Source organism: Pieris rapae, chromosome 15 (genome assembly GCF_905147795.1).
Source record: "Pieris rapae chromosome 15, ilPieRapa1.1, whole genome shotgun sequence".
Classification (NCBI taxonomy): Eukaryota; Metazoa; Arthropoda; class Insecta; order Lepidoptera; family Pieridae; genus Pieris; species Pieris rapae.
The window spans coordinates 9,130,633-9,267,804 of NC_059523.1; the positions used below are offsets into that span (position 1 = coordinate 9,130,633).

Sequence of the window (137,172 nt, forward strand, 5' to 3'; positions counted from 1 at the left end):
AAAAAAGCGGACTTACTTGTATGTCAAATTATCATACGTTTTTTATTTATTTATTTCTTCTAGCTTATAGCTTATATTATATAAGACAAAACACTAAGACAATACAGAAAGCCAAAACATATTACATAGATAAACAATACCTATATATGAAACAGAAAACAGGTAGGTCTACATTAATAGACAAAGATACTATTAAACTAAAGAAAACTGAAATTTAACATTTGAAACAACAAATCATACTTAAAATTTCAAATAACTATTTAAAAAATATGAGAGTCATCCCGCTTCTTCAAGTACTTCCTCACAGTCCTTTTTGAGGTGGAGAAGATCAATATCCTGATCCTGAATAATATTTCTCACACAATTGACGCAGAGACTACATATAACTACTTTCCTATATACTATGTTATATACTTGTATTACAGTTTTCAAAATAAAAGTAAAAGACAAACTAACGGAGGTGGGGTCTAAGATGTCAAATCTTGGATCCGATTGATCTGGCTATATTCTCACTATAATCGACTAGGTCACTGTATAAAACTGGCAGTAAATATAGATAAGACCCATTTAAAACATTGTTTGACCTTCATCAGTTATCTAAATTTACAACTATGACACAGTTAGGGGATTCTGGATTTGGTTGGGTTTCACACAAGAGCAAAATACAGCCGCTCTCAATGCCAGAGGGCTCGCGAGTGCGTTGCCGCCTTTTCAACAATTGTACGCTTTTTTTGACGGACCCTAAGTAGAATATTTTCGCTCCATCCGGCCATTGAACACGATATCACCACAGGACAACATTCCGATAGGACATTTCATTTAACAGAATTGCTCATGATAACCTAGCCAAATATTCTTGGGATTATACTTACAAAATTCATTTGTTATTCCCCGGTGTCAAACCTAAACCACTTTCACTGAACCACAATGTAACAGGACCGTCATAAGCGAAGGGCCATGTAGTACTATTCACAAAGATGCAATTACATTAAATTGTATTCAGCAATTTGCGGTAAACGTGATCGAATTATGTTTATGAGAGAGGGGATTTGTTTAATTTATTTTTTGATAGGTGAACTTAAATTTGCTAAGTATCAATTTAATATAGCATGTTTGGTAATAGGCATGCGCAAGAGTGGATTTTGGAGATTCGATACAAGAACAGGTCTCTCTCAAAGGATTTGGCCGACAAATAAAGTGCCTAAATCTCTCTAAAATGCCCTATTTAATAAAGAGATTTTAATGAGAAATTAACTATTGCAACTGTCACTTATCAAATATAAAGATGTTTACCGAAATATTTTGTTACAATTTTATTCTAGAACATTTTCTGTTTTGAAGGTAAGATTCAAAGCCTGCGAAGTAACCTCATTTCTTGAAGAACCCTTACGCCCGAACCTAATAATTAATCCACAATCTTAGATTGAAAACTATCTAAAATCAGACCGTGACATTCGATCGATCTCCTATCTGCATCCCAATAACCAAACCCTACGAAGACCATGCATTTTTGGCGACGGATAGAATGCAATCTCTTCGCTCTTATACATACTTGATAATCAATATAAACCAAATAAAGTAAATAAAACCATACAAATCTTTAAACGAGCAATTCTTGTATATTATTGGAATCTCGGAATCGGCTCCAACGATTTTCATGAAATTTAGTATATGGGGGGTTTCGGGGCGATAAATCGATCTAACTAGGAATCATTTCCAGAAAATGTCATTTTATTCGTGTTTTATCAACTTAAACATAGAATTGCTCTTCCTATTCTATTAGATGTCAGTCAAATAAAAACTTAAACATGAATATAATTATCTTTATTCGATAATTATATTCAAATTTCGTCATTTCATTAGTATGTAATTCGTACTTAAATATAATTTTCAAAAAACACATTTAAAAAAAAACAAAATTACATCAGGTACTAATGTTAAAATATGCATGTCGATGTTTTGGTAAAACATATTGAATAAGAGGCAATTTGGAATTCTTTCACTTCGTCAGAGGTGATGGTAAACATGTCATGGACTTTTTGTTATTTTATTATATACTTGAATAAAGGCTATTTTTATTCTATACAAGAAAGTTCTAGAGGTCTGTGAAAAAAAAATAAGCCAATCACGTAGTGTCACCTTTGACGTGTTACACCTTTGTGTTGTGGTTTTATTTACTTTATTTGGTTTATATTGATTATCAAGTATGTATAAGAGCGAAGAGATTGCGTTCTATCCGTCGCCAAAAATGGATTGTCTTCGTAGGGTTTGGTTATTGGGATGCAGATAGGAGATCGATCGAATGTCACGGTCTGATCTTAGATAGTTTTCAATCTAAGATTGTGGATGTGATATCTGTTTCGTTTTTTTTTCTTAATAGTGCAAACATACTTCTATGGCAGTGGCAGTGGCAGCAGTGTTGCTAGTGGCTACAGCGGGCGATTCTCATCCCTGAGGTCGTAGGTTCGCCTCCCGTCTGTCCAATTGACTTCCTGACCTGTCAGACACAGGAGACCGACTTGCCTATCACATTGACAAATGATCATGAAACAGATTCAGAATTCTGTGGCCCATACTTAAAAAAGGTTGTAGCGCCACAATTTTTTTTTAACAGAGAGTGTCTGAAACACACCGACTTTGGTCTAAGTCCTAAGACATAGCAGATTCCTTATAATTTCCTTCACAGTTTAACATGTGTTAAATGCGCATATACTCGTAACACACATAAAAATGTATTTGCCGAACTAAAATATACTTGCTAAGAGTGTTTTTAATCGGACTGAAACGATTTTACGACCTGAAATACTTTTTTACGACCTTTTATATTATCCTTAATTCGATCCTTTTGGGAACTAATTTGCTGGACAGATGGGTATCATTATATCCATCTCGGTTTAGCCGAAACCTAGCTTAACATGACCGAATTAACATAATGATAATGCAGATAGAGTAATAATATATAGAGGCGATATTGTTTCATTTAATTATGCTGAAAATAATTTTGTACTTACTTTGTATTGTGGGTCATCATTTCAGTGACCTGAAGCAATTCATTCCTACATTATTTTGTCTAAAATACTAATTAGAAGGTGACAGAATACAACGGTATGGTAATAACTCACTCTAAGTATCTTCTGTGGTCGGTAGGAGAATAAGAAAATTTAGTTTTATTACTAAAAATAAAAGCTTTACTAAATTTATTACCAAAATTATTTAATTTATTTCGCAATACATTCATAAAAATCATGGCCTCAAAACTCAGTCTCAAATTATAAATATGAAAATTAAACACACAAAAAGCATAATAAACACCTAATGTAATCCAAAAAATAATAAATTTTCACACATACAAGTGTGGAAATCTAGGTCAATATTAAACGATATTAGTACATCACAGATTTAATCCGAATCTACAAAATCCACCCAAACTTCTTTTACACTTGGTAAATAGGTCCACAATTGCTGACTGTAAAAACGTTTTCGAGAATATTCGAAAATTTATAACTTATATGAATTTCAGCATTTACATTGTTTTGAAAGTTACTTACTGTGTTTCGTTAATTTCCTAGTAAAAATAAAACCTGTGATTTAAATTTCTTATGTGAACAATTTTTATATTGAAAATTATGTATATATTACGTTGGAAACCACAATATTAAATTAAAGGGCAAATGGGTAAAAGGCTCATTTGATGTTCAGTGATACTGCCGCCCATGGACACTCAATGCCAATAGGCTCGCGAGTGTGTTGTTGGTATTTTAAGAATTACCACTTTTTAAGGATCCTAATTCGAATTGGTTCTGAAATATATCAGTGGGCAGCTGGTTCCACATAGTGCGTGGCAAAACATTATTTTATCATATTATTCTAGCAAATAAATATATTATTATTATTATTAAAAACTGCTTTAAAAGGCGTAAAACTGTTTCAATAAAAAAAAAACTCTAGACATCGTTTCACTGAATATTTTTTCGTATTCGCTCTATTACAACATTACACTATGTTATCTTGTAATACAAAACATAAGACAATATGTTCATAATAAACTACATACAAGATTATGAATATTAACTCGATCCGGTACGAAAACCATGTTTTAATAAACCTTTATAGACCTTATTATAATTTGGGTTAGGTGTGTTCGCCAATGATAGCTAACGTCCCAACGCGTACAGTTTATGATTGCACCGACACCTGTCTCATGTCTGTATATCTTTTTTTTTATAGAACAGGGAGCAAACGGGCAGGAGGCTCACCTGATGTTAAGTGATACCGCCGCCCCCATGGGCGGCTCTCCATCCATACACTCTCAATGCCAGAGGGCTCGCGAGTGCGTTGCCGGCCTTTTAAGATTGGTGCGCTCTTTTCTTGAAGGACCCTATCTGATCTCTTTCATGATTTCACTGTTTTTCACTGAGGTACAACGTCTGCAGCTCTACAAGTTAAGTACGAACTCATATAGAATACTCCTCAAATCTCTGGGCTGCCAATACCAGCTTCTTCCTTTTGACCAAATTCAGCGAACGACTTGTCGAATTGTCATTCTCTAATATCTTTTATTGTGATTCTCTATCTACGCAGAGACATGGCGTCTCTTTGCGTTTTCTATAATTTGTAGGTCTTAGGTAAATCGGTTACCTCCCGATGTTTTCTTTCACCGTTCGAGCGAATATTGAATATATAGTGAGAAAGTCCTTTGGTGCACAGCTGGGGATTGAACCTACGACCTCAGGCAAAGAGGGTCACACGCTGAAGCCAACACTACTTTAGACCGTCACATGGTAAAAATGTCTTCAGGCCAGAGGTACATCTACCAACAGCCAACAACACAATCTGTCGAGGCATTTAGGGCCAATAGTGAGACTAACGGGACCTGGGAATTGCCAAGTTTTCACCAGGGGTTGGACAATTTAAGGTTACTCCTTCATGTTGGCGAAACCTTTCTTTCTTGAAATAAACTTTAAAAAAAAGCCTTTATTTTAGCCATTATGATACATATAAGCCTCGCAAGTTATATTTGGCCAAAAATATTACAAGATTATTGGTGAAAGAAAATTCAAATTCAGTCTGTTACTTTTTTATTATGTTTGTATGTTAATAAAAATACTAAATACGTTTTTGTTAGCTCCAGATGTCGTTATATATTTTAGCGTGTAATGGTTGATATACCTAAAAATGAAATGTTCAATAACTTGGTGTATCATGGGAAAAATATTCCTTAAAGTTTAATACCTAATTTTAGCAAATTTGAAACATGAAAATTGCAACACTTAACTTAAATATAAATAGGTTTTGAATACTTATTACTAGCTGATACCTACTTCCGCAGATACAAAAGAGGTTTATTATAAATCAGTCTGTCTGGGCAAGGTCCTCCTAAACGAATACTCTGATTATGATGTGGTTTTTAGGAAGATTATGAATATATTCAGTATTCATTTCTCGTTTCCATACATTGCGGCGAAGACTTCTTCAAGGCCTTATTCATCGTGGTGAGCCTGCCCGATAGGTTTGAGATAATCCCATCACCTTGAACCTTTAATACTTACTGCTTTTATTACCTCAGGGCTGATGATGCAGAATGCGTTAAGGACATAGGGAATAGGGACCCGGGATAAGGTTCTTACATTTTACCCTCTAATATATTAATTAGTTATGTAGTTGTGCTGACATATACATAGAATAATCAAATCTGCGTTCGCCTTTAGAGGAGTGCCGTCTACGAGAGGGCCGCCATTTAGATGATGTTATGTTTAAAAAATGGACTACATGTCAATTTCAACTGCATTTTTTGTATTTTTTTTTAGCCAATACTGAAAAAATGCAGGTTCTATTGCGCCTCCCGCTACATATACATTTAAGCACACTTATCGCAGTTCACTGGTTGGCAAGCTGTAGCTTCAGGTTTCAAGTTAATAACTTTTTTGTTTGACCTAACATCTAATATATAAATATAAAATAAGGAATATGTAGAAAAACCTTGGATATGGTTGGCTATCTACATTTCATTAAAAAAAAACAAACGTGTAATTCGTGTTTCCTTTGCCTAACATAAATGTATACCATATTAATACTACTTAAAAACAGTGATTAAAAATCGATTTAATAAATCAATAAATTTACGCCATCTAGCGTCAGATAGCAGTATTAAGCTCACCAACGCTACGCACGGTGATTTAGGGAACTAATGCCACGCGCTACTAATTAATACAATTTTCACTTCAAATTAACTAAATTTATCGGTCACTAAAGCTAAACGGCGCTTAAATGAATTCAGTAATTGGATATAATCACTGTAATAATTCTTTTTAAGTGTAATGCCTTATAGTCTATGGCATTTTAGCTGTAAAAATGTCATGTTTTTGTGAACATGTTTTTACACGAATTTGGCGGGAAAAAAATTAACATTTCTAGGGCAAATGTTGATAAAAATTTATATATCTTTAATTTAATCGTATAAAAATATTTTATGCATGAGAATCCATTACTTTCTGTGCCTTTTATTTAAATCCATTCACGAAAATAATATTACGCTGATGAATCGAATCTAAGTAAGATACTTAATCTTTTTGTTTTCTCCTGCTGTGATACCGCCGCCATAGACACTCCAATGCTAGAGTGCGTTGCCGGCCTTATAAGAATCTCCTATAAGAAGAGGCTTCTTATAGGATCCTAAGTCGATTTAGAAGAAAATGAAATACTGTAAATATATATAATAATAATACTGAAATACTTCAGTGGGCAGCTAGTTCATCATCATAGTGGTGGTGTGCGACAAAAACTGCCTTGGAAAAAGCTCAGTTGTGGATATGGGGTAGAATTTCGTATTCTGCCTCGACGACCGATGATAAAACTCAGCTGAAGGTATTAATCCTTACAAATTTTGGCTTTCTCTATTGTCTAAGTGCTTTCTTTTATAATAGGAATATGTATAGCTTAGCTATAAATAAATACATACATAGATTTCGTAGTACATTGAAGTCGTTCTTTAAACATCAGATCTTCTAAATAATATGTGTGTGTAAAATTTGTGACGTGTTATAAAAAAATATTTATGTGCATGTCGTTTTACTTATAAATAAACAAAATACATATTCGTCGATCATTTTGATTTTAATGTGTTTCATAATTTTCGTTTAACAATATTGTATTGTTGTATCTTATATATTTAAAGATTTTGTATATAGGCTTTTTACCCTATTCTACACAAACTATGTGTAGCAAAAATGCAAGTACCGCCAGAGGGAGCGGTGTCTCATAAACAAGTTGTAACATAAAGAATGTCAGTACAAGCCAAATGTCGTGCGGCGACGGCTCAGGGACGGACTTCAAATATTTAACCAAGTTTTAAGAAGAGAAGTTTATTTTAAAACAAACAAACATTACGTACAATTTATCAATGCAGTACGCTTAACCATAGGTCTCATATTAAATCAATTTCTTTATTTATTTCGTATTCCTAAATAACATAAATCATATACAAAGATATATATACTAAAGATATAGCCAGATGAAATATGTAAAAAAATTTTATCGAACAGGGGCAAACGGGCAGGAGGCTCACCTGATGTTAAGTGATACCGCCGCCCATGGACACTCAATACAAGGGGGCTCGCTAGTGCGTTGCTGGCCTTTTAAGAATTTGTACGCTCTTTTCTTGAAGGACCAAAGTAACAACTTAACTAGTAATACAAAGTTCCAACATTTAGAAAAAATAATTAAATACGGAATACAAAATTGGGCTGTGCTGTGTGATGCTTTGAAAGTGAGGATATGTATATGAGTTGGATGTGGGGTGTGCTCATGATGCAGGTGAACCACTATTGATATTCTTAATACTCCTTTTAAGCATATTCCGCGATAGGTTTAAAAGTCAACATTTCCGTTTCAATAAAGTAGATGATTAACTGTACCTAACTGATGCATGAAGGTTTCACGATGTTTACCATTTTTAAGGAATGCATTCATATAGTAGATTTGTACTAAGAGCTTTAGAATTGTGAGTCGCAGTTCAAATGTATTATTATGATTCAAGATATAGTTTTAAAATAGTTCTGGCTTGTGTTAGGGATTATCTTTAGGGTTTGGTTATAAAAATGTTTCGTTAATAGTTCAGTATCAAGCAGTGGTTTCTGGCTTCGTCTATATAACATATAGATAGTAGTGTGTAAAGATATACACTTTGAATTTGTTTTACATAGTTAATGCTACTATCATTTAAATTAAATAAAATTATGCCTACATGCCGTAGGAAAGGGTAAGATTTTTTCCCGAAATTGTAACGCATACAATTTCCTCTAGTGGCACTAGCGCCATCTACATATGTTCGTTTTTTTGTACAAATGTTTTGTACTTACTTAACTGATTTTTGTAATAGGTACATATTAACTAAGGTGGGCTGCAGCATAATGAAACTTATTAAATAAGATAATAATCAAATTATAAATGCAGCTTAACTCGTATTAGGTCAATAGCCTCAACATTTGGCTCTGAATACAAGGAGCTGTAAGATACCTAAATGGATGGCCAATATTTGTCCAGTTTAGGGATTTAGTGGCTTGAGTTTTTTGGCCTTGACAACCGAGCTCGAGTCAGAATGAGCTTTCTCGTGTCAAGCAAAAGGGCGTCCACAGCGAGACTTGAACCGTGGCTTGGTCCGCTAGTCCGCCATTGGCTACAATTGAGATTTTGTATATATCCGTAGTGGTTGGTATAATTTTGTAAGCGCGATACATGTTATGATGCCATCGCAGTGATTGTATGCTGCAAACCCAATTCTTCGTACTCCTCACTTCTACTTCATATATTATACTCTGTTATCAAATATATATTTAAAAAAATAATTGTAAATCTTCCTGCAATCTCTTAAACATTTTTAAAACAAGCCATCAATTGGTTTTTCGATTATAATTATTAAATTTTAGAATTAAATACCTCTCTGATCAACTGCCGTGGGAGTTGCCATTTGACACACGCCATGTCGCCGGGAAAGAGACAGACATACTGCCGTCCCTCTCCCTTTACGTGTTAATAATTTAGAAAAAGCGAATAATGTGAATTTCATACGTTATAGTTTTTTAATTATTTTATGGGAAATTTTAATTATCATTATCGCTTAGTGTGGTTAATTGAATGGACCGTGCATTAAATTTTATTATCTCGCTGAAGAATTGTATTTTGCCTAATTAATAAAACCGGGGGTGGTATTGGCTATTTGCGCAGTGGGAGGCACATTTTAAATATATAATTGTATCTGCATACATGGGAAATCTTATATAAAAAGCTGTTTTTGAAATATGAAAGCGTTCAAATAGGTTTATTGGTGTCTTAAAACGGATGTTTTTGAAGTGAAACTTCTTTAGGCCGGTTAGGAAAATTCCGAACGTCACGAAGATGTGCAGCGTTTTTGCCAAGAATAGGGAGAGAGCGATTAAGACCAATTGAGAGAGATTGAGTAAGGGAGCTATTGGGGACCAATAGTGTTGGTTGATGTATTCGTTTAGTAGTTACATATTAGAACTTTAGATGGAAATTCTGTCGCATTACGTCTTGTGCAGTCAACGCTTATTTTTATTTTTTTCATTATAATTACACGGTGTGTACGTGTGTACTTCCGACATTTGTACTTTGTACGCACGCACTTTTATCAATACATGTCTTCGGCATGGAACTTAAAACTAATAAGTCATTGAAGACTAACTTAATTTTCTAATAAGGATATTTACCATGGGAAAGAGTCCAATCAAAGTTACAGTCTCTAATAAAGGGAAGACTCAGTTCCTGTATTCTATTTTTTCTATTACTTTTCTTTTTCTATTAGTGATTATCTTGTTGATAAAAGGGCCTGGGACTAGTGCTGGGCAGGTTAGTACTAATTTGCTATATTTGTTTTAAATATTGTAGTATTGTTTGATGGTTTGCTTTTTTTTTTTAAAGAATACCGAGAGTTTTTTACGCCGGCTTTTTCTCTCGGCCAACACCCTCTGTCTTCTTTGCCGATGAGTAGGGATGCATACAGGTTCGAATTTAATGACGTAGAATAAGTGATACCATGATGATCTTATGTTCCAAAATAAACGTATTTTATTATATTTTTACTAACGTGTACTAATTCAAAGGGTTTGGTTTTGTCCTTTGTTAATGAGTTTCAATCTACTCGTTAGGGTCATGATTGATGATAAAGCTCTCGTTCGAAGCCTCCAGCAGTCTTTATTTTTATTGAGGTGACGTCCTTTAGATTTAAATCCTGATGAAGGTCGTAATTGCGAATGTACCAGAGAGCATTGACTCTACTCATGAGCACTATGTTTTGGAATCGTTGGTTTATTTAAATAAGGTTAGTGCTAGCACAGCCATGGGGCTGTACTAGCACGATGCTTGTATGGACTTTTGGTTGCCAGCTCCATAGCTATAGCAAGAATCATGCATAAGGGCAAGGATTTACGAAAAGATATAATAAACTGTCAAATAACTTTGGATTGGGATCCCTAAATTCATGAGTTAAATTATATGTTCAGTGGTCCACTGTATATTATAGTATGAATACATACATTTTACTATTCCTATTTAAGTGTATGGGTATATCTAAGATTTATATTATCGCATTGTCAGGTTAACTGTAAAATATATACATATTTTATTTACATATATAGCATAGATTGGACATTTAATAAAGGAATAATTCGTGTATAAATAACTAAAGTAATACTATTTTTATTTAAATCTAGCTAAGGTAATGAATCAAAATTTCAAAGTGCCGTAAATTATAAAATAGTTCAACTACGTGCTAAGAGATGGCGCTAGTTGTTTATAAAGCAATTAAAACCCCGCTGATCACTTCAAGACTTAGAAAGTGAAGTATTACAAGTATAACATTAGTTGTCTGTACGTACGTGTCACCGATGAAAGGTTATTTATAAGTAAACCATTTTTACTCAAGTTTTCATTTATCCATTTTAGAGGGAACTAAACATTATACTATTTTATTTCTGTCCTCATATTTGTAATTTAACCTAATAAACTGTTAATCAATCAAATTCAACTCTATGGTTACATATTTTTCCTAAATATATATTCAAACGCTTTATTAATTGTACATTACCATCACAAACAGCCAGAGCATTTAGACTATTATTTATTTAACTAAATTAAATCAAACGAACTGTAAGAACAAAACAAGATTAGGTATGACAGGCCGCACAGTAAAGCTAAGAACTGAATTCGTAGCATTGAAAGTCAAACTTTACTTTACTTTACTTACTGTTACTTTTACAATCTTTTGCATGAAACTTTTTTTTGTCGGGACTAGAATTTAGGTCCTATAAGCGTCAACAACTGAGACGGCTACGCATAGCATGTATTGTACATATAAAGTTGGGTAAAAGGAAGTAAAACCAGGCAGGCGAAGAAAAAATAGAATAATAAAAAAGAATAAGAAGAGAAGATAATATGATAACGAATTGTCTCAGTTTTCCATTAGATATTTAACCACTGATTTTATTCATACCTGGATTTCTGATATTTATATCTGTGTTCGAGCTAACATTGAGTTTTGTATATGTCATCTCTTGTTGTTTTCCAAATCGTCACGAACTGTCACGAATTAGATATATATTTGAAGCTTAGTGAACAAAGCCGGAGTTCGAATCCAGGACTTGATGCCAGCATGCTCAGCCACTAAGTTACTCGCTTAGATATTGTCTTCTTAAGAAGTTCAATGTGCTCGCTTTTCTTTCTAGCGTGAAAAAGAAAAGTAATAGTAAAATTTATGTTTTTATTTGAGCTATACAAAAGATGAAAATTCGATCTTTTAGTTTGAAAATAAATAATTTTCCGGTTAAATCGAAAATATATTTTTTCATAGGAAAGGGCAAACGGACAGGAGGCACATCTGATGTTAAGTTACCCATGGACACTCCCAATGGCAGAGAGCTCGCTAGTGCGTTGACGACCTTTTAAGAATTGATACGTGCTTTTCTTCCTAAGTCGAATTATATATTATGGTATATTATTGCGATCAATGGTTAACGTGCATCTATTTGTCCCATGCCCCACTTAGGTCCATCGGCCTTGGTAGTCAAGAGTCGCCGAAAATCCCACTCTTGTCTAAATCATCTAAATTGACAGTAATTGTGTCTTCCTTTCAATTTTATTGCACTTGAAAATACGACACGCGATTTTCACCATTAATATAGATACAGAGAGAACAAAACCGCATCACAGAATTTTGCACTTACAATCTATTACTTCTAATCAAGTCTTTATCAGAATATTTGTGTCTAAGTGATTGTAGACTTTATTCAAAGTGTATACAGTTGATTTTACCGTGCACAATTGTATGCCCTATTTGACTTAGTTGCGGAAAAGGGGTGCACGAAATCAAATCAGTTTTATTAAGATGCTCTGATACTGTTTGTCAAATGTTTTAATATGCTTGATTGACTTGACATAGTATCTTTGTTGTGTAAGCCCAAATATACCAAAAACAAATCTGAACATAATAGGTGCCCCAATTATGTGATTGTGAAGTTACCAGATTACAAAGAAAATATAGTTCTCATACCCATAATAGTTCCTGATATTTGAAAAGAGTTCTGGACATTTAAGACCAGTATTTTTTTAAAGAGAACTTTGGTAATTGAAAAATAAAGTCTTATTAAAACGACACATACAAATAATAGTTTCCTAAGTCTAAATAAAAAGGTACCTATACTAATTTACAAAAGTATACTTAATAGATAGAAACTCTATGGTGTATATTTAACATATACGTTATGCCATAAGTAAAAGAAATAAAGCTTAGCCGAACTCTTCTCTTTCTTTCAGCAAAGCAGCTGCTTGATGAAAATGATAAATTACTTAAAAAAAAAAAGTTTGGGACATGAGACCTCCGCGGTTTCTATAAGTAGATCTATTACATATCTAGCCAAAACGTTGCTTTGCTAACATCACACACACCAATTATACTATATAAAATATATTATACAAAAGTGGAGTAACTAAACCGTCTAAATGTCACAGTTCAGACTTACTGATGTAATGTGAGATGCGGCCTATGTCTTGATGCCTATTTCATCGCTAAAGAGCCCATTTTTTTTTTTTTTTTTTTTCTATATACATGTGTCTTCACTGAGACATCATGGAACATTACGATCTAGCTTAACTTAAGACTAATAAGTAATTTAAGTCTAACCTAATTTACTTAAAAGGATTATTATATAAGTGAGTGTCCAATAACACTACTTACAGTCTCTATTAAAGGTCTTCCCTTCTTCACACTCTGTTCTTGTGTTCTATGTTGCAGACACTCTTTAGCACTTGATATTTACGTACATTATCACTAAATCACTAGTTCAAATTGCTAGCTAAAGAGCCCATGTTCCACTATTTGAGGAAGGTAGCAGAAGTTACTTTTAGCTAGGTTTTCGTTATAAAGACAAAACGACGATCCTGAAAATTATACAAAATTTCACTCTAATCTATCTCTTTTCGTCATAGCCTAAAACTATTTATCCGGAAAAAGACAAACGCTTTAGTTAGTAATTTCGTTTCTTAGGACTAACTACGAAAGTTATATAAGTGTCCCAAAGTATCGCTTTGCTGAATAAATGTATTTTTGTTTTGTTCAAATAATATTTACAAAATATTTGTTATATTGTTAAAAGGCTTTTGATGGTTTAAATCGATACACACGGGGTGAACATGTATGTTTAGAACTCCCCTTATTTAAGATGTATCGTGTATTTTGTCTTTGATATACTGTTATAGAGATATATAGGATTCTCCGTTTATTTGCACTTAACTGTTGATCAAATTGAAGATAATTGATGGTTTGAGGCATGTTACAGTAAGCTTACGGTCAAACTAACGTGTTAGTTGTACAGTGATTGCGTGGCATACTGATTAGCATTAATTTAATAAAAGTTAATTCAAATTCAAATTGTGAAAAATAAAAAAGCTTGCAATAATCAGACGTAAGGTATAAAAGGTTCATGATAGGTTTTTACTTTATTTTTTTTACAATTTACAATATTCTTAACTGACATAGTAATAATAATAATTTAAGTAAATTGATAATTAGAAAGTTGCAACAAATTTAAAAAGTTTGGTCCTTGTGGCAGTGCACCTTTAACGCTAGTAGAATTTCCTGTGCTGTGTAAGTCAATGATGTAATATTCCTAATTATAAATAAATATTTTTAACCGTATGAGATTAGGTAATATATTTATAAAAGCACATAGTGTGTGTACAGGTAGCGAGGTCCATAAAGCGAGCAGTGTGCAGCGACGCGGCATAAACCTATTGTTGGGGCATAATAGTATGGTTGCAGTACGCCCCAATTCTCTCATATGGGACAATCGGGGAGAAAATAAAGCTAGACAAAGTACTTGTACGAAATTATTCCAAGTATTCGTAACACTAACTCGGTGTCTAACAGTATCAGAAAGGCTTTGACTTTTGTATACAAGCGTTGAGTCTCCTCTCTAAGTATTCATTGGATCTACCGTCCAATCCATGCTGGGATTCAAACGTACTGACTCATGGTTATGATGATTATTTGTCCGATCTACCTGAATGAAGAAACTGTTTATTTAAGCCCTAGAGAGTTCGAATCATGTCAGCACCAGAAAACATCTTGAAAAAACTTCTACGCCTTTGTCAAAAATTAATGGCGTTAGTCAGATCCATCAAAATTAACTTATTATTATTATTATTATAAAACAAAACATTAACTCATTAACACTTAACATTACTTAAGTGGCGGAGAAACAAATCAGACCAACCATTGCCATCTCTCTTTATCCCAGCGGTAACACAAAGACTGAGAAAGACAAAAGATTACTTCAGGCACAAGAGTTTTAGTTCTTATAAATTAGAATTAATTTAGAATTAAATTTTTAATTTTTGTTGTTATATTTGGACACTTGCGCACGCGTCTGTACTGTTATGAACAGATTATGACGGATTTCGTAAAATATAATCGCGTGGACAACTATTGTCTGTAAACCCTTTTATACGCCCTTATGGTTATAGATTTGTTACAATATAAATTCCATGAAAATTTATACGGCGATGTTGGGAATTTATGTCGCCCGTAGTACGAAAGAAAATTTTTTTATTCGTGAAATTCAATCAGAGTTTACAATAAATCTACATAAAAGTACTATAAATGCCTCCCGTTGCGTCTGTTTGTCTGAATGTAATAAGCGTAAAAAATGCTTAAACATTTAAATGCGATTTTTATCATTGAAGTGATTCATGGTTATTTTAGTCGTAAGTCAAAACAAAATGTAAATATAGACTCTGCCATCCCAGAAATGAGTCCAGGTCACTTAAACCGAATAGTTGGGACTCCAAAGCCATCACATCACATAGTTACACAGAAAAGTCATATCTGAGAACTGGTGTAAATATGGCGTCAATGAAGATTTAAGGATTACGGGAAACTTTACGAGTTTAAGTTGAATGTACTTAAAGTTAACTATTTTTTTAAAGATGTGGTTAAACTGAGGTAGATCCCAGATCAGTATTTCCCAACGTGGTGTACACTCCCCACAGGGTAGTATTCGTACTAAAATTGTTTTGAATTTGAATTTCACTTTATAGAGTAATGCAGTTTATAGAGTATTTTTAGAGTAATGCCCTCTCTCTCTCTCTCTGTCTCGACTCTGTCGAAGTCTCCTCTATGTCTGTCCTTCAACAATAAATATTAAATCAGCTACCGGAATCACACATCAGATGTTTCATTAAGCCGAAGCACGGGTAAATCCCATTGTTTCTTGTTTACTTGATATTGAAATTAGGTAAAAAGTGACCTTCCCATGGTATGTTCCACTTGAATCTTTCGATTGTCTTTGACGCTTCAAACTCTTATTTATTTGTTTATTTCGTAATCCAACAGGTAACTTAAATTATATATAATTACAAACAAATACACTGAAAATATAGCCAAAGATGGAATACATGATACATTTTAATAAAAAAAGATTTACAAAAGGGAATAAACAAACAAAAAGTATTTAATACATTTCACTAATTATGATTTATTTTATTTAACTAAGCCTAATTTTTTATTAATTGACATTTCGTTTTTAAGGTTGATACTTGTAATTTATTAAGAAGGCTTATTCATATTATTACCTATTAAACCTTTTATTTTTGACCATTGAATTAAACGTACTACTAATGACCTAGTATTTGGCTCTTGACTTGGGGTCCGATGTTCTTTTTGAGAGAGGGCATCCAGGGTAGTTCTCATTCTGATTAGTCTTGATCGGCTCTTTTAACTACCATGTGGGCCATAAATAATAGCTACAACCCTTTATGGGTTTACCTTAGAGAACTTTAATTAAATTAGCCGTCCCAATTGTAGTCTACTATGTTTACTCTGACATGTATTTTTATTGCCTTTTGAATTTGTTAAACGCTCCAATAATCCTAATTTTAGACGCTAATTTATCAAAGAATAGCACACCCTCATAGACTTCTTCAAATAAATTGTACGCGGCGTCGACAAGAGAAGCAAACTCGTTCGTCGAGTATTGCGTGTAGTTGTGTTGATAAGCTACAATGCGGAGAGTTATTTAATTTTTTTAAATTACGATACAGGTGCTGTAAACACACAGTTTAATTGTCATTGAAATAGTTAATTCACATACTTCTAGAAGTGACGACCCGTCTTTTTTCAGTTATCAAACGAAAGACAGCAACTTGAGAAGATGGTGTCGAAGGCACGATACTAGAAGACTGATTCGCTGGTCTGAACAAGGCTTCGACTTGTCTTCTTAAAATCTTCCTATTCATGATAGATGGAGTTATCACGACCTTCCGTAATGAAGAACGCAACTTAAGATGATCAGGCTTTCATGACACACATTTATACATGTCATATTCTCCTTTACGGCAGGATTAAGTCTACTATTTTTAAATATTATTAATTTAGATTTATTGTAAAGTAATTCTAATACGAAGCACCAAGTGGAAATTCCTACAATCACATCGTTTCGTTTCGGGCGTTGGACAAAAAAGAGATTTCGATATCAAAAGATCCATCAAAAGTAAATTAATGCGTCCGCGCAGGCGGAAAGGCTTCTGCGTTTTTGCACTCGCTATTCCGGGGACACGATGGGAGATTCGCATATTTACAAGTATTGCTTACTCATCGGTGAGATAAAAGAAATAAAATGCGCAGTTGATTTCTTCGTTTATATCCGGATTTATTATGATTTTTTTAATAAATTGTTTTTGTTGCATCTTCTTCCTTGGATTTGAGATTTGAAAACGAATTCTGTAATTTGAATTTCGAATTGTCCATGACCGACTAGTTCTGAAAAAAAGAAATGAAATATCATCAAGTTTGTAAAACCCCAATAAGATTAAAAAGTTTTGCTTTAAAAAAATTATTTGCGTTAAACTGTACAAAATCATAAATTTGTATGTATGTACAGTGTGTGTCTTATCTTTAAAGATGTACTAACATAAAAAAAGATATTGATTTGATTATTACATATTCCTTCGAGAGCTATACAAAGATTATAGCGGCCATACAATTTTTCGATACCATTTTTGTTGTACGATTTGTCTATAGCCTCAAAATAGGCTTCAGTTTCGACGACTACCTCTTTATCGACGCAAAATGGTGATTTTCAGCCCACCTGATTAATCCTTTTCCTACTGTTCAACAAAAATATATTTGTAATCATACTTTAGGATTGTGTGTTTAATAAATGTTTCTTTCTTGCACACATCTATGTATAAAGTGTTTTGTATAAAACCAGATTCTCACTTTAAATAAAACATTGCCTACTGTGTAATGTTTGTATTAAAGGGCAAATTAATACAGATGCCACATAAAGGTAGTTGCATACAAAGTGGTACCTTGTCCCGATTAGGCCCAGGTCACAAAGAGACAGCGGGGCGCCGGCTTATCGACTGCTAATGTGCTCAGCGGGGGACGTGTGAACACCGGCTTATGTGTGCAAAAGATAAGATTATGGCGATGTTTTATAAATTAAGAGGACTTTAATGCTATTATATAATAGGGGGTCTCACATGGCCCTGACTGCAGGACCTTGTAGATTTATGAGGGTCTAAAATTATACTAGTGAAAGAAAATTTAAAAATACGCTTTTAGTACGAATATTAATATTATAATTATTACTGTTCTATCGAAAACCTTCTGAAGACTAGAGAGAATTCTAATATGTAGAGCGTCACTGTGTGTTACAGCTCTTCCCACGATAAATGAAAAAGTAGAACAAACATGACAGAAAGTTTGAGGATCATTTCTAAAATCAGTTTAATAGAAAACATTACTAATTTGTATAATTAAACCGAAATATAATATTTGCATTTAAATTGATAGGTTATTATAACATATTTAATATGAGAGAATTTGGACTGCAACATTAAAATTAGCAAATCCACTTTGACAGTTAAAAGAAAATATTTGACAATGTAAAACACTTTTTTGTGAGTCTCACTTAACATCAAATGAGTATCTTACCCCTTGCCCCCCTGTTACATAAAAACAACTTTACATACTATCGGAAACAGGATTCTGTAAAGTTGAAGAAAAAGTGTTATCCATTAATAAACGTAAAATCGTGAATAGCCTTTATATATTATAGTGATAAATTTAAATACATAAATTCTTTCATATTGTTAAGAAGTGTAAGAGCTGTCATAATCGCTCATAAAATTTCAAACCGCTACCGCCCATGCCTTACTCGTTTACCGTTAGTCTTTTTGTGCGGCATATAATGCAGTGGCACTAATGTTTTATTATGTCCCGCTTGTGGGACATCTCCGTAATCCAGTGTACACCCTGCCTTACACTAATGACTTAGTGTGAAATATACTTTTTGTATAATCTTGCCATATCAACCATTTTGATGTCGAATTCGGTGATTTTAACTTTGATGATTTTAATTATATTCAATTCAAAAGTTGTATTAAATATAAAATTGAATTTCTTTTTTATTTCTGTAAGTTAAAATTGCATATAGCAAGATGCAGAGATAAAAGATGGACTATAAAGACAACATTATGGAAAGGACCAAGGGAAGAAGATGAAGTGGGCGACCAAAAAGAAGTGAAGAAATAGAACCGTTGGCAGGAAGCGAGAATGGAGAAAGAAATCCATGGCAATATTTGTAAAAAGCCGGAGAAGGCAAAGGCCTCCTAAGGGTATAACAAAACAACAAATCTTAGCAATAAATTATACTTTTGTAAAGATTGGAAATTAAACGTATTTTTATTATAACTATATTATTAATTTAAAATCGAATAGAAGTAATAAGTTTGGTGTGGACAACCTCCTTGTGGAACCTCATCATCAACCACCAGCCAGTACATACGACTCAGGGTCCTTGAAGGAAAGAGCGTTCCAATTTTTAAAAGGCCGGAAACGCACTCGCGAGCCGTCTGACATTGAGAGTCTGCATGGTGTTACTTGACACCAGATGAGCTATGCTGGTTTCCTGTTGTATAAAAAAACTACCCCGCTGGCCAAATTCAGACAGCGTAGATTAGAAGGCATGCCGGACATCTTCACGTAGTTGTCTCCAAGCGTTCAAACAAATGACAAAAACATTTGATAATTAAAGAAATATATATTGCTGCAATGAGGATTCAAACACACTACAGCACACTAGACGAACTGCTCTCTAAAACCACTTTTTAAACTTGTATTGAATAAAGTAACCAAACATCTCAAGATACAATCCCTATTATGTTAAACATAAAGCCATTCGTACAATGGTAACGCTACACCTTCCTTCCTGGGTGTGGCCACTTGAAAAAATCGCGATCTTTGACAAATACACTGCTAATACCGGTCCTGCAGCGACTGAAGATTTATTAATAGTTTAGATACGAATTCAATTTAAAACAATTCCAGTTCCAGATTGTTCTGGAAAATATGACTATATTCGCAGTTGTCTGCGATATACATTTTTAAAAGTAATACACAAAGTAGATTTTTAAAGACTATAGTCCGAAGATCTTTTAATTCTTTTGCTAAATTATTGGAAACCTTATATCGCAATGAACATATTGTAAATATATGTATATATTATATTTAATTAAATATTTATATAGCTAATTAAATGAGTCTGTGAGAATGAGAATGTGTGAGAGAGAGAGAGAGAATCATCACAGTTACAGTTAATGATTTCTTTATAACCCCAACAATGCGACATCTACAAATTACACATATTTCAAACTTCGCTTGATATTAAATCTAAACAAATCTATTATGTCCTAATTAACTTATTTGTAGATCCACGGGAGGGTTGCCAGTGTCGAAAATGAATGTAATTTACCAATCAAACACAGCATGTGCACTTGCAACCCTGATTGGCGCGTGTTAGTTAAAAAATATATTTGAAGCCAACAATTTTATTTTCATTTTCAGAAATAGATTTTTAAACTATAATGTCTGTTATACCTAAAATACGTTTAGAATTAGAGGAAACTAAATTTGATAAAAAGTAATATACTTGTATATTCTCAATCAGTTTTGTATTAGTAATTACTTTAATATTAAGAATAATACAATATTAAGGGAATTTAAAATAATAAGTGTGACCATATTATTGTTACTATGGTCAATTAATTACCCTTAAAATGTAATAACTAAAATATATTATTAAAAGTCTCTTCAGGCAAGGTTCCGAAGATACTGGCAGCGTTCCCCCTTTGAATAGCTAGACTAATTCTTTGTCTGAGGTAGCTGCCAGCTCTTTGGTCTCCTGTATCCTTAATTTTGTATTGCTTGTGTGAAGCGCCTATATAAGTATTTCGCCTTTTTTTTAAAGAGACGTAAAAGTAAGAGTAACCAAAACTATTATTATACTGATATTTTTAGACGTAGAAAACCATTGTCTATATATTCCATAAACAATCTGTGTGCAAGTAACAAAAGCTTCTTATAGTAAAAACAGTTGCAAATTTTGAATTATAACGGAATGTAAAACAAGATGGCGGCCAATTTAAGTGTCATGTGACGCGTGCCGTTACACGTTTTGTTAGCTTAATTTTACGCTATTGGATTACAAATAATGACTTACGCTCGTGCCATTCCTGCTATCGAAATAGGCGATTTTTTTAAATCTTTAAATACAGTAATTGTGAGCGATGAAAAATTATAAGCTGTATTCAATTGTTTTTAAAAAGTAAAATTTGTCTATTGAAAATGAACTGAACAATTTTTAACAACGAGGGTAAACTTTAGGTATATGTCAATGGAAGGATAATTTATTTTCATTTTAATTATTTCTCCAACCAGAAATAGAAAAGAGAAAGAACAAGAAGGAAAACATAACATATGATAACAATGAAAGACAATAATATCAAAAATGGAAATGACAACAAAACCATTACCACGAGACGAGTGGCAAGAGTGATGTGGAACAGTGGCCCAAGAAAGGTATGAATGGAAAAGGTTGGAGGAGGTCATTGCCGACTGGCAAACAGATCTGCAAAAAACCAGCAAGATACAAATATTAGAAATAGTTTTTTCTAATACTTAGTTTAATGTTATCTATGTTTATATGTGTATCTAAAAATGATCCGATCTTGATCTGAATAGATCTGAAGGCTATATCATTATTATAACAATAAAATGTATTACGCGAAAACAGTACGATATTTTCATATATGCAACTAAAAGGACAATTTTTGTCCCAGTCTACTTAGCTACATTTGTTCGATCTACGTTCCAGTCTACTTAGCATATTTCTAAATTTGAAAAAGGAACGAATATTGCACAGTGGATATCGCCTTACGAAATAATATTAAGGCTGGTCATATGTCATATCTGTAAGTACAGAGTAGGCAGTAGTAACTTTGTCTAGAAGTACTTAATTTTAGGCCGTGAGTCCGAGCTATAAAATTTATTGTGACGTAAAGATCAAGCAGAGTTAGTGCGGTGTAAAGAGATGCGAATTATGGAGGCGTTACTTTAAAGACAACTGGGTTTTTTTTTCATAAATCAGTGGGGCTACCTAGGTCCTCAGATTTCTATTTGTTTCATGATCAGATCATTGGCAGTTTAAGAGGCACCAGCTAGGTCGGTGATCAGCCGCATGACCCTGACACACAGTGTCGACTTTTTTAATTCTTAGGCAAGCCAGGTTTTCTCACGATGAATTCTTACATCGTTAGATTGAATAAAATAAAATAAATAATATATTTATGAATATGATAGACAGGTATCACTTATTCCAAATTATTAAATTTGAACCTGTAGGCATCCCTACTCATCGGCAAAGAAGACAGAGGGTGTAGGCCGAGATAAAAATACAGCGTAAAAACTCTCGGTAGCTACTCTTTTAAAAAAGCTTATCATCAAACAACAGTTATTTTAAAACAAACTGCAAATTTATTAGAAGTAGCCTTTCTAGTCCTAGAATGTTAAATACATTCGTACATAGAAATAAAATACACCGTTACATAGTCTCATAGAATGAAAGTCGATAGATGCACGGTCGGAGGATCTAAGCTCCACATGGATGAAAATAGGAAGCTGAAGGTTGATGAACTACTGCGTTACTACTTTAGGAAGTTGAGTTATATAATACTTAAAAATCCACGTTTATTTACGATTTCATTAAAAAAAACCAATACAGTTTCATACTATACTTATTATACATACTTATAGAAAAATATTATAAGAACTAGCAGACTCGGCCAAGCGTTGCTGTGGCTAAGGTTTTTGTTATATTACATAGTAGTAAATGAATCAAGGGAAACCGTAGGAGAACTTATGTGAAACGTTGGTACCACGACACGGACCTAAACTAAACTACCTTTAACTCAGCGCCATCTGTTAGAATTGTATCAAATAATAAACAAATGTTAATGTTATCGTAATTTTAGTAAGGATGCCTATTTTTTTTGAAAATGAAATATAGCCTATGTCACTCAGGAATGATGTAGCTTTCCAACAGTGAAAGAATTTTTCAAATCTGCCAAGTAGTTTCGGAGCCTATTCAATTCATACAAACAAACAAAAAATCAAACCTTTCCTCTTTATAATATAATATTATATATAGTATAGATAAAAGAGAATATCTCACACATTCTTTTAAATCCTTATTATGTAATACTAAATATAATATAGTAATCATATTAAGAAATGTAATTATGACATATTAAATAATAAACCAATATTACAAAGTTATCAGTGTTTTTACGAAACGCCTCCTCCATTTAAATCTCAATTCGCTCATCAAGACACCGGCTCGCTTTGAGGTCGCCGCACAGCTCTCAGTATTTCTTGAGGTTTTTACACAAAATAATTCTTTGTAACCTCGGTACAGGCATCTGGCTTTTAGTGATCCACAGACCAGTATTATAAACCTTGATTAGAGCCTTGAGTATCACATACATAATTCTTAGTTATTCGATAATAACAATACAATTAAACAATTTAAGCCAGTCTTACGTAAGTACTAAAAACACAATGTGATTGGAGAGTCTTCAATTAAATGACGCTTTTATTCTGCGAAACAAATATACGGTCTTTTGTCTTAGTTAGTAGATCCGTGTTGGCTTTAGCGTGCGGCTTCCATCCCTGCGGTTCAATAGGTTCAATGGCTGTGCACCAATCGATTTTGTCTATGTGCACATTTAAGTGAAGGAAAACATCGTTGGGAAACCGACATCTCTTAGACCCAAAAAGTCGACGCCGTTTGTCAGACACAGAAGGCTTATGTACTTGCCTATTAGATTGACAATCATGAACCAGATTTAGACATCTGAGGCCTGAAGAGGTGTTAACGCAATTTATTTTTTATTTACATAGTTATGTTGCGCAACATATGATTTATTGTTGAACTTCTTCGTCAAAAAGCTTAAAGAAGTTATATTGGGAGAAAGCTCAAGATAGAGAGAGGTGGAGCCATTTGCAGGAGGCCTCTTATTAATTTTATATCCATCTTTATAAATTGTTTCAAGGATTAAAAGAGGCCCTATTATGTTGCGCAACTTTAAAGAATCTTAAGATATTCAAACTCCTTAGACCAGACGTTCCACTGGTGTTGTAGCGAGGTGTCCATTGAGTGACTTTTTTCGCCCATTTTCTTCTCTGACCTCTGAGCACTGTCAATGTCATTACGTCTTCCCAGTTGGTGTTCCTTCGGAGATCTGCGTCTCTTTTCCTGTCCTTTTATGTGTAACCCGGTATATAATAAATAAACATTAATTTACGAACGTTAAATCAGACCCAAATTTTTTAACTAGTACATGATAACCGGTTAATCAGCTGCTAGAACTACTTACGACAACGTAAACCTAAAGAGACCATTTTAACAACTTTCATAAAAACAATTTTCAGGAACGATAAAAAACTATACATTCACTAACGATCGTAAATAACATCTCTGTCTGTTTTATACTGAAACGGAAAGTGTTTTTTTAACCATAGTTTAATAATATAGTAATAATAGGGAATTATTGTCAAGTAACGCTATCAAAAGGAAGATACTATCAACGACTGGGAATCCTAGTGTATGTTTTTAAATAACCTTTTTTTTCTGTATATTAAAGTTTTTGCTTACTTATCTTTGTTTAAATACACATAAATAGTAATTAAAATTTATTTTTGTATATCTTAATATATATATTTCTTGTGTGCGTGTGTATGTGACTGAACTCCTCCTAAACGACTGGACCGATTTAGACGACATTTTTTGTGTGTGTTCAAGGGGATCTGGGAATGGTTTATATTCACAATTTTGTCCGCTGGACAATGTTTTTTTAATTAATTTTCAATTTATTAGTTGTTGATTGATTGATTTTGGAATGTTTTACATTGGATCCGACAGACGGCGCTACCATCGCAGTGTCAAATTTTAAATAATATTCGAATTTTAATTTTAGTCTGTCCCGAAATTTAAAAAAAGTTTTGTTATCATTGTGTTATATCGTGTGTGACCATGTGCTGGATCGTTAGATATTGTCATAACATTTGTATAATAACTTTCATCAAAATGGCTTATTAAAAATTGAAATTTTGAAATTAAAGACGTGTAGACAGGACAACGTCTGTCGGATCCGCTAGTTTATATATATAAAATAAATTTAACTAAACAAATGTAACGTTTTTAGTACAATTTTCTTAGTTGGGGAAATGTTTTTCGAAAGACATATCAAATAACTTATTTCATTGTAATATGGTAAAATATGTAAAAAGAATCAGTAATGTATAAAACAGACGCTACAATTTCTTAATGCGCAGTTAATATCAATAAAATTGTATTATGAGACTTGTTGAAGCAGATGCCAAAAATACGTTTTTTTCCTTTGTCCCTTAGTTCCTGAGTCCTTTTTATTATTTTTTAAAAGGGTTCCGTGGGCGGGCACTTCCTGCGCTCAATGGACGGGGGTTCGATTCCCTTCTTTGCCGTTTTTTAAAGTGTGACACTTTAGGCGATGTGGGCGTGGGGACAGCGTTGCGTGTTTTATTACGTAATTTTTTATGTTATTCGACACATTTTCAATAAATGTGAGTTTAGTTAGGAATTTCTATTTGTATTCGCTGATAGTGCTATAGTTGTACCGATAAGTTGCTTATTGTTAAATATACAAGAGCTGAACAAATCCTTAGTCTTCAAAGACATACTTTTTAAAAAAATATTTTAATATTATTATTTATTATAACCCATGGATAAGGCAGAGGGCGTCCACAGTGAGTCCCGATCGGTCCTGAGCCTCGTGTTTCACCTCGCTCCAAGTCTTTTCGGCACTCTTTGCCTCGTCTGCAGCTGTTCGGTGCCAGGTTTGTTTGGGACGGCCACGGTTCCGCTTTCCTTGCGGATTCCAATCAAGTGCCTGCTTAGGAATATGATTGGCATCTTTTCGTAGCCTATCCGATTCCATTTGCGTCGCTTGATGGGGTTCTGGCTGATCGGGTTTTCTGGGCAACGCTCCCAAAGTTGATAACCTTGTTTGTGCAATAATTTGTGCCTGTTTCCACAAATATCTCCACCATTATCCAAACCCCCATCTATTTTAGGCCGTTCGAGGTATATGCATCCTTCGTGCTGTGATATGGATTTTCCCGCTCTTCTGATTCAGGGGGTTTGTGGACCAGCTATTTATTGATGGGCTGGAAGCTGCCATGCGAGGGCTCAATTTGTCGCGACAGGCGTTTGACCATCGCGTCAAGTCCCGCCAGATACCCTTGGTTGACCTGGGGAGGCCCAGAAATGCCCTGGTATAGAATCCAGTGTTTAAAATTAATTGAAGTGGCATATAAAATACAAAAATATATATCCAATAATAACTCTACACAAATGCATTCCCGGTTCGTATACATTCGTTTAGGCAATTTATCAAAGTAACAAATATATTTAGCGTCTATTAACGGAGACACAACTAATTTGACCGTCAATACGTCATTTTTTCCGCAAACATATTTATTATTGAACGACCTTTCCGAACCAGTTATAATAAATTGCTATAAAATATTTGTGAATCGTTAAATTTTGAAGTTTACGAATTTTGTGATGGTCTACAGAAATGATGACAGCAAATGTTTAAAAAAAGTACTCGAGTTTTCGAACTTAATACGCTTATAAGGATGTCTAAAAATCTTAAAGGCTTTTAAACTAGAGAATATGACTATTGAGGTCGCTTGAAAAACATCAAATATTATAGGAAAATAAAAAGTAATATGCAAAGAATAAACTAATATGTCATTAAAATAAAATCTTTATATGCAAAAATGATCCCTATTTCCCCGGGTCACGGCATCACCAGTGATCGGCTGGCTGATTGAGAGGAGAAGGTTCTTATGACAGAAAAAATAAGAATACACAAATTTCTTTTTTCAGTGCGGTTTTACAATTCAAACTTGTTTAAGCTTATGGCGTTTGACAAACCATTGATAGAAAGCGTACTGAATTGACAGAATGTCTAGAAAAACTAACAAATAATGTTGTATATTAGTAGAGTAATAAAAAAAAATTGTGAATTTTTTTCAATTAATAATACCAAGTCGAAATGAATATTCATAGTTAAATTGTCGGATCGGCTAGTAAAAAATATTTTTTTTAAACAAATTCACACTTGTCAAAGATAACTTCTAATCCATGTTAAATGTTGTCTCAACTCCGCATTTAACCAGTCACTAAGCCAGGTTACCTACAACCTGGTAAAAACAAAAATCCCTTTGCACCGCGCCGCGATACAAAAAACCCCACACCATCTGCACTACGTTTCAATAAAGGCACATAATAATTGGCTGCTGATCGCCATTTTAATTACGAAGCGTTTTGCGCGGGAAGCGCTGGCAGACATCTTGAAATTTCTGTCAATCGAACGTCAATATTATTTTTTATCAGTTATAATTACTGAAAGCGAAAGTTTATTGGTATTTAAATATAGTGGTATATTTATATATAACACTCATTAGTGTTGATAATTAATGATTCCGAAATTAGTGAAGCAAACAAACTGATTTAAGAAAGTTATTTGCTGCTACCAAATTGTAGTATTACTGCGTTAAAATAGACGGGAGTTTAGTTAAAAAACTACATTTTGTTTTAATAAATATTCTTCGTTTTATATTATTGTCGAGTGAGTTGCGATAAAAACTTTCAACAAATTAATTTTATTTGTTAAGTTGATTTTAGAGAAACATATTTTTTCCATAAAATTGTATTAGGTAGTGTACCAATTTAACTTAACTTATACTAAAATATAACTTATTTCTGTGGCTAAGCGATTATATTACATTAATCATTCTCTGACCACCACTTATACCAAGTTAGTAATAAATTCGCAATTTTCATCAGTTACAAATTTATTAAACGGCCATACATTATTAATTAAACGATAACTCAGTAACATATATTATAACTTGGCCTATTCGCTCCAACGAGCGAGTCTCATCCATGAAAAATAAAATAAAATACGTTTATTTTGGAACATAGATCATCTAGGTATCACTTATTCCACGTCAATCAATTCGAACCTGTAGGCATCCCTACTCATCGGCAAAGAAGACAGAGGGTGTAGGCCGAGAGAAAAAGCCGGCGTAAAAAACTCTCGGTACTCTTTTAAAAAAGCAAATCATCAAACAATATTTAAAGAAATTTATCAAATTAATGAAACATGAGGTCGTAGGTTCGATCCCCGGCTGTGCACCAATGGACTTTCTGTCTAACTGCGCATTTAACATTCACTCAAAAGGTGAAAGAAAACATCGTGAGGAAATTTGCTTGCCTACTCAAAAAGTTTATAGTGTGTGTCAGCACAGAACGTTGATCAACAGATACAGAAATCTGAGGCCCAGAAAAGGTTGTATCGCCACAAACTTTTTATTAAGTGTTTTCAATTCGAACAAGTTATAAATTACCAAAGCTCAAGGAAATCGCTCATTCGAAAACGTTTATTTGTTTTAGTATAATTGGTAAATTAGTTTTATTAAGTTTTTCCATTTAACGCAACTGTGTCTAATAGAGAGCTTCCTTCAAGCTTGCCCATATAAATCACAACTTGGCATAAAAAGCTAGCTTATTTGAATATGGCTGTGATAGGGTCTTGGGTACAATGTACCTGCATTAGTCCTTCCGAAATACCGTTAATATTTATCTATATCGCAATGGATGATGGATTTATAATACATATTTTATTCGAATTGTTAGATGATGATGGTATAAATGTATCCCTAATGAGAAAAGCAAAGGACATTAGTCCATACAGCCAGGTCTTGTTCTTTATAATAATTGAAGAATTTTGGTAATTTTAAAGGCCGAAGCCACGTCTTCATTGTTATTGGTAAGCCCTCAATTTGTTAGCCTTTTCATGACGTATTTGACAATCCCTTCAAGACTATGAAACTCTCTACAAAACAGACACAGAGTGCAAAGAGGTATTTATATAGATATAATGCAGAAGAATTTTAAAATAAATTTAAGAGTGAAGCAAGCGATATTAAGTCGTTTCAACTAGCTGGCATACTAACATTGTGACACCATAGATTAAGAATTGACATTGACTTCCACTTAATTGTAAGATTTAGGAATGTCTGCGTGCATCTTTATTTGACTGAAATTATACAAGCAACTATATATTACAATATGCAAAAGTATTTAAAATTTAAATACCATCGACAAAAATAGATGTTGTTTTGCAATTATTGAATACTTAAATGAACAACAATGTTATTACCTTAATTCGAAACAAATTGTTTAACTATTAAGTGAAAAAGATATCAAATGTTAATAATTTGCATACACATAAAATTAAGACGATTGCTCTTTCCTGCATATTGTCAATTGTCATAACTGGACCTAATTGTCATAAATACCATAAAGACAATAACGAATTATAGAAAAAGTTGAGTATTTTAATCTGTTTGTATTTGTGTGCACGTCGCTTAATTTGCATTTCAAACTAATATGGTATGAGGACACTCAGGCATTCGGTATGTAAATTAGCAATAAGAAATTAATGTTTTTTATAGTATCTTATTATGTAATTCTATGTATCGCGTCTGGATACAGCATTGCTATATTCGTATGGATTACATAGACTATAGACTTGAAATTAATATAATTACATAAATTCATTTTAAAAAGCGGTATCGAAACTTTCAATTCTCCCCTTGCTGAATTTCGACAGATATATGTACTAATGTACATTTTATGAAACTAAAAAGTAAAGGCTTCAGAATTATACTACGTTAAGGAAAGTCTTGAAACATCATTTGTTCAAAAGATTACTTGCATATGTAGATTATAGTTATTTATATGGCCTATAAGTTAGGCGGCTTAGGGTCTGTTTCTCAATGTCCGGATAAGTTCCAAATAAGTTATGTATTACTTATTTGTAAGATAAACAGTATTTTTGCGTATCACGACTGTCAGATAGCGCTATTCGTCATGAAACGCGAAGTATCTTATTATACATATTTTATTAAGTATTTTAGGAAGACGATTAGTTGTACATAAATTATATAATTATTTGAAAGAATTAAATTAAAACATAAAAATAAAATATAAATTAAGGAAGAATTTAATTAAAGTCATAAATCATTTATTCATAAGATAACACAATATACATTTATGAACGTCAAAAAAATAAATCCACTTTAAATGCTTCTCATTTTACAATTACTGCCAGTTCTCAAATCAAGGGCGTAGAACTGAAAATCTGGCAATAAACGCTCCACCACTCTTTTTAATCGTTTTTTATTTGTTTTACAATTAAGTAGGTCAATCTCGAACTAAGCACGAGATTATTAATGAAGTAATGCACCAGTGGCGCTAAATCATTTATGACTGACCTCAGATATATATATTTTAATGCCGGGAAGCAAGTAGGTTATCCATGATTTAAACACGTTGATGAAGTTAAGCGCAAATCTTATATGGGTCAAGTTTTAAAGAGACCCCCGGATATGATACTTTTCATTGATTACTCTAGAATTCAGATTCGGAACTTTAGAAACCTTTTTAGGTCTGGCTATCAGATTTCTGTATCTGTTTTATGACAATTTATAAATTTTATAGGCAAGTAGGTGATCAGCCGCCTGTGCCTGGGACACACACCGTCCAATAACCGTTCTAGCGAATGTTAAATGCGCACATAGCCATTGATGCAGCCTGGGATCGAACTTACGACCTCAAAGATGGGAGTCGCACGGTGTAGCCACTGCGCCAACACTGAGTCGAAACTCTATTACTTCCGTATGAGAAATCTTTTTGACGTAGGGGACCACGACGTCATACTTAGCGCTGTCTGAATCTTGCCCCAAACCAAAAAATCAGTGGTATGGCGTAGATATTTGTATAGAATTACTAGAGCTTGTAGTTTTAGTATAAGGACAGAATATAGGAAGAGTCCATGTTTAAATTTATTGGTTTCCAACTGATAACGCGATCTTTATGCAGTAACAACAGAATTCTATAGGTTTTATGTCATATAATATGTATGTATATGTATGATTCAGTTGCAGTTTGTAAAAAACATCTACCTTCTAACGAAACAAAACCCTTTAGGAAATATAGTTTTTAACTATTATTCTTTTTTTATTTATTTACTTTAACACAAGACTTCATTACTTACACTGCTAGCTTTTACTAAAATTATTATTTTTTATTTTCTACTAAGTATTAGTATCATTATATTTTTGTTTGAGGCGAAAACTAGCTACTGTGGTCTCTGGCAGAAAGACCAGCGCTGTGGAACACTCTGCTCCTCAGCAGAATGCTGAGCCAGGGCAAATTACAACCATAACACACACGCATAACACACTTAAAACGTACCTATCTTGTTCTTTAAAAGAAAAAAAAGGTTCTTATTATATATTTTTTTAATATTGTTATTTATTTTCTATGTGTGTTGTTAGTAATAACTGTTATGTCTATCAAGTCTGTTAACTAGTCACTTTAACCAGTATTCTGCTCTCGTGCTCTCGTATAGGTATTAGATGTAAATAGATAATCCATCTACATCTGGATTCCTTCTGCTTGTATATAGGGAGCAGGTGGAAGATATAACGGGGTTTCTTTTGTTTCTATGATGACATTTGGGTAGAAACCCAGTATCAGAAGATAATAAAATTATTGGTAATTCGCAATTTATTAATAAGTTGGATACGACCTTCTATTCCTAGATGACTTTATAAACTAGAAAATAGAGCGCCATGAATCTTTCTGGCTGACCTTCTACTTCTAAACCTTGGTTTTATTTTGTTATTAACAGGCAGGAGGATCGCCTGATGTGAAGTGATACCAGGCACTGACAATGGCAGAGCGCTTGCAATTGCGTTGCAGGACCTGTATATGGATGTAAAAAACTGAATACTTTAGAGTACCTACTTGTATCGATAAAATTTCTTCACATTTTGTACCTAGTAATTGGAATCTAGTTTTTCACCGAGTTAATTAGGCAATTTTCTATGGAAATAAAATAAAACACAAAATCAATCTTTTCCATTTTTATTTGACAAAAAAAATTAATTCACTTTCTCTTAGTTCCACTTTCCTTATAATACATTGTAATTATGATGTAATTAATCTATCTATAGTTATATGTATATTCTATATTTTACAAAAAATATTTACATTCTTCCCGTAAAGACCCAACTGAAACCAATTCAGTTATTTCAACTAAAATTTACTAAATATTTAACTTTTTTTATTTAAATACTAATAAAATAAATGAATTGATTTTAGTATTAAAGAAAAAGTACATTATTATCGGTTCTCAACAATTTTTGCGCGAAAACAGTGTCTTTGGGCAACATATTTCCACGCGTAAGTATGAGCTCAAGACTAGATTGTAACTTGACATGTTTTTAATATAATACATGTGCCTACATCAAACAGGACAAAATAATGCGTCTTAAGCTCTTAGCTGAGTGGAGACTTAGCGCTAAGTATGTCTCCAGTTTGTCAAAATACAATAACTTTTAGTCATAGTACGCGCTAAGTGATGGAAGCTAAATCTAATTACACTGTTTTAACTGAAATACTGGTCTTTCCTATTTAAAAAGAAAATAAAAATACTGTAGGTATTTGGTTTAAATAACACACAAATAATACAAAAACACAATAATTTTTGCTATTAGGCTTACTCAGCTTTAAGTTGACATGCTGACAACAGCAACATTGTTGCTGACAACAGCAACATTGTTGCTAGTAACAGCAATACCGACTTTTAGTGGGCCCATGTCTTTTTCTATCTTGAAACTTGCTGTCAACAGCAACATTGACTATCAGTTGGCCTATATTTTCTATATTTTAAGATGCCTTTAACAGCAATACCGACTTTCAGTGGGTCTTTTCTATCGTTTAAGTTGCTGTCAACAGCAACATCTTACAATATTAGAATGACACACATATGCAATATATTTTATATCTATCGTATTCCTTTCAGAGTAAATATTTTGACTTTTAGATGTTTGCTAAAACAGCGTAATATTTAGTTACATGTTGCCCAAATAAACTATCGTTCGTATAATTTCACAAAAAAATAGCTTAAAATTATATCACAACAGAATGGTTTCTCTTTCTGTTTCACTAATAAATAAGTCATCTACTAAAACGCAGAGCTCCATTTAAATGTCTAACTGAATACGAAATGTAAAATAATAATATAATCCAACTGTTACTATTATTCATTATTTATTATAGTTGTAATTTATGTAATTTAAGTTTCCTTTATTATGGAATTTCGAATTCTTAAAGATCTGGACTAATATTAGTTTAGTCTGAACAATTTGGTTCTCTATAACTCCCAATATCAACCTCAATAGCCTTATATTCCATTTCTTTATTTCTTTCGTGTAACGGGAAACAAACGGGTAGGAGGCTCAGCCCAATGTTAAGTGATACCCATGACTCGCATTGCAAGAATTAGAACGCTCTTTCTTTAAGCCGGCATTATCGACATCGGCAAGAAAAGGGATCCTTCGGCATTCCTACGTGCAAGCGCACAATGTCGGAAACTATGTCTTGGCATGCTGCAACTGTCTTAGAGACGATCTCGAAGTATCCCGAAGAGGACTCAAAGCTGCCGATGCAGTAGCCTCAAGCTTACCGAAGCGGTATTTGTGTTACTACGATCATAACATGGAAATTTCTACTTTATTGCCGTGATGTTAATGTTTAATATTTTTTATCGCCTAAAATCTTCAGCCGTTCTGATGCTGATAATGAGCGCCGGGCCTAATAGTAATAATAATAATATAATAAGTTAATAGTTGTTGTAATACTAAGTTGAATTAGTAAAATAAAACCAACTTAGTTACTACAACCAGTCTATTGAATGGTACAAAACTTTAGTACAAGTATGGGTAATCGGTATTGGAAGATATGGAGTAGTCCTTTGTAATCTAAATAAAATATTTTTCTAGAACATTCCCTCTCAATGTATTTTGTAAGCTCTGACGTTTTAGTTATCAGACGGATGTTTTAAAGCTTAAAATAGTTTTTCAATTAAAATAAGGTTAACTTTTAAAAATACGTGTGCGTTGTCATTATGACATTTTAGAATTGAAGCGAATTTTGGTCTTCGTGAATTCTCACAACAAACTGAAATAATGCGCATGCGCAATTTCTATAGTTGCAATGTCTGTTGCTTTTAGTACAAATTTTTAGTTTGGACAATTATACATAGGAGACTTGTTTAAGGGCCTACAATTTTAATGTATTTTCCTTATCGTCCAGAAAGTCAAGAATACATATATAGGAATAGATTCTTTATATTAAAAAGAAAGAAATATTCGTCTCAAAAAACTTCTGGCGTTAAAAAAAATATAATAAATAAAAAGTAAATTTAAAAAACATTTGCGGGTAATTTGCAATTTTTTATCAGGGTTTCATTCGAATACCTTCATTTGTCATATTAATTTTTTTTATCGATTACGCAGTAGGCCCATTATGAAGAATTGTCCATTACAAGGTAATTAGCAAGATGCAAATAAAATGGGAATTTATATTAATATGTACATTATTGCACGCCTAATAAAATAATATAAACTATACATTTAAACATTGCCTGTATAAAACGATTACAATGGCATATATTCTGTGGCAATAAGCTTGTTTTCCACTTTTCTCAATTTTCTTTTACCCAACGATGTTAGACCGCAGGCCAGACCCTGTTGACAAATAATTTTTTGAATTAATAATTTGATTATTATACGAATCCCCAATTATTTATTGCTATACCACAAAAGTTATAATTGAATGTGTGCCATTGTAACAGTTTAAACTAAATTAGATTTTAATTAACCATTTTCAATAACTAAGTATAAAAAAAATTCAGCTATATTTACAGAATTAAACCCTGTAAAAATCCGTTCGATAGTCGCTAAGACAAACGAGGGTTTGTCGATTTTAACTAATACAATTGTAAAAAGTTATTGAAATTGATAATTATGTATTTGATGTGACAGTTTAACAATCGCCGTTGTCATGGCAACAGTGAATACTATGTTCTGTGGAATAATGTCACGCCATGGACAAATCGGAAACGAAGCCACTTAATAACAAGAAACTGAGCAACAGAACGGCCTAACAGTCCAAATATTCTATATATTTATAAATATTTGTCTCTTCGAAATTATATCTGTCGTATTGTGTCTATCGCCCAAACCCAATAACCTATCTCAATCTATTTTTCATCTGAGATAGACATCTTAATCCAAATATTTATTAAAGAGTACCAATAACCAATCGACGGATACTTTATATTAATTTGGACTGTTGGTTATGATCTGTATCTCAGCTCAATAAATAGGCCTAAACACTGCTTCAGCTGTCATAGCTTTGTTCATTTGGTCCTAGGAATTGGCTCCTCAACCCCATCCGATGAAATAAGGCTAGGCCATTTTCACTGTAAATAATAATTTGTTTATTATACCTATAATTCGGATTTTATTTTTTAAATACTATACTATTTAAACATTTATTCAAAAGTACTAGTAAAAAAGACTCTATTCATGGTGGAGGCTAAAGCAAGATTATAATTAATTAAATTAAACATCTAAAAATATGACGAATTACATTTTCTGTATTACTTTCAATAATGTATACATAAAATTGTGTTGTTTTTATTATTTTTAGTAAAATAAAAGAAAATCTAGTGATGTTTGTGTATATTAATAAATGGGCGTAAAACATCTAAACTATGACGCTATGGACTACTTCATGATCCATTGGTGAAGCTACTTGGAAAATATACATGTTGCTGAATACTTACGTCAGTAATCCTGGGTTGGCTTCAGGTTGGTACCAGGAGTACTGCGGCACGTAGGGTGGATGCGGCTGCGGCGCCGCCTGATGATGCAAAGCATGTGCGTGCGCACCCTTCATGTCCCATGGACCTCCAGGCGCACCCTGTGTGATCAAATTCATTATTATACTCCAAGTAGACTAGAAGGCTTCTATCTAATAAGACTGGCTATATGCGCGCAACTGTTCTCTAAATTGGGATTTCCGACTCACCGCTGTATGACGTGAGCTTTTTTACCCTGGACTTTTCAAAACCTCACTACAATTAAAATCATTTACTTATTTAAGTACAGCACATCAAATATACATATACCACAGTATATGTTACAAGCAGTAATAGTGCACATGAATTTAGCAAAAAAACATTATACTTTAATTTTAGATTTTAATAGTAGACACATCTTCGTGTTTAATTTATATTATTATTATTAATTACTTAAGATATCATGTGGATCATGGTGTAATAGTTGCAGTACCTTACAAACATCATGTAAAAAAAAACTTGGCGATCAAAAAGAGTGGCGGAGAGTTTATTGCCAGTTCTCCTCTGTTCTACGCCTTTGACTTGAGAACTGGCAGTAAATGTAAAATTAGAAGCAATTAATGTATATTTCTTTTCGTTCATACCTATATGAAGAAATGATTTTCGATATTGACTTTGACTACTGAACCAGTAATTCAGTAGTCGAATAACCTTTTATAAAAATATGATGAACATTTCGTGTTTTTGGTTTTGTAGTGATATCATAGTTTGATTTTTTTCTAAATCTGGAGTAATAACGGAAACCAAGCAAACACCGACTAGGATTGAGTAAAGAATTAGTCTAGCTATTCAAAGGGGAAACGCTGCTAGTATCTTCGGAACCTTGCCTAATGGGACTCCTTTTAATAATATATTTTAGTTATTATATTTAGGTATTATATTAGGAGGGATTGTACTTGAAATGTAAGCATTTAAGATATGAAGCTAAAATACGAGTTGGGATTCGAGAATTATTATATCAAATATCAAAATATGTAAGTTCATAATATAAGTTATTCGAATTGGCTTGTTTGAAATAAAAGCTCCATTCATAGTCAAAGTTTCGTAGTGTTAAACGTATATTTTAAAGTCTGTGGAATAATAGCCACTTGAACTTTTAGGACTAAAGTTAAGTGTCCCCGTCCCACATTTCTAAGTATCCTCAAGTCTTACATTGTAAATTATTCACTGTAAAGCGACAGATTTTTAAAATTTTATTCTATGGAACAATGGATAAACTCTATTGTTTAGTTCTTAAAAGCCACGTTTTCTCTCTTCTTAATAACTTATGAAACGTCTAAACATATCAAAATTGTCTATAACAGATATAAGGTGGTAGATGGTGACAATTTATTTTCTATTTATCAATTTTAAATTATTATTATTGCACTGTAGGTTAGGAATATTATAAATACTGTATATTTAAGTGTTTTTGTATTTAGGTACCTCAAACTTCGAGTTAGAAATATCTATCAAATTTACTTATTATACCTATGAAAACGATTAAACTCTATAACATTTTTGTATGAGTATGGGTGTGGCAAGGGTGAGCCTTGGAGCATTTATCTAAATTAAATTCACGGTATTTATTTCATTTGGAAAAAAGCTACTTTTACCATTAGAAGTATAAAATTAATGAAATTTTGTTAAGTGTATTAAAAATACAATGAGACTTTTACGTCATCATTGTTAAAATGCATGATGTAATGATTTGCTTAAACAAGTAAAATCGTTTAATATGCAGAGGTCTTTTGTAAGGTCAAAAATGCTTAGAAAACTTTCTCTCATCTTATATTTTATGCGTCCATGAAAAGAAAAATCCATTAATTTTAAGGAGTTGTATGTTGTTTTTTATGGAAGAGGGGACAAACGTTAGTTAAATCGCCAATGGACACTCAATGCCAAAGGGTTCCAGAGTGCGAATTGATACACTCTTTTCTTAAAGGATTCAAGTCGAATTGGTTCGGAAATACTTCAATATTCCATTTCGGCCAAAGCAAGAGCTGAGCTATAAAGGCCCTTCACATAACTTCGGGCTGGTTTAAATAGTAATATTTGTACTTACATAACCGACCCTGGGATCCCACGATTGTTGGTGGGGTTTGACATCACAGCTACCGTCCGGCGACCGCCCCGAATTAGGCTAAAACAATATCTTATATAAAGAAGTTGCATTTACTACAAAATGCTTCGAAAGCGTTAAGAATAAGACAATGGAATCAAAAAAATCTAAAAATAATAGGAAACTTTTAATCTTTTTAAACCATATAAATATACTTTTGTAAATAGTGTAGTAAAATTTCAGAAATTCTCTTACATATCCAACCTTTACGTCCCAAGACTGCTGTGGGGGCTGTTTAACGTCCCAAGGAGTCCCCGTTGGAGACAAACCGGGGGACAACTCTGAAACCGGTGTAGAACTGGGCGTGGGACTGTGGGCCTGTGTTGGTCCACTTTGGTACGCTGAAGGAGAGTGCTGGGAGCCACTAGAGCTGCCTCCACCACCTGGGAATGATAAAAAAGATTGTGTAATCAGTATTAAACATGTTTCTTTTAAAATAGCATAGCTTTTTGTATATTGGAAGTTGAAAGCGTGACGAAGCGTGAAGATTTTAAAAGATTTACAAAAGATGGGTCGGTTAACTATATTCAATTAGTTTATCGGAAAAGCCCTTGCAATATGCATTAAATTGTAATTCAAATTAATATAATACAAAAAAAACTAAAAAAGATAAAATAAGTATGGGTAATATACCTTGGAATTTCTTTTCCAAATACTGACCATGTAACAACTGGTTGTTGTTAGGCGGGCTGCCGGGAGGGAGGCCAAGGTTGGGCGGCGGTGCCCCCACTTGGGCGGCTTTCATCATCTTCTTGTATTTGCTTCTTCGGTTTTGGAACCAGATCTTCACCTATTGATAAACAATACATCGTTTAAAAACGGTTCATATCAATGTTATTATGTTAACTTGTTTCTCAACTAATTAGTTTAAAATGCTGAGGAAATAGCACAGTTTACCTATGTATATATTTTTTACATATAAAAGACACGTACTAAACGTACAAAAACGTAATATTATCTTCCTATTGTTTTCTTCCTCCTTCCTCTCTATTTTGGATACATCCAATGTGTTTATTTTATGTTTTCTTTTTAACTTTATTTTTATTGTAAAGATGTATATGTTTTGTTTCCAAATAAATAAATAAATAAACGTTCACAACGAAGTCGTGGCTAACAACAAAAACAATTTACTTGCCATATTTTTTCCTCATAATAATTATTATCAGTGCAAAAATGCCGGATAAGGTCATTGGTAATGACATACAGAAACCTATCATTAGAATAAAATATGTATTGTAACTTAACTATCTTATAAACAGGTTTGATGCCTGATGAAATAATTATTTCGGTCACGTAAAAATGTCGTCTGCATTAACTAATAAGTATCGCAATACAGCGAGGATGCTGCCAGCGCTAAAGGTGTGCCACAAGGACCAAACCTTTCATATTTGTTTTAATTTTAAATTATTATTATTACTATTGGTTAAGAATATTTTAAATACTGTATTTATTTATTATTCTTTATTGCTACATTTATACGTCATTATACAAAGAGAAAATACGATTAGTAGAAATTACGTATACTTTTTAAATCATTGGTGAGATTTAAGAACACAGGTCTTTATAAGCTACTTGTTACAAGTTAAAGCAATATTTAAAGGTGTTAGATGGGAATTTTGTTTGTAAAGGCTGAATTTTCACCTCTCACGCATAGGGTAAGCCATAAGCTTGGGCGGAGCTTCGGTGAATAGTGATGTGCTGTGTCAATCTAGTTATCGATTGTTTTATAGAGTTGTCTATGTGCAGACATGGATGGAACAGGTTTAAAAAACGCATTAATAAACTTTATCGTTTATATAAAATATCTTAAATATTTAAAACATTTACACAAATACAAAATCGTAAGGCATTAGAAAAATAGGGTACAGTAATATTTCTAGTTCCAAGATTTTTTTTTCGATTCCAATACACCAATTTACTGAAACTCACTTGCGCTTCGTTACTGTTAACTTGTTGCAAATATTTTAACAGTGAAATAATAAAAATAATACTTAATTTTAATTAACAACAACCTTGATCGGCAAAAAATTGAGCCTCTCCTAAATACTTAATTGATGAACTGTATTTATTGCGTTTTTAATTATTAATGTAAATAATCGGTGCACTTCAAAAGTGGCACGTTAGCACGGACGCTTTGGCCGTACTTAAAATAATAATTAAGATAATTAATGCGTCGTCAGAAACATTCAATGGGTCGGGTAAGGCGCGATGATAGTCGTTACAAAATAAACTCCATATTAACGAAACAAAAACGTGATAAAAATAACAATTCAAGCAAGATTCACGGTGATAATTATATGTTATGTAAGGCTAACTAGTTGTGCGGTATTTTAATCAATGGGTATGAATTTCACGTACATATATTATGTTTATTTAAAAACGTGACAGTCTGTAAACATGAACTCGTAAAGGACGAACGAAAATGGTCAAGTTGTTTTAAGTATTATAATGGGCAAGAATTAAAAAATACGGGGACAACTTAAAGTGAGAACTTTACCAATTATACATACATGCAATGTGATTTGAGTCAGAGATTTGAGAAGCAAAAACATGTATTTCCTTAATAAAATTATTAATAATCATTATTTCATACTTCATTCATTAGTCTGGAAATAAAAATAAAAAATTGATAACAGCTACCGAAATATAATTAATTACTGTTTACATTATTATAAAATCCAGTTATTTTTGTATCGAAATGACATAATGAAGTAATTAAGTGCTCATGAAATAAAGATATTGATATTGATTTGAAAATCAATGGTTTATGATTTAGCCCGAACTTAACTATTTATAAATCTGAAGTTTTAAGGTTTTAAATTGAAATAATCAATACTACTTGAGAGTAGTATTGATTATTTGATCCAGGATGAGTCCTGGAGGTAGCAAGGGATCCAGCTTTGGCACCAGGAGGCGGTCACATAGTCAAGTCAAGAACTTATACGTTTGTAACCATACAAAGTAATTATATTCTATTAAATATTGAAGGTTATATCAAATCTGGATGGTGTATAATTTTGTTCAATTAGTGGTCCACCTTAGTCCTGAAACCCCTAGATCTACCGTTGGGAGATAGTAGGGTCAATCCCCTTTCTATATTCGCATTTAACATCTGCTCGTACGAAATAAAACACCTTCAGAATACCATAAAGCCAAAAATTCATCAGCGTGTGTCAGGCACACCAGGTCACCTAATTGCCTATTAGACTGACAAATTATCATGAAATAGATACAGAAATCTGAAGCCCAGTTCTAAAAAGGTTGTAGCGCCACTGATTTTTTTATATGAAATATTTGCTGGTAATCGCAAAAAGTATTAACTATTTAACTTATTTATCTTTGGGTTTTTGTAAGGGTCATACATATATTTCAGGAGTTATTAATTCTAACAGATATTCAGAGTACATAGTAATCTTAGCTTACATAGCAATAATAATTCAATTCTTAAAAAGCCGGCAACGCACTCGCGAGCCCTATGGCATTGAGAGTGTCCATGGGCGGCTGTATTTTCCCCCAGTTCCATAATATCTTAAATCGGCCTGGGAGATAGTACTAAACTTTTTAAATTTTTTTAAACAATTACGTGCCAGAAGTTCTATCATAAGGCCATTCGGGAATGTTTTGAAATTAAGAATTTATCGACATTAAACTAGCGCATCACTAGTTTGACCCCACCCCTATTACGCGGGTCAACGCGTTAACCTCCCCAACACGCTATTGGTATTCTATATTATATTACCTTACTCCAATTCGATTAATTTTAGTGGTTAAAGAACCATGTTACCAAACTTTCTACAATACAATATTTGTTGTATAGTAAATGGGGAACCACGCGCTTGTTATGTATATATGTAAATATATAATATGTAGTTTTAGTTAGTGTTAGTAGGTAATTATTAATTAACAAAACATTATGTTAACTATGTAAACTATGCTAGTAAAACAAAAATCTCGAGAATTTAAATTGCGTGGTCAAAAATTATGGCAGCTCAAAGAGCAGGTATTTGTATAAGTTCAGGAGGCAAGCAGGCAACTTAACTTTAAGGGTATCCCGCCCATGGACACAACAGAAAGAGGTTTGCTAGAGTGAAGTGCGAAGATATATATGTTAATATTATTTCATACGAAATCAGAATTAAAGTAAAACCTACAATGACTTATCGAATTCAAAAAATATTCAATAGTTATGAAATTTCCAAAATTTGGAAAATGACTGACGGAAATGCTTTTTGTTACTAGTGAAACAATTACAAATTCCGAAAATAAATTCAAAATAAAAAGTCCCCGAGTTCCCACCGTTTCGTCAGCGGTCGGCGGTATGCAATGACATACCTTCGCGGGCATTCGGGCGCGGCGAGCTCAAAGAAGATAGAACGCATAGCACCGGGAACCGCGAATACAGCTATTCGGACACTTGGGACCGCGTTATGCTGTACTGAGGAAGGGCAATGTACTATTTAAATAGACAACAACGTTGAACCAGAGATAAAAAATAGACCTAAATAGTTTATGGACTATTTGAATAAGATTTAAATCGATGTAACGTTCTTTTCGGTCTTAAATGAAACATTTATTCGTGGGTTACATTTAATACAATTGGGAAATAATAAGGGGGGGGGGGGGGGAATGAACTTGTATGGAAATTATCACGATCCCCTTGTAATTACAAAAATAGGCTTTAACAAAAGTATATCCGTCTCTTTTATCGCAACGTATAAAAGTATGATAAATAAGGCGTAGCTTTCATAATGTACTTGGGTGAATAACAAACATTTTCGATATCATATATTCGTATTTAAATTCATAAAACGTTCTGATAAATTAAATAGGTATGTTAAAATGCAGGAATCCTGTAATTAATACAAACATTTCTTTTAAGGTAACATTGCAACAATGTATATAAATGAAAATGTCAATCTTCAATGCTTTTTTTGTTTATATCTCTTTATTAATACTTAACTGTTACGAGTATTGAGTAGTTTTTTCATATTTATTAAAAACTAGTTGTCTACGATTTTTTTCCTCTCCTTTATAGTAGCTATACATATTGAACATTTTGCTATCCTGACAGACACTGTTCGCTTTTAGGCAACAAAAGTCTAAGTACTCAAATTTTCTTTCTTTTTTCACCTAGAACATGGCTGTCTCCAGTCGTCTTCGAGTTTTGCTTATAATTTTGCGATTTATTTATATTTGCGACTAAGATTTTGGTAATAACAATCTTACTCGTTCTATCGGTGATTTTTTTTAATTGGTTGGTTATGTTTATTATAAATACAGAAATATAAATTTATACCTTTGGTAATATTAGTACAGACAAGTACTTTGTTCTGTTACAAATAAATACTATTTTTTGTATATTTTATCTAAAATGTAATTTTGTTCAAAAATATTATGTATTTTCATCGTAAAGAAAAGCTTCTTAACCATTTTTTTTTAATTTTCCAGTGTTTTCCGGACAAAATCCGTTGAAATTTGCGTTTGTGTTATCCAAAGACAATATAATCTGCCTAATGTCAGATGGAATATTCACACGTTCTATATTCAAATGACTCAGTCACGTCAAAATTATCACAGCTCAATTTGTGAATGGCGAATTGAATAATTAATCACAATTTATTAATATTAATATGTGCTCGATCGTGCATTGCACTGTTCTTTGATTTTTTGTAGAAAAAACAGTAGCTACAAAACTGCATGCCACGGACAGTGAGTGGCATGGAGTTGATTTTTTAAATCTAACGTATTATTATGGGACATTATAGCGCTGTAATCTTAGTTGAATATTTATTAATATCCATTATAAACTATAGATTATTACTACAGATAAGTTATGAATAAAATTATGAATTAATAAGCTAGAATTTTTATCGCTTTTTAAATAAAAATAATATTAACATGATCTAAAAAAACAAGATAACAGTTACTACAAAAACAACTTTATAACCATAGATAAAAAAGATCATCGACAACCATCAATTGTCTATGCTAATGCCTCACGTGACTGCATCTTGTAAAAAGTATCTTACGTATTAATTTTCTTGGGTGTGGCTATTTCCTTCTGATACACCCCTTTCCTGTTTTCTCATGAGAATTATTGGAAAATCATTGTAACGATGTAGAACACACTAATAGAGTTGGTTTAAATTGCACCTAACCTAGAAGAGTAGCGTTGGCCTATTGACTGAAGTATGCTCATCTTAAGCTTGTGGTTATCCGGTTACCACCACTGGGAGGCTGAGCACCAAACATTATAGCTTGTACGGCGAAGTGAGTCATTGACAGCGTTTAGGACATCTATATTAACCTCATCATTTAGCAAGGCTTCGTTTTGTTGATAATAATATTTGTGTGTGTGAAACCCTATTTGTGAGATGACCTCAACCATATTTTCTTTTCTTGTTCCCACACCACCTTTCTGAATTCCTTACAATTACTAAATATTCCGTTTCCGACTAAGATCTCCTGCCTTTTATCCTTTATTGTATTATAATTAGCAAGTAAATTAAATTATCTTCCTTCATAATCAATAATAAAATTAACATTTAATATTTACATAATATTATGTTTTAACTAGCTTATCCATTTGTTTCCTTTTGATGTGTTTCTTTTTCTTGCGTGTTTTCCTACCTTTTACTTGAGACTGGTATAAAGTTTGTAACTATTGGCAACAATTAAAAAAACGTCATTGACAAAGAACATGGCTCAGACAGAACAATTTACGGCGTGTGTCAGACATGTAAGGTTGACCACTCACCTGCCTAGTAAGAAAACAAATGATCAATACATATAGAAATCTGAGGCCCAGATCTAACTTTATATAAATATTAACTAATAAGTAAACACACAGATTTTAATCCATGTAAATCGTATTTTTAAATCTCATTGATGTTATAATTAGCATATCGATAAAGTTGACGCTGTCAAGTGTTCTAGATAACGAGCTGTCGATATTTATATGCAACGCGATGCAAACATTGATATAAATATGCATGAATTAGTACGGTACAGATTATATACAGATCATATTCTAGTTGCTACCATGATTTTGTCCGCGTGGAGCCTTTTACGCTGTTGAAGAAATAGATCTATCGGAGTAGGTAATATTAATTTAATTGCAATTGTAAATGAAATAGTTTAGAAGATACTAAAAAATTTCCAAAGGCTGGGGACGAACAGTAAAACTATATTGTCAAGTATCGTTCATTTAAAAAAAATATTGAATAAATATCAAATGGGTTCTTCTGAAACTTAAAACAAGTATTTTTTAGACCGAAAACTTTGAATTTATATGGTCCCAGTAGATTGCCTTGCGTTACCGCATAGGTATTCTGAGCTTGACATCTTTTGAATCCTTTTGAGCTTATTTTTTTTTTCAGTGCTTTCGCCAAGAACAACACCACCAAAAGCCTCGTTGCCAGAATATTATTCATGTTTTACATATACATATGATGTAACGTCTTTTTACATACAAATATTATACTTTCTTTCACTGAAAGTCCCAGAAGATATTAATAATATTAATAATTTAGTTGAAATCTCCATGTATTTGTATCTCTTGACACAAATACGTCAAACGGCCTCTCGCGCTTACTCGAGTCCACGCGAATTTGTCTTGCGATTTTATTATTTGCTCACGCTTTAGGTTTGCAAAATTATACTAATCCGGCGCTACAACTCTAAATGGGTCATGGCCACCATTCTTTGAACACGGTATTTCCTTTTTTATTCCATAGACAAGTGAGGCCGTCCTCACGATGTTTTTCTTCACTGTAATAGCCAGTGTTAAATGACTGCGGATCAAACCTACGGATTTTTTTTAAATTTCATTAGATTTTTTAATTTACGAAATATATTACTATACTATAATATTTAAAAAAAAACAATTTTTTATTTATATAATATGAACGCAACAAGAAATAGTAACTGATTAAATTATGCGAAATTTATTTTACTTTTTCAAGTCTGTCAATGAAGACATTATTTCCTTACAAATAAAGTCGCCAGCTACAATGTAACATCTTACAGAAATGTCTATAAATTATTCATTAATAAATCAATAGTGTAAAATAATTGACAAGTTATCGAGATTTTTCAAACCACTATTCATTGCTAATCTTAATGTATCGATGTCGATGTTTTTTTCGAACGGAGCGTCACTAATAGCTGCAATGCGATGTCTTAGATTGATTTATAAGGTTTAATTTAATTACAGTAATTGAGCGAGGAAAATATTTGTATTTCAATGGACTTTTCTCTTAATTGATCCGAAATAACTAAAATTATAAAGCAAGAATTGTGTCATGGTTCCTTTGACTGCAATTTATCCTGTCCATGAGAAGATTTCCTAATACTTTAGACTGTCCAAAATTGGTTTTTAGATAAAACGTATTGAACTAGTTTATTTAAAACAAATTTCAAAGATATTTACAGATTTATATACATAAAAACCGTCGACTCTAGTCTCAGATACGGGGCAAACGATGTTTTCTTTACCATATTAATTATACTATATAATAGAGAGTGCAATTTTCATCACTGAGGACCTAGTTAGAACCCTGGCTGTCACCAATCTTCCTTTGTGCTTTAACATTCGCTCGAACCGGCTCATCTGAAACCTGTGTCAACCACAGCAGGCAAGCACCTACTTACATATTAGATTGACTAATGATCATGGAATAGATACAGGAAACCAAACCTTAAAAGGTTGCAGCGCCAATCATTTCAATTAAAAATTGCAGACATATTGTCAAACACAGTTACAAAATCGTCGTCTATGATAGTCTCGTCTGTATCAGCAGTTTAATTAAACAGGTGTAACGATACAAAGGGTTTAGAGGGAACTGGTAGGATAACCTGCTTTTTTCGAATCGCAACACGCGCAAGTTTAGAATTTCACAAATCTCGCGCAGTAATACGAATCGAGTTTCGAATGGTACAAAAACGCTGGGCCTTTTTGCGATTGTAGGTGAAAGACCGCTCACATCTCGCAAAATGTCTTTATGCTCGCCGACAAAGTTTTATATGCGATGCGCGGGCATGCGCCTTTTTCCTGTTATCGATAAAAACATTTGATGTGCCACATCACTAGTTTCGCTTTTGACACATTTATTTCGCTCATAGATTTTTCTGAGTTTATACTTGTCTATATGTATGTATGCATGTTACACTGTCCCTTTCTGTTAAATGGTGTTTACGCTTTGATGAAGAGAGATAGATAAATAAATTTTAGTATTTATGGGCATAAGTTTTAACATTAATATGTACTGTATTTTTATAATACTCAAAGACAAAGACCCGCTCAAAGACTTTTAAATAAGAGATAATCAGATACGCTATTTAGCGAAATGAAGTAATAATACAATGAATATGTATTACGATGAAAAAATTTGATGAAATTGCCTTGACGCGGTATACGCGAAGTTTGTATGAATTATTCAGAATTCAGTTGTTTACACACTGTATTTGACTGTATTTGAGACTGTATATATGTGGATATACACCTTAATTCAACGATAAGGTATATCGGACATCAAATTACACATGCAACGTTGAATCATCAATTTTTAAGAAAGAACTATTATTACTATTATAGACGAAATTGTCAATAACCACAAATTACTAGTATTTTTTTTATTTCTTGTAGCAATTATATTTAGAAAAAATTTCATATATTGTAACATATACTTTAAATATAATATTATGTATGATGTGGTAAACTGCAATAAATATATAACGTGCTAGTAACTAGAGCTAGTAGATGGTGCTAGTAGCTATAGTTAGTAGTGCTAGAGGTGTTGGTACAGCATTGCTTTCTGGACGCAATATATTGACTCATATCATAGAGAAGTTATAGTTACTTCTCTATGATATGAGTCAATATATGTGAGTCAATATATGTCGCTATGTATGAGAAACCCCAAATTCCTGGTAATTTTTTTTTTGTTACCCCGAAAAAATTTCATATAAAATATACTGTCATAATATGTCATACATATTGTCGTTTCTACCAATACAATTACATGTACAATGCGTGGAGATACATTAACAGTATTTTTTATTAATGACTGTTTGTTATATTACCAAGTTATATTTTGGCAAAAATAAGTTGTGAATTTCTTTGTATGGACAGATAAACTATGTAAATTAATTTATGCCTAGGCCTCAAGTTGTCTGGCGACATCGACTTTTGGTATGGGCACACAAGACACAATGTATGGAAGTAACGAACTACATATATACAGAGACATTTTTAAATGTCCGCTCAACTGACCAAGTCTTCTTCACTTAATTTCCTATACTGTAAGAAATAGTAAGCATTTTAAATGTTTTTTTCTATGTATGTATTGTTTTGTGTGTGATATAAATGTTAATTAGAGTAATCTGTGTTGTGGCTTTTTTTAATAAGCAGTATAATCGTCTGTGGTCAAACATGTTTTATATAACAGTGTATGTAAAGAAAGAAAATTCACAGATTCATTAGTTCAAGGACCTGTATCAATTAGCGGTAAACGTTTAACCGTATGTGCAGTGTGTATTCCCTTTGTTTTCCGAATTTAGAGTTGTGTTTTTTAACATATAATATATCATCCTCGCCACGGTCATAATTGTTATGATAATAGGTGTGATTATGGCCACGTGCCAAGTGGACAAATGAGTCTGTAGTCCTAAAAAAATAACTTTAATTAAGTGTCTTGTCTCTTTCTGTCAAATAACGTTCACGGAGTGATGAAAAAGATGCATTTGTAGCTATCACACTGTTGATTTTTGATTCTTGGACGAGCTGTTGTTTTTCTTTATTGGCGGAGCAAGTGCAAATATACAAAAAAATTACCTTATGGCAGAGCATTCAAAACTGATATCTAGAAGTAATGAATTAATATTGAACACAATAATTTGAGCACTTTACACTGAAATTAATTATTAAACTAAGTAATAAAAATCCTTGGCACGCCCGAGTAAATTATAAACCCTGAAAAATAGCACAGAACTGGATTAAAGAGTAGCAGAGAATATATTATGAGTCATTATATATTTTCGTGCCTATAGAAAATAATATCGTGAGGAAACCGGCTTGCCTTAGACCCAAAAATTGACCGAGTGTGTCAGGCATAGGACACTGACAATACAATAAATAAATCAGTGGCGCTACAACCTTTTTAGATCTGGGCCTCAGATTTCTCTATCTGTTTCATGATCTGTCAATCTAATACAGAAATATAAAACCTAAGAAGGTTGTAGTGCCACAGTTTTTTTTAAATTTCCTGCCTATTGTGTTCTTTTTACTTGTGTTACTTATATCATTATAAAAAAATGTTATCTGACGCTTGACAATTATAACTATATCTATATATCTATTTAATTGTGATGTCTGTATTGTTTATATTGAAAAATAAATATTCTCGTCTCTACTAAGCCCTATTGCATATATATAGATTTTTGACCTTGTGTAAATGATAACTCACATGTATGGCCTCTAAAAATTTCCGCTTTAAAGTACAAGTTGCAAACTTAATCCGAGGTAATCTTAATATTGTTTGCGATTGCATTAAAGTTATAAGCATTTGAATGCAACGTGAGAAAATGCGCTGTCCTTGAACGGTCAGTGAGTTTTTGCTATGCGATTTATATTTTCCGTTTTCCTACAATTCTTGAATATTTATTTTTTATACCCGCTTTGTTCATTTATATCGTTATGTTGAAATCTATACTAAAAAGGTTTGAATTTTGTAATTACATACACTACTACGAAAATTCTTTCTACGAGTTCGTATTTGATATGAACATAGATTATAATTATTTTTAAAGATACTTCAATAATAAAAACAAATTGAAGAAATAGACTTTGGTAGATAGACTAGATTAAGGAATCATCATTAAAGCAGGGAGTGGCACATTGCAGATAGAAATGGCGGGATTTGGAGGAGATCTCTGCCAAAACCCCAGCTATCTAAAGTAAGATCATTGAAACATTAATGTGTTTTAGTGTAAAGTATCTGAAAAGGCTTTAATATTAAAATAAATTATGAAGAATGTGATGTTATCTCAAGTTTCACGGAATGTTAATAATATATAAACGTGACAACAGAAACATTCAGACGACGTCATAAATGCTTATAATTAAAAAATATAGGCTTATGAAAAGTGTATCAATTGTTTTCATTTATTCGTAAATAATGTCGTAGAGTGCGAAAATAGGCCGTCTCCAATGTTAGCATCAGGTACACAGTCTGTAAAGGGCGGAACCCATTCTTGATTCTGGGAGTGTAAGGAGTTATTTATGTACTATCAGAAATACATACAAAATCCTAGTACTAAACGAATGCGATAAGGTCGACAAAGTAAGTAATACCTATTAAGTAAATAAGACATACAATATCGCTACTACTACTATACTATGATACTCCATGTATAAACTCTTTGGCTTTGACGAATTTTTCATTTATGATTATATGTACATTACAAAAAGCTTTTGAAGCCGGCTACTGGCTGTCCAAAAATGAACTGACACGCGATCAGCGTTCACACAATTTAAGAAATTCCCGTATATACTGAACGTTAAATATATAAATATGCCGTGAGAAGTGGTACTTCAATGTATATAGCAACGATTGTCGCTCTTATCACAATGCGATAGGGTTTAGAATAATATATTTTAGAACGCATTGTTGCTGTGTAGCACGCAAGTCGGCAATTGTGGTTACCTGGCGGAAGTGGCTGCCCAATTATTTTCGAATTAGTCACAATTCTTAGATTTTCGACTTGTCTACTGGTCGTGTGAAACCAGCGAAACGGGGGGGAAGATGCTACTTCCAAAATTGTAAACAATTTCTTAGATCATTTCTTTTTTTAATATTAAACAGTATATGTATTTCATTTTTAGTATAGTCTGTAGAAGTTGATATTGACAATTGACAATTTGGATTATCTATTTCCTTAGTTATTTTAGTATAGTCTGTTAGAGTGTAGAAGTTGACATTGACAATTGACAATTTAGAATTAATTAGTGAGTTAAATAGTTTTATTCATATATTCAAATGATTAAATAACAATTAAATATTAAACCTAAAAACCGTGAATCGATTTATCGATATGTAAAGGAAATATATGATGAAAACAATGATGATGGATAGAAACCAGTAATACATCATATTATCACTACAGTAAAATATCAAATAAAAGCTTTAAATCCTAAATGCAAAATCTAAATTTTTAACGAAATATTAAATTAAAAGGGCGCTAATAAAAAGCTAGTGCATTCCTCGCTCAACGAATACTTAAGTATCGCAACACAGCGCGGAAATGCTGCCAGCGTTAAAGTTACAACAGGGACCAAACTTTTCACTCATTTTTTGTTTTTTTTTATGTTACAGGAGGAGATGAGCAGGAGGCTCACCTGATGTTAAGTGACACCGCCGCCCATGGACACTCGCACGGCCAGATGGCTCGCAAGCGCGCTGCCGGCCTTTTAAGAATCTGTTCGCCCTTTTCTTGAAGGACCCTAAGTCGAATTGGTTCGAAAATACTTCAGTGGGCAGCTGGTTCCACAAAGTGGTGGTGCGTGGCAGAAATTAAGTAAAAGTAGTAAAGTAGGTTAAGAATTGTAAATACAGTTTATTTGATTGTTATGTTTTTAATACCCGATTACTTGTTAAATTTTGCTGTTTATAGTCTGTTTCATTTAGTTTATACGGGATCAAATGCCATCATTATATTGTTATCTGAAACTAGGGGTGGCTATTTGATGTTCTATCCAATAATTTAACCGTTGACTTCAACTCAGTAATTGTGTTGAATATACCGAATACACAAAATAAATGATTGAAGCTGACATTTTGAAAATTGTTAAACATAAATTTATATACTTGAGAAGTGAAATTAGCATTTTCCATAATTAACGAATTCATCAATGAAACGTTTAAATTTTAGAAAACATTTATGCGTTTAAAATTAAAATTTCTAGTTGACTATTTACTACTTGTCGTAATTTTTTATTATACGTTTTTTCTGGTAATATATAATTCTAAAAATCCAGTTCCGTTATACTTATAAATAAAATACAGTCCTAAGAATTATTGTCGAATTTGTAAATTATGTTCTAAAATAATGCATATAAGCCCACAATTAAGCTTCCGGAGACTTTTAACCCCCATTCTCGTGTAACCCTGTAATTTAACGAGATGAATTGGGTTCCAATTAAACTTGGCTACAAATTTAAACCATATGTCAAAATTAACCGGTCGCTATGACGACGCCCCAGGGTTGCGAAATCCCTCATTACAATTAGCGATGTGTTTGTGACAACCCTAATGATGGCTAATCAAATCATCATTGTCTATTTTAGGGTGTATTTTTAAAGTTATTATGTTCCCTATTACATAAGCTGCATAATAAATTACATTGCATTGATTTAATATTAAGTTTAACGATATACAATATTTTAAGTTCTTCAGTAACATAGTTAATGTAATAAACCACCAATTGGCCTATGTCGACAGACAACCTGACCAAATTGGTTGATATTGAATTATTATTTTCGCTATGTAAATAAGATTTAAGAATACTACAGTTTAATAAGAACAGCATGTAAGTTAAAATGATCAGCGACATAAAGGGCTTTTATTATTATTATAGTAATAAATTTTATGAAAATTAATAAAAATAAAATTCAAATAAATTTAAAAAGTTTGGTCCCTGTGGCAGTATTCCTTTATCAGCTTTCTGTGACACACGCCGTCTTTTTGTGTCTAATATAAGGCAAGCCGGTTTCCTTCACCGGTAGAGCGAATGTTAAATGTGGGCCTAGAAAATCCATTGTTGCACCGGGGATCGAACATACGACCTCTGGGATGAAAGTTGTTCGCTGAAGACACTAGCCAAACACTGCTTCGAAGCTTTTAAAAAACCCGTTATAAAAAGCCGAATTGCGCTAATCATATTTCATTAAACTTTTACAGTGATAAGCTTAATGTAACTTTCGAAAATTTCCGAACTAAAAGTGTAATTAATTATATTTTTTATTGGCCTGACTCTTTGACCTTTGATGTTTACGTGGAATATGTTGTAATATCGATAAGATATATAGGGTGCGGTAAAAATTTATTTTTTTAACAAAGACAGGAAGAATTTTGAATTACAATTAAAATTAAAATTTTGAATTTTACAGACTGCATTGAAGATCTTTTCTATGAACATTGAACCGACGAAATATTTAAAAAAAAAACTAAAAACAAATAATAAAAAAGCAAGCCGGTTTTTATAACTTGTATTTAGTATATATTTTTATACAGATGAAAAGAATATCTTTCCTTTAAATGAATTATTTTAAACTTATTATTTATATTATATATATTATAAAATTATTTTAAAGCTAACTGAAAGGTATTAAGAACTAAATTGAAAAAACTAAAACCTTCAATATTACGTGATTATAATAGGTACATACGTTCACAATGAATCGTGGTTAAAGCAGCTGACTGACAACTCGCGACGTAACCACAGATTAAACTAGAATAGCAAAAGAATCTTGTCTATGGTGTTACAGACCATAGAGTTAAATCATTGTCATTCCGCCGCTTTGTGGCCACGTACAACTTGATCAGTCATTATTCTGATAACAGTCAGCGTGAGAGACCCTAGTGACGCTCTGTGGTTATCGATTATATTTTTTATTACATTGTTAAATTGAAATGGCGGAGCTCTCACGTAAAATATGATTTTGATGACAGACTAGAGATTATTATAAAAACGGGTTTTAGAAGATTAAATATATATTTTGTAGTACGTTCCAACGGTAACGGAAACCATTTGGTTAGGAAACCTACTTGCCTTAGACCCAAAGAGTTGACGGCATGCGTCAGGCATAGAAGGCTGATAGCCTAAAAATAATAAATCAATATTGTAACAGAATTGATTTATTATTTTTTTATTGGAGAGAAAACTAAAACCTTTTGGTATTTCGGGTATAATTTTGGTAGTTAAAAATACTCGAGTGAGATTAACGTTTACAGAATCGATAATCGTCACACCCCTACAACTACGGCAAAGGTATAGCAATGTGTTTGTAAACATATAATTACTCAGTAAGTTGATGCATATCAATTTTTTCTCTGTGTGGGTTTAAATACATGTTATACAGGTCGGGCATTCAAAAGATTCATAAAAATGCATGGAACAGAAATAATTATAAATTATGTGACCCTCATCTCTGAGATCATAGGTTCGATCCCCGGCTCCACACCAAAGGACTTTTTTTACATTTAATATTCGCATGAACGATATAGGAAATTATCGTAAGGAAACCGGCATTTCACAACCTTGTCGGGCACAGGATTTATAGGATGGGTTAAAACCCGAAGAAACACTAAATTTCTACGTTAAACGAAACAATTCCATGGTAGTCATCCTAGTCCTGCTCTTATATTCAGTAGCTGTTCAAATCCATAGACGCCATTATCTCATAACTCGCTCTCTCTTCTTCTTCATCTCTCATTTCTCCTTTTTTATAAGTATGTACATAAAAAACTCTCTCTGATTTTATTTTATATGATATGGTGTGCATCTCTCAACACGCTGTATATTAATGTGTTATTTTGTGTGAGTGCAAAACTAGTTTTGCGAGAATATGAGTGATTGTAACACGGTTCAATTTTGCCGACCACACAGCTTATGATGTTTATTTAATTAATTTGTTTATGGTTTTAGCGAATTGTTTAAAAATCGAATTGGATAATTTGTTTAAATTTATGGTTGTCATTAACATAGATAAGACTGCAATTTGTCATAATCTGTGGTATATCAATTAAAATGAGCATTAATTGGTATTGTATGTCACCATGGTTAACATTTCATTGTATGGAAAAACTTCGTTGATAAAAACCAGCTTTAGTCTACATTAAATAAAGAAAAACTATATCTATACAAGAACCATTAAGCAAATAAATATTGAAAAATATATAAAACTGCGGTAGTAGAAAACGTCAAAGTCAATTGTCAAACTATTCGAATATATCAGCTTGCCATAGACATGAGTTGCGAAATAAAACACTGGACTTTAAATTAATGACTGTGATTATTGTGTATCAGATTGTAATCGGCTTTTAGTGTGTAATTGTGTTAAATTGCTTAGTTTTATATGCTTAAACTGATTTTGCATATTTAACGGTCCATGTAAAACATTTTCGTGGACCATTTGGATATTTTGAATAACCTTCGTCTACCATAGCAAAAAAAAAACTGTGTGACGGGACTAAAAGGGATGAAGGGTGAAGAATTGATGCAAGATTCCGAGTGGATACTTAGCGCCTAATATGTCACAGACATCCGGGACGCATACTTCTCCAAGTCCTCACAACCAGGGAGTCATGGAGATGATAATTTACCACTGTGACTCTTGCAGCGTACTTTTAGGTTTGATCCCCGGTAGACCAATAGACCCGATAGACCAATGGACTGTCTCTGATCGCATTTAAGCACTCATTTGTAGTGCGAACGAAATACATCGTAAGGATACCTTCCAAAAACTTCTCGCTCATACAGCAAAGGAAAATGTGAGGAACATCTACTAACTATACAATTGACCTGTATAGTAGTTTTATACTAGGAGTACAATGTATTTTCATATTATTATTTAACTAATGTATACAAATATTGTAAATCCAATTTTAAAAGAGTAAGTTGGAGTTTCCTGCCCATTCTTGTCCACACGACACTGTCCTTTTGGAAGGGGCAACTAGAATCATGTTTATATTTTTTAAACGTTCAAAATTGCCATTTTAAGTGGTCTTATTTAAATAAATCATTTTACTTTTGTAAAACGTTTGACCTGAGTTGACGGCTTGGTCAAGTAGAGACGGCTAATCACCTACTTACCTATTAGTGAGTGCGTCTTGAGATTTCATTTGTTTGTGTACCTATCCCAAGTTAGACTAGGTTTAACGAAACACTGACAAAGTTTACGCTAAAACGTTGAGATTTTAAATTGCACAGGGCACTTTAAGTTTACCGTTATAACTGTTATACGTATCTAAAATCTTTTTTGAATAATCAAAGTCATGACCGCCGACTACCTTGTGATTATTTAGGGCATATGAAAATGCTTGTTTAAGAGAAGACTTCTGTGCACTTAAACATATTGTTTTATTATCTGTGGCAATTTTTTTAATTTAACCTCTTTTTACATATCCAATGATAAAGTATCTGATTGAACTGTATATAGTACAAAAAATGGCGTTACAATTTCGTGTTTATTTTTATTTATTATATTATTATTTATATATTATTAGATTGTTTGACATTCAACAATAAAATAGCACCGTTGACCACAGAGCTGGTGTTTCTTCAACGAATAAGTATCGCAATGATGCGAGGAAATGCCAGTGTTAAAGGTACTCTGCCACAGGATCTCACTTTTTAAATTTATTTTAATTTTCTATTTATTATTACTACTGGCAACTGCACTAACCAATCTCTAAAAATCAAATCAATAGATTTATAGAGCAATTGGGGTTTTCCACTATTGCATAATTATATAATAATTAATACAATATATTGTTCCTTTAAATACAACTTTAACGAATATCCGTTCGGCTTCCGGCTGGTGTTTCAACCGGTATTCGTGTTTTGGTAAAATTTGTAACATCCTAAACAGCAGTTTATTGCATTCATACGGATAAGCGGGGGATTTTCCAAGAGCAGGCTTGTCAGAATTTGGTATCGGAGCCCTGGTCGTGCAGCAGACAAGTCATCGCAATCGTTTAAAAACTGGTGCTTGGCTACTTTCGTCATATTGGGGTAACTGAATAGTCTCAACAAGCTGATAATGGAGTGATGGCAAGGGAAGTTGAAGTTAAAGAGAAAAAAGAAAAGAAAGAAAAACTTTACTAGACAAAATATACAGGAATATTTAGATAAAGTAAAATGTAATGTACCACACTAGGATTCCCTGTGCTATGGGCAGCCACCCTTTTGATATGTCAGCAGTATTTAACTTAATGATTTTTACATAATACATTCATATTTTGTACAATAAGAATATTTTCTATATCAGCTTCAGACATGTTAAGAAGATATCGTTTGAGATTTTTTGTATGTAATGTGATTTTTGAAATGTTAGCGATAATTTTGTTTTTAATGAATTCAATCGCCTAACCGTTATTCTGACTAAATTAAGACAATTATGAGTCTCAACATCCCTGATGTCCTCCGACAAGCTAAAGATGAAGAGAGCAAGGAGGCAGCAAGTCCATATATCGTTTAAGTCTTCACAAGACAGGCACGACTTTGAGCAATGAAGACACAGAAGAAGTTTAGTAATGATTGGCTGTTGCATCCGTCGCATAAGATTGATTAAAATATATATTTATGTGCAAGCCCTCTGGCGTTGAGTGTCCATGGGCGGCGGTATCACTTAGCATCAGGTGAGGTTTCTGCGAGTTTGCTCGTGTACAGATAATATTACAGAATAACTATCCAAGTACCAGCCAAGGTATTTTCATTTATTCGTACGAAAATATCTTAAATTCAAGTGAAGTTTTAGCTTAACCTTTTTATTCTTGTTATCCTCACAAGTTGACCTCCGAATCGCCCTCAGTCCGTTCCGCGCTGTGCCTTTATAATTGATGTGCATACACACCGACATATACGGGGCGATTTATTGTCAAAAAAGAGGAAAAAAAAAACACAAAAAAATGAGAAAAAAACTTTGTTGGCAAAGACAATTAATTTTCGTTTTTAATTTGTTCTGGCTTTCATGAACAATTTGATTTAGAGCAAATGTGTGTAATAGATAAATAAAAAGTTTGCATATATATCATAAATAAATTTATTTTTAATTTCAGCCTAAAAAGAGTTCTAAAGCGAAACCTGAAACGATAACGTTTCATGTGACTCAGTGATACGATTTCACTTTTGACATAAACAAAACGTGCAATCATTTCTTCATTTCCCACTAATTAAAACGTTATTTACATTGGAAAAAATATTACAAAACAGAAAAATATAGTGTTACTGTCAAATAAGACTAAATTACACTGTCTATACATTATCACCATCAAAAATAGTTTTGGAATGAATAGAGTAGTTAGTACTATTTCGGATCAAAAAAAGCTTTGAATTACGAAACACCCTTTACACATAGCCAGCAGTGCGTAAATAAATTTTGTACGGACAAAACTGTTATTTTAAAATAATAATTGATGTGTAGTCACATTGTCCGGAGCAGTATTGTCATTTTTTGCCTTTGTAAAACGTTATTGAATGCGGGGAAAATAATTTTCCGTTGATCACCCCAAGGTTTTTGTGTTTCTCAATATCACTTTATTTTACATGAACATGTACAAGAAAAATTAACGCGTTAAAAAACTATTTAATCGAGTCAAATCTTTTTAATTTATTTGTTAATTTAAAATTGCTAGAATTAGAGTTTCTTGGAAAAATAGTTGCTAAACGAAACCAGGCTAGAGCACTTTAAGATGCCATTGGAAAATCAATGCCAATAGAAAAATAATTGATATATCGTTTACCTTTAAGATATTTCCAAAGGTAAAGTTGATTCACCTAAATTTTGACTAAGTTTATATTTCGTGTACTCACAACTCACCAATATCCAGATTGAGCCTTCTGATAAAGAACCTAGGTCTGGATATCCATAGCATAGCTATTGAAATAAATTTTCCTCTAGTTTTGTCATTTATGAAGGTATTTTTTTTCTTCGTGTTTGTTAAGTTTGCCTATAAGTGCTTGTCACATTAAATCTTGTATGTATTTTATTTGTTTTGTTCCGAGCAAGCTTTTGTTAATAAATATATAAACTACGCATTATTTTTATTGCTTTTTAATAGATTTAATAAAGTTCGCAATAAATCATAGTATAACGATAGCTTTTTAACGTTACACTCATACTAGGCTTTCCTTTTTCCACATCATCACGTTTTTCGTTAACAATAATATAGAAAGTAAACAATTTTATTATTATTTTCTGCCTGGCATATTGTCGATCATTATAATTATATCAATATCATACGACAGCTATACATCTGTTCGCTACTCACCCCTATTGTGAGCTAAAATGTATAGACGTGTTTTAATTATTATATTAATTTTTTTAGTATATATGCAAATACATATATATTATCGCAAAATTATTGTAAGAACTCAAGTAGTAAAAAATACAAAAAAAAAATTTCCTCCATTTTATATTTATTTATATAGGAGATATTATTGGACCTAGAGGTTCAAGTGCACAGCTAATTGACGATTTAAGTGGGGCACCTGGTGCTTTCGGTAACCCCTAGCTGATGCTTTCCTCACTCAATGAGTAAGTATCTCAGTACAGCGAGGAACCGCTGCTATCCTTAAACGTACCTCAGGGACCAAACTTTTTAAATTTATTATTATTTAAAAATGTTTTTATATTTTTTTTATAAATTTACCGTATTTAAATTCAAGTAATGTCTAAATATTCCAAGGCTTCATTGCAAGGTGTTAACTTGTATAAAATAACACTTGTACAAATTTACATACAAACACGTCTCTTGAAGTATTTACAAACAAACTAGTGTATATTTACGCGTATGTGTAGTGTGCATGTAATACATTTCTTTCTTACTTTTTTTAACATATGGGTAACCATATAATAATATGTTTAAACGGAATATATTTCAATAAAATATATTAAACACTCAAAATTAATTTTAATGTATTAAATTTCCAATTCAAATAGATTGGATGATTTTGTTTGGAAACATCTATGATCTAAGAAGGCAAACGCACTTGCCTTTTTGTACATTGGTTATGAATACTTTTGGATAGAAAGAAAGGTGGACCAGGCTGTTTTGCCAATTCTTCTTGTCTTCTCATTAATTAACAGACGGTAAATATAAATTAAATACATTTTTAACGTTCTAATATCTACCTATATGTAAGGTTATTTGTGAATTTCTATATTACCTAACACACCTTTATTTTGTGTAGGTTAAATAATTATGTAAATAATTTGGATAGTGGTTATCTTTAATGCAAAAAAGGTTTTTTAAATAACGTTACGTAGTGATTCACTTTCGTTATGAAATTGTTTCTGAATCAGTTAAGAGAGGGGCTTTGCAATAGGGCTGTCTTTGATTTTCAATGTAAAGTATTATAAATGTATATGTAAAATATAATCTCTAGGTTCTTAGGTATATTCCTATGCCTGAACTAGTGGCGTAGCTGCCCGCTGCTGTGCGGTAGTTGGTGGTGTCACCCATCGGAAGTAAAAAGCAATTAATTTAATTATTTATTAAAAGATCGCGAGTATACCAATACCAACAATTACCAGTATTGAGCGTACCAATTCTTAAAAGGCCGGCAACGCACTCGCGAGTCCTCTGGCACTGAGAGTGTCCATGGGCGGCGGTATCACTTAACATCAGGTGAGCCTACTGCCCGTTTGCCCCCTGTTGCATAAAAAAAAATTGGGCCGGGAATCCCGAAATTCTACATAGGGCGGAGCTAGTGGAGGAATCCCTAATAATAATTTTAGGGATTTTTTTTGAATTTCTTTGTACATTGTTCTTAAAGTTGAGAGACCGGGTGGGTGTCACCCCAATATAGGGGACACCCGATGCGATGTCAGAAAAAGGCCTAAGCAACACATACCGCTATTTTTCTGTGTATTGCCTGCGAATACAGACTATAAATCAAATTTAAATGTACGTTTTATAGGTTATATTACAATGCATTTTTTATTCAAAGAGTGACAACCCTCGAACATGGCACCCCAAGCGTGACATGATTCATGTACAACTTTTGTTTAAAAAACTGTTAATTCTTACAGTTCTTAGGAGTTTTTAAATTTTACTGCAATTCGTATGTAGACCAACAGAACTCGGTCCACGAAAAAAGCAAGTGATAAAATACAATACAAAGATTATTCTTTATTCCCCTATTACTGCAAAAAATCCGTTTTGACAGCTGTCATACTGATGTCAAAGTACGTCAATGTCACGAGCTTTTCAACTATTCAATTAAAACCTTTTATCTTTACCAAAAATTACGGTTTAAACTTCTATAACATAGCAGTAAATATGAGACATCTAATGTTAGGCAGCACCACATATTGACACTCATTTTTGAGACGACTTCCCATGAGACGTTGTGTTGCCGGCCTTTATTAAGAAAAATAATATTTTATTTTTGAATGTTAGAAGACTTTCCACAGTTCTGATTTGAGCTGTATGAAAATTAAAGTCTATAATCTATGAATCTAAGGCCAAGTTCGCTGTACGGATGCACCTAAGGCCGATGCCACACTTAAGATAAAACTGTGATTACCGTGTGTGTCAACCGTGAAGCCATTACGCCGTAATAATGGGAAAAATATTATTGTGAAATAGAAAAATTGGTTTCACATTTTGTGTGGAATTCATAAAAGGTAATTGCTGTTATTCAAAGAAAAAATCTTTTGAATTCAGATTCGTAAATAATGTTGGTTTTTGATGAACACCCATTTTTATAAACGGCGTACCTCAAAAATCTTTAAAGTAAAATCAACAAACCTCTTATGTTCTGCATTATGTACCTGTAACAAATTGAAAACTATGATTACACAATCAATCCAAAACAAACAAAAAAAACATAATTAAGTTATAGTACTGACATTTGGCGGCAAAACAGACGGGCCAGTCATAAATTCTAGTCCAATAAAAAAGCAATTTAAAATACATTCAAATTCGAGAACTATTTTATAAGGCCAGTGTTACTTGAGGCTTCGTTAGAGAAACCTCAACCTTATTCCGTTGGTGAGGAGTCGTAATTTGAAATGCTGAGGGTTTTACGAGTCTGGTTGCGTGGTCAGGCGACCGTGACGTCATCAGGTAACCACGCTGGATGCACAAGCGTTATAACTTTACTATCGCGATTATCGATAAACTGTACTTTTATTTAGTATTTCTTCTTGCGTTTAAGTAGTGTAGTATAAGTATTAAAGACTTTTCACTGTAACAGTTTAAATCAATATTCTTTTATGTGAACCAGAGATCAGAAGTTAAGGAGCAAATTTCTGTGTAAAAACATACAACCTCCATAGCTTGTTTAAAGTTACATATGCAATAAAACATCTTGGAGAGGACTCCAATTTGTGAAAATTGTATTGGATTTGACATACTAAAATTACGAATTGCAAGGAACTTAAGATAGCTATAAAAAGGTTTGTCATTTATAAGTGTTATATTCGTCTCAGCAATGCAAATAGTTCTCGTTTATGGTAACATGATTCAACGACAATTCCGCGCCTTATAATGAAAGTGATTAAGACATTATCTATTTCAAATACCGACAATCCCATAGATTACAGATTTGTAACTTTCTATCTGTGGTGGTCTAGATTCTGTGTTCTTTGTCAGTGAGATTCTTTGTTGATCCCTTCGTGATTCAAATCAATTAATAGGAAATTTGTATATTATTAAAAAAACTACTTATAATTAACTAAACTTAAATATCAGTATTAAAAAACTATATTTTGATTCAAAACATTCATTAACAGCGCCTTGGCGCATGACGCGGGATCACGGAGTGACGTTTTTGACATATCCGGTTCCTAAAGTCGACAGACGGACTGATGTACAATTTTATTGCTAAAGAAATAACGGGACCAAGGGAATTTTGTTTTTATAGTTATTCGAATTGTCTGTTTTTATTTCCATCTGTTATTGTTTACTTTAGAAGCGTTTGAGTCTACAACGATACCTGTCGAAAATAAATTTATTGATTTATAAGTTATTCAATAATATGCAGTTTAAATTAAACAAAGACAATAAATTCGTTATCTAGTATCTACAATTACAGTAATTTAAGTTTACATTTAAAATTATTCGGCTTCACTATCTGTAATTCTAATTTATTTAAATAAAATGAAGTGTTAATCTTATCTGTGCCGCTAACAAAAGGCGCGATATTCAAATTTAGAATTATGAATGGTCAGCCATTTTTTCTTTTTTTCTAATAGAGAATGATTGATAGTTTTTTGTTCGTTACGTCATTAGTAGTTAATTAGATGTAGATCATTTGTAATCTTGGCGGGAAATAGAGGGACCTTTTTATAACAATGCGGGTTTTTTATTATAATAGACTGTAGGGTTTTATAGATACGATATTTTCTTTTTCATTATATTATGTGATATCGTCTATATTTGATATCCATATCGAATTTGGATAGGAATTTAGTTTTTGGAAGTACTTTTTAACCACAAAATTATTCTACATGGACTAATAAATGTTTCCAGATACATTATCGTCTTTAAAGTTGTTTTAATTATTTTTATCTGACTTCCTAGAACATCCACAGAACACGATACAACATTTGACATGTTGTTTTTATATGTAATTTGACTATTATGTCATATTTATTAGCATTTAAAATCTTCATATTCGAGTTTAAATCCAGAAAATAAAATGTAACGTTAAATTTCGAAAACAATAGGAGTCACACGCGAAATTGAAACAAAAAATATAGTTGCGTCCACAAATTGCGCAATTAACCTCTACTTGTAAAATGATTAATGGCAACACTGGTGTAACACTGAACCAACAAGTCAATCATATGCCCTTGCTATTTTGATTTATGGCAACACTGACAGCTGGAAAAAAATTCGATATATTTGCGTTACGTAAAATCATGTTTAACGGTTTAAAACTTCATTTAGACTAGTTTTTGAGCACTTGGTCTTCAGCGTGCGAGGCTCTACCCTGAGGCCGTAGGTTCTATCCCCGGCTCTGCAGAAATGTCTATCTATGTGCGCATTTAACATTCCCTCGAACGGTAAAGGAAAATATCGTGTCACAGAATGCTGATTACCTACTTTCCTGTTAGATTGACAGATGATGAAACAGTGTATCTGTTTCACCATCTGAGGCCTAAACCTAAAAAGGTTATAGCACCACTGATTTATTTACATATTTTTATTGACAATTTGAACTCTACCTTCGGGAGACGAGGACGGGATCTTTTGATGTCGGGTGAATCTAGATAAATACATTTCACAGCTAAATTTTCGTCCTACTAATATTTGTAAAACAAGGAAACGCAGTACATAAAGATCGCTTACATAATAAATAAGAGAAACCGCTTGGATGAAGAGTCGAGGTCATAATTTTGACGCAAAGTTGCAACATACCTCATACCGTCTTAAGCAAGTATCCGGCGTATCAATCGAGCCAATATACCGACCAGATTATTATGACCTCCACTACATTACTGGGATACCCCTCTATCATCCACGAACCGTGCGCTGAGAAACGGGAGACAGGTCACAATAAACCGGTTACTATCGGACGTACAATATTAGCCAGATAGCGATGACCGATCGCGACGCCTAGCGCATAGGAGAACGCAGGTCAACTTACACAAGATACTTTCGGACGTGGAACGACCGGCCCAAGAAGAGCTATAGTAGTTTCCCTTTCGGTCTGATATTGAAGGTGAGCGCGGGGGATCGAGGGTCAAATTAAAGTGGTGCTTTAACAACATCACTTGAGCACATTATGGGTTTAATCGGGACTTCCTACTTACGTCCCGAGCGCGGCGCACTGAGATTTGTTCCAATTTTAAATATTTGATTTTAACTGGTCACTTGTGGGCCAGCATTGACCTTTGACGTAGAACTTCCATCGTTGTTCTGACAAAGTATAAGTTAAAATTAACTGATTAATTTAGACCAGTTTGGACTTATACATTCAGCTGATTTTTATTATCGGACATCAAGGCAGAATACAAAATACTATCCGTATCACCCCGACGTCCGTCTTTCTACAAGCGAGTGTTTTTTAAGTCAGTTTTTGCGACGCACCACCGCTATGTGGAACCAGCTGCCCACTGAAGTATTTGCCAATCAATTCGATATAGGGTCCGTCAGGAAAAGAGCTTACCAATACTTGAAAGGCCAGCAACGCACTTGCGACCCTTCTGACAATGTGAGTGTCCGCCTATGGACACTCACATTACGGTATCGCTTACCTAGGTATTTGGTAACCTAATAACTAACCTATAAAACTATCTTACCAATAGACAATATCTTACTCACAGACCAGGGTTAGTACGCATGATATAACCATCTGTCAGATTAAAACAAAACAATCAACTGTCAGTGAACTTTTGAATTTAGAATCTAGGAAAATTATAAAGTTTCCTACATTAACGACGACCTGCCAGTCATGTACCGGCAGTTAATTACTTGAATGTCATGAGTACATAAAACTGTTGCCCTTTTTGCTAGGAAACAAAGTATAGAACGTGGTGTAACTTGCTTAGAGGACTTATTTTGCAAGGACAGTGGAAAAATATATTTTACTAACAATAGTAGAAACATACATATAGAATATTTAGTTACCCCATAGACTGCTTGCTTTTCTAAAATGATGTTAAAATTATTAGTTTCTGACTTTTGAGACCCAGTTAAGTTTGTTAACCTCTATACTCATTTTGTTAACGAGGACAAACCCAGAGGCATTCGCCAATTTATTCCTCTCCTCAGTAGTCTAATAAAGTTTAAAGTTCAGTAGTACCATAGACAAATTCTTTCAAACATTTGCGTTGCAAGCTACACTATATCCGTTACTATGACATTAGTTTAGACTTTGCATTGTTTATTAAACAATGAGTTGTTGTTCAAGTTTTTCCCTATTCTTCATTAAACATTCATCTAGGTTGTTTTTTGCCATCTGATTAACACATAACAGATAATCTTATATATATAAAAATATAATACAATTAGTCTTACGCATTTCGAGTTTATTATATTTATTTTACTTAAGATGTCATGTGGAACATGGTGTAATGGTTCAAGCTCCTTACAAGAGTTATGTAACACAAGAAAAAAAACTTGGCGATTAAAGAAAATGGCCGAGAGTTTGATGCCAGTTCTTCTCTTCCATTCTACATGCTTAATTTGAGAACTGGCAGTAAATTTAAAATTAGAAGCATTTAATATATATTTCTTTTTTGACTTTCATGAGTGTGCATTGTGTGACTTGACTAAAAGCATACACAATTTGACATTTGCTCGGATTTTCCGACTTTTCAGAAAGTCGTAAACAGGGCCATAGCTTCTTTACCCCTTCCACTGTTTGGCGAATACAATGAAACTAAAAAATCCTTGACGACGCCAACATCGTCAAATAAAATGCAGCAGGCCTGCACTGCATATGCACCGAATGGCGCACAACAGACTTACTGAACTCACAACGGGTTTGAAATTGGATGAAAATCTAATTATCTTAATAGAAACATTAATTTATAGTCTATGATTTCTTTTAGTACGCCATTTTTTATCTATGTATAGCGAAATGGCGCCTTCATGAAACAATGTTGCAATTATAATGTTCATTTTGTTATAGTTCTATAATTTATGACTTATTCAATGAACTTCTTCATTAAATTGCATTGACTTTTAAAACTAAGAAAAAAGCATTTAAAGATTATCCTTATTGAATTTTTTCTCATGGTGACGTTTCCAGAATAGCGTTTAATTTTAAAAACTGTATTATTACGTATAGAACTCTTATTCAACGACATATATAATATATATGTGTTTGTGTTGCTAAGTAGTTGTGAGGCATTACATTCCCATAATAACGGAATAATTAAAAAACGGGCAGAACTGCTAAATTCTGTAGAAATCAAGATTTGCGTATGTATCTTCTCTTTTTTATCTCTTTTTTATAAAATAGAGGGCTAACAGGCAAGAGGCTATATATACATATATATATTGCCAGAGAGCTCGGAAGTGCCTTTTAAGAGCTAGGAAGAATCTTAATACAAAAAAGGTTTTTACTACAATAGGGCAACAAATAAAAGTACTTTTTTCTTATTTATTTTCCGAACGTGAGTCATTTTAAACAAGAATTTCCGAGTGCAACACTATTTTTATATAAAAATCTATATTTTTTGCGCAGTTGCTTGCTTGTAATGTATGCAATTTTTATGCCGGTCATTGCGTAATATATCAAGCAGTTGTTTCTAGATAAGTTATGGTATTTATTATCTGTCATATTATTAGTCATAAATATATTCTATGGCTTACTTTAATGAAACTATTTTCATTGTGACGATCTTACCTCGTCAAGAGCTCTGTCAAATGTCAAATTTTATAAAGAAACAGTCGTTTGACAGCTACCGAAACTAGACATATATATTTAAAATATGTGTAATCATTACTTAAATGCTAGGTCCAGATATATACTAGGAATAATTCCTGTCATCCAAAAAAATAGCAGTGTTCGCTCGAACGGTGAAGGAAAACTACAAAGAAACTATATGGATGCTAAGACTCAAAAAGTCGATGGCATGTGATCACAGGAGGCTGATCACCTGTTTCATCTGCTGCTGATAAATCATAAAACAGATAAAGAAATCTGAAGCCCAGACCGAAAAAAGGCTGTATCGCAACTAATACTTTATTTAACATGAACAGGTTAGAAAAAGGACATGAAAAATAAAAAGGGCACTTGAATCACGATAATTTTAGATCAGTTTCCCATCAATCAGATATTAATGTATACTATAAAATACGCCTACATGTTAGGTCCTTCAAAATCGATTAAAAATATCTCAAACCCATAGCATAGATAGGTTATTAAAATATATAACAAGCTATATTAAAAATTACTTCAAAACTATTTTTTCAAGCTTAATAGAAAACAAGATAATATCATGAAAACGCATCTGTCGCATGCACCAATATTAATAGACGCCCGTCTTTATATCAAATTTGTAGATGGGAAATTGGTACTTAGGACCACAAGATATAAGGATATTTTCGCTTGTTACAATTTTCACGTTGCCGAGTGTAACTTAATGTAGTTTTTGTCGACGTCGATAATGACATTATTGGCTTATAATCAACGTTATGTGAGGGCCTATACAGTAATTGTCAATTGCCACACAGTGTTTTTGCGTTTGTAAACGACCTTTTAGGTTTTTACTCTATGAAATGTCAGAGTGACATCATGGAATGACAGTTCGGATTATGACGGAAGAAATTATGTTATATAATTTAATTTGCGATCACGTTAACTTTAGCCTCACCATGCAAAGGTCAATTAAGACATTACAATGATAAAAAAAAAAGTAGGTATTACAAATCAAATAGGCCAATATAACTTTGTGTGACAATCAAAACTACATCAAAATTGGTTAATCGGTTCTGGATTAATCCAGTTTCGGAATCAACATTTTAACACCTCTGCATTAAAACGGAAAAGTTATTTCAAAACCAAATTTTAATTGAATTTTTTATAAAATCGCGTGAGAATAAATGAAATTTCTGCGGACGCCAGTGATTTATTATGACGGATTAAAAAGTTGAAGAGAATTTATTTTCCGAGTATTATTTATGTATTACATAATAATATTATTTATTTATATTGTCATAATCTGTTTCGCTAGTAATTTTCATGTATATAAATTTATTTTTTGAACATAAAAACGAGAGCTTGTAACATATAATAAGACATTGTGTATGATCTGGTGAACTTTAATAAACAAGTAAAATCAATTAAATATAATTTAAATTATAAGTTTATGTTTTAAACCTTACTTTCAAATGAGGTCAAAAAGACTTTTTTAAACCAAACAAGAATTCAGAGCCAGTTTTCTTAGTAACAATTTAAATGCATTATATAAAAACTAGTTTCTGTACTTGCAACAAACGTTACGCTGTATGAATCGATTTTTTTTACTTTTCACTAAAGCAAGTCAAAAAATTAATTGCTGTTTTATTAAGACAATAAATTAGAAGCGGAATTCTATTTTAAAAATTTTTAACTTTTTGCCCGGAAACGTTTAATTAGGAAGGAGTTTTATTGCTATTTAAGATTTGAAATTCGAATTTTAGAATCTTACTGTGCATTTAGGTACCTTTGATTATATTACGCAATTCTTGTGTCGATAAGGAAAAAGGCGATTTAAGTTGATTCATAAACAAGACTTGGTTATTGCCTAGGATAATGTAACAAAAAATTTAATTTATAAATTGAGTAAAATTTTATAAAAAAAATCCTAATTTTCAAATATTTAAATAACCCAATACTTTAAATTCGAGATCATTTTGTTCTAAGGTTATTAAATAAATTAGTTGGTAAAATGAATTTGTGTATCTCCTGCATAGACTATCACAAAATATTCTATCGCGATATTCATTAGGGAGAATATACAACAAACTTTATAAAAATTATTAGTAACGAATAGTTGATTCTGTTCTCATTGGAAGGTAGATAAAATAAACAATATAAAGAGGGTAGAATGCAGCCCCAAATCGGTGGCTAAATAGACATTATCATTTAACAGGCTTACAATTCAATAAGCTTCGATAGGCGCGTGTCGCCCTCTAGATTATTCCATTTGGTTAGATGAGAAACGTATTGTGCAATAGCGTCAATGGTACAATCACTCTATTGATAATTTGGGTTTATTTTGACAGTTCAGTGGCTTTGTGATCCGATAATGGGGTGCTGGAAATTTTTCTTATGTGGGATATTACGTATTAGTTCGTGTTGTAATTGTTTAACCGAAGTAAATAATATCTAGATTTATGAATTGTATTTAAATAAATAACTCAGTGGCGTGTACTTTTTCAGATCTCAGATTTGTGTATCTGTTTCATGATTTGTCAATCTAATAGGCAAGTAGATGAGCTTCCTGTCACATGCCGTCGACTTTTCCTTCACTGTTAAAGTGAATATTAAATGCGGACATAGAAAGAAAGTCCAATGGTACACAGCCGGGGATCGAACCTACAATCTCAGGAATAGGTTATTATATGTACTATTAATTGTAAAGCTAAGTGAATTAAATGTATAGTTTGTTAATTTATTTATATAGAACGGGATTGATTCGGGATTTTTAACAGTTAACAATAGATGTTCTTAGGTTATGTGGAATAAGCTAGAAGCTTGACACTACTTATCAAAGTATATCCCAAAGAACTAAGCGTGCAAGTTAATTTGAAAATCCATACATATGCATTTTTATCCTGAAAATCGATCAACAAAATGGTGATCTAATCTGTGGTACTAAAATCTGAGTATAATGTACTGTAAGAAATATAGTTATGTCAGTCTATTCATTACATCGCGAACGGAACTCTGAGAGAATGACTGGGGCGGGTCCTTTGGCCCCGTTTGCGAGCCACAGTGTGTGGACACTGACTCAATCATGGCACAGAATAGCTTTTCATCAATGTACTATCTATGTGTGTATGTAACTCTTGCTCGTACGGTGAAAGAAAACATCGTAAGTAAACGTGCTTTAGACCCAGAAAGCTTTTAGTTTGTGAGGCACAGATGGTTGATCACTTGCTGGCAGATACATAAATCTGAGATTGACCTGACATTGCACCATTGGTATGTAAAGGTGGTATACATAAAAACATATTTGGAATTCGGTGAGAACTAAGTATGACTCCCGACATAGTGAGTTTAACTTCACGCTAAAACTGGATTACCCTAACGGTAAGATCCAGAAGGTTCCATGAAAGGTCAGTTGAGAGTCACCTACCTTGCTACCCTCATATTTCGATGGGATGAATGTTACTGGTGGACTATTGGCTTTTTGCTCATCTGAGGGTACAACTAAAAAAATTTTGGTTAATTGGTAAATTAATAAAGGTAATTAAGAGACTTAGGTCAAAGACTTCCATACGCCAAAAATGCATTGGATTTTGACGTATGGGACAGTTCGCTAAGTATCGGCTTCAAATATTACCCATATGGTGTCAATTTAGCGTTTTGTCAAGAGGCGTATTCAAGAACGACACTCAAACCAAAATTTACTTTCAAAACAGGTTTCAAATATAAAATAGCCTTTATTCCAGGGTAACGTTAAGTCCATGTCACATTTAAGTACAACCTTCGACGGAAGAAAAGCCTTCTCCTAGTTCTACCACTCTCGTCTCTCATCCTCGCCATCATTTTCCAAAATAGTCATAATATATCTTTATAAGTTGATTTTAATCTTATTATTTAGTTCCATACTAACTTTTTTGAATATTGAGCAACTGTTAATATTATAGAAACTGTATTTAGCCATAAACATGCTTTTAAACAACTTACGCGTTGCCTACTCAAATAAATACGAAAGTAAATTTAAACATTTATGGTGTAACGGAGCGCTTTGCCAAAACTGAAGCATATTTTGAGGCTAAACACAAATCGTACTATAAAAATAATATTAAATTGGATTATTCTCTCTATTTTAAGTACCAACATTCTTTGTAATTTTATTTTATTTTATTGTGTAATTATCTTATCTTGTTTATGTTTTTAATTGTATTTTTTTTAATTCCTATTTTTAGCATAACTTATGTTTACATATATTGTCGTACATATTATAAAATTATTAATATAATTATGTAAGATTTTATAAAATTATCAGTAGATTTAGTAATATGTATGATGTTGTAGACTTAAATAAATAACCGCTATAATCGTTGTATTGCTCCCGAACGCTTTTAATCCAAACTTGGCTTCAACCAAATTCTATCAAGAAAAATACTTTTTCTATGTTAGCATTAGTACATAGTATGAACCTATCGCAGCAATACTGATGCAGTATTACTTTTTTACGAAAGAACTCCCAGTATTAGTCCTTGTTTAAATCACAAAGTCATTTAAAAATCATTTATTCATATAGGTATGAACATAACACAATGAACACTAATGAACATCAATAAAATAAATATACATTAAATGCTTATAATGTTACATTTACTGCCAATTTTCAAATCAAGGGCGTAGAACGAAAAGAAAAGAACTGGCAATAAACTCTTCGCCAAGTGTTTTTTTTTACAAAACCCCACTGGGTCGGTTCCCTGGTTCGCTATACAAGAAGGCGGATGGATGGTCATCCATCACTGTGATGCTGATGAAATTTTGAATTAATAAGGGTCATAAGCTGTTGAAAGACAGAAAGAATCAACACAACAAACTCAGAATTTCTTGAAACGGACACAATATGTCCTTTTTGACTTTTACAAGATTATTATTTCATAATATTACTGTCAAATTATTACCCACAGATATGTTTATCAATATTAAGATCGTAAATTATCGAAGTGCCATAAATAACGTTTGATTCGCGTGATGTTGCCAGACCAAATATGGAGAATTAATTCATAATAATACATCTATCAGCCATTCATCACATATGTGATATTGATATATTTTGACATATACAAGTTTAGTGAATTCTGAGGTATGGGTTCTAACCCAGGTTACACCGTCTTGTTATGTTTGTCCACGAATTTCTCAGAAACTAAAAGGCATATTGTGTTGAATGTTTTTTAAGAAATTCCAAATTGACCTTTTTATATCTGTATAGATATAGGGGTATCCCTTCTTATATCGTATTAAAAGAGTAGCAGAGAGTTCATTGCCAGTTCTTCTCTACCGTTCTACGCCCTTGATTTGATAACTGGCAATAAATGTAAAAATTTAAGCTTTCAATGTATATTTCTTGTTTGAGGTTTATAAGTGTACATTGTGTTAGCCACATGAATTTTTGATTTGATTTGATGAACATTCTCATAACTAGAAGGCTCGCGAAAGAACCACTTCTATCAATACACTGTTCGAATCATGGGCAGTCGAATTGTTTCGCAAAAACTTTTGTGGGTAGCTGGTTCCACAAAGTGGTGCACGATACGATAATCTTTTGATTTATTACGAATTCTTGGTCCCTCTTTATCTCTAAAAATCTCTGCTTCAGAGGGAGAAATAATATGAAGAAATTCTTCGTATTACTAACCTTTGAAAGCATTAAATCGTATTTAATTAATTATATTTATTTATATGTTAACACTTCGTTATATTACAATATAAATTGAACATAGGTATTTCAATGAAAAGAAGGGTAAATGACGGCCTCTTCCAGGCAACCACTGAGTAAAGAAAAAAAATATTTAAAAATACATAAGGTAGCCAAGAAGTGCAAAAATACATACATATGGTTAATAAGAAGAAACAAAACTAAACAGGAATAAAAAATAAACTAAACAGATACAGCATACATGAAAAAGTAAAAAGTGCACATAAATTAAGATAATTTAATTCAAGATCAGTCATTATTTTTGCGGCTTAATGAATATTTCACGTGCTGTAGAGAAAGTGTTGGCAATGACTTTTTCACTGATATTTAGTGCAAAGGTGAATTGTTGCGACACTGCTTTGAAATGCAATTCATTTAATTAAGTCTTATTTTACTTTCTGGCGTGTATATGAATGGAACAATACGTTAAATTTATTACGTTACAAATACAGTCTAAATCTGTTCTAACGACGTTGAAGGGTTTAAGTATAACAAGAGCAGTTTTAAATTTAATTACTAGCAACATCAAATTAATAATACTTTTCCCGTTGGCAACACCTTTTACCGTTTAATTCAGAGGTTTTCTATACTGGCGCCACCGACTTGCATATTAAATAGATAAACATTATCTACTTTCCTGATATCCATCAAGTTAACTTGCCCGACAAGTTATTACATTTAAACTAGCTGGGGCTACACATATGTACGCGTTAAAAGGAAGCAAATTACTTTTTAAAAATGTATGCCAAGAAGTGGACTTTAGACAGAAATATGTCCGTCCCAAAGGTAGCGAGTACTGTATTTAATCAACTGGGGAGGCCTCATGTTACTGGCATGGAGTTTGGGGCACAAAGTACCTATTTAATATATTTAAATTTCAATTCTCAAAGATGTTGTATAAGGAGTGAATGTGGGTCGGTTATGACTCATATATCTAGGCACAGACATGTAGTCTTCATAAAATACAATTCGGTTTGGAATTAAACGTTAATATTCGAATAATCTGTAATGTGATTTAAAAAACCAAAAACAATAAAGGATTGTTTTTAAAATTAAAACTGCAATGGTAGAGTTGATAAAATTCCAAATTCAAATGTTTACGTTCGAATAATCTGTGGTGTGATTTAAATAGCAACGCGCAAAGTGCAAAAAAAATTAATTTTTATTTAAATTTGGTAAAATTTTTATATGTTGTGAATGCAATGCCTGGACAATATTATGTAGACCTAGTATTGTACACTATACCAGTAAAATAACGTAGATACGATTCCCTATACACTATGGTCACAATATTTCAACTCATAGACCTCGGAAGCATAAAACCTTATATTATTTTAAACTCATATAAGAATGTATCAAAAATTTCTCCATAAGTAATCACCATAGGAATTTTTAATTATACGACAAAAGTGTATTTTTTAATCAATCCAACGCGTTGCCTTTTGCGTAACTGACGAAAGAGACGGGGATACGACGTAGGTCTGTGTTAGAGAGGGACAAATATCTTCAAGGTAATCCACGTTTACTTGAGCGTTTTCCAACAATTCTGTATCGTATTCAATTTGTATAACACATTGGCAAATTTATAAGAAAAAAGCTCTTTTAATCGGAATGTTTTGTCATTGGCCTCTTATTTCTGACAGACGATTTCATTGCAGTTTTTATCGGATTTAAACCTCCGAAGCAAATGGAGAAAGCCAAGGATATTTGGTAAAGACTTGGGGTGACTTTTATCCATGTAGGAACTTTTATACTGGAGAAAGGTTAGGATAACAAGAGAAATTGTCGTGATTGGAAATTAAACAGACTTTTAATATTATTTATTATTCTTTTGCATACAAGTAGGACACTCTGTCTTTCCTATATTCACAGGAAATCGAACCTGACATGAACATTACCAAAGGTAAAAAAGAGAATTTTAATCAATGTTTTTTTTGCGAATAATAATGCGTTTAAAACCTGTAAAAACGTTACACGCGTTAGTATCATGAATTTTTAAACCAAGATTGACATTGATAACACTGTATTAAAATACAGTATTGAATAAAAAAGGAAAAATTCGTAATATAGTGATAAGTAAAATTTCACCGGCCGGTAAAAAATTGGCCTCGCTTTGTGAGCACGTAAGGATTGACTCACACTGCGATCGAAATTAATTATGTGTACGAATATCTATAAATATAAACGATTAGTATATTCATTTCGTAATCGTACAGCTAACATGAAGTATAGACAACAAAAAGCAATTATAAAAAAGTCAGTGGCGCTATAATGTTTTTAGTTCTCGGCCTCAGATATTTGCATCTGCTTCATGATCATTTGTCTAATAGGCAAGTGGGTGATCAATCTCCTGTGCCTAACACACGGCATCGACTTTTTGGTCTAAGGAAAGCTGGTTTCCACAGGATATTTTCCTTCATTGTTGCAGCGGATATTGAATGTGCTCATAGAAGGCCCATTGGTCGGGGATAAAACGTACGACCTCAAGGATGAGAGTCGGACACTAAAGCCACTAAGCCAACACTGCTATAAAAAATATATCAAAATCCTAGAAACCTAATATGGGTTGTCTGGAAACTTTTACTAGTAGGTCGGCCTTATATGTTTTGTTTAATAATTTTTTCTCCTGTTATGTCATATTTTAATGTTATAAAGTGTTTCGAAACGAATTACTTTAGTCCAGGATTGGTTCAAGCCCTCATACTACGGATGCTGCTGTTGCAGACGCTACCATGATGGTGCTACCATCTATTTGCACAATCAGCACCATCTACACCATCATAGTGCCACTTGCTTCCATCCTGATACATCCAACTACTTGCAACCATCCAGGTGCTAACATATACCTTCTTTCATCATGGGTCTACTTGCAACTATCTAGTTGCTAGGTCAAGTGAGAGGATTTTATAGTCTCGTCGAAATTTGCGCGTCACGCTGTTATTACGGACAGCTTTTTTAAACTATTTTTGATGTTTAGTGAGCAGTGTGCCTTATCGATTGAGTTGATACCAGTATGTTATACAACTCGTATGAAATACCGCTGCTTCCATCAAAAGGTCAGTTGTGAGGCGAAGTTACTTAAATTTTTGCAAGCACATTTAATAATAAAAATATAGTCTATTGAGATTGGTTGACTCTCATACTTCGAAGGACGTCCATGGAACATAGACTTTTGAATATGAGGGTACAAGCAAAATAATCTTTGTTTTAATTAAAAGAGGGTAGACTTACGCTAAGTCTGACTACTGTACGTCAAAAATGTATTTGACACAAGAGTCTGAATTCACAGCCTAAAATAATGGACTGCATATCCTTAATTCCTCAGGATTTTGTAGGATGTCTTCTATAAAACTGTAGTCCAGTCAACCAAAATGCTCCATTATCAATTGTTTCAAGAGTAACCAATTTAGATTTTTTTATTGGTATTTTTCACATTGAGTTACATTATCGAAGAAATCATACGCATTCATAACTTTTTTGAAGCTATTCTTTAGTCTATGTTTATAAGGGATAATGTAGGATTATGCAAGAATTTTTCAAATCGGCCCAGTTTTGGAGCCTATGTAGGCAATTCTTTCCCTTTAATCAGTATTTTGCTGAATTTAATTGCGACTTTAGTCCTTGTTGTTAAGATTGATTTTAATTCAACAATATTAAATCGGTGAGGTTTCAGGCGGTTCTCCGTTGTTGCAATTTTTTTCTATAAGTTTCTATAGGTAAGTCCTACTTACGACTAATAACAAATACGATTCGTTTCATCTCAATTAATATATTTGTTAGTACTTAGGATCTCAGCATGAGAACTTAGAGGAAATGACGCCACAGTGACCTATATATAATATTAATACAACTTGAATATTATAAATAGTTGAATTAATTGCAGGATGCACACATACAAAGTTACGCACACAAATGCGTGTAGGGTCAGCAAATGAGGAGAGATGTATAAACGATGTTTACTTTATAACAGGACTGGACAGTACAGGATTCGTAATATAATTATAATAAATAAATAATTAATGTAATAAATAATCATTTATGTTATGTATAAAAACTATTATACCATTTTGAATTCAAAGATACGTAGGTGATTTTTCTCAGGGCATTTTGAAAAACACGCAAATCAGATTTTTTTAAAATTATATAATCCGATTTAAAAACTAAGTGCTCAGGGGATAGTCAATGGTACAACTGGCTGGTGGTGGTCTCAATGGCGACCCCATCAGGACCTAAATGAGGATGACGTTACCATAATAGGTAATTAAAAAGATTGCTGGAGCCCACGAGCAGACTCCATCATCACGTCTTTTCAACTTCTAGACACCAGGAGCCCAGTGAGAACATTGAACAGGGCAGAATCATTTGAATTTGTGCTAAATAGTGGTAGTTGTCCCTTAATCCAGACAAACTAAGTTCAGTACCCGGCCATTTATAAGTCGCATCGTGCTTTAGAAAGAGATACTCTGCTATTTTAGTGTTTATTGTTTCACTGTTTGGTGAAATATTACATAAACTACCTATTTAGTGCTGTATGTAAGATGGGTAGGACTACATAAAACTCAATAAAAATAAGTACACAAATAAAATATTTTTTATTTTTACATCTTCAATTTTGTAATTATGTCATTGTGCAGAGGACAATCTATAAAAAGAAATCAGTATGTATATATTCTGAAGATTTGTGTAAAAAAAATTTTGTAAATTAATATTGTATTTTTTTGCAAACTGTACATATTTATAATGAAATGCATCTAGATCCAAGTTGACTTACAAGATACCGTCAGCGTGATAAACTTATAAATTATAAAACCGCATATTATGATTCATAACAACACTTTATAATAACCGGTTATAAAATATTTTTATTTTAAAATGTATTAAAATTAAACCGTTAAAAACGTCTTATGCGGTAGCCTCTGAAGAATTAATTACAATTAAAACATTAATATTGCTGAAGAGGTATAAATTTTGCAATTGTTGGACTGTCGGGAATCGAACCTACGTCAATCGGAATGAGAGACAGTAGACCAACACTGTTTAGAGAAAATATACAATAGAAGTATTGATACTGTGTCTTGTTCTATCTAGTCTTTGATTATGCGGAAAACTATCTATGTTCTGTTTCTATAACGTTTAATCTATGGCTAGATTGTCTATGACTTGACTTAAAGCCAGTTTCACCTCTCATAATTGATTTTCTTTGATGCCACGAAATGATAGCATGTTTTTATTTTGACGCGCGCGCAGCGGAGCGTCACCGTTTTTGTATGTTATATCTTGCTACATTTCCTGTCATACATGTATGATAAAATACTGTTTGTAAGACGGGTTAAATATTACAGTTATTGTTACCTGCCGTTCAAAACTATGAAGGTTTACATGTTATTATTTAGGTTTAAAATTCTTTGTCTCGGAACGAAAGTATTCGTTCATCATTTGATGGCAGCTGTCATGTCAATTGTCAAAGTCAAATATAGTTCCTGAGATATGACCTTGACAACTTTGGTTCATGTGAAATACCTGCCAAAATGCTGAGAATACATATTTGGGAACACACAAATATTTAATATTTTCAATATTCTTATAAATTGAAAATTAAAACAAATTTAATAAATTCGTTCCCTGTGGCAGTTTCCTCACAGTATTGCGATACTTTTTCATTAAGTGAGGAGAGCATCAGCTCTCACCGGTACTATCAACCAGGCCCCAACTTAATTATTTAATCAGCGCCAGTGCACTTAAACCTTACGACCCAAGAGTCTCTACCAAAGTACTATTCGTACTATAACTAAACACGGAGACGTACGTACGTAATCGTTACGTAATCGTAAGCACTAAATGGGTTGGGATTTTATTATTTGGTGATTACGTAAACAGTATACACTTTTTTACACATATTACCCACACATTGTCTATGCTTAAAACCGAAATGCATTATCGGGGATTTGTACAAAGAAATATGTTTATTTACTATTATGTTTGAGAGCTTTTTTTACTTTGGCTGACAAGAGTGGGGGGGGGAATTGCAGTAAATATGCTTACGTAATAATTTGCAGCATCTTGTGCCTGACACACGTCGTCGACTTGGGACTAAGGCAAGTCGGTTCCTCACGATACCTTCACCGTCAAAAATGCCATGAGATGGAACCATGGAATAGGCCAACACTGCTTTTGTATTTCTAAATACCTATCTGTTTTCATATTGACCATCTTTTGTTTTTTCTTCGTTTTCCCTTGGCTTAGTATAGGTCGGTTTTTGTACTGTTTCTACCTACTAAATCATACAGCGAAACGAGATGGGTGACTATGATTTTGGGTGATTAACAGATATTTGCGGATACGAAAATCTAATATGTTTTTATTAAAAATACCTTCATTGTAAGTCTTAACTATAAACCGAATTAGGCTTTTAACTAAACAATAAATTATGACTAAGCTTCATAGTTAAGAAGTAATTGACAGCAAAAAATTAATTTTTATTTTGTCCCATAAATATTATACATTATGGTTACCAGTTATTTAAATTACCATACAATGGTGCGTCCTTGGCTTACACCTTCCTCTTTATTAACGGGTTAATATTGTTCTAGGGTTGGATTAGACACGTTTAAAATCTTTAACAGGCTTTGATAATTATTTTACCGCTCTCTCTGTCTTATAGAAACAATTAGACAGAGATAATTGCTATTCACAAGTTGAAGAGAAATGACATTCTCTATGCCCTTGTAGCTTAGTTTATAATCTATGATTGGTCTTCGACTTTTCACCAAACAGTCGGTTTAAGTGGTTCCATTACTTAGTCCTATATTCTACAATGTCATTTAAACTGAAATCTGCTTTGCTGATAAACAACTGAAACTGAAAGCTGTCAAACCATTTGACAGAGCTTAAGCTGAGATTGTGACTAAAGACCTTGATTTTTCACTATGGAATTTATATTTTTTTAATGTTTAAATTATTTATGTTTGAGATGTCTAATATACATATATATATATATGTATATTACAAATGGTCTAATTGTTAATTAAGCCTGACATCTATCAGTTGCATAAATATAAAGTGTACAGGTGGAGTTCGAACCCACTACCTCAGTTTACTTTTCCCTCTTACAAGCTTTATATAAAATCTATAGATAATATAAAGTTACCAAGTCTACACCCGCATTTATCGGAAAAGGGTCGAACCCTTATTAAAATGTATATATTTCACGCCCGACTTCACTTGTCATTACTAAGCTATAAAGTACTAACTTAAGTCGAACTTGATACAATACGTAGAGTTGAAGAGTTTATAATATAATTACATATTTGCTCATAGTATAGAAGGAACGTATGAAGGAATAGTAAGGCTTAACGTCGATAGGAGTCGAGAATTACGTACAATCGAATAGTATCATACGTTTTGTATGGAAAAATCATTTAAATTTAAAACCAAATAGAAACATACTTACAAATACTTGTATATTACAAACAATATACTTATAAGGTAATTAACATTATAATACTCAAAACACCAACACTAATAATACCAAAATCATCAATACTAGGTCAGTATACTAAATACTTAGTATGAACCAAGTATACCTAATACGAATATAAATAAATCAATCAATAGCATAACCATAGGGCCTGCAGTGACTGACACACGTCGTCGACTTTATCCAAGGCAAGCCGGTTTCCTCACGATGTTTTTCTTCACCGTTCGAGCGAATGTTAAATGCATACATAGACAGTCTATTGGTGCACAGACGGTGATCGAACCTACGATCTCAGGCTAACTGGGTGGTGTATAGTTAATGTGACCAGACGACCCATCTTGAATGGTGGGTTTTTCCAATTACGGGTCCCTGTGTCGCCGAAATGAACTGGGCGACGCAAAATTGTCCCGTTCGTAACCGCGCGAAAGTTTAAGCATCAGGATATTAAAAAAAACGTGCCAAAAGTTTAATTGTTATATCTATCAGCTATATTAAAACTAATTTGTTTTTCTGATAAATATAAATATAACAAAACAGTTTGGGTACCTACCTATATTTTGTGATTCGTAACTTAAGCAAATTAACTTCTCCAAATAAATAACTTTAAAAACAAGGGGTTTTTTTCATTGATTTCCTGTTATTTGACCTAAATTTGAGTCCCGTTTTGAGTCAAAGAAGGGTCACTTTATACAAGTATACTTGGTATGAATACTTCAGTTATTAAGTGTGAAGATATAAAAAAATCACCAGCTAAGCACTTGTACGTTACCAATAAAACTCCAACATAATATTGAATTCAAAGAAACATCACATAGCTAACATAAATGCATATATTTGCATGTATTAAACCTACATATTTAGCTTTTTTTTTAACGAGATGGCGTGAGTAACGTTTTCCCAAGAAGTAATTACGCAATAAAAACTTTTCTGCATATTTTTTCAATTGTCTATGACACGGATTTGAATAAACGAAGTACTCGATCAAAGGTCTATTCCTTTATGTCATTATCTGACAATTGGCTGTCAACGCTTGAGGTTTTTTCTTTATTTCTCGTTCTCATACATTTTGGTATGGAAAATTCCACTCGTCAATAAAACATTCTTATAAAACATGACTAAGAAAATCAGTTAAGATATTATGAATAAATACTATTTAACTTTTTATTTATTTGTATTACGACGCCTATAGCTCCTAGGGGAACCTACATTGTCCTGACATATTATCTCTCTCTCGCTTCGTCCAGATGATGACACCATGTATGCTCGTCGGTTACTTTAAACTTGTCTTTAAGCATTCAGCATTCCATTTGGTATCCTTGTCATTACTTCCATTCTTTAACCCTCAAATAAGAAAGACTAAGACTAACAAATTATTAAACACATATAATAATAATAAAAAATAAAATAACATCCCTGAGCAAAATAATACTATATCTTTCGCATCAGTCCGTTGTGTCATATGTCAGTTGTCAACAAATACGTATGTCTATGATATTCCTTCCGCTGTCTAAACTATTAACATAAAACTCTAATGACAATGTATCTTTGTTAAAACCGTTACAGTTTTTACGCTTTTTGGAATCCCAATTGTCTGTCAACAGCAACGTATTTATAACAATTACATCGAATTGTTGTTAATTGTTTACAATTGAAAACAATTTTCCAATTTGCCGCCTTTTGTTTATGGGCCCTGGAACTGGAGCATAGACAAAAAATACAGTTGCAACATTACAAATAGTAAGTGAAAAGTCTGTGTTGCTAGATTTTATTAGCGACTTACAACAATTTTTGTAATCAAGAAATTTAAGGTTCTGTTTATTTCGCAATGCTACAGCTAACAAAAAGGATATACAACACAAAACATAATAAACATAAAGCCAAAGATGGAATGCTTAATGTACTCGTATACAAAAAGGTTCAAATTATTAAATACGTAGTACTTAATTTGTGATATTATGAAAGTGAGGGTGTTGATGTGGGGTGTGTTCATCATGCAGGTGATTTAGTGCTATGGATATTCTTTATTCCTCCTTCATATTCCGCTTAAACAAGTCTAGGCTTAAATAGACGACGTTGAACGTCCAGGGTGCTGATGTGAGGAACGTGAAAAAAGCACAGTTATTTGTGCGGTTGAATAAATACTAGAAAACATTTACGAAATTCGATTCTGTCATTCATTTTTAAAAATCGAACTCGTTGATTAAAAAATAAAGCCATAGACAAAAAAGAGGACAACAAAGCGGCCCGCTGAAGTCAAGTGTCAAGAAAAAAAAGCTCATTTGTGACCGGTGGATGTCAGAGAGATGATGATGGATGGACGCTACCGTTCTTTAATTTGTCGGAATGAGGCGATGTGACGAATCGCTGGCTGCTCATTTCTAGGACCCTTCGGTGATTTACTTGTAATAGACGAGTTGACGACGTACAAGTATGTATTAAATTGACCATGTATATACATATATATATGCTATTAAATGATTTCTATATTGAAAATATATATACCTAGTTGTTTTGCATAAATAGGTATATTTATTAATTAAATTTTAGTTTAGGAAATATAATATATATTTATTTACTAATAGTAATATTTACTTAGTATCTTTTAATGACAACACTACAACTACAACACTACGTCTAGGCCTAAGATTTCTGTATCAGTTTCATGATGTCAAACTTACCTACTTTTGGCTCTAAGGCAAGGTTCTTAATGTTTTTCTTTGTCTAGAAAATGTTAAATACGCATATAGAAAATTCATTGGTGAACCTGCGACCTCAGGAGATACGCACGCTTAAGCCACTAGGCCAACGATGCCCTACGTTATTAATATAATAACTTTAGAAGTTCCATTTGGATCACAGAATACTGAATTGAAGGAGCTTTGTATATATAGCTTCTACATAGATAATACAAAGGCATCACGACTGTCAGTGAGTCACAGAACCCGACAAAAGCTACCACTTTAACAGAAGCCGATATTTTTTATCTCAATTTTTTCAATTGTCTTTGAAGTGCCATGTCATGGGATTTGACGAGCTGCCATTGGCCGAACGGTAAGTATTGACGGCCAATCAGGCTCTTCATTTCGAAATTCGAAAGTCATCTTTCCTAACTGTTGATGACTTGCGCTATCTCTATGTACAAGATAATGTACCAGTCCCTTTACAAAACCAAGAGCGTGTTTTAGCCCAAAATTGGACCGTTAAAGCTTTCTAACTGACGTAAAACTACGGGCTGAATTTCTAAAAAATTGCAGCTCCATGGTTTTTAAACGAAATTAATTCAACATTGATATCAATGAAATTGCATTATTACGTAAATTACTTAATAATTAGACATTTTAATGTCTCAATAAAATATTTTAAGTGGTAAACGCGTGTGAAAGTTATTTTTCTAATCCGATCTTGAACGCTTCCAAGATTGCTTCATTAGCACAGATTAAAAGAAAATATTATGTTTGTATAATGTGTAACAATGGATCATAAATATCACAGACTAACCAAGATTTATTGTCTCTTATAAAAAGTTATCTTTTATCGGTGGCGTAAACTTGATTATCTATTTAAATCGGATTGATGAGTGTCAGAAAGGGACGGATACATTTCTAATGAAGAATCTAATTGAAATAGGAAATAAATAATGATGTGACGCAAAGTTTGTTTTAAATTTTCCTTATACAGTAATTAATTAGTTCTTTTATTGCTTTTATAAGTGCAATGGAAAATAAATGAATAATTATGATTAGTTTTTTTTAACTTAAATTACCCGTTTTTAATCTTAAATTAGGATAAAACAGTTTAGTGACAATAAAATTAACAAATCACGTTTATCGATAAGCATCCCTTTTTAACACATCCCTATCGATGCCGGATGATCAAAGAAAACATGCGTGGGAAATATAAAACTTCATATTACTTTTATAAAAGAAATAAGAATAAATACTTGTAGAAGTCACATTCATACTTCTTGCATAAAAATATAGCAAAACAGTATATAAATAGCAAATAAGTAACAAATAACATTGTTAAGCATTTTTCAAACAAATCTCTGTTTTATATACAACAGATCATACACGAAAAATATATTCCATTTTCAAATTAAAATAAATAAATCTATTAATTAGTTATTCTTAAAAATATTGAAACACTCAATCTCACACGCAAGCCGTAGGAGACGATTATTCATTCTACACGGTGACACATAACGAATCAATCCGTCATGAAGAAATCCAATCGAATTGCCGTGCTTCGCCGCGAAAAATACTCTATACTCTATGACTGTCATAATAAAAATGGAATGTGTCCTTGGTTTTTCGGTATTATGGTTTTTATGTTCTATTTTCAAAATATTCAAAATGATCGTACTTCTACATTTAAATAAAACCTTTTTAATTTATAATACGCGAGCATTTGATAAGTTTAACACATAACCCTTTATCAGATTTTAAATACAATTGTATTGGACAGCAGTCGTGGGTCCGGAAATCAATTAAAATATCTGGCAAAGTTATTTTTTAGCTTTTTATATGCGTAAAGGCAATTTAAATTGTAACATCAAAAAATTAAATAAAAATTACAATCGCTACATTATTATTTTCCCGCCTTAAAAATTGTCTATTGGAGGCTAAAAAATAAAACTAAGCACATATGAAACCGCACTGTCACAGATAACAAAAAACTTGTAATTATACCTCTCTAATCTGTACTACTGCATGTCAGGCGACCAGTGAAACGATTTATGACTTTAACCCATCTGAATAAGGCTGACTTTACATCAAATAAGAATTTGTACATTCAAACATCAGTTAGATAATTTCAAATCTTATTCCAAAGAAACACAGTCCATTTTGCATAATTAAGTGGAAAAAACACCAGTGAATGGTACATACGTTTAATTGTTAGGTTTGTGACATAATTACTATGTAGCCGTGTTGTCTGATTTTTTTTATCATTTAAAATGCTAGTCACGTGTGAGGCTTTCGAATTGTAGAAAAGTCGATAAAATGGGACAATTTACTATTGAATTTATATTCTGCCAAAATATATTTTAGAATATAATTAGTAGTTACATGTGCTGACATTTTTTATGAAAAATTCAAGGGAAACTTCTTTAGGCACGGTATTTTTTTTACGCATGAATCGCAATAGTAATAATATAAGCGTCACGGCGGTGTGCAGCGTTTTTATCGAAGAGAAGGGAGAAAGCGATTGAGATCGATTGAGAGAGAGAGTAAATAAAGAGCGCACGTAGCATGAAGCAAATAGCCGTGGAGCAAGCAAGAGAGAAAGATCGAGAGAGAGAGTGACATAGAGCTAATTTAATCTCGCGCACAGTGTGATGAAAAGGTGGGAGAGAGCTATAGTGAGAAAGATATAGAGAGAGAGTAATGGAGATCGAGAAAAATACACGCTATTGGTTAAGGTATTTGTTTAGTAGTTACAAGTTAGAACTTTAGCGCAGTAGACGCAGTTTGAGTTTTTTATTTTTATATATTATCTGTAGCACGTATACAGTGTGTAAACAGTGTAAATATGGACTGATCATATAGTAATAATTTATATATAAATTACATAGTAATAATTAATTTACAAAGAAGTTTCATTTCTGACGTAATATGTTCTTTGTGTTTACAAAGAACATATTACGTACAACTTTTTTATTCTCAAAAAATATCATATAACAATATTCCTCTTAGGTCTTTGATATTGTCTATTTCTTTATTGTTAAGCCACTTACCTGTGTCTGCGTTAATCCTAAGCTAGCCGCGAGCTCTGCTCTCTCTGGTAGCGCTAGGTACTGCGTTCTTTGAAACCGCCTATTTAGCTGCTGAAGCTGAAGACTGGAGTAGATGGTGCGCGGTTTCCTCATCTTCTTGCCCTTTCCATTTACCCGTAAACCGGGATCATCGGAGAGGCCACATTTTTCTGCGAAATATAACGACCCATAAGTTTATTTAAATAATAATGAAATAACTACGTGTCGCGTCAGATTTCTTTCTATCATTCGATCATTTGTCTATCTATCAAAATATGCTCTCTCTATCTAATGCAAGGCAAGTATGTGATCACCGCCTGTGCCTATACATACACATACACCGACTTTTTGGGTGTAAGGCAAGTCGGTTTGCCCACGATGTTTTCCTTCCAGCGAACTAAACACACTTATATTATTCTAAAATGCATGCACCATAAATCAGTGCGTGTTGAACGATGCAATAAATTCACAATATAAATACGAGTGCATCGTAAAATATAAGACCGCTACTTGATAATAGTCAGTGGTAAGTTGTAATTATTGGTATCAGATCGACCGCGCCGTGCCACTTGGCTCAAGGACACTCGAGTTTGATATTTAAATTTTGAAGAGCGTCATTCTGTCAAATGGGGTGCAAATTGTCACTTGTAAACTTTTAGATGGAGAATAGACTGTAGAACACGACTGGCGAAGTACCTTGTGCCCGTTTGTCACAAATAAAAGCCATGAAAAAAGACTTTAGACTTTAGACTTCATCTGTCAAATGACAATTCGGCCTTACAATTATTATGGGCAGACATTGGTTATGCCAACACGATTTACAATTTACTAAAAACATTCAAATATCTTAAAAAATCGATGATACTTTTAGAAATTATTTTGTCAATGGTTTAAGTGATACATTATAATTAATATTAATATAGTGATAAAATAATAAAGAATATGTACTTCTACTAATGTAAAAATAAATACTATCTAAATGTTTCCAAAAGGTAAAAACGTTACCTCTTTGAAGCCTTCTACGTATAAAAAAAATTACAGAGAGTAGACCTGTTATAATAGCCTTTCTATTCCTTATCTGTTTTCGGTCTTAGTGTCAAAATGAATTTTGACAGAAATCATAGTCTGTGCTAATTTTGGCGGTTATCTTACCACATTAACAGCGCTTTAACCACACAAAAATATACATTACCATAAACCATAGCGTGTACGAAACTGTTTGTTTAGCACAAATAATAGTTTTCGTACAATAGTCTTTATTTATTACGACGTAATATGAACCTCATTCTTGACATTTATTGGCAAGGGGTGAATGAAGTAAAGGGTGTAGAGATACTACATTACTTTTCTCTTTCACTGCAGACTTTATTATAACGTATTAAGGTGTATTTTGCAGTGCACATTGAAGCCTCTAAAGTGGTAGGAAATCAGATTTCCTACATTAAAGATGGCCATTATCTGGCTGTTTGCCGCGGTTTTGGTCAATTCGGTCATAACATCCGTCAGACTGTATATTGTATATTTTAATTAGAATGATATCTGTGACTTTAACAAGGATTTACTACAGATTATATTTTAAAATAAATAATTTAATATAGATCTAGCTTTTAGTGTGCTGCTTTAAGTACGTAAGTTAGCTTTAGATGCTGTAAAAATTGCAAAATTTCACAGAGAAGTATTTTATAACTTCATGTTTAAACGATCCCTTACATCTTTTATCTTTAGTCGTTGATACTACTCAGAGTCATTAAATAACAGGCGAGACCGTTATTTAACAGTGCCATTCTCTTACAATTTTTTTATGCCAAACGATTAAATAAGACAGAAACTAAACTAAAAGCATTGACTCGAAAAGTTTGTTTCAAAGGCCGCTATCTCGACTCTAAATACCTATGCGTGTTTGTCTATACGATTTCTAAATTCAAACAAGACTGGTGTAAATCAATCTAAGCCCCTATGTTTCCCATGCGCACATCAGACCGACAGACAAAACAATGCGAGGCCTGAGGTACCGCCACACCCCGCTAGTGATGCCACTTGTCGATGAATAGAACTTTTTCAAATTCAAATAAAGAATTTTTAGCTATACATTACGTATCCGCTTTCAATATTTGCTTTAGAATTATTTTTAAATGAAATTAATTTTTGCTTCCTTTTCTTCAATTTGTAAATTGTCAGTGAGTGACAGTTGTATCATATTGCTAGAAGATAAAATATATGGGTTCATAGATGTTTATCTATGAACCCATATATTTTATTATAAGATTATTAAAAAGTAACAGTATAAAAAAATAACAGTAGCAAATAAATAAAGCAAATAGTAAATTAATTACATTTCTATTGAAGGTGGTTTAAGTAGGAACAGAGCAGTCGGATGAATACGTACATTCACTACCGTACTTTATATAATTTTAGGCCTGCGCAAGAGTTCCGATAATTATAATCCGAGAGTTAATTGTCATGGTTAAACGGACAAAGCATTTTTTTAGATTTAATTGATTCAATGCAATCGTAATTTGTACCAAATTTATCGAACTCGACATGTTATAATGATGTACTCATAGAGATATTAATAGATTTTTTGATAATATTTTCATTTATATCTGTTGTTTCTTTTCTGTGTATGTAGATATAGTTTTGTATGGGATGGACATTTTTAGAAGTTTATCGTTGGAGTAATCTGTAATGGCATCTTATTTTTGTAAATAAATCAATCACTCTATGGTTTCGGGAGTTCTGAGGTGTGCAATATATTTTCAGACTTCGAAGATGACCTGATAATTCTTACAAAACACAGCTTAGCTGAACATTCCTGGTAGAAACACAGGCTTCCCAAGAAAACTTCCCAACATCGTGCTATCACTAAAATTGTAAAATAAATTTGGAATAAGCTTAGATTAAAACTCAATAAATAATATTTTGGAAGATGTTTTTAATTTGTTCTCTTTTTGTCTATTGTACGTATTTATGTTTTCCTATTCATATATAATCTTCATCTATGTAATCTGTTTTGGCTTTGTATATTGTCAAAGTGTTTTGTTTTATTATATGTATTTTAGCTGTGAGATAATAAAGAAATATTTAGATACAGAATATAAATGTGTTTAAGAGTTTAGTGTTTTGAACTTGGCTGTCAATAACAATAATAAAACAGATTATACGACCCATTTTCCAAGTATTCCTTTGCAACGCAATGAATGGAACAAAAACTGAAATCGTAATGACATTAAGCGACGACACAAAATGTGTCTGTTTAACACAAGTTTTTCATGTATCTGTCAACGTGTCACATAAAAATGCTGTATAAATCTAATTACATACAATTATATAATGAATTATGTATTATGTTAATGTAACGTATAAGGTAATTATATTAAAAGTTCAGTTAATCCATGAATTACTTTTTGTTTTATTATCGATACGTTATTCTTTTATAATCTTTTTTCCGCTTCCGGTGTTTATTTGTTGGGGAGGGTATTGCGAAATCTACTTTTTATTATGAAGATAATTTTGCTAGGTTTTATAGGTTATAAACATTTCTGGTTAAGTGGTAACCGCCGCACATGTTAGCCGGTGCAATAACTGATTAAATTTATATTCCTTTAAAATAATTTGAGTGCTTCGATCTTTAAAGGCCGCAGGCTCAAATATATGTTTTTCCTCTAACTTTGGTTTTGTTCCCTAGAGACTCTTGGGCTTGGTGGTGGGTGCTAATTAAAGATTTAAGTTGGCGCCTTTTAGATAGTACCGGTGACCCCAGGGCTGGTGTTTTCCTCGCTCAACGAATAAGTTTCGCAATACAGCGAGGAAATGTTGACAGCATTCAAAGGTACACTGCCACAGCGACCAAACTTTTTAAATTTGTTTTAATTTGCTATTTAATATTATAATTTTTATGTGAGTTAAGGATATTGTAAATACTGTGTATTTGTGTGATTTGTATGTCTCTGTTTAACATACGTAAAATAATATGCATTGTTTATTTGTCTTTTTCATCACAGCATCAACGCGATTTGATTGAAAGAGACTACGACACTGTTTTTTTTTTTAATGTTTCCTGATTTAAACAAATTCTCGATGCACTTAAAATATTGGTATTAGATATTTCCATTACAATTTATATTAATTTTGATTTTTAATAAATTTCGTCCGCAACCACCATCATATAACCATAGAGGTCTTGATTCAAAACGAGGATGGAAAGTACTCATCACGATACTGATAGTGTTTTTTTGTTTGGAATCTCACTGTTGGACTTAAGGGCCTTTGCAGCTCAGCTCAGGCTGGCGAGCGTAGCTTCCTCCAATCCTACAGTGGAGAGAATATTTTAAATCTAACAGAATCGAGAAAGCGCACATCACTAGCCAGCGTCGAAACCGTCCCGCCCACGAGTCCGCCTACCGAAAGTCGAGATAAAACGAACTTTAATAAAAAACCTTTCCCAAAAACGTTTAGCCCTTTACAAAAACACTTTAAGGCGCATCGCTGTGTACTTGGGCGAGGTCACTATATTAAATTTAAAAAAAAATTGCGTGCGTACAAAGTACATAATATGTCAGAAGTGAAACTTCTTTGTAAATTAATTAGGTATTACTAGGGTAAAAACCCCAATAGATTTATTTATTTATTTCACTACATATTTCTATCTTAATAGTAACTACTAATACGATAGAATTCCAAAATAACTACCACACCAACTATTCTAGATAAAAACATTAAAAAATTAAACTTATATTCCTAAATCTCATAACTAACAATATAGATGATCATGTACCAGAATATATACATCACTCAATGTATTTCTATATCTATTTATTGTAATTCATACTGTTTACACCCAGTATACGTGCAAATGATAATATACATAAGAATTCAATGCACTTGAGCCTACTGCCCATTTGCCTCCTGTTATATGAAAAACTAGTGTAGTGATATGGTCCTAGCATTTAATCTAGAAATTTTGGGACAATGCCCTATGATTTTAAAATTTCCTTGTCATTCGGAAACGCATGGAACAATTGATGAATGGAAGGTTCTATAACTATAAACAATGGCATTACAGGAATTAGGTCTTGGCCTCAGATTTCTGTGTTGATGATCATTTGTAGGCAAGTAGGCGAGCCCCTGGTACCTGACACGCCGCCGTCTGAGGTCTAAGGCATGGTTTTCTCAAATGTCCGTGATAGAACCATTGGTCACAGCAGTGAATTGAACGCTCGAAGTCAAGGTTGAGAGGCCTTGCTATCGCTCAGACTATCAAAGCCATAACTAAATCTTTTCATACGGGTTTGAAGATAAAAGATAAAATTTCGTAGTAAGCAGTGACCTCGGGCTGTATTCTAAACTGGGCTAAGCTTTTTCTACGGACAGTCGGATCGAAAAGTGTTAAAGCTTACTGTAATGTTAGAATTTTTATTTAATGGAAATTACCGCGTTTCGCGTAAAAATATAAAAAAGTTCAGAAGATTAACAAGTATGGTTATATTTTATAACTATGGTCATGTGGTTATGGTAAGAAATCTGTTTACTGCACAAGACGTAATGCGACAGAATTGTTATCTAAAGTTTTCGTAACTACTAAACGGATACATCTATTAATAGCATGTATTCTTTCTCAATCTCCCTTTCCTACTCTCTCTCAATCAATCTTAATCGCTTTCTCCCTTTTCTTCGACAAAAACGCTGCACATCTTCGTGACGTTTCAACCCTCAAAATTCTGCTTCATAAAGGTCTGCTGTTCCGAGACCAGGGCATCTTAACTTTCTGCAAATACCCTTATACTAAATCTAAACAGATATATTAATACTGTGTTGAAATTATGTTTTTTTCTATGAAAATTAAATTAAATTAGGATTTTGTATATCCACTTGTGACCGCAACTGTACAACCACGTGCCGCGTTGGTTTTCTTCGAAAAAACTTAAAATACTTAAAGCAACAATTAAAAGCTATAATGACGGTTTTGTGGTGTGTTATTAGAATTTTTTTCGCCCCGGGCACAGCAGATGCGTGATACGGGGTTCCGGGTTCGATAATTATTACTTATGTGTCACTTGCCAAGTACGTTTTCAACATATGTCAACCTACAGGGTAAACCGATTCAAACGTGTAAATAATAATGTTATTAGCATTTGATCAGCCCTGTATGTCTGACACGAGTTCTAAATTTTTATTAAAATTAAATAAAAATCGTGTAATTTGTAAGACGAGACTCGAACCCTTAATATCAGGGTCAACAACATCGTACTAATAGGTAACTATTTTTTTACGAAAATTAATTAAAAAAATTGAATTTTGTCATTCGCAAACGTCCAAAACTTTTTAATTTATTTATTTTGTATTATACAAGAGTTAATTATAATATTACTTTTATTAAAAAAAATTGCGTAACCATTAGCAAAATTAAATTTTTCTATTAATTTTCTAAAACGTTAAAACTTGAAAATTGATTTGCAATTCCCAAAAATCCAAAATCCGACGACGCACTTGCCTTTGGCATAATTCAACATCAGGTGAGTTTGACAGTTTGTAAAAAAAGCGCAAACATCAAAAATGTCTTGAAATAAACGCGTATATAGATTTTGTAATTAATAAACAATTAAAACAATAAATACAATTGATTGAGTTCTTAAATTCAATTGTAAAATAATTGGCGCAATTATCGTCATTAATTTAAGTGCGAATGTTATTATATCTCGTTTTTCATAACTGAGTCTTGCGTTCGATATCTGGAAAAACATTTTGATAGATGAAATCCAGTATTCTTTATTAGATCGGTTTTGTTGATCCTCATTTATATTAAATATATGTATTATAATAAAATATTTCACAGAGAAAAAGAAAGACATGTAGATCCGTGGCTAGCTGGGAAGACGAAATAAAAAAACAGCTGGTCCCAACTGGATTCAAGTAACCCAATCGAGAGAGGACTGGCTATCTCTGGAGGAGGCCTTCACCTTTACAGGAGTTTATACAGAAGAATAATAGTTTAGGGGCCTGTTTCACAATGTCCGGATAAGTTCCAAATAAGCTATTTGTTACTTATTGGTATGATAAATAGTATTTTTGCGTTTCACGACTGTCAGATAGCGCTATACGTCATGAAATTCGAAGTATCTTACTTGGAACTTTTATCTTTCGAATAATTTATGTGTTGCATAGCTATTTGGCACTTTATCCATACATTGTGAAACAGGCCCTAAGAGTAAGAAAAACTAACACAACTAAATTTATGATACAAATTTAATTACTAACAAAACTAACACTAGCATGTAAGTAAACTTAATTAATCCAACTCCTTCTTCTGCTGTAAGAATTTAATGCCTTTTTTATTTTTTATTTATTTATTATATGTATTTTTATATGTATGCATTTTTGCATTTTTGCATAAGTAATTATCATATTTGTTGACTTTATGGGTCGGTAAGCCGATTTTCAGCGTATGTAAATGTGCGCATAGAAAGAAATTCCATTGGTGTCCAGCTGCAGCAGATGGAACCTTAGACTCAGGGTGAGAGTCGCACGAAGAAATATTATGTATGTTACGCCACTCTTGGGAGTTAAGTTATTTCTTACAGGAAAACAATTATACAATATAGTCCCGACATATACATATAAAAATGTTTTTTTATATATAGACTATATTACTGAAATTTTTGCTTACTCCTAACAAACATACAAAATATAACAATAGATAATATCTTTATCTATTGTTATATTTAAAGTAGTAAATAATCACCCAATCGACATAATAGAATAAACATTAATGGTAAATATGTCTTCATCAGACCCTTTTTTATGTTCCATATCTATAAAAAATGTGTTTTTGTTGACTCAACAGCGTTGTTATTGCATTGTTAGTAATCTTATGCAATCCACCGTAGAATAATAAAAGGTATGCTTCTTTGTTTTCTATCTAATTAAATTATTTGCAGATACTATTTAAATTTATACGTCTAAACTTCTTTAGCGGAATTTTTCTGTTAACCACGTAGCTACGGAGGTGACAACTAACTAGACAAATGTGGAATTTAATAAATTTTAACAACTGAAATTTCTAGTATCACAAAGTACACTTTCGTCTCTTTCTAATTTTATTTTGACAAAGAATACATACACTATACTTACTAATACGTAAATGAAAAAATATTGAATATCATAAAAATTTAGATTACAGTTGGCGCCTCGTACCTACTGTTGACCTCAGATCTGCTGCTTTCCTCACTCACGAATAAGTATCGCAATACAGCGATCGTGCAGCCAGCATTAAATGTAGTAATTTAATTTTTTTTTATTATCTTTACATATTAATTTTTAATTACTTTTCCTATGAAGGTTAAGAAAAATTTTTCTGACAGATTTGAAGACTTCAATTGACTTCATTATTATGAACAACAAAAGAATGTGTATCGATTACATACCATATTTTCCTGTGTCATAACAGAAAAAAACTAGATATCACTATCCTTGAAGCAAAAGGAAGGTGAAGAGAAATCATGAAATATGAAAACTGATGCATTGTAAAATCGACCTTGAAGTTACGACCGGTTACTTAGAAAATGCACGTCGGAACATAATCATTATGGCTGAGTATCCTTTGAGGTTTTTTCTTATTATGTAATGCATCACACGTGTTCATTTTGTACATTATTTGTAGAGACAAATACAGAAATCTAAGGCAAAACCCATAGACTATAGAAGAGAATTCTTTTAGAATCACACTGAGACATAGCGACTATATTCTAATTCGTTTCTCAAGTCAAAATCTCGTCTTGAACCTACACTGAGCTGTATCTTGTGTAGACTATTTTATGAAAACTCTACATAGATACAACTTTGACGAGTATGTAACATTACATAGTCTGCGTCAAATATTTCTGAAAAATCCTAGTATTTTTATATAATAAGTATTTAGAAGTGATAACATGTCCGATTAATACTTTGTACAGTAGCAGTTATATAGGAAAATGAGAACATATCAATTAGTCTATGGTAAGGGTCTACTAGAATTTGTAATTCCGAGATAGAAAAGCAAATATTTCCGAAAAATCCTAGTATTTTAAATACTAAGTATTTTCATATATTAAGTATTTAGAAGTGATTACATGTCCGATTAATACTTTGTACAGTAGCAGTTCTATAGGAAAATTAGAAAATATCAATTAGTCTATTGTAAGGGTCTACTAGAATTTGTAATTCCGAAATAGATAGTGTGTGATTAACTTGAGAAACTTTAAACTATAAAAACCATCTCTCTCACAATGTCTCAAAATGTTTTTTTTAAATTAAATACATATAAATAATTGATAATAAATAAGTGATGTTATAAATTATTAATAAAATAAATAAAACATTAATACGAGGAAAACCTTATAATTACTCAATCACGCCTCTATCCAATAATTTATTATCTATGGCAAATGTCAGTTTGATACCTTAATGTCAAATGTGATGTGACATTAAAGTGCTTATTACACTATGCGATATTCAGACTGTCTTAGTAAGACTGTCTTAAAATCTAATTAGCAAGCTCGCTATCACACTGGACTGAATACCGCATGCTAACTCATTTTTACTCATTTGCAAAGCGTACGTAGTCGGTGACGGATGTCGCCATGTGAGTTAAGAAACTACCTTAGAGTAGGAGTTGCCGAGTTTGAATGACTATTAAAATGTTATATTAGTAATTTATATTATTATATGTAATTTAATAGATACTCCATACATTCAATATGGCAATAAAAATGGCATGTCTCGGTACAAATCAAGAACAGAACCAGGCTGGCACACTTTATTATGTTGTCATTAGAGAATCGCAGAAAATTTATTTAAATTTATTGACACATCGTTTGCAGCTAAGATATTCTATAACAAGATTGATTGTCCGAATCTTCTTTCTAAATTTAAGATTCATGTTTGTTTTTACCAATGTATCAGTGTGTCGAGCGTTGGCTAACTTTATCTATAAAAAATAAAAAACATTCCAAAGTACTTTTTTTCTTGCGAACACGCCATGGTGCACGCGGCCACAGAAAACAAACATGTACAAACGTCTTTGCTCTGCGACTGCCGTGCGCTGACTGAATTTAGCGTGCTAAGTCTTATTACACTACACGATATTCAGCAAGTAAGCCAGTAAGCACCGCCGAACCGATTCGGTCGGTCTAATTAGACAGGCTAACTGGCTAACTCTTATTACATTAGGCTGAATCTTAGTAAGACTGTCTGAATATCGCGTGGTGTAATAAGCTCTTAAATAATTACAGTATGATCAGGTCTATGAATAAAATTATACGAACTTATTAAACACATATCTTCTTATCGATATTTTAACGTTATTTCAATTATTTGATACTTTAATCAAAGTCAGGACTTTAAATAACGGTATTTTTTAATACTTTAAAATATAGAAATTACTATTCTTATTTACTCAATATCATATAGGTAACAAATATTTGTATAAAACTGTGGCTGTAGTCTATGTATGTACGTATAAACGTAAAATTATACATCAAAATTACTATTAAGATTATAAGGGATAACTTAATCATGGAAATAATCTGACCGGTTATACGATATTATAATCAAAATTAATCTTATTTCTGAATACGTTTGGCTACGTAAAACGGATTAATGCGAAGGAGTTCTGGTATAGAAGCAACCCTGGATGATGAAGACGTGTTGGGTAGGCATGCCAAACACCAAATCCAAGAGATATTAGAGAAACGTCAAGTGAAAAGTATCATTAACCGACGACCATGTCATGAATGTCATGAAAATGTCAGAGAGAGGTCATAGTAGAGAGTGGAAATTAATATATACGTATCACCATCATAACAAAAATGCTATGAAAATATTACTATCAAAGTTTATTTCAAATAAAATATACAGTACCAAATGTATCTTTCGTAGCATAGTTTATCAAATAAGTCACAACTAAGTTTTCTATTTAGCCCTAGAATAAAGAATCTCTGACATTAAAATATCACTTTGACAGTAATTACTGTCCTCACTCTGTAATTACTCAGTATCAGCTGTCTTATTCAATAATATTCATTTTTAGTAGTAATGAAGAGTGTATATAGTAATGGCATAATTATTATTTACAGGACAGAGGCATAGAGGCTTTTAATATGGTAATGGTATGGAATGGTACAGTTTGTAGGAAAATTTGACGCAATTAGAAACTCACAAAAATAACTTTAATTTTTTTATATTACTTGTCAAAACTGACGTAATAGTGTTGTCAATTGTCAGCAGTCACCATCAGGGTAATTTCCAGACCTCAAATCTGATATTTCAAATTATGTATGCTAAATTGGGGCATAAGAACTTCTCTATAAATGATAAATGAAACAGATGACACACACATGGATAACATAGGCCGCTTAAATATAGAAATTTATGAAAAAGACATTACATTTAATACACTTTAATAAAGGGTAATTTTAACTTATTCAACACCTTTGGTTCTTTAAAAACGCAAATTACAGTACTTTAAGGAAATTATATAGAAAGGTGCTTACGTAAGCGACATTGTCTATGATAAAATATGTATAACCAATTTCCAAAGACAATTTTATTTTTTATTGGAAAATATACATTTTGTTCGATAGTTTTTTTATTTAATGTTGCGTAACGCCTCATGCGGCATTTCGATTTTTCAGTAATATTTTTTTTATACCACAGTTCTCAAAATATATGACACAGATATACACCTTTGAAGCCGTAAGATTCTTTCTAGCTTATGTAAGTAGCTTACTTTCTTACTATATTCTTGTACAACATTATATATTTTCTCGACATTTTCCTTATATCTAACAATATAAAATGAAGGTAATTAAAAAAACTCACCATCTTTAGGAGGACTCGCGCATTGGGGGGCATAGGAACCTAAATGATAACCATAGGTATTCTGGTGCATGGGAGGGAAGGGGTAACCTAACGATCTAGGACTGGGGAATCCCGACGCTTCATGAGGGTTCTGTTGTCCCCCCGGACTCCCGAAATGGTGGGGATGCTGGTAGCCCCCCTTGAACCCATACCCGTGCTGTTGGAGCTCGATGAACGCGGACTTAGATGAGACATTCGTGGGAGTGGAATTGGCGGAGTTCGAGATGTCGTGGGGGGTTTGCGTGCCCCCCAAATGGTGGTGCTGGTGCTCCAACGCCTCTTGGGTGGTCATGGCTGGTTGGGGGGTTGATGGGCCCCCCCCGTCCGCGGACTGGGGAGGCCCGAAGGGATCTGAGAAACTCAGCGTGGCCGGTTTTGTGTTTGGGGATTGAATTCGAGTAATTTTGAGGGATTTCGGATGCTCGGTTGTGATTTTGACCGCTTTGTGAGCCTGAAAAGATATAAACAGTGTTAATATTTTATTAAATATTTATTTATTTATCAAAGTTTACCATATCATACATAGTACTTAATCTACGGTACCTGTTATATACACTTTTATCTAAAATTTTCGGCCAGTCCCGGCATATCATGGGTGGATATTTATTGCTTTAAACATTTTAGCTTTGAACGTACAGAAAATGCCATTATTAAAAAATATTAATTTACCAATAGTTAATTACTGGCTCCTTTTGTGTACGGGACTTGATGAAAACAAAATTAATCAATTGGTCATTTTTGAAAACATTTCAATGAGGTTTATTATTTTTTTCTTGCAATTAAAATAGCCTACATTAATCAGTGATAGTGTAGCATAGAAATATAAAAAAAACTCTGCGATTCGGACATTTATTTTTATTTTTTTTTCATTTTTATATGATACAGCATACAAAAATACGTACAACCCTTTTCAACCCTCTACGACGAACACCTATTTTAATTTGTTAGTTAAAAACCTGTCGCTTGAATTCTGAGGTTTATATATAAAGAAATTTAAATAAAAATCTGAAAAGTTTTTATTCTAGAAAACGAAACAGTCACTTGGGCCGCATAGCAATATGTTCTAGATTGGTATGTACTAAAAAGGAAGGCTGGGCATTTAGGAGAAACGAAGTTCGCGGGGGCAGCAAGTAATAACTATATGTATTAAAACATCTAAAGAATAACAAGATGTAGTAACGAGAATTCTCATCACACTGTGTTGAATATTTTTGACCACGCCCACCGGGGTCAGAGGTCGGTAAAACAATTTGTATGGCGACCGGTTTACAAATTTTCTATGTTCTATGGATTTTTTATTACAGAGTTAAAATTAATTAGTAGTTTTATAACTTGAATTTTCTGCCACACGTGGGTTTTGGTTTAAGGGGCCAGTCCAGACTTTGCGCTATGTATAAATGTAAATTCTAGTACGTGTTTATACGGGAGTCACTTGTTATTTTTGACATTGACATTAGCGGGTTCACTTCACAGCGACACAAACGCAACTCTGGTATTGAGAGTATTTATGGCTATCACTTATCATGAGGTCAGCCTCTTGCCCATTTGCCTCCTGTTCTAAAAAACACAGAGATGCATATACACAAGACTGAGGGTAAGATTCAGAGATAATATTTTGACATAGAGGATTTTTACGAGCTCTCATACTATTCTTTATGAAGCTTGACATATTTGACAGCGCTTGATACCAATAAGACCACACATGGTTTAGGTATCACAAGTCGGATCCCGAACCCCTAGTTATATGATGACCCACTGATGGCGGCTTAAGGAACCCTAAAAAACTAATTGGAATCGGCGTTCAAAGATCCATTTCTCACAACGCGAGAAAAGTTAGACCAAAACAGGAATAAAACGATAAAAAAACCCTTTCGGCAAGTTTTAATTAGTGCTATCCTTTTTTATCCCTTTGGAAATGTATGTTTGTCTCATTTCTTTGGTCTTTCGCCGCGCGGCGCTTAGCACAGTTTGGTTTGACAGTTGGTTTATTATTTTAAGATTAAGATGTTTCAAATATTTTACAAGTTCATCTTTTATTTGTGTTCACTCATTATTACTATGTAGGTTGAGATTTTAAATCGGTATATGTGGATTTTGAAAAAAAAAATACCATAATTAAATGTATGGGAAAGATTTTATTATTCTTCTCCAGTCACACTCTTTATTTCTGAAAGCTGTATGTGCCAAAGCTTCTGCACCCGGGTTAGAGCTGTAAGGCCTTTACTTGATCAGTTCAGCAAGAATCGGCCTGGAAGTTCATTGCTCTCTACTCTGTCACGATGAATTTTTCTAAACTTTCTGGAGCTGATCTACAGGTCTATCTATACCCGTTTTAGTATGGCACGTATATTTTTTTCCGTCCAGGAAATCAGAAGAAAAAGAAGTCTTTTATAAGTTAGTAAGTTATTTGCAAAATGAGTGTAATAGAAGTTGAACTGTGGATCCCCAGACGTTTAAATTAACAGCGACTGTTTTAATTAATCTGTGTCTAAGGTCGGGTCAAACCGTTTTGTTTTTTTATCTGTTTGTTGATTGCTCATGCCCGTAATAATAATGTTTAAAACCAATTAATTGGTGTAAATTTTTATTGGGAATTATTATCTGTCATTGGTTTTGTGAATCAATTTGTTATTGTTTACTTTAATAATTTTTAATATTAAACACTTAAAACTTTACCTGATTCAAACGCGTTTAATTGACGACAATTTTTTTTATGTGACGAACGGTGAAGTCCCTCAATATATGTTAAGTGATACCGCACATGGACTCACTTTGCTGAAAGGTTCGCTAGTTCGTTTCCGGCCTTTTAAGAACTGAACAAAACGAACGAATAGGTTAGAACGAATATGTTCGAATAATTTGAAAATACGCTATTATATTAAAATGTTTAACTAAGATAGTCTATAAAAATTACACAAGTTTAAAAAAATAATAATTTGTCTATGGTTAAATTTAGTGAATCCAAGTAAAAATATAAGTACAAGATTCGCGTGATTGTCGATGGTCATGCAAAGATAATCAAATGGGACAAGGTAAAGCTTGATGTGGGCTTAATCTTACATTGTCTGTGGACACGATATTCACGTAGGCCTTTGAGACTGGAATTATACTTTGTCACTTTCTAACATTAACAAAAAGGTATTGGAGTGATAAGGACAAAATATTTATAAATATTTGCTCCAATTCCAATTTTTACTTGTTTTTTTATGTCAGTATATCAGTGTTGGCTTTGTGGCTTCAGAGTGCAACTTTCATCCCTGAGGTCCTAGGTTCGATCCCGGGCTGTGCACCAATGGACTGTCTATGTCCACATTAAACATTCGTTGGAACGGTGATGGAAAACATCGTTAAATAACTTGCCTTAGCCTTAGACCTAAAAATTTACAGTGTGTCAGGCGCAGAAGACCGACCACACCGACAAATGATCATGAAACAGATACAGAAATCTGAGGCCCAGACGTAAACCTTGTTGCACAACTGATTTATAATTTTTTGTAGGTATGTATGTATTTCTATGTATTAATAGTCGACATCACAGGAGACCGAAAACCTGACAGCTACCTAAGAATTAGTCTAGCATTCAAAGGTGGAACGCTCCCAGCATCTTTTTGGAACTTTGCCTGAACTCTAAAGGGACTCCTTTTAATAATATATTTTAGTTATTAAAATTTAAGGTTAGTTATTATATTAGAATAATTATAAGTAACGTATATGCAAATGTTCCTATGAAGTAAGGTCTTGGCGACTCGCAGAAACACAAAGAGAAATAGATCATATATCGGTACCCAAGAATTAAGAGAAACAATCGAGGTAGACAGTTTCGATGGTGGGAAGACGAAATAAAAACCGTGAGAAAATATGGACTAGGAAAGCTCGGAACAGAGCAGAGTGGACAGAAATGGAGGAGGCCTTTGCCAAAGTTGGGCAGTTGGGTTGTCGGTTGACTCACTGGAGACAATAGTTTAAGATTAAAATTTCTGTTAAGACAGAATAATATAAGGCTTTATTAAGATAAAGCCTTATATTATTATTATTATATGCAAACGTCATTAATATTCAGAAATATAATATTTCTTATACGTATATAAGTATACCGTAAATGTCTTTGTTATATGTCAAATCTTATTCCTTAACACTTAATTAGTAAAACTAAACAAATTTATTTTAGAGGATAATTCTAAGGAACTGTTCAATAACACTTCTTACAGTTCAATTAAGCGAAAGACAAATTCTTGTTATTGTTCACATACATGTTAGACACTTAAGACTAACTTACTAAATTAGTTATAATTCCTTTGCTTAGGAAAAAAAATCGTCTTTCGTCAATATGTTACCAACGGGTCCCGAGTTATGACGTAGATAATCAAAAAGTTTAGAAAAAATACAACATACACAATATGTCAGAAGTGAAACATTGTAAATTAATTATTACTATGGTAAAATACCCAATAGATGATCATGATATGATCACTCTAAGTATTTGTATATTCACTATATATATATAATCTAATACACGAGACGATATGCGACAGAATTGCCATCTAAAGATCTAATTTGTAACTACTAAGTGAATACTAATGTATTCAATAGCGTGTATTTTTTCTCAATCTCCCTTACTCAATGGGTCTCAATCGCTCTCTCTCTATTTTCGTCAACAAAAACGCTGCACATCTTCGTGACGATCCGTTTTCCTTTTTACCATTTACCCTCATACGCCTAAAGAAGTTTCACTTTAAAAACTCATCGTGAATAGAGGGCACCAGGAAGATCCCTTTTTGGCTGGAGCGATCAACTAAAGACCCTAAGGTCTTATCCAGGCGAATAGGCTTGCCAAAGACATGGGACAGTGTTAAGTTAGTTTAAGTTAAAACTATTGCCATTTAAAAAAAAACATTTAATTCCTAGATATATAGAAACTTATTCAAATTACTCAGACGAATTCCATTTTCAAAAATTAAATTCTTATTGATCGAATTAATTTAATTCGCTGTCCACTCGACTTATTTATGGCCCTAAACCCTAGATCACTTAAGGTACTTGGCTCAATGAGCCATGTCGTTCTGTAAAGGGAGACGGGTTCCCACGTTTGTTTGATACGCTTTTGTTTTACGATTGATTCTTAGTATTTAATATGGCGCCTGCAGGTTATTAGACTATGAATCCTTTGGCATTAACCCTTTGAAGAAAGAAAGGTAAATATTGTAATTCAATTCCCGCCATCTGATACGTGAATTGAAATCACTGCTATTTGTCAAGATAACTGACATTCCAAAAAAAACGACTTGACAAATTAATAAAACGCAAATCTATTTGAATTTCGAACAGCTATCGTGTCATTAAAACCGATTGCATGTTTCTTAAATCTCGTATTAATTAACAAAGATAATAAAAATACGAATTAAAATTTTTTTCTAAACGTTCGCGTGCTATTCAGTTTATGATCGAAAATATAGGATTCGATACGCTATAACTAATCTGTGAGAGTACCGTTGGGCGGGCTATTTGATCTTTCTCAAGTTTAATTTAATTAACCATTACAGTTCGATTTGAAGTTTTGTTGAAGGTCGAATTTTAAAATAGGAATTCTTAATTCAAAAAGATGTTAGTTCCGGGCCCGCTTAATATTCTATTTTTATAGTTTATTCCCGATCGTAGGTTTAAAAAAAGAAGCGACCATAGATTCTTCTATATCTATGTCCTTAATCAATTTATAGGCAAGCAGGTTATCTATTCTGTGTCTGATACAAAAGATATCGGTTTCAGTGGCGTGATAAAATTACCCTATTTCAAGGATGATCAAAGTTTAGGTATAGGTAGTTAATTATAATCTGTATTAACAAACAGGTGGTGTCATCTGTCAATTTAAGTATGCTATTCAAAGAGACGGCTGATGTAAAACATATCTAATAAGTATTATAAATACTACTACAACAATTACCCCATTACTTCATATAATATTCGCTAACCAAAATATTACCCCCATATAGTGTCCAACAAACGTATAATTTCTTCAAGTGTTAATTACAATTTATTACCGGTGTCGCATGCCATTGGCAGCCATTTTGAATTCGTATTGACAGGTCTATTGTAATGGCGTCCTGTCGCGAATAATCAAAACAATGTCAATTTTAATCATTTTAAATCTGCAAAATCGGTATTACTTAGTGTTTGGTGTAACTTCAATTATAAACTTGAACAGCTATTGATTTAATCAATAAATACGAATTAAAATCATTTTATGCTTAGTCTAGCGTGTTAAAGCGTCTACAATATTTACAAATAAATATTTTCTTTTAAAATTAATTAATAAGTTAATAATGTTATCTATATTTAATAAAATAGGTATCACACATACAACCTCCTTGATTGTTTTAAAGTAAATGGTGATCTTAGATTCGTCACCGTAGAACTGACATTGACATTTAGCTATTCTCTATCATAAGTTATAAAATAGTAATTTATGATTGCCCAGAAACAAAAATGAAACCATATATACTTTAAAAATATTTTTCCGTAAACCAACCTGTTATCGAAACATTAAACTACTGCCACAAGCTTATTAGGAATGGTTTACTAACTTGAAGGATATTTAAATAATCCAAAATTTCCGTCAATAATATATATTTTTTATTTTACAGGAGGCAGACGGGCAGGAGGCTCACCTGATGTTAAGTGACACAGCCGCCCAAGGACACACGCACTGCCAAAGAAAGAAGAAGGCTCGCAAGCGCGCTGGCGGCCTTTTAAGAATCGGTACGCTCTTTTCTTGAAGGACCCTACTAAATGGTTCGGAAATACTTCAGTGGGCAGCTGGTTGCATATCGTGGTGGTGCGTGGCAGAAATTGCCTTAAGAATTGCTTAGTTGTGGAACGACGGACGTCTAGGTGATACGGATGGTTCTTTGATATATTTGTTGTAAATATTGTTTGATGATTTGCTTTTTTAAAAGAGTACCGAGAGGTTTTACGCCGGCTTTTTCTCTCGGCCTACACCCTCTCACTCTGTCTTCTTTGCCGATGAGTAGGGATGCCTACAGGTTCGAATTTATTGACGTGGAATAAGTGATACCTAGATGATCTATGTTCCAAAATAAACGTATTTTATTTTATTTTTTATTCTGCCTTGACGTCCGATGATGAAACTCAGCTGCAGGTAAATGACATTTGTGGACATAAGCAAACTGTTTGTCAAAATACACAGATCACTAAAATTCTTAAAATACTACAACTGCCACTATTTATCAGCAATAAAATGTAAATTACCATAATATAAGCATATTAATAACTAATTACAAAGATTATACATTACCGATAACAATTTACAATGTATCGTATGTCCGTCTCTTTCTTCCGCAGGTGCAATATAAAAACGTTGGTATTTTGATAAATAATCGATAATTTACGATATTTTGGCGCAAAAAATTGCTATCAAAATGCAATTTTATATTGAGCGACGGTAAAACTTTACGATACTAAAAGTTTTTAGGAAATTTTAAAGAAAATATGCTACATGTAAATGTTATTTGTAATATTTGTGTATGACATCTGCTTTTTATGGCTTTTTTAATTCGATTAAGGGCTTTATTAGTGCTAATTGAAAAGAAAATAAGATTTTATGTTAGCTACCTACACCGTTAATCGTCAGGTGATAAACATGCAAGGAGCGTTATGCAATGAGACACTTGAACATTGTAGAGTTTAAAATAGCCAGTTAAAAGTCACATCGAAGCAAACTTACAACGTAACTAACACGGGTTTTCAATAATATCAGCAAGAGAGGGCTTTTTAGACATTCTTAAAAATTAAATTGGGACGATTTCAGCGCACCTATCTAAAATATAAAAACCTTAATTTTTCTTCTGCTTGTGGTAATGTTTTCGTTTCGATTATTATATTAGTGATTTTATTTTAAATCTGTCGGCTGATTACCTTCTTGTCTATTAGATTGACAAATAACAACAGATAAAGAAAACTTAAAATGGTTGTAGCCCCACGTTATTTTTATTTATTAAATATCTAATGCCGTGGATTTATTAAACGCATAAATAAATCTTTATCACATTTTCTAAGATTTCAGTTGCGTGAGATAGCAATCATTTTAGCAGACGGGCAAAAAGTGTTGCTCTGCTCATTATGTTTTTATCGTCGGTGAATGTCACTGTGTACCTATCCATTAAATTATACAAGAAATTGCATTTCTATGTATCTTTCGGGTACAGTATGCCCATAAACTTAATAAATTCCTTGTAGCAATAGACAAATTTTATCTGTTTAATTTTTTTTTATTCAAATCTGGACAGACAGAAGTGGCCTATGAAAGTGTACGCCTGTTTAGGAGATGCCTGTTAAATCACCGCTCAAATAAACTGTCTAAGAAGAGAGACGCAAAGAGTACAACTCCTTCCTTTCATAAGAAACGACGAACTAAATCATGCAGCACCTTGGGCGTCAACGAATGGCTCAAGTGTGATTCTTTTTCCAGTTATTAACAACCAGTGCGGGGAAATTGGTTATAAACACGGCGTAATTATAACGATCAATTTCAAAAACTAAAAAAATTATCGGGCCTAAGAGAAAACAAATTAAATAAGTACCTAGTTTATTTTTGTCTTTAGATGTCGGGAAATTGATTTTAAACTCGCCATGTGATCAATTTTATTAAAGAGCCGACAACATAAAGGTCATTTGATAAAATAAAGTAAAATTGCATTAACTTTAACAATATTTCCAGTCGATCGGAATCTTCTGACATTTGCGGATTTTTGCATTGACATAATTATAATTGATTTGTGGGTCGAAGAAAGCGGCCGCGCAGAACTGGTTATTTTGCGAATTAAATAATATTTATAAATTTTACGGCATTAATAAAGGTGGTAATTAAAATTTTACGATTCGTTAGTGTAGCTTTTTGATACGGAATAAAAAATTTAAATTGTCTATGATCATTTACATAGAAATTTTTATGTTCGAACGAGACAGGCGGAAACTACTAAACGGGGAAAATTTATTTTATTATGTGGATATAACTAGTAATGACGGTTGTTTTTTAAATTATATTTTACTATCGTGTAAAACCTCCTTCGTGCGAAAATGTATTGCTACTGCTTTGACGGCTTTATTTTAGTTCAAAGTATTTCAATAGTTTTTGAGTTAATAAACGGGTTGTAAGCCATAAAATTTTCTTTTGTTTTCATATTTATCATTGGCGAATTAATTATAACGTAGTCGTATCCTTCAAGAAGAAAAAAAAATAGTTGCAGTAAAAAAAATAATTTAATGACGGAAGCTTTACAGTCCTGGCATAAAAACTAATAAAAAAATATCTATAGGCGGCATCATTAAAAATTTCTCACGTTTTGACATTTACGTTTCCCGCCATTCGTCATATGCCAATCTTGTCCGCCATTTTGTCATTAGCCTAACATGGTAACTAGAACGCGGCTCTATCAGTAGATACGCGGCAAAATGGCGATTGAGACGTAATATTGAAATTGTAAAGTGCGTAATTATTACACGCGTTATTTACGATAAGTAAAAACAATACACGCTATTCACTGAAAAATATGTGAATTATGCATCAATCACATGGTTAAACTATGTATTCTTACACAGAAAAATGGTGGATTCTTAACAAAATGATTGTTTGCCCAAATGTCGGTAAGAGAACAGATTAAAAACTGATCACGCAACATTTAACTTAAAGTGTTGCCTTGGGCAAAAATACCTATTTTTTTAAAATAACTTTACAACACTTTAGAGAATCGGGATACGGTTGCCGGTTTATACATGTTTTTGTTTTGAAACCAAAGACAATTTTTAACATTATTTCAGAGTTAGGATCGAACTAAATTACGAAATTAGCATTTAGTTAAAACCATTACTTTTCATTTATTAATAAAAAAATAGAATCGCAATTTCAACAATGCATGTTACCACAGACCATCTGATGTTGACAGATGTTACATTATTGCAATTTTTCCATGTAGCTACTTTGTGTTGTTCCGAGTATCTGTATTTATATCATTGTTATTGAAGTTCTTGGCAATTTGGTGCCTGTTTTTCCCTAAGTCTTCTATGCGGGAGATATAGCGAACAATGCGCGTGTGTGCGCAGACCCATAACTCTATGGCCCGATAGAACGAGTCTCCGGGACGACAAGATTATGACAGTACGCGTAGACTATGTTCCTAGACACGGTGATGGTCAAACATCATAACTTATCCTGAAACCCGTCAGATATAACACGTAAAACGAAAGGATAGCTTGTTCCCTTTGATTATGATTGGTCTGTCATCTGTGGTTCAAAAGCTCTTTCACGTACCAAGGCTTCGTAATTTGGTTAGGTTTAAATCTAAACCATGACAGATTTGCAATTATTAATGTTGATTTGCTGCTGGTAAATTTTGTATGCATAACAATTGCTTATTTAAAATGCATAGATAGAGTCAGCTCAGACTATGAAAATATATGAAACCCAATGCTTTGTCTAAGAGACAGAATCGGGTAAATAGTTTTATTATTTTTAATAAGAAATTGTTATGATACTGTTCATAGGCTTCGTTTCTGTATCTAAGATAAAAGAGATCATTGGACTTATGAGTTTTAGCCTGCAAAAACAACGTAACCATAGTCACAGAATAATAATAGAACGAATCTGTGCAATAGCGAATCTTTTTCAAAATCGCCCTTATTAATTGTCATAATCATCTTTGCTGAAAGTATATTCTAGAACGCCAATCAAATTTAAATGTTATCAAAGAGTTCTCAAGCTAATTTTCAGGATTCATTCGACAGTGATTACATACGATAGGATTATCTCAAGACACAATGTAGTATATTGTGTCGAGATACATATTTGACGGGTCTCATTCTAAAACGTCAATCAAAAATTATATTTTCAGGAGCTGTCAAACCTAATAATAAATAATATAATAAATAAACAAAAAAAATTGTTTATTTATTATTTATTATTTATAAATATATCAAATATTTGACAATGGTCAAGACTATATTGTGACATGAGATACAAATAACTCGCCCTTTATTATATTAACATATAAACCCCCAAAAATTAGCTTCGTTAACTAAATATTTTTCAATATGCTGTCAATAATTTAAGCCAAAATAAGATACTTTTACGATATTAAGAAATTATTTAAACCAGATTGATCTTAAGAGATTTTATCAGCAGTAACATTGACAGTACGCAAAAAGGTATTTTAATCCTTTGAGAGGTTTAACCTAAATCTACAGTTAATTAATAAAATAAAAGATTAGCGGTGCTACAATCTTTAAACATTTGGGTCTCAGTTTTGTGTGTTACATGATAATTCATCAATCTAATAGGCAATTAGATGATCTGCCTCCTACGCCTAACACACGCTGTCGAAATTTTGGCCCAAGCAAGCAAGAATTTTTGGATCCCTTAGGTTGGTGATGAAGATACATCGCAGCGAATTAACATTTTACAGATACACCTCTGCCGCGTCTCTCTTATAAAAACGGAAGATTTTTATTCACCAAAAGATTTTTTATTTCCCAAGCTATAGTTATCTTATGAGGTTTTGCCTCTGCATCAATGTTTTTTTTTAAATTCACGTGTCTAGACAAGTCTAAGACATAAATAACTTAATTTACGTCTTACCTAATTAGGTTAGATTAGTAAATTTACTATAAAGGTTATTTAAAATAAGAAAGACTCCAATAACACTTATAACTGTCTCTATTAAGGGTCAGCCTCTGTTCTTGTGTATTATTATTATATATATATATATCTTTTATTTGGCAGAAGCTAACGCTCGGCACATTGGTAAAAGAACCACAAAATACCATTTTGTGAAAGCACTTACACGACATACACGAAGAGATAATACAAATATTAAACAAAACAGTTATTTAAAAAACAATAACATACAAAATATTTCCACTAACCGCTGCACGTTAGTGCACTAACCCTAATTCAAATGATGGTTCCTCTCAATATTCTCACTAGGCTCCCGAATAGCGACATTCAGGTGATGGTGGAGCCTATGTTCGTGAAATAAAGCCATACTTAAAAAAATAATTAAAGAGGCAAGCGTCGTTTACTTATAAATAAGTAATAACTATTGACCTGTCTGTATTAATGTTTAATTGGGCTATGAATTTGATTGTTTGGTTAAACTTTCCAATATGACCCGTCGATTTTTGAGGTTTTTTTGATGGGAGATGGAAGAGGGGATGGAGAATACCCCCTGTGTCATTCCCAACCTGCGGAAACCTATAGTTACGGAGATATTCATGTTTAAAATTTTAAGGCTAGAATGGTAACAATTTAGAAATGTGTCCCTGAATTTGATAATACTGATTATGTAAGTGTCTCTTTACCTTTAATGGAACACCTCCAAGTTATTTTTTCTGCCGGAGTTCCGTCTAAATATTAATAAAGATTATTTAAACCTGTATAATGTATAGAAATTCGTAAATAAATCGTACATTTTCCATTGCTTATTTTTTTTATTTTCAATTTATCCCTAATGGGAAAGGCAAAGGACTTTAGCCATACAGATTCCATTAGTTATTAGAGACGTGACATTTTGCATCAAAATCGTTTTTTTAATTTGTCGATAGTTTTTTTAGAATAAAAACTTGAATTTTATTCAAATATAATATAATAATATGATATAAATATTAGTTTTTTATATGTTTATTGATGATTTCAGAAACAGTTCTTAGAAAAAAGAAATTCATATACTAACCTAACCTAACCGAACTAGATAATAATTCGGTTTTTGAACGGCTCCGGCGCTACGGAAAACGCAGCCCCTCCACCCTTGCGTACCAAAGCACAGGCATTTCATGCCTGTGCTTTGTTACGGCGGGTGGGGGCTGCTCTTCCTCCGCGCCTCCGATTATTTATATACACTCTAGGGGTAGGGCAGACAAGACCACGTGGATAGTGGGGTGCTTTGATTCGGTGTTGGGTACTTTTAGGTTATTAAATAAAATGTTATTAAAAAAAATATTCATGTACTAACCTAACCTAACCGAACTAGATAATAATTCGGTTTTTGAACGGCTCCGATTATTTATATACACTCTAGGGGTAGGACAGACAAGACCACGTGGATAGTGGGGTGCTTTGATTCGGTGTTGGGTACTTTTAGGTTATTAAATAAAATGTTATTAAAAAAAATATTCATGTACTAACCTAACCTAACCGAACTAGATAATAATTAAGTTTTTTGATTACAAATAATTAATTTGATCATAAGTTACAAATAATCTATGGTCCATATTGGAAAGTTTAGTAGTATCGATACGTCAAATTTTTCGAACCCTTCACTAATCGATACGTGAAATGGTTGATGTTTGACATCAGTTATTTGTCAAATTCATTGTGTTATGGCGTGTTATGGAATATTTGTCCATTTGTATGGAAAGTATAAATAAATATATCTCATGAACCGTAAGTTTCCGCAACTTAATACTTTACAAAACGCTTTCTTATGGTGAGTACTATCTACAAAAAAAATTTGAGCATTCAAATCGACGGGTCATATTGGAAAGTTTAGCCGATTGTTTTAAGTATTGTTAGGCTAGGTTAGGCTGTCTGTTCATTCGATGTACGTTAACTCATTTTTATTATAGAACAGGGGGCAAACGGGCAGGAGGCTCACATGATGTTAAGTATGCCGCCCATGGGCACTCAATGTCAATGGGCTCACGAGTGCGTCCGGCCTTTTAAGAATTGATACGCTCTTTTCTTGAAGGACCAGAAGTCGAATTGGAAATACTTCAGTGGGGAGCTGATTTCATATAGTGGTAGTGCGCGGCAAAAATTGCCTTGAAAAACGCGCAGTTGTGGAACAGCCGACATCGAGGTGATACGGGTGGAATTTCGTATTCTGCCTCGACATCCGATGAAACTCAGCTGCAGGTGTTAATCCGAACAACTCCTCTGAACACTCTCTATAGTAAATGCGGTGGAAGATATATATTTCGTATACACAAAACTGAAAAGGCACTTCAGTAAAAAACATCAATGGTGCTACAACATTGTTCGTTCTTAGAGCTGTTTCTTGATTTGTTAATCCAATATTAATAACTTGGTGATCAGCCTTCTGTGCCTAACACACCATCGACTTTTTGGGTCTAAGTCAAGTCGGTTTGCGCACGATGTTTAGCTTCACAGTTCAAGCGAATGTTAAATACACACAGTTCTTTGGTGCCATGGCTGGTGTGCTCTGCTGAATTACTTAAGTTACTATAAAGAAACTTCTAGAATCTGATTGATGTACGGGTCTAAAATCCAAATAATCATTCTCAAATTAAAGAGAAGAATGTCTAAATTACATGAACGAACCAGTAGAATTCCGCCATTCTCTTTAATCTGCAAGTATTTGGAGATGTTTGTACGGTTATATAGAAAATCGAATTAAATAAAGGCGGCAAAAGGAGAGGTTTCTGAACATGAATCTCAGACAGCTCAATTTGTATTTGTCTTTATCACTCCTGTCATCATGAAAAGGGACAAAACATTCAGTTTTATTCAGTTATTCTATTATTTTTATCAATTGGAGTAGGTACAGTTTCTTTCCCTTTATAAAGAGTAGTAAATTATATTAGATTTAAAAAACTTATTAATCTATGATTGTAATGTTCCATGATGTCTCAATTAAAACATTGTATTAGAAATAATTACGGGATTATTCTTACCCTGTCTAAAAGGAAAATATTTTTGAGGAATGGTGTTCTAACGCTCAGATGCAGAACGACTGCAGATAAATCCGGTAACTAACGAAATATCGAAAGATTAAACATTAGCACCTACCTACATAACAGGTGTCTTTTGTCCAAATTTGATTTGACTCTCTTGTAGCAGGCTCTTAGGGAGAGGGAGGGAGGGGGGTTCAAGTTCAGCCGCTGATTAAAGATTTAAGTGTACGTCTTATTTTTAATTATTATTATTACTATGTCTGTATGCGTTACTAGGTTAAGCATATTGTACATTTGTATCTATCTGTGTGTTATAAATAAATATCTATAAACTATTAGTTTCACAAGATACTAATTTCGATGGTCGGCTCTGCCATAGACAAAAACACTAATCTTATAAAAACTAAAACCTCTTTTGAATGTGTCATAAAAAGAGATGATATCTTTAGTTGCAATGAAATATTATTTAGCCATTACAGTTATACTTGACTCCAAAAAACGAAGCTTCACAATTTGTCGCTTTTTTTGTTTAAGCATAGTTCTTGCGTTAGAGGACCCAGGATCGATCAGGATGGTTTTCTACGTTGGATGACCTCTGCCCCACTTGTGGGACGTAGAATAAGTCAAGTTAGTCATAGTTATATTCTAGAGTATAGACAAATATCTTTGGCAAATTTGAATTTATTAGGTACTTTACATTACTAAATTCTAACGAAATGAAAACCGTTTTTCCAAGACTCAAAACAAATCATAAAGTTGCCCCTTCCAAAAGTTAGGTCGTGTGTAGAATAGGCAATAAATTCCACATTTACTCTTTCAAAATATAGTTAACAATATTTGTATAGGTACATTAGTTAAATAACTATATGTGAAGACTACTAAAAAGTACTTAAGTTGTTTAACACCGCTTTTTCGAAGTACTTCTTTAGTATATATATGAGAAATAAGACCTTGAATTAGTATATAATAAATATAAAAACTTCGGTACTTCTGAACCAAAATATATCTACCTGTATGCCGTGCTAGGTAATCCATTGGTAGAGATCTAAACTAATTTTATCCAGCATAGCATTCTATAATCTATGCAAATGGCCCTTATAGACTGACAACATAGTTCTACTGGCAGATATGATAGAGTTTACTTACGGTTGTTAGGAATAATCAATTTTTCAATCACAGCATCACTTCACAATACACAAATTGTCACACAACACTGTAAAGTCTTCGAACGAATTAGAAAATGGGATTTATACTAAAAATTTGATTGATTTCTATCCATATGTGGGAATTTGTTAATCAAAAACACGCTGCGAATATTTTCACGTTATAGATGTCATTTTTTATTAATAATTGCACAGTCACTCATTCCTAAGCACAATCCGTACGCTGTTATCAAAGTTAAAAAATCGTCACAATGAAAAAAACCGGCGCACACAAGCACAAATTTCTGTCCAATTAAAGATAATGTTTGTGGATATTTTAATAGCGTTTCCCCTCCGAAGAAACCCGACACAACCAACTCCCGTTGAACATAAACACTTAATGATCAGTTGGAGGAAATTGTCCGAGAAACGAACGGCCCAATGTATCGCTGTCCCGCTCCGTTTAGTTCGGAATAACGCCGCTTGTATGGGATATTTGGCGCTAGTGCGCTCGGCGGGCGGAGCCTATTTTAAGGTGGAACGCTTCGGAGGCGCGGCATCTCTCCGATTGGTCGCTGAATATGGCGCGATTTTTTTCGTTCGTACGTGCATTGAGAGCGGGTTGGTAACCGAACATCGATCGCTGGCGTCTAGGTTGCCATTAATTTTTTTTATGGGTATTTTTTGGCGGCAAACCTGTTCACTAGACCACGCCCATAGAGCTACAGACGTAGATCATACGCTATCAATCTGGACGGCGAACGTTGATTTTTTTTATCGAAGTGAGTTTTTTTTCGTGACGGTGTCTTTGATTTGGTGTCATTTGTACTTTTTATTATATTGTGGTTTTGTGACGTTTTTTGTATGTACCATGTTAAGATATGGTTGTAAGTATTTTAGTACACGAATGAGGTGTTATCTTACTAATTACAGGATTTATAGTTGAAACTAGTGCAGATATTATTAGACTAAACCAGTCTTACTACGTCTATATATTTCTATATTTATAAAAACGTTAACTTTATAGATAGTGTGCATAAATACTAGAAAAATAGTGAAGATAACTTATGTAATTCATTAAATCTACTTTTTGTTTTATTGTGTCCGTTGCAATGTTTTATATAAAAAAATATTAAAGACTGAATATACCTGTGTGTGATATTTAACCTAGTTATTTAAAATATATGTAAATATTAATAATAATACTAGATATATTATGTTTCTTTAAATTAATTTATGTCTTTTTAATATAATTTCATAAAAAGCCTCTCTTTTGACAATTAGGAAATTATATTAAATTATTAACTCTGAAAGTTGTTTTGCTTACCTTAAAGGAGGTAGAATAAAAGCCTAGAGAATTTTCTAATTACTTAAACTCTCCATCCTATGAATATAGATAATAAGCATGTTAAAAATATTTTAATTAACAAACATTTCTGACTGAAACTATAAAGGATATTGCAATAAAATTAAATAGGTCATAGACAAACGGCTCAGCAAACAAAACTAAGGTAAATCTAAAAAAACTTTATCGCCATCGCAAAAAATGTTACCTGGCCGTCCAATTAATATTTTTAATCTGTGCCCAGTAGTTAATGAAGTTGGGTGATACTTTATGGTTTTCTATTTATAGTCTGTGACATTAATTGTTTGTTGCCTGATATGAATAGCTCTTATCTGTTTTATGAGGCGTGAACATTTAGCATTGTATCTGTGCTTTGTGAAATTAAAAAAACCTTTTGTCACCTTTGCGATGTGGTAGGTTTGCGATGTTTTTTCTATAGCATTGTATTTTGTTTATTACAACAGTTAGTTTTATTACTTTTAAATCTTTTAAACGCAAGTGTTTATTTTGACTCAATTTGGAATATGTATAACTTAATTGTATGAATTATTTTGTATGTAGAACTTATATCGCATTGGTTATAACTGTAAAGCTAGAATAATTATGTAAAAATAAATATTTGTTTTGTACATGATTTCATATGCTGTACGTGGTAGGTATTTTATGTAAATTGACTAATTATAAGGTTTATAGGAGGCTTGTGATAAACATAGGTGAATAGTCTAATTTTGGTGAAAACAAAGTCTATATCGATTTTTAATATAGATTTTACCTAAACTAATAGGTTTCTGTATACCGTGTATATATAAAATTAACCGTATATTTAAATATATGTATAAAATTAAATCGTATTGTAACACTAAATTGTGCATTTTCTTCTAAAAGCAGTTGTCATTAAACTACTTAATGTCGTCTTTTCGGACGTTGAATTTCACTTTGTGTGCAATAAAGGGCATTCGGGCAGGACACTCATCTGAAGTAATACCGCCGCCCATAGACACATTGCCAGGCTCGCAAGTGTGGCGGCCTATTAAGAATTGGTACGCTCTTTTCAATTGAAATAGGCAAAATCTCTGACGGAGGTACAACAAGCCTATTAAACTAATCAACTTCGGCGCTCATAAAGAATTTTGTTTTTTAATTGTTTACAACCCGAATCTACCACAGTTCCAAGTAAAATAAATAAACAATAAAAACCTAATAAAATCGTAAAACGCCTATTAATAGTTCTACGAAGCGTTTCCTTTACGAGCGTTTTACTGTTAAATTGCCAACACTGATTATGGCGTATCTATTTGATTGCAATTAAATTTATTTTATTAAAATTACCTTAAAAAGGCGTCAAACAAAATTGATAAAGTTGCTTTAAAGAGGGATTTTGACAGGTATATGTATATATCTATCTAGAGCAGGCCTAGTAGCTTCAGCGTTACTCTTTTTGCCTAAGGTCGTAGGTTCGATCCCGGCTGTATGCCAACTTTCTATGTGCGCATTTACAACGCAGGCACAGTTGGCTAACCACTTCCGATTAGATGAGACAAATGGTCATAAAATTGTTGCGCTACTGATTTATTTATTTTATATATGGCTAGTAGTTACTGCACGCAGAAGTTAACTAGGCACATCGTCAAATGTCATTATCGCTAAATCAGGTGCCAAGATGATTTGTGCGCGTAGTACACTTCAAATACATTCTATTTATCGAAACATGGACTTGATTGGAACCCTTGATGGTAGCCTGGCCTGGCAGATGAGGCAAAGAAAGCGGGAAAGACTTGAAGCGACGTGACACAAGACCGAACAAGATGGACAGTCACTGTGGACGGCCTCTGCCTTATTAATGACATTAAAGAAGAAACAAATGTATGGCTAGCGTAGGTGATGTCAAAACGTATTGTATTTTGACATACGTGATACCGCCGCCCATAGACATTACCAGATTTTCTATATTCAAAAACAAGTAGATAACAATACCAAACTATTAAACAACTGTTTATAAATGTTAACTGTAAAAAATCCCATAGCAGATTTAAATTCAACATGTAATCCTTATCAACATGAAAAACACTTTACGATCGACAAGTGGCCCCTTTAGTCGCCATCTTGAAATGAATTTTTATTACGTCATTATATTATTGCATTTTTAATGAAGCAACCGTGCCTTGAATAAAGCATAAATAATTAGGTAGGCAAGCAAGACTGGCTTTAGCGGATATGTCTAGTTAAACCAAAGGAAATCAACGAGAATGTAAGTGCGTGCTTCTATTTCACCATGCCTCCTGCTGATAGAGAATCTTTGACAATCTGAGAGAATTTGTTTTTAATAAATTTTATTATTATTAATTATTTAAGATATCATGTGGAACATGGTGGGCTGCAGCTCCTTAGAAACGTCGTGTAAAAGAAAAAAAATTGGCGATTGAAAAGAGTGGCGCAGAGTTTGCCAGTTCTTCTCTTCCGTTCTACGCGCTTGATTGAGTAAAAGCAAATGTAAAATTAGAAGCATTTAATGTATATTCATTTTTTTGACGTTCATAGGTGTACATTATAATAAATTAATGAATGATTTTTGACTTTGACAATGTTTAGTTTTTGTATAGGATAATAACTAGTGGCACTACAACCTCTTTAGATCTGGGCTTCAGGTTTCTGTATCTGTTTCATGATTATTTGTCAATCTGATAAGCAAGTAGGTGATCAGCTTTCTGTGCCTGACACACGCTGTCGACTTTTTCGGTCTACTGCCACTTCTTCACGATGTTTCCCTTCCTTTAGCGAATGTTAAATGCGCAAGAAGAAACTCGGAATCGAATCTACAACCCCACGGATAAGAGTCGCACTCTGCCACTACTGCTATATTATATAAAATCTGCTAAATATTTTTTGTATACGTCCACATTTATTCAAGTGTATCTTTAGCCTTTAGTAAATTTAATTAAATATAATTTTTTCGTTTTAGCTTTGCAACATACCTATATAAACCTGTACTAAACAATTACATTTAGGTCATAGAACTTGTAGCTTTTAGGTAACATATATTATTATATCTATAGGTATGTTAAAATATATAGCTTTGGAAACTTGACTTTATTGGTATTTAATTTAATTTATAATAAAAAAGAATTGTATTATATTTTTTGTTTGTAAAATTTGTATTCACCATAATTGTTTTGTATTATAAAATAGATAGTATAACATATAGGTAATGCATTATATGTGTTCTTGTTAGAAGTTATAGGTACTTCTTTGGCGTAACAAAATAAAAATCTTTCCAAATTTATACTGCGTTTATATAAAAAACGACACTAAAAATAGAAAAAAGGTATTTATACTTATTAAAAAACATTATCTAGTTAAATAAAGTTTATTTAAATATCACAAAAAAGCTAATATTTTGACTCTAGCTAACTTCTGGTTATCGTTGTCGATGATGTGCGCGCGCATCGTAAAAATTTACTCTCATATTTTCCTAACGCGCCAAAGAAGTATGGCTAAGTGTCAAACATTCAAACATATGACAGAAAAAATACCTTTCTTATAACCATAGAGTAGTTCCTACATAGTTTAGTCAAGTATATTAATTTTATAAACGTCAATTAACAAAAGGTTCATGTCAGTTTAAACTAATGATTATTTTATTACAATTGTAAGCGCCACTAAAAAAAAATAAAGCGGTGTCTTTGAATGTCACTTTAACTTCAAAATGACAACGGTATTGCGAATTCTGGGGTCCTATTCATCCATTGTTATGGGGGGTCTAATAGGCGCTTGAAGGGACCCATTGTTATGATTAGTTAATATTACGGTACTCGATAATCTTTTACTCCTTTTAATTTGAGGTTTAACGAGCCAATAGGGGAAATCTAGACTTTTGTTTAAAGATTTGTTCCTCCAAAATCATAAGCAGTTACAGTCAAAACGGTAAGTTCAGAAACGGTAAGTTTTTAATTAATACAGAAATTAAAAAAGCCTTATTTCCCTCAGCAACTAACGCCCAAACCCAATAACCTATCTTAATCCATTATAAGCCAACTGAGATAGACATCTTAATCCTAATATTGATAAAAGTGTGCCAATAACCGACGGATAGTAATAGCCATCTGTCGATAGACGCTTTTCATGGTAGGTCGGACCGGTGGATAGACCTTTGTATGAAAATGACAGTTCGACTGTGCCAATATCTTACCATAAGATTTTAACTTACACCAGTTTTTAAAATAGTCAAAAAGCTCTTTGATATGTTTTAAACATAGACATATATTTCCTAATGTTATTAGAACGGTTTTATTTACTTTATTTGGTTTATATTGATTATCAAATATGAGTGTAAAGAGCGAAGAGATTGAATTCCATCCGTCGCCAAAAATGGATTGTCTTCATAGGGTTTGGTTATTGGGATGCAGATATGACATCGATCGACTGTCACAGTCTGAGTTCAGATTGTCAATCTGTAATTGAGGATTAAATATTGGGTTCGGCCATTAGCATACTCCATAAAATCAGGTTTTCAAAAAATTACAAGTCTGATTTGTTTGGAGACTTAAAAAGATATCATCGTGTTCATTATGATGTTCCCAAAAATATTGTTTTTCTATTTCTATGTTAATTAGATATTAACTAATACGATTTGTTATTCCGCATTTACTTTGTTTTAAAATAAAATATTTTAACTGAATATCGTTTTTCTTTATTTCCTTTAGTTTTATATTATGCCACCATCGTAAGCTGTCACGGCATCAAAGTCAATCTACCAAACTTCGCCGGCGTATATGAAACTAGTCCTCTGCTACTATTTTCCATATCTCAGAAGACCTCGAGTTGTAAAAACTCGCTCGGAAATATTTTGGGATCATATTCGGTTCTGATTTTAGTTAGATGTAAGTATATGTCTCTTATGTCGCCGGCTATATGATAGATAAAAGTTAAATTTAAGGTTGTTCATTTATACACTGGCTTATTTATTTAGCTAGTTATTAATATTTTCATATATTAAAAAAATCTACCACTATTCGTGAAAAATTAGAGATCATGAACACAAATGGGTACCTACGCACTTTCACAAAGTTAATATGACAAAAGTTAAAAATTAAGCAAATAATTCAAAAGAAAACCAAACACCTCATTAATAACACTACAGCATAATCAAACGAAATTTTATCCACAGAACATAGCCGAGCTAACAAGACAGATTTTAATTATCTAAAAACCAGAGATAATTTGTTTTTTTTCTGGCGGCAAGGCTTTATGGCGCGGCGCCTTTAGTTTTTCGATTGTGTAATTTGTGAAATGGGATGTTAGCGCCATTTTAGTGTTGGAGTGATCTTTTTTAAATTATTATTGATATTCGCCGGTTTCCGGCCGATTATTGCGCCCACCCAGACGTTTATTTAGCTTATATGCTAAATTAGATCTGCCTTTGTTTTATGCCACCGACTTTTTGACATGGTTAAAGGTCGAATTTATAAGCTCGATTTAGTATTATTTTTATATGATTCATTTTTAATACGAAATTTAATTTCTATATAAATTAATTTATATATTAACAGATCTAGTCAGAATTCAAGACACGAGTATTTCTTCGTCTTACATGAGATGTCTATATTTATTTTCTGGACTAGATTTAAAGGTCTTTGAATCTCATGAGTTGATTGATCATTGTGGCCGTTTGGGTCTACCTAATGTCAGTTTCCTAACGATGTTATTTTACGAGTTTTACAGCGCATATAGATAAATAATAATCAATAAAGTATTGGTTCACAACTAGACTTGTATCATAATTTAGGGTTGAAAGGTAACATTATTCATAGAATAAGTGTATTAGAACATTGGTCTTAAACAATAGAAGGGATAGTTTTAATAAGGCCATTCATTTCTTTATTCACAATTATCACAGGAACATTTAGGGTAAGACCACCAAATCCGTGTACAACCTGTCAGAAAACAAATTCCCAAAAAACTTCAAAACAATTATTTCCCCGGATTCGAACCCGTCAGGCTACTTAAACCAAGTCGGTCATGGACATGTAACATACATATGGCGTGTACATTTAATGAGATCTAATGCAATTTGTAAACGACTTGTCGACAACAATTTATCTATTCACTAAGGTAATATGGATCATTATGTATATTTGATATGCGTGCGCGCATGCACAATTGATGTTATACTAAGTTATGGTAACTTGGGAAATTTATATATCTTTAATATACAAGCTATAAACGCTTTTAAAATCGTATAACATTCCAGTAAAATATATCTTTGAATATCTTGATTTAAAGTCTCCCAGGTGGGGCATAGTGCATCCATAGAAAACACACCGGTTCGGTCTTGGGAAGCGCTCTTAATTTCACTCCACTTCATTCCGGCTACCTTCGCCTTTGGAACGAAGCATTCGTTGCTTTGTCTGTTTTGCGGGGCCACGTTTCCTTTTGGCTAGGATTTCAGTTGAGGGCTTAGTAATGTGGCTTGGGTCCCTCCAAAGCATCCATCCATACACTTTAATACTATAAAAAACAAACATATATAAACAATCAGAATAGAATAAATACAAATACGTATGTTTAAGAAATATTTTACAATGTGAAACGCTCATGTTGACTTTGATAGCACGACATCTATCGGCGAGTAGGGACAATCTACGTGAAACATTAATAAAAATTAGGTTTTTATATCAATTATGTCACCTTGATCAAAAATAAATAAAAGTCAATTTTCAATAGACCTGACTTAAAAATGTTTCAAGTGTTTTATAACAAATTATTAGGTGCAAACTGCATACATATCTGCATTCATACCGAATCTACGAACGCAGTTTTTGCTAAGACTGTTAATCCTCAGGGCATTTCTTTCGCAAGATTTGATGCTTGTGTAGGGAAACATCGTGAGGAACCGGGCCTTGCTTGAGAGCCGAAGACGGTGTTTATCTGAAGCGTCTATATGTATAATAAGGCTGTTCTAAGATCTGTCAATCGTGATAAATCAGGTTCACAGACCACTAACACCACTGGATTATTTATTTTAGATTTAATTAAATATATAGTTCTACGTATGCGCAAAGACACTCTACATCATACTCCGATGGAATGGTAAACTTAACTAAGGACTGGGAATTTTAACACTCATTCTTACGTTTCGAACCTGGGACAAGATCTGCAGTTGAAAATCTAATTGACAATGTAAATAGATTTCTGTATCTGTTTCACGATTACTTTTGTTAATCTAATAGACAAGTCGGTGATCAGCCTCATGTGCCTGATACAAGCCATCGATTTTTTGGGTCTAAGGCCAGTTTTCTTGCGATGTTTTCCTTCACCGTTCGAATTTAAATTACATGGAAAAAGTCCATTGGTGCACAGCCCGGGATCGAAGCAACGACGTCCGTTGACTCATCTTTATCAGAGTCATACGCTTAACCCACTAGATCAACACCGCTCTACTGGTATCATATAAACATAGCAATATCGTTTAATTACGATTCATAATATAGTGGAGAGGGCGGCTGTCTCTATCACCGCGATAAAAAGATTTTTGTACAGTTTTCACTAATACCTTAACTGACTAAGGTATACCTCATAGATATTGTAGTAATATATAATAGGTTTATATATGTTAAACACACAATTATGTCTATTATGTAAATTGATTGAAATACAAAAATTGTTTTGGAAGTCTCTAAAATTCATTCCAAAATCGAAATTCAATCAAATTCTTAAAAGGCCGGCAACGCACTCGCGAGGGTAATCGAGAGTGTCCATGGGCGGCGTTATCACTTAACATCAGGTGAGCCTCCTGCCCGTTTGCCCCCTGTTCTAATAAAAATAAATACACGAAATCCACGCGAGTGAAATGTTTAGTTAACGTTTTTAAGATTCTATCTCAATCCGTTCAGCAGTTACGGTTAAAATAAGACATGAAAGGAGCTATCAATCAGCACAAACTAAATATTTTGACATCTAAAACCCATTTGTCTAAGTGATGACGCGACAATTTCTGAAAGTTAATATTTTCGTTGTTCGATGACGATGCAAAAATCGTGGCTACTTTATTTAGCAAGGAGCGGGTGTTAAAATGATAAATTGTCTTTTCTTTTAAATGATTTACGGCACTGTTGGTCTATGCCCGAACCCAATAATCGACAATCTCAGATTGAAAACAATCTGAGCTCAGACCGTGACAGTCGATCGAACTCCAATCTGCATCCCAATAACCAAACCCTACGAAGTCAATCCATTTTTGGCGACGGATAGAATGCAATCTCTTCGCTCTTTATCATTTTTCATAATCAATATAAACCAAATAAAGTAAATAAAACCATACAAATAATATTAAAATATACATGTCTATATTTAAAACATATCAAATAGCTTTCTAATTATTTTAAAAACTGGTGTAAGTTAAAATATTAAGATAGGATATTGGCACAGTTTAACTGTCATTTTCATACAAAAGTCTATCCACTTAGCTTGGCTTAGACCATGGAGATGTAAAAATATCTTCTTTGAAATCTGAGGCTTCAAATGAACTTCATAGCTGTAATAATAGCAAGACAGAAGAGCTGACGCAATCTTTAAACCAATTTATTCTCAATTATTCGACTTTTTTCATTAAAAACGTGAAATAAATCAACAGTATGATAATGCATGACGAAAAAGAGTAATGGACGAAAGACGTCATAGAATGGTATCCAATGGAAAAGGAAAAGAGACCGTCGACGACAATCTTCAGGAAGGATGGAGAAGAACTGTGAAAGAGATGACTGGAAAAAACAAAGACCGATCGCTGATACCTAGTAAAAGTAAAAATATACCTTCTTAAAATGATTAAAAAAATATGTTAAAAATTTGATAAAGAAATAAAGGTTTTTATATAATAATTATGATAATATAAGATGATGTTTGACACTCCCTTAGAGATGCGTATGGGGTGATGCATTTGATGTTGATGATGCATTCAGGTATTACTTAATTAACAACGCAACTTTACAGGTTAACTTAACCGTTTGGTTAAACCCTAACCGTCTACTCATTTTTCTAAAGGATTTCTTTACGTTGTAACATAATAGTTATCCCTTTTTACGCGTAGACAAACACATTGATCAATAACTTGCTTCACTGATTTGTTATACGCTACTGTACTTTGAAACGCTTGTTTTTATTTGTAAGTCGATTTTGGGTTGAAGAAATTTCGCATACATTTTTAGTATTTATTTTAATATTTATTTCTAAGACTTGATATGCTGTTGCGGCTAGATATATCTAACTATACCTAAAACAATATTTTTCGGCTTCGAAGATTAAACGTTGGCCATTTTGTAAAAAAAGTTTCAATAACTCCATAAATATATCCGAAACTATAAAATAAAAGAGAAACTATATCATTAAAATGGGTCTTATCTCCCTGAGGTGGCTCTGCCTGCCTTGAAACTGCCTTGAAAGACGCTCAGTTGTCAATGGACGTCGAGGATATTAATCTAATATAACATTTAGATATACACAAACAAAATAAATTGAAGTATCAAACGTCTACGGTATTCAAAGTCGAGTTTTAGCTCAAAGTATAACTACTGTATGTCAAAAATGCCTGCATATGTCAAAAACAGAAGTTTCTTTTTAAAACAGTAATGTTGTAGCTTTTTATCTTCGTTTATCAAAGTATGTTGCGTTTATTTTTGCAAGAAATGCGTTGAAGTGACACTAAATTAGCGAATATACCTGGCCGTCACATCCATCATATTTGCCGACGTCGGCCATTTCTAGAGAAAGTACCGACAAAGTGTCGGCATTCTATTTTAAAACTTTTTAATACCTATGTTGTACAAACTTTTTTGTTGTGGTTTATTATTATGGGCATAGGTTTCAAGAGCTGTTTCAAATCTACTTTCAAAATAATTAGAGATGTGAAAGAAACTATGGAATGGAAGCTTTCTTTACCATAGTAAATAGGTAAAGCGCGTGTGGATTTTGGTAAAATAACAAATCTCTAGAAGTTTTTGAATAAGTGGACAGTTCTTCTTCTGTTTCAGACGTAGGTAACTTGTTCCAGACTCTGGAAATGTGGTGTCAGAGGCTAATGCTTAAGGGCTGCCTGAACACCTATGGAAACAAATGTCCGTAAGTTGTTATAAGATCTTATTGCATCAGAAATACTTTGATATCCAACGCATTGAGCGTTAAACAAAAGAACGTTTACCTAGAATTATATCAAAGGATCTACGCAGTGTCTGTCTTCTTCCAGGGGTAATTATTTCGAAATAAATAAAATGAAATAGTTCATTTGCTAAGATAGTGGTACATTTAGATCGATTAAGTATAAAAATCGGTACGCATATATAAATAGATAAGCAAATGTCATATTATTTTTTATAATTTCAAAGAATAAAAAAATTTACTTAATGTCATACTTATAAGTTATTAAGAATTGTCAAACATATGATTTAAATATATATAATACGTTCCAATGTTTGCGATTTTATTTTCTCACCAATTATCATAGTCTTGAGTCAGAGTTTATATCTTCCCGATGATGTGTTATTTAATAAATTCTAAAATATTCATTGCAGAAGTGTGGCTATATACGTCTCGTTTTGAATATAGCTAGACCAGATATATTCTAAGCGAGATGCTATTTTTCCTTGATATTTTTGTGTATGACTCAAATGTTCACTCTTTTAGAGTAAGTCAATCTCGCTTAGATTAACTAAGATAACTCCTGTATGTCAAGATTTTTGACATATTTATTTCATTTACGAGTCTCACACTTTTTATTAAATAATTATATTAAATAATAATTATATTAATTATATTTTTATATACATTGCTACATAAAAATGATTCAAGTTCAATGTAAGCGCACATAACAAATACGAAGCGAAAAAAAACATCATAAATTACTAAAACTAAAGGAATTTTTTTCAATTGATCTGCCATGTCCTAGCTCATTTATCAGAATAATCAATCCGGATATCGGTAAGTTTTGGTCAAAACACTTTCTTCTAAGGAAGAAATGTAGATTTGGGATGCCTGATGATCTAGAGGGTTCATAATTTACATTTAGGGATAAGGTTTTTACGGGAATCGAATTGGACTGGCCTGGACATCCCAACTTCTTGATACGAACAGAATAATTGTAACGATTTCAAGTTATTTCTGAATCTCTTTCAACATTTTTATTTCGAAAAATACATGCAACTCGGGAGATAATACAATATCTCAATAGAATAAAAATCACCCCCACAATCAGAGAAACAAGTTTGTATATAAAGATTGCGTGTCTCTATGTTGTAAATAAGCGGTGTATGTAATTGTACATAATACCTATGTACTGAAAATAATGCGCCCACGCTCGGGACTAATAATAGGGCGCACGCATGCGCGATGCACACTGGTGGATTTAGATGCGATTGAATTGATTCATTAAATGAATATTTATTTCCAGTAAATCTCAGTATTGACCATAAAGAAGAGAACAAGAAGAGAAGGAACATACATATATCTATATATTTTCTGGTAAACACGATGATGGTGACTCCAGCGATGGTGCTTTCATCGCTCAACAATTAAGTATCGCAATACAGCGAATAAATTTGGTTTAATTTTCTTTAATTCGTTTTTTTTTATAGAATAGGGGGCACTTTTCTTTTGATATTTTATTTTGTTAAATACTAAAATAATCTACTCGATTTCACATTAAATTATTGATAGGAAAATTTGACAGATTCGTTTTCATTTTATTTGGACAATAAATTGTCAAAAAATACACTCCTTTGTTGCCCCTAGATTGTGTCACTATTAGAAAAATAGTCTCTCATAATATTCAATGTTCCTGCCAGATCTCTACCCTCGCACAGAACCTTTACCCTTCCGACTTTCAGAACCAACATTGGGGGACCTCTACTGCTTAATTTAAGAATAAGTTAAAACGATTAATGTCCTAAGCCTTGTATCTTTCTTATTTATTATAGCCACTGGTATGTTTGTCGTTCTCCTAATTCATAAATTTTGTGATGTCATGTTTTATTTTGTATTATATTTTAATCAGTGCAACTTTTTTTAGATATGTCCAATGTATTTTATAATCTATAATCTTTATAATCTATATATCTTATTTTATAATCTAAACCATATATTTAATATATCTTCTTCTACCACTGGTTTAACCTTTCTAGTTCATTTTTTTAAAGTTTATTATTTACAAGAAGTGTGCCAATAGCGCTCTGATTTATATTGTGTTTATAACCCTCTTACATGTACAATACAATAAAATTCTTCACTTTAAGAGCAACAGGAAGACATGGTCAGAAGAGTAAGTAAATTAATTAATAAAGCTTTTTATAAATGTGACGAATACTTAAATGATCCTAATCCTTGGGATTGATTTGCTCCAGTTTAAACAATTTGTATTAAAAACTTGCCGATTGAAATAGTGGCGGAAAGTTTCTTGCCCGCTCTACGCCCTTGACTTGCGAACTTGTAGTAAATGTAAAATAACAATTAATTTAATTTGTTTTTTTGACGTTCATAAGTTTACTTGTATACCTAAGTATATTAATAAAAATATTTTGAGTTTGAGTCGGCAAAGAAAGAATATAAAATCAGCCCGTGTGAAAAAACACAGTGTCGAAGAGGTAAAAACGAACGTGTTTCCTTCAGCGCAGCGTGATTGAAGTCCAGCCGATACTGCAGCTGCCACAAAAAATATACTGGATAATACTAGCCTACGCCGCGGCTTTGCATGGCAAAACACAAACCGTTGCACGGTGTGTAATGTTTATTAATTTTTAACCCACACTTAACAATTCATCTGGATTGTTTAATTTTGTTACAACTCAAGAGAGAAGAATCCCGATGATTTCAATTAAAGGTGTGATGGCAGAAATCAACTTTCTATAGCTTCATAAATCAGATGTCGGGTCTCTGCAGCGCATTTGCCATGGCGAGTGTTTAGAATAGTTGTTCATACTTGCAGTGGAGTGTCATTACGGATGTCAAGGCAGAATACAAATACCGTCCGTATCATCTCGACGTCCGTAATTCAAATTTTATTACATTTAAAGCTATTAATTTTTGTACCAAATTTGAAAATTACTTTGCCATTTCCTTTATAAAATTTTAAATCAGCAATATAATAGTCAGTATGATTTTTTTACCACAAATCTACCCCTTTACTACTAGTAAGCTACAGAGTAAGAGTTTGTAATTTTGTACGAATTAATCTTCGAATTGAGATTTCATTGATAGGCTAAATATGTAAAAGGAAGGACACTGGCGTCTTTACCACAGACTACCACAGACACATAATATAAATAATTGATTATGTAAATAATACAATCAAACAAATACAATCATTTCTTTTCAAATGGCGTCCAACAATATCTGGGTCTCAGACTTCTGTTTCTTCTTCTTCTTCTATCTGTTTTATGATCATTTCTCTTGAAGGTGATCAGACTTCAGGTTCTCACGTCGTCGACTTTTTCTTAAACTACTAGGCCAACGCCTTTCTTAGTATTGATGACTTTTATTATTATTTCGATCCAGTTCGATCCTATACCCAATTATTAATGAAGATGCAGAAATGTGCATTACTAAAATTATAAGTCAAGCCTAACTCCTCTTTTTCTAATAGGTTGACAAAAGAAACAGGTAAGTAAGAGATACATTTACTCAGTTCGAGCGACATCATTGAATGAGTGAGCAGTTACTTTGGCGCCAGCGTACACTGCATGACATGTAATTTAGAACGAAAGTTTTTTACACATTAAAAGCACTGATTCTACATTAAGTCATTAAGATTGAATATGTCAATTTGAATATGTTAGTGAAAGATCGCTTGTAAGCGATAAGGCAGCCAGTTGCTCCCCTTTTTTCGTTTAATTATGTTAATTGTATTATATATTTCTGCATCAAAGTGTTACTAAATAAATAAATAGACCTTTAACCAATGTATTACTAATATATTGTATATAATATATTGTTTGTGTTGTTGCCTGGAAGAAATCGCTTGGTAGCGATAAGGCCGCCCGTTGCCTGACAACTAATGTCCTACCTACTTTTTGTTTTATTATAAGTATATTATGGTAACGAAGTATAAATAAACAGTGTGTAAAATGTCAAATACTACGGCTCCTGTTACAATGCTCTTGTAAAATTAAACTTTTTATTTATAGACTAGGGAGCAAACGAGCCTACGGGACGCCCAAAAAGGTTGGAGCCCATGGACATTCATTTTTGTGGATGCTTTTCTGGACTTTGAGGGACGAATATTCTATTCTTTTAATAAATTGGAGGTCATATCTCCCAGGGAAGAAACCGAGGATCGATTCCACAGTTCGCTATTCCAAAAAAATGTCTTGTAAAGCGGACCGTGAAAGACAACCAGCCATCAAGGTCATGCGGCAGGAATGAATATAAAAAATTGTGTTACATTTTCTATACCTCCGAGTGTACCAACTACACACGCTGACTATGCATTTTTAAACAGTGCATTATAATACATTTTGTGTCCATCAATATTAACTCTTAAAGACTATTAATAAAGCTCATTTTTGATTTACTTCATCCAATTTTAGCAGTCATCAAAAGGATTTAATTGATGATTAAGTATGTGGCGCAGATTCTTGCTACCTGAGTGTGCTTTTTTATTAATTTTTAATATCTTAATGGACATTATATGTGTCGACAGGATCCCGAGAAACGCATGAATCATTCATGATGAGATTTTACACGTTTACACAAGTTTACCTTGATTATTACATTATTATATCTATCAGTTAAAAGAAACCGCGAGATTTTTTTTTATATAGAACAGGGGGCAAACGGGCAGGAGGCTCACCTGATGTTAAGTGATACCGCCGCCCATGGACACTATCGATGCTAGAGGGTTCGCAAGTGCGTTGCCGGCATTTTAAGAAATTGTACGCTGTTTTCTTGAAGGACCTTAAGTCGAATTGGTTCGGAAATACTTTAGTGGGCAGCTGGTACCACAAAGTGGTGGTGCGCGGCAAAATCTGCCTAGAAAAACGCGCAGTTGTAGAACGGTGTTCGTCGAGGTGATAAAAATGATTGTGGGAGAAAACAGTAATAAAAAATACTGCATTATAGACAAGTCGTGCTCGGAAAAACATTATTGATTTGTTGATTCATTGAAAATTGATGTTCGGATATACGTCATTTTTTTATAGAACCAGGATCAAGCGTGAAAGAGGCTCATCTGATGTTAAGTGATACCGCGGCCCATGGACACTTGAGTCCAGAGGGCTCGCTAATGCGTAACCGGCCTTTGAAGAATTGGAACGCTCTTTTCTTGAAGGATCCAAGTCTAATTCGTTCGGAAATAACGTTGTACTATAAAATAAAATAAAAACTTAACAAATGTTTTCAGCCCATAAGATAATTTGTACATAGCTTGTATTAATTAATATTGAATGTAAAATCAATCAAAATTGAATAAGATGAAATAGCTTATATATATATGTACCTACTGAATTATTCAGTTTGTCACAGACTAAACAGAAAATATTCACTTTTTTGGTATAAAAAAGGCAATGCAAAAAATACTGTAAACTAATTTTTAACAGACATTTGAACTTTTCTTGTCCGACTCGAAAGGAGCAAACAAAGAAACCATTTAACAATAAATCAAACATTCACATAATAAAACAATCTCATTTACCAATAGAATAACAATGATTTATTTAATATTAATTCGCTTTCACACGCACTAAAAAGTTTTCAACGGAAGAGGTCGAGTTTAATTACATTTTAATTCGCCATTTTCGTTACGTCATCGTGAGTGACAAGCGGTGCGCGGGAACAAAACGCGCGCACTTTTTTCCCGCCATTTGGATTGTCATTGACCGTGGCAAATGTCTATGGCGTCCAAATTAATAAAAAATTGAGAACGATAACGCAAATAAGCTTCTTGCATTGTCTTGTCTAATAAGAATAATTTTTAACAATCCTAGATTGAAGTTTAGTTCTCTTTTTCCTTACACATAAATATAACGGCACTGAAAAGGTGTCGCTCAACAATTTATTATAAAAACGTGTTAGAGTTATGCCCTTTGATCGTATTTTGCTTGGTTATAATAGTGAGTAAAAATATATGGACTAATGTACTATTCCAGGTTTATTGTGTGTGCGTTTGAAAAGTACATATATCTTTTCAGAACTATTACGTGAAGTGTTTGTTTCAATTTCCAGTATTAAAGAAAATAAATATTGCAAGTTTTAAAGTACTTATTTTTATATAAGAAATAATTTTCTTCTGTGACGTTCTGTACAATTGCCCGACAAAATTGAATATAATATGTTTTTATTAAGAATTTAGTAACAATTATATTTACAACGTATTAAAACACCAAATAATAAATAAATCTTATTCCCATTCATTACACATATCAAAGTATAAACTATAAAAAAACAATAGAAATTACATGTAATTAAAATTCCTATGGTATGTTAATATTTTTCATATTAATTAGAATCTTTTTTATGATGACAAAAACACTTGTTCCGTTTATGTATGCAATTGAGGAAAAACAGACAATGAACAATAGGAATAAGAAAAAGCAATTTAAAATCGAAGATTATGAAAAATAATTGTTATTCTTTGATCTGTATTATATTTACTACTGTTTCATGTCGAGATTTCACACGTTTCATTTATTGGAAAACTATTAGCGCCTGACTTTGTTTGCTTTTTTGTTTGCAGAATTGAGGATATAGGCCACTTAATTATTTTTTCTATAACATGCTTTGTATCTGTAGCAAGAGTTTAAGCTGAGTATTTGCTTGCATTAATCTTAATATGTGAGTCTATAAATTCGCTACTTAGACATTTTGGATTTAAAAGCTTATTTAAAAAAGAAATTGAACTGTGCGAGAAAAAATTTCTACATAAGCAAATGTCTCGAGTATGTTTTAAACGCGTTACTATAAATCATAAAAGGCCAGCAACGCATTTGAGAGCCCTGTGGCATTGAGTTCCATTGATATCAGATGAACCTCCTCTGTTAAAAACAATACTAATTATATTTAAACGTTGGGAATTAAAAATGTTTTTGTATATTCCAAGAAATAAAAAATAATATCATCATTTGCTTTAAATGTAATTTCGCGTACATAGTCGCAGAAATATTATTCTCTCAAGACTTCTGAATGAAGGGCTCGTAACAGACTATAGTATAGAGTATAAAGAATAGACTATAGAGGCATGGCGCCAAAGGCGTGGTCGATCTACAAGTCGAGTGTCAGTGGCGCCGAAGCTTTCCGCTTTGACGTTTTAACTTTTTTTTAATTTTTTTCTGTTCAAAGCGCCCGCGGCACAGGCGTCGCATCATAAGTAATAATTTAATTAATGGCAATACTAATTTCAAATTATAGGAAATAGGGATATAAAAAGAATTCCTAACCTGAATCGATTTATTATTCAAATTGAGTTAAGTTAATCACTGATCTAAAACATCAAAGCTAAATTTTATTATAATCAAATATAAATTTTAAACAATGCAAACTTCTTTCTTTTAAATACTTAAACAGTTGCCTAATATGTTGTCGTATTCTAATTTCTTGGAGAAGTTGTGTGGTTTCAACGTACACTTCTCAAACTTGAGGTCGAGCTTTCAATACCAGCTTTGCACTAATTAACTTTTTTTTGTGTGCCCATTTAACACTTGCACGTACAAAGAAGGAAAACATCGTGAGGAATCCGAAAAGTATACCACCTAAAAAGTTGACTGTGTAAAAATTCAAAAATCATTTATTCATGTAGGTAACATAATGTACACTTATGAACGTCAAAAAAAATGTTTCTAATTTTATATTTACTGCCAGTTCTCAAATCAAGGGCGTAGAACGGAAGAGAAGTACTGGCAATAAAGGTTCTCGCAAGGACTTCACTTAACACCAACTTGCCTGAATATAATGAAACAGATACAGAAATCTAAGGGCAAAATTAAGATCTATGTCTATGGAATATTCATTCCCATAGATTATAGCCTATTGACGGAAATCAAGAGATATGACATTATCACGACAAATTTTACTTTCATTCTCATTATGCTCCACACTTAAAGCCGGCAACACACTCTCCAACATGGGTGTCCATCGGCTGCGGTTGTTGCTTATTATGAACGTTCCGTGCTTGTTTGCAGTAATAAAACTGTTTTTTTTAAACATTTACGCTGGTATTGTCTTAAAATAATCTTAAAATAGCAAATACTTCATATAAATAAAGAAAATGAAGCTGAAATGGTAGGTTGCTAGCTAACTTTTCTATCAATATAAATAATTTATACCAGCTAACATCGTAAGTAATGAGACAATAATGCCTATATTTCTCCAAATCATGAATCCTTTTCTCTGTCTAACAATTTTTTCGGATTACACATATCGAAGCCCCTTTTGACATGGATTTCGCGATGAATAAAAATAATAACAGCGCCCATTTCTCCTTTGTTTAGCCGACTCAACAGGTAAAAGTATTATTTTTGTTTTTTCTAAAGCCCGTGAGTGCAGCACGCGAGCGTCGGGCGCCAACGATATTTTTTCTCTGTGGTTACGTTTAGACGAGGGTTGCCATAAATCGTTTATTAGTGAGACTCTTTACCGCCTTTTTATTGAAGTATTATTTTCATCAGAAAATAAAAAGTTAAGACTGTGACCATTCTTGTTTCTGTTGTAACATTTTATTGAGAGAACAAGAAATGTTTGCGATTTTACATGACTAAGCAGGCATATTTAATCTAGCCTTTACAAACATTGTGGTAAGTAATATTATATTTGCTTAATTTTCTACCATGCTAGTAAAATAATGTTAAGTTCATTAAAGTCACGAACATAGGGTCATTATAGAACACTAAGATAGTGTTCTATAATGTATATCGTGTATCTGATATATTCACAACAATAATTTTAGTAAATATTGTATAATTTTAGTAGTATTGTGCCTATTGTATCAGGAAGTTGTATTGTAAACACTTATAAATTAATTAAATTGTTGATTCTTCAAGTTCCTTTCTCTCCTAATTTCCACATACTATAAATTAAAACCCCGGAAGCGATGAAAGTCAAGCCTGTGATTCGTTACAGACTGAAATGAGAAAATTATCAAAGCACCTAAGTAATATAATTTGTGTTTATTTTTATTGTTAAATAAGAGCTAACACCAGTATATAATAAGACAAACTTTTTAATTTTAATATTATTTAAGGGGGCATCATACATCAAAATATAATCATTCTCCAAAATTTTCCACCCTATTTAATTTTTTGCCGTCGTCAACCAATTTTTCCAGCTACCCGTCAGTCCTTGTTTGTCTGTGTTATCTTATTCCTTTTGTGCCAGTACATTTCGTTCCCGTTTTTGATAATCTCTCATCTGTATAAAGTCTTTATAATGGTACATATATATTCAAAAAGATGGCCACCCTACCAAAAAGTTAGAAGTTAGGTTAGAATAAACCCGCGGGGCAGAGAAGTCAGTCAAAAGTCACGCGTCCGAAGCCCGAGTTGAAAAAATAAAAGGATCGTGAATGATATAGTTTTTTCGGTAAATTAGAGATTTGGAACAGCGTTTTTTGAGAAATTGCGTGTTGCCTGATAATAATACGTCTGGTTTCGACTTTTCGGAACGTTTCGAGTTTTATCCTAGTAGACCTTGGCTTAGGTCATTAAATCAATTACGATTTTCTGAATGACTTAAATGTTCAAGGAATCATGAGGTCCCGTTTTTTTAAATATTTTTTTATCTATTTTTTTTGCTTTTATATTTCAAGACTTACCAATATGAGCAGTGTTGGTCTAAATTTCAACGTTCGATCCCCGGCTGTGGATATAAGATTCGCTAGGACCGGAACACCTTCTTCCTTAGATTAACAAATTATCATGAAACAGTTACAGAAATCTGATGATACCCAGACCTAAGAAGATTGTATCGCCACTGATTGTTATTATTTTGAGAATTATGTATGTCTATAATACTATGAAGTAACGCGGACCAGCGGGCTTCAACTCTCTCATAAATGTCATGAGAATATTTCCCCAACTTGAACCTTTTCTTCGATATGCAGCAAACCTACTACATAATTTCAAGAGTCGTACCACGTAACTCCAAACTCTCATTAACATAATATGTAACATGTCGTCATAAAAAATTCTCATTAAGAAGTATGCTAACTAATTACTTATTATTATTAACCCTACTTAAGTTATTAACTGAAAGAAAGAAACAAAAAATATTTCTCGTAATACAAATGATGTTCAGCAAAAGAAAAAGGGTCTCATCTACAAAAGTCGTTGTTAGAAGGAAGAGTTTAATATTTTTGCTTACATTATATTTGTTTTACATTTAGTTATTTTGTAAGTTTAAAAAATGCTTATGGCAACTTCTTGTGTTTCCCGCCAAAATGTTCAGTGGCGCCAACTACCGGCGCCGGAGGCCACGGCGCGTGCTTTGTGATTTTAATAAAATAAATATAATTACAGTCATTAGTTGTTCTACGTATCGCAGAGGTCTGGGTTAATTGCTGGTGGCAACGGGCAATTCATTTTTCAGCTCTGAGCTAAGTGTATTAAACGTTAAAGATATTTTTTAACAGCCAGTCAATTGTCATCAACGTTTTAATTTGAATTTCGCGTAGGAAAAAACTAAAAATCACAAGACATAATATTATCCTTGAGCTGTTAAAGAGCAGCAGAATAGAAGAAAGAAGATAGCCCTTCAAAACTAGAATAAGACGGGTTGCCCCTCTTTTGTCACTCATTTGTAGTCCACTCACTTTTATTGACATCAGATGGGTGACATGTTTTATTATATATTTTCATTTATTAAGAAGATTTATAGCAATAAGCCGTTATTACTAAATTATTATATATATAAAAGTACTAAATATTTAGGTAGATTGGTGCAAAAAAGTCATTTTATACATTTTACTGCTACATTGATACAGAATAGAAACGTGACGTCCGTGCAACGGAAAATGACAACGGTCATAGTCAATTAATCCAAATTGATAAATTTAATTTAATTAATCAGTTGAGTAAAACTCTCATTTTCCTTAATTACTAAATTGATTTTGCAGCATTTAAGCAAATAATTCTAGTTTAATCAAATTCTAGTTTTAGTAAAAGGCCGGCAATACACACCGTAACCCTTTTGGCAATAGGGTCCACGGGTTCCAGGGGGGAACCATAGGCCATGACTTAATATCAGGTCTGCAATCTTCCAATCGAACGAGTAATAAGAATTAAGATAGTTGTTATAACTCTTATTCACCTTTCAAAAGTCTTTTGGCAGTCTAATTTTCATATTCAAAACATTTATTTTTCTGCAAAGAGACATCTATCATAAAAGTATAAAAACTTTTTAACGAAGACTGTAGATCAATTTTGACTACTGTGATAAAAACTCTTGATTTAACGCCATCTATCAAACTTACACAAGAACTACAGAATTAATGCGCGCTGATTTATTTACATAGTTTTTAAAGTAATTCATAGAGGGCGGCTGCTACACTTTTAAAAAATGGACGCTATTAATCTTGATGGTAGAGGGTATCGTACGTCGTGCTACGCTTGTCAAACAGCCTGAGCTGTGACCCTTCAGGCGACCTAACAGCGATATTCGGTTTGCCAAAAAAGTATGCTAGTCTAGATAAATTATAAATTAAAAAACCAGTATAATATATTTTTGTTTTTCTTCAAGCTTCTTAAATACACTGACTGCGGTTAAATTACTTAATATAATTTGATACACTATTTATTGCGGTAATAATAAGTTTGAACACATCCACCGCAAATAACTCGGCCAAAGATTTTTTTACTGCTAACATTATGAAGATTCATGCGTTTTTTTAGACACGTGCATGATATAAATGATACAATCACACGCTAGATTTAATACATAGTAAATAATATATAGAGGAAAAGGGGCAAACAGATGGCAGGGTTAAAGATTAACTATCATAGCAAACAAGTAATTATTTCAAACTAGCAAAGGGCCGGTTGTACGTGCATTTAACTGACCTTATTAATAATATTAATCAATAATAATGCTCTTTTAAAACGATCAACAGTCATGTTATAGGTCCAAAACGTCTATAGCCCGGTCAATTTAGATATTCGAATACATAAAGCCCC

The 137,172-nt window shown here is 32.8% G+C and overlaps 1 protein-coding gene across 5 annotated transcripts; it reads right to left on the reverse strand.

Moving 5' to 3' along the window:
* Window positions 1-34,327: 34,327 nt before the first annotated feature.
* On the reverse strand, window positions 34,328-114,077 carry LOC110997230 (homeotic protein distal-less). Of its 5 annotated transcripts, none has more exons than XM_022265286.2 (8): window positions 113,699-114,077; window positions 97,817-98,306; window positions 85,946-86,133; window positions 38,561-38,690; window positions 38,096-38,283; window positions 37,844-37,921; window positions 35,725-35,861; window positions 34,328-34,621 (listed from the first exon to the last, which is right to left on the reverse strand). In XM_022265286.2, the coding sequence occupies exons 2-8, from the start codon at window positions 98,145-98,147 to the stop codon at window positions 34,603-34,605; spliced, it is 1,071 nt and encodes a 356-aa protein (XP_022120978.1). In that variant the 5' UTR covers window positions 98,148-98,306; window positions 113,699-114,077; the 3' UTR covers window positions 34,328-34,602. The 5 variants fall into 5 exon arrangements, with proteins under 5 accessions (XP_022120978.1, XP_022120975.1, XP_022120974.1 ...); XM_022265283.2 differs by having other exon boundaries at window positions 34,328-35,358; XM_022265282.2 differs by having other exon boundaries at window positions 34,328-35,358; window positions 38,105-38,283; window positions 38,534-38,690.
* Between the last annotated feature and the right edge of the window lie 23,095 nt (window positions 114,078-137,172).

What these genes read in the sequence shown, in the direction of transcription:
- LOC110997230 (XM_022265281.2), bottom strand. Translation starts at nt 98,147, where the DNA reads ATGACCACCCAAGAGGCGTTGGAGCACCAGCACCACCATTTGGGGGGC. An exon ending in TAGGATTAACGCAGACACAG is followed by an intron (nt 38,691 to 85,945) that starts GTAAGTGGCTTA and finishes GTTTATCAATAG; the next exon opens with GTGAAGATCTGGTTCCAAAA. An exon ending in GCCAACCCAGGATTACTGAC is followed by an intron (nt 35,359 to 35,724) that starts GTAAGTATTCAG and finishes TATTATTTACAG; the next exon opens with TGAAAATGGCCTAGCCTTAT.